At 36.2% G+C, this 121,998-nt stretch overlaps 11 protein-coding genes and 2 pseudogenes across 11 annotated transcripts; 8 read left to right on the top strand and 5 right to left on the bottom strand.

Moving 5' to 3' along the window:
* Positions 1–3,623: 3,623 nt before the first annotated feature.
* Positions 3,624–4,942, bottom strand: LOC110686533 (protein MAINTENANCE OF MERISTEMS-like). Its single transcript, XM_021863166.1, has 2 exons — positions 3,779–4,942; positions 3,624–3,698 (listed from the first exon to the last, which is right to left on the bottom strand). The coding sequence occupies exons 1-2, from the start codon at positions 4,529–4,531 to the stop codon at positions 3,624–3,626; spliced, it is 828 nt and encodes a 275-aa protein (XP_021718858.1). The 5' UTR covers positions 4,532–4,942.
* A 4,507-nt stretch (positions 4,943–9,449) lies between these two features.
* On the top strand, positions 9,450–11,017 carry LOC110723006 (E3 ubiquitin-protein ligase RNF185-like). The gene is made up of 2 exons (XM_021902281.1): positions 9,450–9,839; positions 9,995–11,017. The coding sequence occupies exon 2, from the start codon at positions 10,052–10,054 to the stop codon at positions 10,805–10,807; it is 756 nt and encodes a 251-aa protein (XP_021757973.1). The 5' UTR covers positions 9,450–9,839; positions 9,995–10,051; the 3' UTR covers positions 10,808–11,017.
* A 15,782-nt stretch (positions 11,018–26,799) lies between these two features.
* Positions 26,800–30,445, top strand: LOC110723028 (probable galacturonosyltransferase-like 1). The gene is made up of 2 exons (XM_021902303.1): positions 26,800–27,816; positions 29,844–30,445. The coding sequence occupies exons 1-2, from the start codon at positions 27,165–27,167 to the stop codon at positions 30,197–30,199; spliced, it is 1,008 nt and encodes a 335-aa protein (XP_021757995.1). The 5' UTR covers positions 26,800–27,164; the 3' UTR covers positions 30,200–30,445.
* A 137-nt stretch (positions 30,446–30,582) lies between these two features.
* On the bottom strand, positions 30,583–36,352 carry LOC110723038. The gene is made up of 12 exons (XM_021902313.1): positions 35,813–36,352; positions 35,217–35,259; positions 34,088–34,114; positions 33,426–33,524; positions 33,233–33,336; positions 32,937–33,129; positions 31,786–31,890; positions 31,592–31,687; positions 31,453–31,473; positions 31,284–31,342; positions 31,091–31,181; positions 30,583–30,937 (listed from the first exon to the last, which is right to left on the bottom strand). The coding sequence occupies exons 1-12, from the start codon at positions 36,064–36,066 to the stop codon at positions 30,833–30,835; spliced, it is 1,197 nt and encodes a 398-aa protein (XP_021758005.1). The 5' UTR covers positions 36,067–36,352; the 3' UTR covers positions 30,583–30,832.
* A 12,842-nt stretch (positions 36,353–49,194) lies between these two features.
* On the bottom strand, positions 49,195–50,265 carry LOC110686595. Its single transcript, XM_021863227.1, has one exon. The coding sequence runs from the start codon at positions 50,263–50,265 to the stop codon at positions 49,195–49,197; it is 1,071 nt and encodes a 356-aa protein (XP_021718919.1).
* Positions 50,266–63,893: 13,628 nt separating this feature from the next.
* On the top strand, positions 63,894–64,720 carry LOC110723046 (probable calcium-binding protein CML41). Its single transcript, XM_021902325.1, has one exon. It carries the CDS (start codon positions 64,069–64,071, stop codon positions 64,660–64,662), a length of 594 nt encoding a protein of 197 aa, XP_021758017.1. The 5' UTR covers positions 63,894–64,068; the 3' UTR covers positions 64,663–64,720.
* Positions 64,721–66,978: 2,258 nt separating this feature from the next.
* Positions 66,979–77,332, top strand: LOC110723071 (annotated as a pseudogene).
* Positions 67,364–72,044, top strand: LOC110686687 (cold-regulated 413 plasma membrane protein 4-like). Its single transcript, XM_021863323.1, has 5 exons — positions 67,364–67,479; positions 70,977–71,084; positions 71,188–71,258; positions 71,340–71,414; positions 71,908–72,044. The coding sequence occupies exons 1-5, from the start codon at positions 67,364–67,366 to the stop codon at positions 72,042–72,044; spliced, it is 507 nt and encodes a 168-aa protein (XP_021719015.1).
* Positions 77,333–77,357: 25 nt separating the features above from the next.
* LOC110723064 (lysM domain receptor-like kinase 4) lies at positions 77,358–80,182 on the top strand. The gene has a single exon (XM_021902346.1). It carries the CDS (start codon positions 77,727–77,729, stop codon positions 79,677–79,679), a length of 1,953 nt encoding a protein of 650 aa, XP_021758038.1. The 5' UTR covers positions 77,358–77,726; the 3' UTR covers positions 79,680–80,182.
* Positions 80,183–80,855: 673 nt separating this feature from the next.
* LOC110723055 lies at positions 80,856–83,623 on the top strand (annotated as a pseudogene).
* Positions 83,624–95,160: 11,537 nt separating this feature from the next.
* Positions 95,161–96,240, top strand: LOC110686783 (lysM domain receptor-like kinase 4). The gene has a single exon (XM_021863400.1). The coding sequence runs from the start codon at positions 95,161–95,163 to the stop codon at positions 96,238–96,240; it is 1,080 nt and encodes a 359-aa protein (XP_021719092.1).
* A 499-nt stretch (positions 96,241–96,739) lies between these two features.
* Positions 96,740–99,568, bottom strand: LOC110723080 (pentatricopeptide repeat-containing protein At5g66631-like). Its single transcript, XM_021902367.1, has one exon. The coding sequence runs from the start codon at positions 98,978–98,980 to the stop codon at positions 97,025–97,027; it is 1,956 nt and encodes a 651-aa protein (XP_021758059.1). The 5' UTR covers positions 98,981–99,568; the 3' UTR covers positions 96,740–97,024.
* Positions 99,569–100,729: 1,161 nt separating this feature from the next.
* On the bottom strand, positions 100,730–108,051 carry LOC110723090 (protein DA1-related 1-like). The gene is made up of 11 exons (XM_021902380.1): positions 107,718–108,051; positions 106,938–107,135; positions 106,397–106,508; positions 105,889–106,057; positions 104,872–104,992; positions 104,674–104,757; positions 103,083–103,202; positions 102,720–102,932; positions 102,573–102,635; positions 102,359–102,477; positions 100,730–101,389 (listed from the first exon to the last, which is right to left on the bottom strand). Exons 2-11 carry the CDS (start codon positions 107,052–107,054, stop codon positions 100,987–100,989), a joined length of 1,521 nt encoding a protein of 506 aa, XP_021758072.1. The 5' UTR covers positions 107,055–107,135; positions 107,718–108,051; the 3' UTR covers positions 100,730–100,986.
* Between the last annotated feature and the right edge of the window lie 13,947 nt (positions 108,052–121,998).

Consider the following 121,998-nt stretch of genomic DNA (forward strand, 5'->3'; position numbering starts at 1 on the left):
AAGTAACTCATACAAGTAACCCTAGAATACAAGTAACACCCTACAAGTAACCCTTGCCGCACTGAAAAACCTCTGTAAGTTTTATTATAAATTTATTTAGCAAACAAGTTTGTCTTATAAATATGATTATGCACACACGTTCATATTGTTATGTTATAACTCACAACAAATAATATTAAGAGGCAATTCAAACACCTAACTTTTTATTTTAAAAAAAATGATCAAACTAAGGTATAAGTATACAATATTAATTAGGTTAGGACCCGTGCGATGCACAATTCTATATAAAACCTTGTAAAAAAAAGTAATTTTAAAATTTTAGAGATATAGTACGATTCAACGTCACCTACTACATATTTCAATGTAGGTCATTTATTAGTATGCCGTTTAAAATTATTTTAATTGCTAAAGATAAATTGATAGGCTTTAGCTGTAATATTAAATTGTGCAATATTTAAATTATTTTTCAGGAGCATTCGGCGCGCCACATAAGAAAAGGTGTTATTTTGTCCAATGAAAAATTAGATTAATAATTTATTTTAGAATTAAAAAATTTACTCGCTTTAAATTATTTTTTTTAAAAATAATCATTATCTTCTTTTTTTTAAAAAAAACACCTAAGTAATAAACAATGTTGTAATTAAAAAAAAAAAAATTGTCAAAAACTACCTATTATACTCCAGAATTTGCGAAAAACTACCTATTAAAAAAAATGTTGTAATTAACTACCTATTTTTTAAAAAATGTTGTAATTTACTACCTGTTGCCGAATTTTGTAGTTTGACCATAATTCTCTAGCGTTGACTTAGTCACGTGCTACTCACGTGAGACTTAATGACCATTTCTTCCCCAAATTTCCCCCAAATTGCTTCCCACTAACCCCTAATTTCACGACTTTTTCCCAGGGGACTTGTTAAACATCGCCCGCGTTTTTCTACATAAAGCCCACATTTTTTAAAAATTTTGACATTATTGCCCTTGTTTTAATTTTTACCGAAAATGAAAATTTTCACTCACCAAAAATGAGGAGCAGGACTGGATCGCCGAGTGAAACCGAAGAGCCCTCAACGTCGGCTAGATGCACCGGAGAGACGCCGTTGACGCCGGAAAAGGAGGTACGAAGCCATCTAAAACCACGAATTGGCGGCTGGCGTCCTGCCGGGACGCCGTGACCGTAGTGGTGGCGCCTAGCCAGGACGCTGCCTCCGTAGGTATGGCGCCTGGCTAGGACGCCGCCACCGTGGCCGTGGCGTCTGGCCAAGACGCCGCCACCATGAAAGCGGCGTCCTGGCCAGGCGCCATCGTCACGGTGGCGGCGTCCTGGCTAGACGCCACCGCCACGGTAGCGGCGTCCTGGCTAGGCGCCACTGCATTTTTTTTTTTTTTTTTAATTTAATTTAAAATTTGTTTTTTTTTTTTTTTTGTGTTACAATTTTTTTTCGTTTTTTTTTGGTTTTTTTTTGTTTTGTTTTTAATTGTTTTAAAATGTAATGTAAAATTTTGTGTTTGATTTTTGTGTTTTTGATCGCTATGTTTTTTATGTTTATTTTTTTTTTTTGTTTTTATTTTTTTGGTTTTTTTTTTATTTTAATCTAAAGTTTTGTTTATGTTTTTTATTTTTGTGTTTTGTTTTTTTTTTTTTTTTTGAATACTTTTTGTTTATGTTTTTTATTTCTTTGTTTGTTGTTTATATTTTATTATTGTTTTTGCTTTTGTGCTAATGTTGTGTCAAATGTATTAATTTAATCTAATCTTATGTGATTATATTTATATGTTATTGTTGCAGGATTATGGTGGAGACGGAAATGATTATAGTGGGATTTTTGTACACGATGGTCTGTTCGAAGATGCTCAACAAGCGGTTGATTGGGCGAAACATGTTGCAATTAGATCAGGTTTTTGTTTAGTAGTAGCAACTCATAAATCTCAACGGGATGGTAGAATGGATCGCATTTTGAGATGCGACCGTTATCGCAAAAGGGAGGAACGAGATTTCAGTCAAGCGATTCGGTTTGATACAAAGCGGAAAGGTTGTGGGTGTTAGTTCAGAGTAAAGGTTCGACAACAGCAAAGGGGTGACGGTTGGGAAGTGAAGAGTTACGGTAAATGGGGGTATCACAACCATGAGATGATCGCATATGAAGTGGGTCATCGACAGTTAAGTGGCCTAAGTCCTGGTGCGAAACTAATTGTAAAAGAAATGAGTGATGCTCAAGTGAAGCCTGCTAAAATATTAGCATCTGTGTTGGAGAAATTTCCTGAAGACCAGCCAAACCGAAGACACATCTACAACGTCAGACAGAAATTGAGGTTTGAACGGTCAGAGGGAAGGAACCCTATACAGCAGCTTCTACACCAGGCACAAGCACGTGGTTACCTGTACTGCTTGGGGTTGATTCTGAGCGAGCACACCAGGATGAGGGAGTTGGGTGATGAAGTGGCTATTCGGTGCGGATGTGCTATATCGGTGACTCATGGACTACCTTGTGCATGCACCATTCACCGCGTAATTACGCAAGATAGGGCGTCGTTACATGTTGATCAGGTTCATCCATTCTGGCGGACGCTCGTTATCGGAGAGCATGCTGTTCCACAGACAGTCAACCGTGAACAGGAGGAGTTGGAGCAGTTTCGTTCGATGTTTGACCAAGTGTCCTCCAGCCACCCTTCAATCATTCGTAGTGCTACCCACGTACTTCATGACATGTTCAACTCGTCGTGCTTGGATCATGAGGAACCTGAGGGGGTCGAGCGACCACGGGGCCGACAACCACGGCGGGAAAGGAGTGCGTTTGAGTACATTCGTGGTCGTGGTCGTGGTCGTGGCCGTGGTCGTACATCGTCATCAAGTGGTAGTCAAACTTCTTCGTCGGTGAATATGCCCGGCACCGGTACGGTACTTTAGTTTAATTTACTTTTTAGAGTGTTTGTTTAGTTTTCTGCTGACTTGTTAATTGTGTTTTTTGATGTGTGCAACAGGTAGAATGGACATTGAACATTTTCCATATAAAGACAGGATCCCTAACATCATGATGCCGTTCCTCGACGGGTGGAATGATGTGGTTGCAGATGGTAACTGCGGATTTCGGGTTGTGGCTGATGTGTTTCAGATGGGTGAAGACAACTACGGTTTAGTGCGTCAGTTGATGTACAGTGAAATCGCCTCAAACCGAGCTGTTTATCGCCACGTGTACGGACAGGACTTGGATAGGTCTCTGCAGCGTATCCGGTGGGGAGGAGGACGTTGCGGTCAAAATCATTGGTTCGACGCGCCACTTGATCTCTTCGCCGTTGCAAACATCTACAAGTGTGCAGTGATGCATTTCGGCCTTGGTTTGCATGGTGGAGCTTACTATCCATGTACCACGGTTCTGCCTTGGTGTTCGCGTGAGACCGTCACCAGACCGGTAAGAGAGGTTGCTATTGGATTTCTGGGGCCGTCATACAGACATTTCATCCGACTGGACCTGTCACCCGATTTTCCGGTCCCACCGATCATACCAACGTGGTACACCATTCGTACAGCAAGCGTAGAGGGCTGGGATGCGCTATATCATGACCGGGTGCAGCAGTGGAACAATCTAGTTGCCTTTTCTATGTGACCTTCTATTGTTATTGCTATGTTATCCCCATTTATTTAATTTTCGGATTCTAATTTTCGTATTACTAGGGTTCTGGCCGAAAGGCATCCAGTTCACCTGCACATTTTTTAAAATTAGTAAGATTCATACAATAAACACATCAAACTATAAAAGTAGAAATAATTTAAACACTTTACCTCTAATGGGGACATCCTGTCAAGCAATAACCGTATCGATCGCAGGCGGTCAATGGACTTCTTCTCGACACGCGGACTCCACGCACAGGCACGTGGCTGGCCATCCCCAATAGGAACCGGGTCGCGGTGTGGTCGAAACGCCGGGAAATACTCGTATATCCACGTCTGTAACAACGTCATACATCCAGTGATACCTGCCGCATCAGCCCGGCTCGAGAATCCTAACTGGCGATACATGTACGCTAATGTAGCCGACCCCCAAGAAAACTGGCCTACTCTGTCGGGCTCACACGCGTCAACTATGTCGCGTGGCCTGAGCTTGTTTCCGCTCTTATCCGGAAACAAGGTACACCCGAGAAGAAGAAAAACATATGCAGCCAGCTGTGTGTCCTGCGTCCTACGTGAAGTGGGGTGCAAACATCGCTGCAAAACTGCTGCGATCTTAACACCGCCGTGATCCCACACACCAAGTGCCGCTGTGTACAGCGCAGCCCTATCCACCACCAACAGCTCCGCCAATAAATCTGCCTGATCCGCATCTGTGACAACAGATGCTCGGTTTCCCTCTACGGGAATCCCAAGGATGGCCTCGACGTCATGCAACATGATCGTCATCTCACCGAACGGAAGGTGGAAAGAGTTCGTGTCCGGCTGCCATCGCTCAACGAAAGCCGTGATCAGCGTCGAGTCAATCCTCTCATGCATGGTGGTAGGAAGGTGGCTCACTCTAGTGCCCCTCAATCGGCCGACCATCTCGCTCTCCTCCGGCCAAGCCTCAGCCCAACTACACAAGAAGTTACAAGTCCTCTCCCGGGTTTGGCATTTCAAAATGCCGCTATCCAAAGCCCGCTCTTGGTCCTCCCAAATACGGGTAGCGATGTGTCCTAGAAAGCTAGGAATCACACTCCCGTCTATAGGTCCCCCAGCCACCTCGCCCCTCACCACCCAAGAATCATTAACGGCCCTCGACCGTTTTCTGCTAACCGCAGACACAGTGGACGCAGATGATGTGCCAGATCTACTAACAAATCTACCATCTCTACCCTTACGCACGTCTACCCTACGCGTCTCATACACATCATCAAGCCTCTGACTGAATGGACCGTAATCATCATATGGTCCACTCTGATCGTCCACATCCTCATCTGCATCCTCCTCCTCCTCCTCCTCCTCATCACCATCATCATCTTCATCATCCTCAGAATAGTGCACCCGTTCTCTACGAGCCGAGGCCGAAATACCACGGGATCTAACGTGTCTGGGCCCCGAGCTCTCCATTGAGTTGATCGTACTTCTCATAATGTCCATACTCTTCCCAGCCCCAGAACGAAAATACGATGCCTAACACAAAATAACAAAACATGTAATATGCAATATAAACATGTAATATAAACAATACATAGGAACATAAAATTAAAAATTAAAACCAGAAACAATTTTTTTTTTAAAAAAAAAAATAGAACATAAAATTAAAACAAATAAAAAAACAAAATTTTAAAAAAAATAGGGAACATACAATTTAAAAAAATTAAAAACAAATTTTTTAAAAAAAAAAAATTTCGAAAATAAAATTTAAAATTAAAAAAAAACAAAAAAAATTAAAAAAAAAAAAAAAAGGAGGAGGCGCCTAGGCAAGACGCCCGTACGGTGGTGGCGGCGCCTAGCCCAGACGCCACCACCACGGCCGTGGCGCCTAGCCTATCCGCCGCCGCCGTGGTAGTGGCGTCTGGGCTAGGCGCCGCCTCCACCGTACGGGCGTCCTGCCTAGGCGCCTCCTCCGTGGTGGTGGCGTCTCGCCTTGGCGCCCCACCGTCGCCGGAGGTTTTTTTTTTTAAAAAAAATTACAAAAATTACAAAAATTACCTTCTCGCCGGCAAACCGCCTTCCGCCCACCGCCGGAGCCGCCACTTCCTTGCCGGGCCGCCTCGACATAGCTCGGGAAATAATTTAGAGAGAGAAAGTGGAAGTAGAGAGTAGAGAGAGAAATTGTGTTTTTTAGTTTGAGGGCAAAAGTGTCATTTCACTCTTATTTTGTGGGCTTTATGTAGGAATTTGCGGGCGATGTTTAACAGTTCACTTTCCCAGAACCCCCAATTTCAGTTCAAAGTTGATTGTTTTGAGTCAATCTCTTCCTCTGTAGTGCACGATTGAGCTAATTGTTCTTTAATTTAGTTTTGCGTGATAGATTTCGATTGAAACCCTCTATCAATTGCTGGTTTTGTTCTCAAAGAATTCGTTCCCATGAAATTATGGTTTTTTATAACGAAAATTGTGAATTGCATGTGTGCGAATGTCTTCTTCGTCCAAAGCCAAGTGCAAGTGTGGAATTCCCATTGCTAGGGTGACATCATGGACTCATGAAAACCCAAGGAGGAAGTTTTAACCATTGGATTAGAAGAAGAAAGGAAATTTTGTCAATTGATGAAGAAGATGAACAGTGCAAGTTTCAAAATTTGGGGGAAATTTGGGAAAAAAATGAACATTAAGTCTCACGTGAGTAGCAAGTGCCTAAGTCAACGCCGGAGAAATATGGTCAAACTTCAAAATCCGGCATCAGGTAGTAAATTACAACATTTTTCAAAAAATAGGTAGTCATTTACAACATTTTTTTTAATAGGTAGTTTCTCGCAAATTCTTGAGTATAATAGGTAGTTTTTGACAAAATTTCCTTTATTTTTTTTTTTTATGGATGCAAACCCTTACAATACCACAAAGTCTTGTATACAGCTGGCCGTACCGTGCAGCTAGCCATAATTCTTTTTTTTTTTTTTTTTTCATTTTCTCTCCCATCTTTGTCCTCTCCTCTCCTCCATTTTCTCTCTCTAATTATCAGTGGCGAGCTAGGTCTTCCGCCATCGTCGTGTTCGTCATCTTCGTCCCGATCCTCGAAGGTCCAATCTAGATCGCCGTCTTCGATTCGTCGTTGTATTTTTGAAGCTCCTCGAAGCTCCAAACCTACCATACCTCCGTCGTATTCGTCTAATCTTCGTCTTCATCCGTACAGGCGAAATCAGTCAAATCAACCTCCACTTTCAAAAAGTTAGTTAAAGCCATTAATTAAATATAATTATAATATAAATAATAATGATAAAGATGATGATTTAGTAGGGACAGAGGTTAGACAAAAGGGAAGAAAATCAGGCATGTGCTAAGAAGATGATTTAATTTGGGGTTAATTTAGAATGCCAAATTGATGATGATTATTTGGGGTTAATTTGGAATGCCAAATTGATGATGTTTTAGAAGAAGATGAAGATCCACAAACTTCTGATGATTCATCTATGCGGGTTGTGAGGAAGGTGAGGTGGTTAGGTGCGGTGGAGGAGCAGGTGCGAAGATGGTGGCTGCTACAACTTGGGTTAGTTGGTTAATTACTAGGTTTGGTAGGGGTTACTAGGTCGAAAGGGGTTACTAAGTCGGAGGGGTTACTAGAGGGGTTACTCAGTCCGATCAAGGGTTACTAAGTCGTAGGGGTTTCTTGAGGGGTTACTCGGTTCGGTCAGGGGTTACTAAATCGGAGGGGTTACTTGAGGGGTTACTCGGTGGGTTACTAGGTCCGGACAAGGGTTACTTGGTCCGGTCAGGGGTTACCAGGTGGGTCAGGCTATCAGGGGTTACCTGGCTGGAGGGGTACTAAGTTGGTCAATTAGTGGGGTTACTTTCTCATTTGCTGATTTGGCACCCTGCCGTAGGATGCGGCCAGCCGCACCAGAAACACACTATTACAATACAATATTTGCTAGGGAGAGATTAAAGATATTTGCTGGAATAGTTGGAATCACTTTGGCTGCAATGTCACTGAAAATATTGTCAAAGAAACTGGTGAGATTTGCAATTTGGATATATTTTGTACTTCCAATAAAAATAGTCCTGTAGGATAACCACATTATCCTCAATACAATCAGTCAAAGAATTCATGCAATACCATTATTTGAGAACGAAAGGAGTAATACTGTAAATGAATTTAAAATAAAACATTTCTTATTAATGGAATTTCACAGCTGATGCATTAGTTTCAACTGGTGCTTCTAAGCTTGGTTACAAATATGTGAACATTGGTAGGTCATGCAGTGATATAGTACATATAATCCTCCTTGCTTTTCAATTCTTTTGCTTCGTCATATGATTGATGTGCAGAATTAGCTCGGGATAACAAGGTCTGTCTCTATCTTACTTGATGTATTTCTTACAATACAAGATTAATCAGAGAAAATTCATTTAATGTTTATCTTTTTTTTAATGATGTATCAGAGTAACTTTGTTCTCAAGAAATTGGCATAATCTTTCTGGGATAAAAACTGTTACAGATTATGTACACAACAATACATCAACATTTTCATTATATATTGATACTAACTTGTAGTAAAACAATGCATGGATCACTTAGACATGAGGTGCAAAACACAAATATATTTGCATTTTGGGTATCACAATTACAACTCTTTTCATTCCATATCATTATATAGTCTGAATCATATCAAGAGTTTATATATATATATATATATATATATATATATATATATTTGTATTGGTTGTAATATGAACCTTTATGATGACCAAATTATAATCAAAATCTTATAATAAAGAAATAATTATCTCCTTACCCATTTTGTGAATGACTAAATAGTAAGTGACAGTGTATCGTTATAAGCCGGGTTAATTATTTGACGACTATTACTTATAAACTAAAGTGGTAAAGAGTTAGAGTTTGTCAATTAGTTTTTGTTACATCCCAAGCCATGAATTCACGTAGTGATAGTCAACTGATCACTTTGTATGTTTCAATATATACGCTAAACAACAAGGTACATAGTTTCTTATTATTAGGGTTGCTGAATGCAAAAAACTTAATTCTAATCTATAAAGTTTGGTAATGCACAACAGAAGAAAATTAAAGAGTTAGAAATTGAGAAAATAAGAAAGTAATAAGGCATGATAAATAATAAAAGAGAAATGGACACACTACTTTGGTAATTGGATACATCTTCTCAAACAATGTCCAACACAAATATTTATAGGCGATGCATGGAGGTAGAAGACGTATGTGGAACCTTTTACACTCATGCTATTTAAATTTTCCACATAAATCTAAAACCTTCATAAGTATTCACTAATTCCAACACTCTTAAAGTAGTAGAGTTATTTAGAAACCTCGAGACATATTAAGTCGGGCTTATGAAATTTAGACCACACTAACCCAACATTCCAACACTCTTATATTTAATCTTAATAATTGCTCATACATAAGAACACAAGCCAAAAAATTCCAGGGTAAAGGAGTAAAGCAGTAAATATTACAAGTAGAGTGTATAACAAAACATCATACATCGATACAACAAATTTTTTAATTATTTCAATTTTTTACTTCTTACCTATATTTAACATTTTCTAAATATTTACTCCAATCTATCTATTTATCTATCTATCTATTTAACTTATACTAAAAGCGAATAACAAATGACACTTGTGTCATTAACTTGTGAAAAAATTTCCCGCCTTTTTATTTATTTATTTATTTTTAATGTTTTATTTTGCAAACTCAATAAATAAACTATTTACACATTATAAGATTTTCTTTCCAATTTGACACATATTCCATATATACCCAAATGAAATATTTCTGCATATCTTATATATATTTTATATGTGTAATATTATTGTAAAAAATATTTAACAACCGTGTATTGCACAGGATTTTAATCTAGTGTTGACACTAAAGCGTTGACCCAATGTTCTTAATTATTGGGTTATTAATGAGCTAGTAATTGTAAATTAAACCCAATTAAAAAAAAATAGTCTTGATTTTCTTCGTCTTGAGTCCTGACCCAATGACTTTTCCATCCTAAAAAGAAAGCCCAATTGAAAAAAAAAAGAAAAAGAAAATCGAGCATCGATGACAACCTCGAACCTTCCTAATCTCCGCTGTTCCTTTGTATATTTTCATTTTCCAGTTTCCAATTTCAACTGTGATTATATTTATTATCACTCGTATTTATACATCACCCCTAATTAAATAATTCCCTTTTTTTTCGTGCTTCTCACTATTCAACCAATTCCACTGGTAAGTTTTATCCCTTTTCTTTGATTAAATCTCATCTTTATTCTAAGTTTTATTATTTCTATATATATGTTATTGTTGCTTCTTGATCTTGTTTAATTGATTTGTTTTATTTTAAATTTCGATTGCATTGAAATCTTCGATCCCATTATTTGCAGGTCGATTATAATTTCTGGGATTTGTTTATAATTTGTACAAGAATTAGGGTTTAGAAAATGGAAAGTGGGTTTGAGGAATCAATGAAGGCTGAATCAAGCTCAAGTAATGGAGAATCAAAAGATAATAACAATAACAATAACAATAATAATAATGATGCTGGTGATTTTGAGTGTAATATTTGTTTTGAATTAGCACAAGACCCAATTGTTACACTTTGTGGTCATCTTTATTGTTGGCCTTGTTTGTATAGATGGCTTCGATATCATTCTCAATCCCATGAATGTCCTGTTTGTAAAGCCCTTGTTCAGGAAGATAAACTTGTGCCATTGTATGGTAGAGGAAAATCCAATACTGACCCTAGATCGAGGCCGGTCCCGGGTGTCGATATTCCTAATCGACCATCCGGGCAACGCCCTGAAACCGCCCCGCCTCCCCCGGGACCAGAACAAAGTTATTTCTCTAATTTGGGGTTTGGGTTGTTTGGTGGGTTTATGCCAATGGCAACTGCTAGGTTTGGGAATATGACTATGTCTGCTGGGTTTGGTGGACTTTTCCCTTCATTGTTGAGTTTACAGTTTAATGGGTTTCCTCATAATCCAATGTATGGGACCGCCCATGGGTTTCCTTATGCTTATCCACAGGCGGTACATGGTAATGCAATGCACCAAGGTCATGGGTACGAGCACGGTCATGGGTTCCAGCAGCATCATCATGGTGGTGTTGCAACTCCTGCTAGTCAAAGGCAAGATTATATTCTCAAGAATTTGTGTCTCATTATTGGCTTCTGTTTTTTGGTGGCGATGCTCTGGTAATTGTTTAGCTTCGATTCCTTTTTGATCTTGTACAATTTTTTAGCACATTTTCCATGTTAGCTGAGGAAGTTGTCCATATAATAATAAGAAGCTTATGATCACTTCCAGTGGTTTTCATCATTGTTGGAATGTAACTAATTGATGTATTTTGCTTTGCGTGTCAGACTCTGAGTAATTAAAGAAATTAAAACTCTATAATTGTTGTTATCAGTTTGTGTGCTGTCATTGTTCTTAGTCTTGAATTGTGATTACTGATGTTTGAGATGATAGCTATTCTTTTCTTTTGAAGATCTGTTCCCATATGCAATTGTGCATTGACATTCTTTCATGGGTTCACCTTTTGCTATTTCACTATTGCTTTTGGAATAAATGCTCATTTCATGCTCGATATCTTCAGTGATCTCTTTTTCCTTCAAATGCCCGAGTTTCTTAATTTAGGCATGGTGTGTTCCTTTACCTTGAATAGGAGGAGGTGGTTATGTTGCTTGTGTGTTAATGATTTGGGATTTCTTCAATTATTCTTGGGCCTGGGGACTTTTAATGCATCGATTAGCTAAAAGCTAGGATCTGAATAATATCTTATTCCTTAACACCAATGATTTATTCTTACTTTGTCTTGCTTACAAGTGAATAAACTGAAAGTGTGGTTGATGACTTGAGGGTGCTGCATGGAGTGCATAACTTACTTCCTCGGAGAATGATAGGAAATAAATTGAACCTCTGGTAAATCAGTGAGTTTTCAAACTATGCTGTTGTTATGACAGGGAGTACAAATGTACAATATACGACTTATTTGAGTCTGGGTCTACTCACCTTTTCTTTTGGTTTTGCTCCATTGCCGTTGTTTTATGTTACTCTTTGAAATTGGTGGTCTTAGAACACCTTTTTACACATTGTTCTTTTTGTCTTCTATGCATAATCCAAGTTTGAACAATTGAAGACCATTGTGAATGCAGCCAAGTTTCAACATTTTAACACTGTTTTTTTGATGTGGAATTTGATTCCCCTGTAAGTTTTTATTTATTTGAAGGCTTAAATCTGGGTTATGACTCCTTATGATAAAGTTTGAATCCATTATTTTTCTTTAAACTGAAAAATTCAGTCAAATTTAGCTATTCTCCTTTAGTCTTCACCCTTTTTTGCAGGTTCAACTGTATATTCCTTGATTCCAAATTTTTCCTAATATTGTGAGGCTTAGGCTGTGTTTGGCTGGTAGTAAGTAAAGGTAGTTTTCCTATTCATACCTCTGGTTTGTAAGTTGGAAAATCAGTTTTTTTGAGAATGAACAAGATTTTTCTTTTTCAATGAACAAATGCCTTGTTGTCCTCCCTATCTCCCAACTCCCTTCACCTCCTTCCCACTCCTACCTTTGATTTTTTTCTTTTCTCTCAAACTTTTTTTTAGCAGTGAAATAAACAAATGGATTGTTACATGTAAATCCTGTCTCCATCGAAAATAAACAAATTGTTTTTCTTTGTATAAATATGTAGCCTTATACCAAGATATTATTGTGCACACAATGTTAGTTAACAAGATAGATAAAGTATTATTTCGATGACTAAAACAGAATGCCAATTATTTTGATTTATACTTGTAAACAAAAACCAATTAGTTTTGGTATTATTCTTGAGGTTTTTTTTTTCTTGTTTGCACAATGAGAAGTCAACTGAGTTTGATGAAGCAAGGAATGTGTGGCAATGTTTTAATTTGTTCTGGGACCCTGTCCATGTCTGATTCTTTCCAAATTACTTGTTTTCCTAGTGAACATGTGATTGGAGGCAGTCTATATAGATTATCACAGCCTCTCATAAACATTCAGACGTGCAACTAACATATGACACTGCGATTTACATTTGACCATTCTAGATGGCGACATGTATAGATTCATTCTTCACACCTAAGTTTTGTGATTTGCTTTGACCCTGGTTGCCTGTAATTATGGGATGCTTATTGACAGTGCTGCAGTGGCAGTGCTTGTGAATCTGGGGAATGGGATGTATGCATGTATCAATTTGATCTAATAACCCGACTATTATGTTATTCTGCTGTTAGCATCTTGGCGCTTCACCATTATGTCCTGCTGAGCGGGTCAGTTTATGTTTGATGAATTTTTCTTTATTGGTTAGTTTAGAAACAGTAATTCAGCTTAGACTTGGGAGTTATGTGTTTAGCTTGGTTTGGCATTGCTTTACCTATTGTGTGGCTTGTTTCGAAGCTAGTGATGTAAGTTGTGCTTTAGAAATAGTATTCTTGTGTTATCTTCTCTCTTGATTTTATCTTCTTGTCATTGATATAAAAATAAAAAAAATAAAAATTCAAACTGGAAACAATTAAATCACCTACATGTATCTTTGTTATCAGAGTACCTATTCTCTATTCTTGTATTTTTGCTTTGTTATTAAATGATGAACCTACTTCTGTGGAAACATTGTGAGTCATGATTGATCAAGCAAATTTTATGATGGGAAGAATATGAGACTCATGAAAGTGCCAATTGTAGTTCTTGGTTGGTTATGGAGTTGTTTGGTTTGCTAAAAAGGAAGTTGCATTTCCTTGAAAGTAATCACTGTCCTTCCTCTGACTTACTGGGACTTCTAGTGTTTCTAGGAAAATATTACTTATGTTCTAATATACGGCCATTTAATCTGTTTGCTTATATGATCCTATCATGGCTTCATTCCAAAGAGAGTTTGGTTCTCTTTTCGAGATCATGTTAGCACAATGTACAATAAGGGGAGTTATTGGTGTCTTTAGGAGAAAATCACTCTTTCTTTTGGATTCACTTCATTAAACCAGTTGCCTACCTTTCGAGCATGCATCTATACAAACCTTGTTCATACTTATTTTCAAAAGGATCATAAATTGCTGATCAATGTTATTTTTCTGTGAACATAAATGTGGTGTGTTTTAAAACATACGGAGTATGCTTTTATGTTTCTGGTTGCATAAGCGCAATAAATGTGACAGTAGACACAAGCACACAACAGTTCAGATGTGCATTTCCAGGTGTCAGTGTTTTCTAAACAGGAAGAATCTAAGATATATTTATTGGTGCCATTGAATTTAGTGTGCAAATTGAGTTTCTTCTGTTAGCCTATTTTATTTGCTAAACAGGTTCCTCAGGCGGATTGATAGTCCATTTTAGGCCTTGTTATTTTGGGGTAATTTCTAATGTCATGTTCATTTATGGTCGATATTAGCAGGGATTTGTGTGTGTTTAAGCGGGAGAATCATGCTTGAGTCTAGACCCTAATCTTCTGTGCAGGTTTGAGATATGCTAGCCGTAATAGAAATAGTGTTGAATGTGTTATATACCGTATGTTTGAATGTGTTATATACCGTATGTTCAATGAGGATTTCCACAGCTCGCTGTTGCAATATGCTAAAAGACCAGCAAGAAATCAATGTGTCAATCAGGAATTTAGGATTTCTAGCAGTACTACAGGTTTTGTATGATTGCTTCCTTGAAAGTTCGTGTGGATCCATGAATCATTTGTCGTTAAACACAACGTCAAGACTGCGATTAGACTCTTAAACAGAGATTTAGGATATAATGCAGTTGTATTCCACAGAAGCTGAAGTTCATTGTCACCTTGAGTGTATAAATGCATGTAAACAGAGTAGTTCGGAGAAATAATGATAATACGGCAGTTTATACACAAGTTGGGCGACTTACGCTGCATGAAGTGAGAGTGAGACCCACCACATAGCTGTTCCAGTGTCGGCAGGCAATCAGGCATGCCCACTTCCCACTCATGTGTGCTCTTTTTATCTCAATCTCTCCACTTTAATGTCTTAATCATGGATTATACTTGATACATTACACTGTTGCTGATTTTAATTTGGGTTTATGCTTTTATTTTGAATGCTCACTGTCTTGTTAATTCTGCCATTATCTTGGTTGGAATTGGAATTATTTTGTAATTATTGAATTGGCAATCTATCTAGATTATGTACGTACAAGAGTAGTTGCCTCCAACTACTACTTAAGTAGAAATAGTTGTATACTAATTTGAGGTGTTAGAGTAGTGGCATGGCATTCCCATCTTGGACTCCTATAGGTATTAAATTTTATAGGACTCATTTACGGGATTTTCTTTGTCTTTTCCCTAATCCCCTCAAGCGAGTTCCCTTCGTATCTTGAAAAAAAGGTACTCCATTCGTCTCTAAATTACATTCCTACTTCTCTCTATTATGTGAGGAATAAATATTAGAAATATGAATGTAATTTAGGAACGGAGGGAGTATAAATATTTGTATAACATTAAACTTTCAAAAGTTTTTGTATGCCCCGGGTGTACAATAATATTATTGTACATCCAAATCTTACACGTGCCACAAGGCCCATAAGCAATCAAGCCATTCATGAAAAGTTGAAAACAACAACAACAAGTCGATAATCATAATCCCCAATATTTTTCTCTCATGTTTGTTCAACCAAAAAAAAGAATATTGCAACCAAATTCAACCTCAAACCACAAAAAGATAGTTGTATCTGTATAGAATCTCAATTCCACTAATCTTAATTTTCAGCCTGCAATTGATTGACCTGTTGATGATCAAATTACGAACCCTAAATTACTCAAATTGCAATACTTGCTTTCAAATTTATTGATTAACAATTCCAGTTGATTTTTCCGGTCATATTTCCGAACCTTCAATTCAAATCATGGCATGAAATTAAAATATTTAACTCTCAAATCATAATTGAAGCTACACGATGGAAACAACTACAACTAGTATTTGGTAATGTCAGAATAAGCTAGTATCCTGTTGTTATTGTATTTGTTTTCATTTTATCGCAATTCTCGCTAATATTTATGGTGATGCTTTTGATTATTTTGTGGTGGTGTCTTTCACTTATAGCTTCAATGTCGTTCTAATACTGGTGTATCACAATTTATATTATCAAGGTACTATGCAATTTTATTGATACTGAGTATATTCATAGCTTTCTGTAAAATTGTTGTTGGTGCTTAATGCTTATGTATTATCAAGGTACTATGCAATTTTATTGAATATAAGAGTATATTTATAGCCCTATGTAAATATGTCATTTGTTAATTGGAAGAGAAAATCATTATATACAAAAAAAAAACAATTTTTTATTATGTTGTTTACAAGCCTATTAGTTCAATTGGTAGAGCACTCTATGCTTCTACATACGCATAGAGGATGTAGGTTCGAGTCCTACGTAGGCTATTTGTTGTACCATAGTATTAACTTAAGAAATAGTGATTCTAACTAGAGACGAAAGTGACCCTAACTAAGGGCAAAAGTGATCCTAATTGACAAAAGTGATCCTAATTGAGGACAAAAGTGACACAAATTGGGGATAAAAGTGACTCTAACTAAGGGAAGAAGTGACCCTAAGTGGGACAAAAGTGACCCTGAGCGAGAGAAAAAGTGACCCTGAGCGAGAGAAAAAGTGACCCTAACTGGCACAAAAGTGACCTTAATTGTGGGCAACAGTGACCTAACCAAGGGCAAAAGTAACCCTAATTCAAGACAAAAGTGACCCTAAGCAAGAATAAAAGTGACCCTAAGCGAGTGCAAAAGTGACCCTAACTGGGACAAAAGTACCTTGAGCAAGGCAAAAAGTGACCTTAATTGAGGGCAAAAATGATCCTAAGCAAGAATAAAAGTGACCCTAAGCGAGTGAAAAAGTGACCCTAACTGGGATAAAAGTACCTTGAGCAAGGCAAAAAGTGACCTTAATTGAGGGCAAAAGTGACCCTAACCAAGGGCAAAAGTGACCCTAATTTGAGACAAAAGTGACCCTAAGCAAGTGCAAAAGTGATCCTAACTAGGACAAAAGTGACCTTGAGCAAGGCAAAAAGTGACCCAAACCAAGGGCAAAAGTGACCCTAAGGCAAGACTAAAAGTGACCCTAACCAGCGCAAAAATAACCATAACTGAGACAAAAGTAAAGTGACTCTCACCGAGGGTAAACGTGACCCTAATCGAGACAAAAGTGACCTTACTCAAGTGAAAAAGTACCCCTAACCATGGACACAATTAATAAAGAGTGAAAGTGACCATAACCAAGGAAAAAGTAACCCTAATCAAAAGAACTTAATTAATTAAATGATCCTAAGTAAGTTATATAAAAATGGCCATGGTTACACGGTTACACCAACAATATGAATACACCAATATGTATAGGCTATGTGGGGCTTGAACCCACACCATGTACACTTATAGTACATTGCTCTACCTTTTGAGCTAATAGCCTTGATATTAAACACTTCAATTTCCAATGCTATTATAACTATTGCAACACAATCACACATTTAAAAAAAATAGCTAGTATGCTCATTAAAAGAAAGATAGAGAGAAACTTCATCAACAACTCTGGTGTCATCAAAAGTACATTGTGCCAATCCAAATCATCATCAGTAAATGAATCAAGCTCTTATCATAGTTGCATATTGACTATTACAATATCAGTTTACTTGCTCTAAAAGTTCTTGAGCCTCGAGATCCCTAAAACCATTGAATAAGTGTTATAAAAAAAGAAGGATGAACTTTGAAAGTTACAGTAGCAAAATTTATTAAGGGATGCTAGCAGAATCAAGCATCACAGCATGTTAAATTGAATAAAACTCAATGACTTGATTGTATTGATTACTCTTCACCCCATATATAATACAAGCTTAACCCTATTATAATAGGATTAGGAAACTACCAAAAATATATCATAGAGATATTCTAGGCATAAATTATGATACAAAATATATCCTAAAATATTCCCTAAATATATCCCGCAATACCCCCCCTCAAGTTGGAGCATGTGGGTCAAAAATGCCCAACTTGGAAAGAAGATGATGAAACTGGTTCTTCCCAAGCGCCTTAGTGAAAATATCCGCCAATTGTTCCTTAGTGGAAACATAAGACGGTGCAATTAGGCCTTCCGTAATGGCGTCACAAACAATGTGACAATCTATCTCAATGTGCTTCGTCCGTTCATGAAAAACTGGATTTCTGGCTATATGAAGTGCAGATTGACTATCACAAAACAATTTGATCGCTTTAGGGTGTTGAACCCCCAAACTCAAAAGTAAAGCTTTTAACCATTTCAACTCATGAGTACACGACGCCATTGATCTATACTCAGACTCGGAGGATGAAAAAGAAACTGTAGGTTGTTTCTTGGTTTTCCAAGAAATAGGAGAATGACCAAGAAACACAAGCCAACCTGTTAAAGAACGACGCGTTAGAGGACACGCCGCCCAATCCGAGTCACACCATCTCTGCAAAGTCAGATCACTATCTGCACTCAACAAAATACCTTGTCCCGGGGTGCCCTTCAAATACCGAACGACCCTAAGAGCTGCTTCCCAATGCTCAACACGCGGCTCTTGCATAAATTGGGAGAGAATATGAACAGAATAAGCCAAATCAGGTCTCGTAACTGAAAGATAAATGAGCCTCCCTACTAATATGCGATATGACTCGGGATTTTGCAGAACATCACCATTGGCAAGACCAAGCTTATGATTTTGTTCAATCGGAAATCCACTTGGTTTTGCCCCTAACAATCCTGCTTCAGAAATAATATCCAAGGTGTATTTTCGTTGACATAAAAACAAACCGGACTTACTACGAGCAACCTCTATGCCCAAAAAATATTTCAAAGGACCAAGATCCTTCATCTTAAAACAATCAGAGAGATAAGCCTTGAACACAGATAATGCAGCGGAATCATTCCCAGAAACAATAAGATCATCAACATAAATCAACACATTAATCTGAACAGTACCTCTAGTGTATGTAAACAGAGAGTAATCAGAGTAAGATTGTATAAAACCATACCCTTTCAAAGCCGCAGTCAATTTTTCAAACCAACACCTTGGAGCCTGTTTCAACCCATACAAAGATTTTCGCAGACGACACACCAAAGTTGGATCTGAACTCTCAAAACCCGGAGGTAATTTCATATACACCTCCTCTTCCAAATCACCGTGCAGAAAGGCATTCTGAACATCCATTTGATGAAGCTCCCAATTTTTAGAAGTGGCTATAGCAAGGAAAGCCCGAACTGTTGTCATTTTTGCGACTGGAGCAAAAGTTTCACCATAATCTATACCTTCCTGCTGATGATTACCAAAAACGACCAAACGTGACTTAAGACGTTCAATATCACCATTCGACAAATATTTTGTCTTATAAACCCACTGACTCCCTAGAGCTTTCTTGCCGGGAGGAAGATGCTCTAAGGTCCATGTTCCATTGTCCTCTAATGCCCTGATTTCTTCTTGCATTGAACGACGCCAACCATCCGATTTCATTGCTTCTCTGAAAGATTTGGGATCTTTACCCTGAACAACTGCTGCAAGAAACTTGCGATAATTCACTGAAAACATGTCACAATTTATATAGTGTGCTAAAGGATAAGGCGTACCTGAAGGAGGGATCGGAGACGTAGGGGACGGAGACGGACTATTAGCAAAAACGGAGTATGTCACATGATCATGAAGCTTCACGGATCGGTATTTCTCACAGTGCCCCCTACCCAAGACCTCGGGTTGAGGCTGCTGATCGAGTGGCGCTGCCGGAGTGTCGCTGCCACTCTGCTCGGGGCTGCTGCCAGACACGGCAGTGCTGCTGGTGCTGCTGCCAGAACCAGCGCCCGCTGGAATTTCCTCGGGCTGGCCAGCAGCAACCTGTTCTGTATGCGGGGCTGCTTGCTCTGTGTACGGAACGGGCTGCTCTTCCCCATAAAAAATAATTTCATGTTCACCAACATCACCCCATGTCACATTTTCTAAGAAATCCCCATGAAAATCATGGTCATTATCACACATTGTAGGCACTATATTGACAGCTTCCGTGCTTGCATATGGGAAAACTCCCTCAATAAATTTCACATCACGAGACACCAAAAACACCTTAGACTCAAGATCATATAACTTCCACCCTTTCTTTCCAAAAGGATATCCCACAAAAACACATTTTCTACTCCTACTAGCAAACTTGTCACCATTCGTTTTTTTATTATGAGCAAAACACAAACACCCAAAAGTACGAATAGCATCAAAAGAAGGAGGTTTATTGAATAGGATTTCAAAGGGTGTTTTATTTTGTAGCAAAGGTGTTGGAGTACGATTAATTAAATGAGCGGCGGCAAGAACACACTCCCCCCAAAAATAAATTGGCAAATTTGCTTGAAACCTCAAAGCTCTCCCGACATTGAGAATGTGTTTATGTTTTCGCTCAACCCTCCCATTTTGCTGTGGGGTAACCACACAAGAAGTTTGGAAAATAATGCCCGTAGCAGAAAAATAATCAAGAAGACAATTAAACTCAGTACCATTATCACTCTGCACAATTTTAATTGTTTGAGAAAATTGTCTATCAACCATTGTAATAAATGCCATAAACATTCTAAAAACTTCTGTTTTATCAACCAACAAATAAATCCAGACTGCTCTAGAATAATCATCAACAATAGTAAAAAAATAACAAGCTCCACATGACGAAGCATGTCTATATGGACCCCACAAATCACAATGTATTTTCTCAAAAACTCTAGAAGCCCTACTATCACTTAACGAAAATTTTTCTCTAGGATGCTTAGCACGCATACATACTTCACACCCCTTATCAAGACAACTTTTATTACTACTAACATGAGGAAGCAACTTAACTACTTTCTCGGAAGGATGACCCATGCGACGATGCCACAACTCCAAGCTTGAAATTTCTTTGTCAACACCGACATGATGCACCGAATCCGATTTGCTAAAATAGTATAGTCCGTCTCTCCTAGCTCCTGTTCCAATCAGCTCCTTCGTTTGGTACTGTATAGCACACATATAAGGGTTAAATTGGACAATGCAATTAAGTTCATCTGTTATTTGTGAAACAGAAAGCAGATTACAACTCAAATTAGGAACAAAAAGAACTCCAGTTAAAGTGATCTTGTCCGACAAACGAACAGAACCAACCAAAGAAGCCACAACAGTGTCCCCGTTGGGTATACCAACGGGACATTCAAAACTCTTTGTATCAAACAACCAAGATTCGTCTCCGGTCACATGATGTGTTGCCCCTGTGTCAATAATCCAAGAGGTAACATCAAACTTACCATTCAAGCGATGCTCGGGAACATTAGCATTACCGAACAAACCCATAATAGCCTTCCACTATTCACTTGAAAACACTTGACCATGAGAATAGCTGTCAGTTGAAGCACCCGAAACTGCATTTGCCCGCACCGTACTTTGACCCCGGCCAGCGGTGTACCTCCCCCTTAACCATTATCAATCGATGAGGGCCGACCATGAAGATCATAACACTTACTCTCAATGTGACCCTTCTTCTTACAATAATTGCAAGTATTGTCAGACCAACAATTAGAAGTCTCATGACCAATTTTCTTGCATTTACCACACACTGTACCACCATCACGGCCACAGTCAGAAGCTCCCCTGACTGCCCCTGTTCGTACAGCAAAGCCGAGAGCATCAGGAGGCTTTTGTTCATGCTCTAGCTTTGCCGTACGCACTCTTTCATCTTGTACCACCAATTGATATGCTCTATCTAGACTAGGGAGGGGATCTTGAGACAAAATATTTGTACGCAAAGAGGCATAAAAATCAGAATAAAGACCCATTAAAAAATCATGTAATTTAGCTTGTTCACGCCTAGCTTCATGCAATTGCCTAGCCGTACACTTCGAACAACAAGAACAAGAAATTAAAGGTTCATGGTGATCTAATTCTTGCCATAAAGCATGCAATTTACCATAATAAACAGAAACAGACATCGATCTAGTTTGTTCACACTTAGCAATCGATGATTTTAATTGTTGAATTCTAGGGCCATTGGTTTGAGCAAAACGTTGCTTGAGATGCTGCCATAAAAGTCTAGCCTCACGAAATTTAGAAAGGGACGAACTTACCTCTGGATCGATGGTATTGGTAATCCAAGAAATTAACATTGCGTTGATGGTCGTCCAATCTGATTGAGTGCACGGATGTACAGGGGCTAAGATCGAGCCAACCAAGAAGCCGAATTTTCGTCGAGCCTCCAACGCAGTCTGCATATCCGCAGCCCAATCTTCATAGTTATCAGTTTTGAGTCGTGTAGGGGTAATAAAATCCCCAGGTCGATCTTGCGACCCAAGGTAAAACGGTGAATTTGGTTTAATTTATGTGAAAGGAGGTGGCGGTGGAACATCATCCCCAGCCATTGTTTACGGGATAAAGAAACTCAAAAAATAAACCTTGCTCTTGATACCATGTTAAATTGAATAAAACTCAATGACTTGATTGTATTGATTACTCTTCACCCCATATATAATACAAGCTTAACCCTATTATAATAGGATTAGGAAACTACCAAAAATATATCATAGAGATATTCTAGGCATAAATTATGATACAAAATATATCCTAAAATATTCCCTAAATATATCCCGCAATACAGCAGCCATTACACAACGTGGAGCCTCCTCAACCCATACTCTCATCTCCACTAGCTTGGGCAAGTTTATGAGCAGCAACATTACCACATCTACTTACATGAGAGAAAGAGATAAGATTGTTAAGACTAGTAAGCTTAACAAAATCACTGATAATAACTTCCTGTTTCACATGCTTCAAATAAGAAAAAAGTTAAATGTTATCGGTCTCAAGAATAGTCTTACTAAGGCCAGCATCCATAGCAATTGTTAAGGCAAATCTTGCAGCACAAAGGTTTTCATTGATCTTCTCCCAAAGTGTCCAGCATTTCTCTTCAACCAAATTCCCTACAAAAGACACCAAAATAAATCCCACCAAGATTTATCCTTTGAAAATTTATCCCTCTCAATTTTCAAGTAATAAGGCAGTGATATCTAGTTCAAAAGACTAAACAATTTTTACTGTACTCAACTCTATTGTCTAATGCTTTTGTAAGTAGGATAATTCCCTTCTTTGCAAAAAAAAAAATCCATAAAAGTAAGGCCTAAAATTTTTTAAATACTACCATGCACTTTTTTAAAACTCTTTTATCTATTGTATAATGTCTATTTGGTTCAAAATTATCTGAAATTCGGAAAGCTACTCAATACATTAATTTCAATTTCTTCAATAAAGTATAATTTCATATTGCAGGATAACAAAAATTCTAATTCAATTTCTGTAGGGATTTGTCATGCATCTATATATCTACATACCCATTTTTGCTATAGTTGTTTAATTAATTAATTATTTTTTTTATTTTTTTCCTAATCGTCCAATTTTATGACAAATGTGTGGATTATATGTTTCTTGTATTATACATGAACTTACAATGACATTGCTCCACGAAGTTGACACTACTTGGAGTTGCTCAAACTTGTAAAACAGTATAGTTTAAACATCTTCGTAAAAAAAACAAAACAACTTGAAGACATACACTTCTTTTATGGTATGGTTCTGTCAACTATCTATTACTACCTTCATTCATATGTGCAATATTTACTAAATGTCTTCTTTCCTTCTTAATAAGTTGTCATTTCTCTATATTTATCTCTTAATCACGTACATTTCTATATTTCTCTCTCTCATTTAACACTCACATACAAATTTTACCTAGAAGTCAGTATAAAGGTCTTTATTGTACATAATTTGAGACAGAATTCATCCCTAACTCTAATTACATCATTATCAACCAAAGTAGCTAGCGAGAGCCGATACACATACAACCATTGTATGTTGTCCCTACATACAACACCATTAGAAATTTGACACATCAACAGAATATGGGAGAAAATTAGGAATCAATTATAAATTAAATTTAATGGAACTTGTGCCTATTATTTTAGCCAATAGAAACATTACAAATTAGAGTTGTATGTAGGGACCACGTACAACAATTGTATGCGTAGCCTTTATCGTAGCTATTTGTACAATTATTCACATATGAAGTTACAACTTTGTGCAAACTTAAATAATAATTAGGGTAAGTGTTTTCTCTTGATCAAAATGCTAAAAACTGCTCAATGCTACCGTCGAACATGCCAATTAAATTGCACAATAAACTGAAAAAGTATATTTTCCGGACGTTATTAGTTACAAGAACACGTGTAGGAAGAGCAAGGTACATATAATAAATTAGAGAAACTGCGTAGGTGAAAAGGCGGCAAGTCGGTTGTAAGAACGTTAAAGTTGAATGAAATAGCATAACTTAAGGCAAATATACTACGAGAAAGAGTAGTATCCTGTTTGTTTTGCAGTAATTGCGGTGAGATGAAGAAGATCTGATTTCTTTTGAATTTAACAAATGCGATGTCCCCCAATTAGCCATACATTTTTCTAATTTTTGGGATTGATTTTTGGGGGGTAATTTAAGTTTCACATGTTTGCAATCATGTATTGTTCACGCCTTTTTTTTAAAAAAAATAAATAAAATGGTTTAGATATTTTGTTAATAAAGATCTTAGGGATCACATTAAGTGGGAAGATTGGAAATTAATGTGTAGTTGCTTTTGCTTTGACTCTTTTCCATAATTGTTTGATTAAAAAAAAAGTTTCTTCTAATAGCTAGTTTGAATGTTTGATAATCAATTACTCACGTGATAACAAATAGAGGTAATATATTAAGAATAATGATTTATAAGCCTCTAATATATTTTCTAAATTGTACATTATTATTATGGATTTGTATGGTAACTTCATGCTTCGATTGATGTAATTATTGTTCGAATTCATCGGTAATTTTCACTCTAGATTTAAGAAGAAAAACGCTAAATAATATCATTTCTCATTATTTCATAATACAAATAGGAGTACATTTTGCTAAATTAAAGAAGAAAAGCGCTGAATAATGTCATAGCTATTGCTCATATACTTGTCCTCTTTCTTTCTTTAGTATGTTGATAGATGATATTGCTTGTCCACTTTCTTTCTTATTGTTTTATCTATTATGATATGTACAATCTTAAGAGTTGCTTATAAATGTTAAATGCATTTCTTAAATGGCTAAAAATTTGAAAATATATAATAATAAAATAATCGCGTGTTGATCACTGTTTTATAATTCATAATCTTTCCCTTTTAATCTTCTTATAAGCAACTCTTAATATCATATTTACCTTATCTTATTTTATTTCATTTCATTTCATTACCATATCCAATTCATTATTACCACTTGTAGGTGTGATATGGTACCCAATAATAATGCATTTTGTTGTAAAAACACATTATTGAAGTGGAAATCCATAAAGTATATGAGGGTTGAACTTTTGTGAAAAACTTTTCTAATGAGTTAAAAGGACACATCGAAGAAAAGTAATTGAAAAACAAACGTAAAATTTGACCAATTGACCTCCATCAATTAAGAAATAAGGGTTGAACTTTTGTGCATAATTAATGTTGCTAAATATTCTGAGTTCTGACATAGATTAAATAAACCCAAATTTTGATATAGATTGTTATTTCGAGTCACATTCTCGGGATTATAATGTGTGTTTGGGTAATTGTGTGTTTAGTATAGCTAGAGTGGTGTGACTGGTGAGATGTAACTAAATTCAGCCTTTAATATGATCTATATAATGTTGAGAGTTGAAATGATATTTATGACAAGGGGAGATTCTAAGGGAACACATTCTCACAATAAGTTGCAAGTGATAACCAACCTTAACATATTCCCTTTTTAATTCTCTCCGGTCCTTTGAAAATTGTCTCATAATTCTAGTGATCGTTTGATTGAAATTGGAAATAAAAATTCACTAAATATGCGAGTTATGATAATAAAAATTGATAAAGGAGTTGATAACTTTATCTTTTAATGTGCGAGATAAAATAAAATTAAAAAGAGATTGTAAGTACTATATTAACTCAAAGAATATTGGCTTTTAGGGATAAAATAAATTGAACCCGAAAAATATGTTGATGTTATTATGGGATCAAGGATATAATGCGTTTAAATTAGGGCTGAGCAAAATTACCCGAAAAACCGGAAACCCGTTTCGTTACCGTTCCGAAAATTAGGGTACCCGATCCGATAACCATAACGGTTCGGGTACCCGTTCCGATAATTTGTTATCGGGTATGGTTTTTGGGTATCATTTTAAAATTAACGGTTTCCCGTTCCGTTCTGATAAGCAATTATTTTGTTTTTTTTTCCTACTTAAATCTATCTTTTCAATATTTAAACTCTTACATTACTTCGTAATCACTATATAATATTAATAATTAGTAATGTTATTAATAATTTGGTCAAGATCATGTGGTATTGTTGTTAATTAGTGTTAAAAAATATCATAATAACTATTTTTGTAAGTTTTATTATCACTATTGGATACTTTATTGGGTACCCGATAACCGTTCCGAAAATCCGGGTACCCAAAGTCCGGGTACCCGAACTTATCGGTTCGAGTTATGGATATCACTTTTAGTGATATTGGTTATCGGGTACCCGAATCGTTACTACTAATGGTACGGGTACCCGTCCCATGCTCACCCCTAGTTTAAATCCTTCCTCACTCTTTCCCTCCCAATGAGCCTCAAATGAAACCTTTCAAAATGCAAAAAGTGCTTCCAATCATTTTTGTTATGACTTGAACTTGTTAGTGTTTGACAACAGTTAAAAAAATGTACACTAAGGTTCGGTTTCACCAAACCTTACCCTTTTTGGAATTTTGCAAGGTGAAAATTGAAGGACAAAGTAGTATTATTCATTTATTTGTAAAGTAAGAGGTACTCTATTACATTTTTACTTGCTTTAGTAATAAACATACTATAGTATCATTGATGTCGATGCTCCTTATCAACTAATTTTCCCGTTCCATTAAACTTGTCCCAGTTCAATTACTAAAATTTCTTTTTAAAGGAGAGAAAAAGAGATAAAAAACAAGAAAATGACAAAATAACAGCGTCACATGCTAAAATTTCAACCAAGTTTTAGAAAAGTAAAAATTATCACATGAGACAATCTCAGAGAGACATAAATAGCACTCCGTAGTTAAACTATATCATGTGTGCTTGTGCATTACAATTGGTCCATTGATAAAAACTAGGACTAGTAATGCACCATCAAATTACTCCAAAAGATGATAAGCAAAAGAAATGAACATGTTTACACTTACATAGATCATGAAAAGCTTTGACTAGTAGACAACCCATTGGTCCACATTTCTTGATGAATTGGCCCGCTCTTTCATTTTCATTTTCCTCAACCAAATGACCTCCCTATTCATGTACGCGCATTCAAAGCTAAAGTTTGCAACAAACACCACTCAACACCTAAGCATCTCTTTTCCTTTTCTCCCCCCTTTCCCTTTTTATACTTCTTCTTGTACTCCTTACTTATACTTTTGTCACTAATCATTTCACACTACACTACATTCACAACTTCCTCACTTGCTTACCAAGTCGATCATGTAACTATGACTCGACTCGAAACACTCTTCCTCACCATATTCTTACTATCGTTCTGTTCTACAAACTTTGACCTTAGTTCCGCCCTTGAATTCAAAGAAGCACCTAAATTTTACAACTCCCCAAATTGTGTAAACAATGATCAAACCGTCCACATTGCAATGACCCTAGACGCCACGTACCTCCGTGGCTCTATGGCCGCGATCTTATCAATCGTCCACCACTCCACTTGCCCCGATAACCTCCGATTCCACTTCATATCGGTCTCCTCCACCGCCACGAGTCGTGATCTCAACCGTACAATAGCCACCTCCTTTCCTTACCTCACATATTACATGTACTCATTGGATGACGCTAATGTTGCCGGTCTTATTTCCACGTCTATACGGTCATCCCTCGACTGCCCGTTAAACTACGCGAGAAATTACTTAGCTGCCCTTTTGCCGGAGCGTGTGAAGCGCGTGGTGTATCTTGACAATGATGTTGTTTTGGTTGATGATATTGGTAAACTTGCTGCTACTTCTCTTGGAGAAACCGCTGTTTTGGCTGCTCCCGAATATTGTAACGCTAATTTCAGAACGTATTTTACGCCGTCGTTTTGGGCTAATCCTGCTTTGTCTATGACATTTGAAGGCAGAAAAGCTTGCTACTTTAATACAGGTATGCCATTATTTTTTTGTAACATCTTTACTTTTTGATTTATTTGCTATACAAATACGAATCTGTTCTACTGGACTTAATATTAAAATAAGTTTTTAAAAAATATAAGTGAAGAGAAAAAAAATCGCAAACATAAGTTAAATTTAGCAAAAATAAGTTATAGCTAAGTACAATTAAATTAAGTCGAGGAGAGCAAAATACGGTACACTTAATAAGTTGACTAGTTGCACATGTTAAGGCAACACACACGACTATGAGTGCGAAATTGCGGATCCATCTTTATTTTAACATAGATTAGATTCCGAATTGAAGTAATTAATTGTACATTGATTTTATACCTTCATTTAATAACACAAGTACTAAATCTAATTAAGTATTGAATTAGTAAGGGTGCCAAAGTTTTGAATGATAGACATAAGTTAAATATTTTATGCTAGATTCTATTACGTCAATTGTAGATGGCATATTTAATTTTTTGACACATTAGAACATCATATTTCAATAATGTCACTAAGTGATCTAATAAATGTTACGGAGATTATATTCTCTCTGTTCCTTTTTATAGGCAAGTATTATATGCTTTTTACGCTCGTTTTTATTTTTCAAAATAAGTAAGAGATTGGGTGTACCGTATACCTCGAGGTATATAGAGGTAAAAGAAGAAACTGTTATTGGAAAGAAGATTTTAGGTTGATATGATTGTTTATGACTGAGGGGGTCTTGGAGATGCTTGTACGATAGTGTTTTAGTCTCTAGCTAGTTGGTGATATTATCATATCAGAGAGTTGGGAATCTAAAACTTCTGCTTTATAGGTATAATGCGATGAGAGTTGTATACCACCTTTGATAAGCTGTTGGCAGAAATTCTAATAATAGTAACATCTTCTACTATTTGTTAGAACATTGGACAATTAAGAAATTAAGGGACCGAATGTTTCTTCTAAACCCGTGATAAGCTATCTATGATTTTAAGGAAAATGTACGATAAAATTAAGAGTTTATTATATAAATACGTCCATTAGATACTCGTGGAGAAAATATAAGTTAATATCCTATTTCAACATGGTATCAGAGCCAACATGGCATAAAGGTTACGAGTTCGAATCTCATTCATCCCTCCTTATAAAGTGGAATATTAAATGCAGGGTATGAGGATGGCCCATGGGCTCTCGTATAAAAGGGGGTAAATAAATGCGTGATAGAGCATATAACATATTCACAAGTTTCAACCACCAGCTTAAACTTTTGATTTAATAAATATTTCAGCAATTGACAATCAAAATACTAAATGTACGTAATGGATTTATATCGGTGTAAGTATTGAAGAAATTTTGTTACTGTTGTTGATGGGTGTGCTTGAACATATGTTAGATAGCCATGCATAAAAAGTCAATTGAGACAATAAATGTAGGATTGGAGTTAAGTTCTCTTGTCAATTAATTGAACATCAACTAGTGCTCAGATATTTTCTAGTGGGAAGGGAAGTGTCCGACGTGAAAAGAAAATTATGGGTTCAAAAGTAACGTATACTTGTATAATCTATAATACTTTGATATAGATTGACTAGTGATTGGTGATGCTACATGACATAATGCATGCTATTCATTTTTACATAGGTTTATCTTACTATAATCAACTTTATTTGGGCCTAGCTAGTATTTTGAACTTTTATTTGATCTATGTTAGTTGTAACTTGTAGATAACATGTTTGATTATATGTTCCATATATGATATATGTATAGAACGATTTTAGGTTCTATTAGAGTGTAATATCTGTATAGAGAGTCAAAATTGTGAACTCAAAGTCATCGACAACTTCTCTTTACAACTCTACAAACAACGTAAACCTAGTAACGTCTTGCATCAATGTAAATCTTGTCACCTTCAATAAATCATGTAAACCCCATATTGTTCTAGTAGGTTGGATTATAAATATATACTTGTACAAAGTTGTTAGGTGCAAGACAAATAGAGTTAATTTCATATCAGCTGACGATTATATTTTCCGACCACGAAAATTTCGACAGGTGTGATGGTGATTGATTTAGAGAGGTGGAGAAATGGAGATTACACAACAAAAATTACAGAATGGATGGAATTACAAAAAAGAATGAGGATTTATGAATTGGGCTCATTACCACCTTTTTTATTGGTTTTTGCTGGGAAAATAGCCCCAGTTGATCATCGCTGGAACCAACATGGGCTTGGTGGCGATAACTTTCGTGGGCTTTGTAGGGACCTACATCCAGGCCCAGTTAGTCTGTTACATTGGAGTGGTAAAGGTAAGCCTTGGGCCCGTTTAGATGCTAAACGGCCCTGTCCATTGGACTCACTTTGGGCCCCTTATGATTTGTTGCAGACACCTTTTTTACTTGATTCCTGAAAAAAAAAAAGTACCTTTTTATGTAGTATTTTCTATCATCTATAGGTAGGGATGTTAGGATGCATATAACATACTATATGTATACGTAAGTTTTGTTATTATTACAAGTAACTTCCAATGTATTGAAGTTGTAGAAATACAAAAATGAGCTTGTTTATCATCAACTTGTTGATAACAAGAGAAAACGCGCGTATAAACGTACACATTAGAATGAAAGGTTCAACCTGTATGGTTGCTACGTACTTACATGCCAATTGTTAAGCTTATACTCCGTATTAGATAGTATATTTATGTAGTAAGTACTTTCCTTCATCTTACATATATAGTCACATACGTAGTTTATTATTTCAGGGTCTACGTCTCTATGATGGTGATGTGAAGCCCGATTTTAAAAATAAGACAGGCATCTAAAAATTTTACTTAATAGTTGTGAGCAAAATGTATACAAGCATTAGAAAAACTAGGACAAGTTTGTTCATAATTGTTCGTTAGCATATACAGAACATTAAACACCGTTAGCGTAGTGACATTAGACATTGATACAGGAAGTAAGAATACAGTTGCTCATGATCCTCAGGTCCTATTATAAGCTCAAATTTCATCTTTCTAACGGTTGTATATGTAATGCTACAGCTAGGATACAATTGGCTTTGGCGCTTCCTCGTAGTAGAATTCTTGGTCTGCCTCCCTAGTACTCCTCCTTCGCATGTGTTTGTAGTACACATACTGCATGATTATCTTGAAAAGAAGCAGTGTCAAGGCATAACAAACCGTCTTCTCAATACGTATTCATACATCAGTATGATTCAAGACCTTGGACTAATAATGGTCAGATTTCTTAGAAATGAAAACAGATATAGAAATTTAAAATTAAGGGAAAATAAAGGATACAAATAGATCAAGCACCACGCAAACGACAGCATCCAGCAACCAAGGCATGTTGGCTTTGATTTCTTCGAATTCTGTATGTCTTGCCAATATGCTGCATTTGTTATAGAGATAATGAAGTGTGAAGTTTAGAACGTTTGACCAAATAACAGTGACTGATTGTAAGTTCTAACAAGAGAGGAGTCAGAAAGAATACCTTGCAACATAGGCGACATTAGCAATAAGTGCAAACATAAACATCAGTGGATTCAGGCCCTACAAAAGCATATGACAGCAGAGTTATCCATCATGAAAACAGGATAAGGGGAACTATCCGTTACAATTGATTTAGATAAGTGTTAATAAGGTCCGATGACAAATATTACCTCCACACTTCCTCTTTTGATCTGGTCAATAAAAGACAGCAATAATGCTTGTTAGTATCAAATAGTGTTGCAGGAACAAATCAAAATAAAATCAAGCAGTGTAAAATGATTTAGTATTAGGAAGTATAGTATGGCTTACATTCCAAACGATCTGAGGAATCCGGCCGCCCATGTAAATAGCAGCCATCAACCAACCCAACCATTGACCCACTGCACTATGTTCTGAAGCATGTTCCTGCATATGTAGATTAGTTTAATGTCTCATATTGAACGATATCACAAGTAATGAGTTAAGTTCTGAAATTATATGTTGTTGGAAATGAATAGGCGTACGCTTAACAACATCCTCCTCCCTGTAAAGCCCCTGTAAGCTTCTGATAATGCATTGCCCCCACTTGGCAAGTTAACAGACACGGCCACCATTGCTCCTCGAGCAGCCTACCAAAAGGCAATTGACAAAAGAATAAATGAAAATTGATGCTATGTGACTGAGTATGCTATTGATGGATTATAAGATCTTTTCAGAAAGTTCGATTCTAACAAAAAAATGCTCTGTGATTCATGACAGAGAATGTAAAATAATTGTCCTCTTGAATTAATCCTCATTATCTTAGGCTGCATTATGTTTAATTTTCTCAATAAGTTTTGTTTTTAGTCATTACAATTATCACATATGCACACTAACTTGAGGACAACGTAGCTTTTTATATTTTTAATTAAGTAGACAAAATGTTCGTTATATTCTTATCTCAATTCTCTTCAGTCAACAACACTCGAATCAATCAACATACAAAATCTTAATTACTGTACGTGATAGAGTATAAAACATGATAGATTATAAAACATATTCCTGGGCCTCAACCATCAGTTTAAGCTTTTGGTTGAGTTGGTCCTTTAACATGGTATCGGAGCTAGCGTGACACAAAGGTTAGGGGTTCGAATCTCATCCGCCCCTCTTTCAAAGTGGAATTAATTTGCGCCGGGTATGAGAGGGTCTGTGTTGCATCCACATTTCAAGCCCAAAGGGTCTTTCATGTGGCTTTTGGTTGAGTTGGTCCTTTAACAGTACGAGTCTTACTTGCAGGTAACAAACATCTTCAGCAAATCTAACAAACGGAGTTTTGCACAACTTTTCGAAAACATTCAAGTTACGGGTCCTGTAAGAAGCTAACTAAGACAACCTCCATAGCACCAATGTGTCAATTAGTATGTAATGGGGACCAATAACTTCATGATTGTTTTCATGCAAAACCTTGGACTACATTTTTACATTATTGTCAATATATTATATATGCATAAAGGGTACTTTCGTAAATATAGCATAGAAAATACAAAGTGTGCAAGATAATGAAAATGACTTGTTTTTTAAATTCATAAGCAGCTAAACTGGAGTAGAAATTAGTTCATGAATGTGCACCAGAAAATATGCACAAGTGGCAAAATGAGTAAACCTAAAATATGTTGAAAAAGAAGTGAAAACTTACAGGACGTGGAATTTGTCGCGGTAGGCTAGTGCCTGTGGTACCTCTCTTAGCAGGTATGGGAATAGGATTAGTCTCTTCATCATCTGAAGATGAGTGGTCGTCGAGCCCCACTGCTGAGGGACCGCTCCTAGGGCCCGACCTCAGATAAGATCGGAATGGGGGTGTGTCACTCCCAGCTAGAGACCTTGCTGACCTGCATTTACATTACACGAATAATTTGTTCAGCTCATCTTTTAGTTCAACATGTTTGGATATATGCTAGCTGATTTTCTAGGATTATCTACAACTTTACGTACATGTAGTATCTTCGTGTTGGTGCTCTTACTGGAGAACTCGGGATTGGGATACCTGCCTGATCTGTTGGCTTCGGATTCAGTGGTTTTTTCACTTCTTGATCAACCTATATATTATCAACATTATCTAACCAACATGACAACATAATAAAATGTACAAATAATTAGTCAATTAATGTAACATATATATAATTACCTCGGTATGGACCTTATCATGACGACATTTCCACCACGAATAGAAGTAATCATAGTACACGCTCTGCAACACTAGCACTATTGTGCTAATTGCGTAAAACTGCCAAAATTCGAAAAATATAATGCATGTAAGTTCATGTAGCGACCCAAAATAGCAAGTAATTAAAATCCTTATTGTTTATGTCATAACAAAGGTGACAAATGAGGTACGATAGCTTAAATCTATTGAATTTGACTATAATCCCATCATAAACTTCGGCATCTATATGATTTGCTTATAAACCATATGAATGCATCATTCGATAAGTACATCAATCCAACATAATCAAAATATCTCATGAGTGATATGCGCGGTGCCCTGGACCAAGTGCATCGTTCTGTCTACTAACACAGAGTGAACATTTTGGCACAAAAATGCCTTAAATTAAAAAGAATATTCTCTAAATCCTAAGGGAATAATACTTCCTAGAGAACGGTTTTTATTTTTGAAGCAGTCAAGAAGCATCAAAACATTTATGTAGTGGATATTCTTGACTCAACTATTTTTCTTTTAAATTTTAATCATGCTAACATAACAATTTAAATGACCTTTATTTATTTTGTATCCAAAATAAGTAAGTAGTGAAAACTGAGGAGTAAGGACGAGAATAACAAGATACTAACCAAAGCTGTATAGAACTGGGTTGGCAGCTGCAAAATCACATACAAACAAAATTTAATTTAGTTAACAACCAAACAAATCGAAGCACTTAAGACGTAACGCCAAACATGGACACTTATTTCGATAAATTAAAAATTCAAACAATAATTATAACAAATTTTTTATAAGTATACATGATCATGATTTTTTAAGCACTAAAATACAAAATTATTAAGGGAAAGAAGAAAATAACATAAAAGAGCGAGGTAAATTATTTTTTGACTTTGGTGTAAGTGTAAATGCATCATGTAATCATGTCAGCACTCAACTGCTTACATGACAACATGTACTCTTATAAGCTTCTACTTTCCGGTGTATGCTATTTTGCCTTTAATACGCTACGGAATACATGGATTACTACTCCCTCTGTTCCTAAATAATTTAGGATAATTTGTCAATTACTACCACAAGTTAATATTACTTTATAAATTACTACCGCAAATTAAAAAAGTTGTAAATTACTACCGCAAATTTTTTTAAAATGTTGCAATTACTACCAAACCCCCATCAAACCCAACTATGACGTCAGATATAATGACGTCATAGTTAAGGGCTTTAATCATGGGTTAAAGTGATATAATGACGTCATAGTTGGGTTTAATGGGGGTTTGGTAGTGATCGCAAAATCTTAAAATTTTTTGGGTAGTAATTCACAAATTTTTAAATTTGTGGTAGTAATTTACAAAGTAATATTAACTTGCGGTAGTAATTGACAAATTTTCCAATAATTTATTACAATGTTATAAATACAGTTACTTGTACTATCTACGAAATTAGGGAGTAATTGTTACCCCTTCTGTTTTATTTTATTTTTCCTACTTTGATCAATTAATTTGCCTAACAAAAAAATTCGAAGTAGAAAAAACAATACTCCCTCTGTCCCTAAATTACATTCCTACTTCTAGCATTCATTCTTCACATAATAAAGAGAAGTAGAAATGTAATTTAGGGACGAAGAGAGTACGAAACATAGGGAATAATAGCGTAGTGAAAATTATAGAGTACTTAAGCTCAAAAAGAAATGAAAAGTAAGAATAATGAAGTCAAGTTTAAGCTTGAAATAAGGAATATCTAGGGATGTTGATTACTCACCGTAGCCGGCTCCAGAAGGCACCCCGCTAGATTAAATATATCTCTGAAAACAATCAATAAAATAATAAATTTGTTACATGCACATATGCAACTTGTCACACTCAAAACAAAAGCTATATCATTTTTATTTTTTAATACACCTACGACCTACCATTTATGTATACAAAACAATTAGTACTTGTAAATCTTAATTAAGTAAGATCTTAATAAATTACTGCCACTACTATTGCATAGATAACAAAAATGATTTTGTTTTCCCGTTTCGAAATATCGTAGGTGCATCCTTGTCCCCCCGGATGGAGCGTTCTACTAGCTTGTTGTTTCCTTACATATAGGGCTGGCCACAACTATGTCCACAAGTCGAGCTGAACTAGCAGAGGTACACTGCCGATAGAGTATAAAATATATTCCTGAACCTAAGAATTAGCTTAAACGGAAGGTTGAGGTTCTGGAATAGGTTTTATACTCATTTTGCTGCCTCAAATTGAATTAGACTACTACAATGACAATTACTAGTTCAAATTACAATATCAATACGACAACAAATTCCGAATCAATGGAGCAATAGAGAGAAATGAAGGGAAAGAATTACATACCCAAGAAACCAACCAATGAGGAAGAGAAGAGAAACACCATGGCTAGACTTGGTGCGAAAATTAGTGATGATTTGAGGAACCTCGGCAACAGCCCAAGCTATTAAACTAACGATACCAAAACCAAAGGAAAGATCATCTCTAACATTACAAAGGCAATCTTTGAAGTATTTTTGAACCCATCTCGAACATGGTTTGTTCTCTTTCCAACAGTATATTGCTCTGTTTGAAGACGCTCCCCTGTATTTCGCCTTCATTTTCTCTCTTTTCGTTTTTCCTTCTTTTGTGTGAATGGGTCTGGTTTTATATAGCGCTGGAGTTGTGGCTTACTTATTTAGTCTTTTATTAATATAATACTCTGTTTGTTCTACAAATGTACGTATGGAGTGTAATTTAGTGCCAGACCATAAATTAGTTGATTAAAGTTTTGGGGTTGAAATTAAATCATGTCTATATTATTATCCTTCCTCTATTTCTAAACTTATAAAATAATAAATATAATTTATATGATATAAACATGGTACCTATATAATGGTGGATAACGCTCTTCCTCTCTCCCTCTTTTCTAGGATTTTTAAAAAAATTTCGACCCTTTTCTCTTATTTTGCTTTAGTTTTGCAATTTAGTTTTTAATAAATCTACACAAGTTGTGACGTTGTGTAGATGTTCGTCCATCTCCCTATAGTGGAATAGTTAGTTTTTATTAGTTTAAGTTGTTTTTTTTTGGTACGTTTATAAAAAAATAATAAACTTTTGTCTTATTATCAATTTGTTGGTAGAAATTTGTCCAGGATCGTAACGGTTATTAATTCTTCAAATGCGTTCAAGTGAATCAGATGAAAATCATCCTTATAGCTACAACTAATCGTTAAATTGTCTCTCTGAAAAGGTTATATATTCCAGTAATGTGTGCGAGAGATAGACCACAGTGCAAGATCTATTCAACTACTGTAGTTTTGATGAAGGAAACTCTTATTTGATTCAATTTATATATTTGTTGATCTAGATTTCATTTATTGTGTCGTATGCCTTTTATTAATGATTTTTTTTTTTTAAAAAAAAAAAAAATTACTATGTATAATGGTGGATTGGTAAATTAATGGGATTATCCATAAATGGAATGAAATATTCTTGTAGGCAGGTTGTAAATGAAAATTGGTATTTTTAGGTGGAAGGAATAATAGTTTATTGGATTCAATTTTTAACATCACGAATTCACGATTATCAATGTTCTATTTTGACTAATTTATATATTCGGTTAACTATTATAGGGTAATTACTTATTTATAAACATTGATTACCAATGTTATGAACTAGCATTAGATTAATTTAAAGGTTTTTTTTTTTTTTTTTTCCACCCGGTTCACCTTTTGGGCTAATCTGGATTCAGAGATTAGTTTTGATTCTAATCCCTTCCCAATTGTTATTGCGGGGGATCAGTTATGGGTGGTTAGATCGATTATTTTAAGTGATTGTAAAAAAAGATTGTATTAACATTTCTTCAATTATACTCTGTAAGAAATACCTGAAAAATAATTATATTGTACATTAGAATTGAAATTATTCAGATCCATGACTTCTTAATGTTAAATAAAATATTGTTATACTTTTCTTAATTGTTATTCTTTTCAATATGTACATACCTTCATGTAAAATTCCTTCTAAAATGAGTGTATGAGATTCAAGTATTCAACCCTGGCTAGCCTGCCTCATGTATGCATGCTTAAACTTATAGACCTAGCCAATTGTTCTATCTAGATTCTTACTTCATACTTTGAATTGTTAGGGTTGTGAGGGCGCAATGGAATTAAAGATTTAAAGATGACATAGATATTGAGAAAATTAATTGTGAATAAATATGGCAAGAAAATGACTAAAGAGAGACACAATTTATCGTTAGAAATACAAAAAACTACATTAGTAACAAATCAACGTTTGACTTTTTTTTTTCATCATAATATCACCAAATATGGAGTAATACTATTTGATAATTTTTGTAATAAATGAGAGATTAAACTCCGTAATTATTCATGACAAAAAAATTCAGAAATTGTGTTGTCTGAAAACTGTAATAAGCAAACATGATGCCATGCATACATACACTACCATGAATATAACCACAAATTATAACAAAGTTCAACGCTTTATTAAAATGATAAACTTACATGATATTTTATATTCTGAATCTGAAGCTTGATACCGTCACTATACATGTACAACATCGATCACCTCATTATTCTATCCCATGATAGTTCTGTTGTACTCCATATATAAGTAGCATGCAATGTTGTGTTGGTACCAAATGGTCCAAATGAGGCAACATTCATTTCACTAGTTATACTTATACATAATACAATACTCCCTTCATCCTTTTATTAAATACATGTATTGTTTTTTGACAAATCAAAATTAAGGACCTATTTCCATTTTAAGGTTATAAAATTTGAGAATATTCTCTACTTTTTGATGAGTTGTCATCAATTTGCTGTACTAATAAATTTTTTTACATCAATTTCTAACACTTTCTCTCTCTCTCCCTCTTTTCAATTATTCCCAACCACTAGATTAATCCCGTGCGATGCATGGTTTTAAATAAGAATTGAATTATAGACTTTTAACACGTACGGAAAGAAAATAACTTTCTCATTTTTCCTAACTAATTAATTTATAATTAAATATGAATGTACAATTCCCGAAAGTGCATAATTTTCATATTTAATTAAGAAATTTCAATTAAATTATATTATTAACTATTGTTAACAACTCGTAAATAACTAAATAGCATAATATGACATCATTCTTGCATTTTAGAGGGAAAAAAATTAAATAAAAAAGTGACACGTAAGTAATGATGACATCAGTGATTGTTATTGTAGTATATATATAGATATATAGATTATTTTTTCTTAGGGATTGACGAGTGATTTTAGTTTTTGATGAGCATTGGACAAATCAAAATTAAGGACCTATTTCTATTTTAAGGTTGTACGTACTTTTTGATGAGCATTGGATAAGATTACAAGCTAAAAGTAGAAATATTAAATTAAAATAAATATAAATTACATCGATTGACGCGTGATTTTATCATGCATTTCAAAATTAATACCATTTTAGGTTAAAGTTTAATTTTTTAATATAACGTCCGGGGGCGTTCGTTAACAAGGTCCTTTTCTAAGGGAAAATACAAGTTTATCTGCCAGATAAACGAATTTTTATTAATCTAGTGACATTTCAGTAAATCTATTGAAAAATAGTGGTAATTTATTTAGTAATTTTGGTGAGCTGTCTAATTACTATTTACAACTTGCATTTACTGTTTGATGCGGAAATTACACATGTACTGATTGTACTCCTCAATTAGTACATGAAAAAACGCATGGACCCCTCCACGGGTAACTTGGAAAAACAATAGATTTATCTGGGGAACTTGAAAAAACGATTTTGTTTATCTGGGAAATAATACTCCTTTTCTAAATATATTGTGAATAAATGAATGACGTTTTTACTTTCCAAAAATGATACTCCGATGTGTATTAAAATTAGTAATGTTTAACTACTCTCGACCCTTTCTCTCTCTAACCCTAGCCTTATCCTCAACCGCCCCCACCGCTCCTCCTTTTCTTACCCCCCTGCTCGCCGGCGACTGGCACGCTCTGCCTAGCCGTCGTCGGCGAGCCTAGCCCTGCAATTTCCTTTCTTCTCTAGTTTTTTTAGCTTTCGTTTTTGGTTAGTCGGTGTAGAAGTCAGGGGTTCTCTTGGTCGTGGTTTCGTTTAGGTTGATCGTCAGTGTTTAGCGGCCTACTGTAACAAGTCAAGAACCAAAGGCTAGCCTTAACGCCGTCGTTGAAAGGAACTTCGTTAATAGATTCCCGACGGTAAAGGTGAAGTTATGGTGCTAGCCTTAACGCCGCCGTTGAAAGGAACTTCGTTAATAGATTCCCGATGGTAAAGGTGAAGTTAGGGTTAGGGTTTCCTCGCGTACCCAAGGGTTGGTTCAGTGAGGGGTTCTTTGTGATGTCGTGGACGATTGCTTCGGGTGGTGGGTTGTTTGCTACAGTTAAGGGCTGCCGTAGAGGTTCCCTTTTCGCTCCCCTGTTTCTTCTCGCTACTTTACTGCTTTGTTTATTTTATTGTTTTTTTAATTTTATTTTGCTTTAGTTTACTTTTGTTGTGTTTGCTTATGTTGTGTGATTGGTTGTTTGGTTTGCTTTGTTTAAATAACTCTCTGCTTAGGCATGAGTTAGAGTGTGTTAGAGTACTTCTTGTTTCGGGAGTTATCGAAGTGTTGTTGTGGTTTTTGGAGCCTAGTTTGTGGTTTTTGTGGGTTGTAAGATTAAACGCCCCCTTTTTCGTTGGGTGGGTGGTCCTACTTGGAGCCTTGTTGGGGTGTAAAGGTGTTCCCTTGGTAGTTAATATAGTTTACCGGAGGGGGGGGGGAAGTTAATTGCGCAGCTGGATGATTCTCTCTGCATATGGAGTTTGCAGGAGAAGTGTGGTTTTGGGGGAAGAGCTTGGTTTGTCGATCTTGTTGCTGGGTTGTGGGATGTGGGATGATATAGGCATTCAAGTAATTGCTATCATCCCGTTGTTAGTGTGGGTGATGACAAGGTCAGTCATCGCTGTTAAACAATATCTTGAAGGAGGCTACCCATCTTTAATGTTTGGGTTGAGCAAAGTCCTCCATTTTCTTGCATTCTGTGTTAGTAGAATTGCAAGAGGAAAACCTGCATTTGGATGCACGGTTTCTCATAGAGTCATTAGAGTATATAACTCTATAGGTTTTGTTTCGAGACTCCTAGAATGCAGTTTTGTTTTTCGATCCCTAGGAGTGGAATGGTGTCATAGGTTAGGTCTTCAGCAACAGGGTGCTTTTTTCGGGTTCTTTCGTTTCCCAACAGTTTCCATCATGAGTTCCCGTCGCTTTCAATGCCAGTTCGGGTTCTTTTCAAGGTTTGTGATCCGCGGTTCAATCGGCTTCTCTTGGTCCACAGTTTGGATGTGGTTTGGTCTTCTGGGTTGTCCAGGCTCTGTGGCTCTTGGTGTGCTGCACGATCTTTTCAGTATTTTCTTATCTTCGATCCTCCTTGACTAGTTCTTAATGTGTGTGGTCTTTTTATGTTCATGTACTGTTTAGGTTGTAATTGTTTTTCTTTAATAGTATCTTTTATTAAAAAAAAAAAAAAAAAAAAAAAAAAATATATATATATATATAGTAATGTTTGAATGAGGAGTACTCCGTAGTAAAAAAAAAGCTGAAATTGGAGATCGAAAAGGCAAATGATGAGGTGTAGGATGAGAAGGATGACATTATTATGATGAGAAGAAAGAAAAAAGGCGAAAGATAGAGTCGATTATAAAGACGACGCGTGTGAGTAGCGGCCTCGGTTCGCTGCAATCTGTACCTTTAGCTATCACCCCTGTCTTTCTCGAATTAATGTCTCGCCTTTGTGTTTGTAATTGTCTTCAATTCCCTCTCTTTGCCGCATTTATGCAGTAACAGCCAATGCCATCCTCGATGTTTATTCTTTTTAGCTTTCTTACCACTTGTCTAATTTCACCATATCAACTACATTCTAGATTATTATCCGTTTTTTGTTTTTAAATCAAGCAGAAAATATATCCATTACATTGTCACAACTCACAAGGTCCATTTTACATTTGGATGTACAATTATTTACTTTGTAATATGCTACCGCGTATTATGTTTCATGTATTACATTATATTTCCTCCGTTTTTATTTAGTTGACACATTTAATTTAGGCACATATATTAAAAAGAGGAGAGAGAATGAAAAAGTAAGTGGGATAGCTTGTAAATGCAAGGTAAAAAAATTACCCCAAAAGAAAACGTGTCAACTAAAAAAAAATTTCCTAAAAAGAATACGTGTCAACTTAAAAGAAACGAAAGTAGTATATATTTGGCCATTTGTTCATTTAGAAACAGATTTTAAGAAGGAAAAAAAAAATTTAGGGACTGTTCATATTTACTGAACTGATCTGAACTGAACTGAATAGAGCTGAAGTGAATTTTTTATGAGAAAACTAAACTGAACTAAACTGATTGGAGTTGAATTGAATTTAAGTTGAAGTGAACAGACCCTTAGGTCCTGTTTACATTTACTTAATTTCAATTCAGCTCCAATTAGTTCAGTTCAATTCAGTTCAGCTTTTAATTTCCCTCTCTCATAAAATATTCAGTTCAGCTCAGTTCAGTTCAGTTCCAATCAGTTCAGTTCAGTTCAGCTCACTTCAATAAATGTGAACATGCCCTTACTGTATCGATCTTGTAAAACAAATTACTAATTACTAATAATAGTTATTTACAAGTACTATATGAAGTTTTAAATACTAATTATTTATTATTGACTGTCAATTACTAATTACTTCAAGATCGATACATGTAACTATGTAAGGGTCTGCAATAAATAACTAATTACTAATAAACTTACCAGGCTACCAGCAGTTTGGTTGAATAATGGTGAGAGAGAGAAAGTGACTGCAAAGAATTGGGCTTTAAGTGGGTAGTCCAATTGAAGATACCCAAATTTCATGGAGTTGCTAATCGGGTCGCGTCTACTAGATGACCATAAATTTTTTTTTGGTGCAAACTAGATGACCATAAGTTTGGACTATGTTGTATTGTGACCCAATAACATTCATTCAGATCGCGGGCCTTGTTCACCGAGCCAATTGTTATGAATGTCTTAATATTTGATATTTCATGTGACAGTTTGAGTAAGGGACTGTTCAATTTAGCTTAATTTTTGTTTAGTTCAACTCCTAATTTTCTTCTCTCATAAAATATTTATTTTAGCTCAGCTTAGTTTAGTTCAGCTTCAATCATTTTAGTTTAGTTCAGTTCAGTAAATATGAACAGACCCTAACACATACTTCTTAAAGGGTTGAGGGTATGGACTTACGGTGGGTGCTACTAGAAATAACGGAATTGTAATCGCAAAAAACAACATTACAATGCATTTTTTTATTTTATGAGAGATATAAAGGTATACTCCCTTAGTTTTTAAATACTTCCTCCATTTCTTTTAGGCTCGTATGCCGATGCTAATCTTTGATCAATAATATCTTTAATCATCAATAAGAATAAATGTTAATCTATTAATTGAGACGATTCCAACAAGTACCCACAAGACTATATTTTTTTTTTCTCATGTATAAATCGCATACATTAGTCAAAGTAAGATAAATAAATAGTGTAAAAAATAAAAAAATGAATCAAGTATTAAAACAGAGGGAGTGATTGTTTTGAATTATTAACTTAATTATACACAGCATAATTATTTATCGATGATTACATACTCTCCCTATGAAGCATTGCGATTTCAATTTATGCAAAAAATTTAGATACCTATATATAGAGTATATATGTATTTTCATCATTTTTTGTCAACCAATAATTATCAGGCACAGGGTGAATTTACAAAGATGATCTATACCAGTATTACTTTTTGGGTGTAAAGAGAACTACAAACAGTGTACAAAAGATTTAACCTTGCTAGGTGGATTACCACATGTTCACACTCCAAAGATTTTAGCAAAGTAATAAGATAGTTAACATTCACATATACAGAGAATCTATTAATAAGGAAAGGGATACGCTAACCCATATGATGATAGGTGCAATGTAACTATAAGGCTTGACACAAGAAAAGTACAACATGATGATGTTGCTCCTTTAACAAGTTCAAGAATACAATTTCCTTTCATCTTCCCACCTTTCCACAACGAGGATTTCTAAACCTCTACCTACTTGATACCACTTTGGTCTCTACCAAGTGGGGACCAAGTGTACTTTTGCCGACACTTTTGTCTTTAGTGGTTTGGTTCGGGTTTCAACGTGGATGGTATACCAACAATAGCCAAGGTAGGCTTAGATGGTATTCACTTTTGATACCTACTAACTCTTAGATGGTATTGCTTTTGATACTATCTAACACCTTACTGGTACTGACAAACTTATATATAGTATGATGTCAACTAATGTTTATTTGTTTCTTGATTAATGACTTTTAACGGTACTAGTTATCACTACTCTACTACTTATACATCAAAATAGGTTATTTTAACAGTTTAATAGCCCACCATGCTTCGCAATAATTATTATTTAACTAGAGAGTTTTGACCAATACCTGAACTTAGTCGACAATGGAACCTCCGGCGTTCTGAGCTTCCGGCTTTACCAAGGTAACTAACCCCAACCCTGTCTTCCTTAGATCAGGCTCAGCACAGATCTATTTCGTTTCCTACCTTAGACCGTAACCTCTAACTAAACAATCCTTACTGTGTTTATGATGGAAATATTTAAACAGAAAGATAACTCATTTGATATATAAGGTTCAAGGAGATAACGTTCCCTTCTTGAACGAAACTTTTTATTTAAATTAAAAAGGTTACAACACTCATATCTTACAACACACACACACAAACTGAAAGGTTAAACAGACATAAGCTGAACTAGAGTTTTCTCTACTTTAAGAGAGATGGAGAACCAATCTGTCTCTTAAGGTGAGTATTTTTTCTCTAGAGGTTTCTCTATTATTTTCAGAGTAATTCTCTAGCTAACTCTTCCAACTCTTCCTTCACTTCTTGACCTAAGTCCCTTTATATAGGGAAGCAAATTTACATAGGATCCCTATCAAGCAATTCTACACCATTTCTTTTTCTACAAAGATACTTTAAGACAGAAACAATTAATAAAACGTGGTTACAGTAAAGATGCCTTGAATTATTGCTGATGTGGGCTCATGTATTCATAATATCATCCATCATCATTTCTTGTAGGCCTCCCTCACTATCTTTACTGTCTTCGTAAATAAGATTCTCTCTGCAAAGGTCTGCGACACACTTGGCTGCATACTCTTCATCCCAACTCATGAATGCTTCAAACAGATACTCATAGCCTTCAAATGACAGAAACTTTCCTCTTTCGATATCTTCTAAATATTTGTAGATTGACTCGGTATTGTTTATGCCATCTACTAAATATTCTTTCATCTCATTAGGTGCCACAATTGTTGTGTTTTCAACACGAAATATGACAAGAGGAATTTCTTTCCTTTTTATAAAATCGTTAAGATATTGTGAAATGTAGAAAAATCCCAATGCTCTTGCTTCAGTTGGATTTCTAACCGTCTTTTGACGAATTAGTATGGGATCTTTACAATACCTCACTCCCCCAAATACTATTAAGTAATGCAGGGGGCTAACTTTTCCTTCTTTAACTTCGATATTAGCACATTGTACCTTTACGATTAACTGAAATTCGTCTTTTTTGTCTTCACAATATTTTCGAACCTTGTTGAATGCGTACTGCTGGAACTTTGTAAGTCTTGGAAAGAAAGAGTCATTAGGAGTAGGGAATTCATAGAAATCATGTACCATTCCATAATCCCAAGCCTTGTAATGTATACTAATGAATGGAACATTTTTATTTAGAGGATATGGGAAGATTCGTAATGATGCAACTTTAGAGTTTTTGGGAAACTCTACTCTTTCTCCCCATAGATCTCGAAGATCAAAGAATTTACTGGACCTTGTAGCCACCAATTCGTACCATGTCCTAAAATCATTATCTCTTATTTTATTTAATATTATATCTCGTACATTAGGAATGAGCTGAAATAACATAATTGTTATCTCGAACATCAATATCCTTTGGACTGCCCGATGGCAACCCTTAATTAAACCATCTCGCGAACGTTGTTTTGCTGATATGATCAAGCCTTGCATTAAGGCCCAACTGGAGGGTGAAACCCGCTCCATTGCCTTCTCGGTCTCATCAATGAGAGTTTTCCTCTCTACATCCATCTTTTGAAGTTGGTATGCAGGAGGCTTTTGTGTAGTCTTGAGCTTCTTGGACGACATTAGATAATTCTCTCGTTAAGTTGTCTGCCAAAGAATTCTTTGTTCCCTGTATATGTTCAACAGTAAAAGAAAATTGGTTAAGCCATAATTGCTAACGCAGGAGTCTCCCTTGCGCTTGCATATTAGATAAATTCTTTTTAACAAAACCGAGTATGCCTTTGCAATCTGTTCTTATTAAGAACTGTTTGGGGGCTAAGAAGATTAAAAACTTCTCGATCCCTCTAATAACTGCAAGGATTTCCTTTTGCATTGTAGGATAGTTTAACTCAGCTTTGTTAAAACTTCCACTGCTATATCTGCAAAGTCTTTCTCCTTCTTTTATTTTTAACACAGCACTCCAGTGCTCATTACTAGCATCTGTTTCAAGAATTAAATCATCTTCACTAGTAGGTAATGTTAGTACAGGAAGATCTTTACACATAGCTTTTAAATCTTGAACAATTTTGGAATCACTTTCCTTCCAGTTCCAAATTATTTCTTTCTTGAGTTTTTGTTGTAATGGCTTTCTTAATAAAGCAAGATTTTCTAAAAAATCAGAAGCATAGGTTAAACATCTTAGAAACCTTTCTAATTGCTTTCTATCTTCAATTTTATCAGGAAATTTTTCAATCTTTTCTAAAATATGTTTTTGCAATATTATTTGTCCAGCTTTAATTTCTAATCCAAGAAATTCAATTTTTTGTTTAGCATAAACACATTTATCTTTTCCAAGGATTATACCATGCTCTGCACATTTTTGAGTTACGGCTTTGAGATCAATTTTATGTTGTTCTAAATCTTTTGAAAATATTAGAATATCATCTATATAGACCAAACAACAATGATTAAGTTCTCTAAAAATATTATCCGTTCTTCTCTGAAATATCTGTGGAGCATTTTTTAATCCAAAAGGCATTACTAGCCATTCATAATGCCCTTGAGGGGCACTGAATGCAGTTAATGGAATGCTTTCTTCTTTCATTTTAATTTGCCAGTAGCCACTTTTACAATCCATTTTAGAAAACCATGTGGCTCCTTGTATTCTATTAAATAACACAGTTTTATTAGGAATATAATAGCCATCAAAAACAGTATTATCATTTAGTTGTTTATAATTAATAACCATTCTAGCTTTACCTCTTTTTTCTTCTGCATGATTTCTTACCATGAATGCTGGACTATTATGAGGACTTTTGCTATTCCTAATTAGCTTTTTATTAAGCAATTCTTTTATTTGTTCATCAAACTCCTGAATATCTTGGTAGGTATAAACCATTTGTCTCACCCTAATAATCTTATTGGGATTTGTTAGAGTTATCTTAGCAAATGCATTATCCTTTTCCCAATGTTCTAAAGGATTTGTTGAATATAATTTTTCGCATAGTTTATCTTGTTGCTTATTTATCTGATATATTAATGATGAATCACACTCAGAAATTCTAAGTGCAACCTCTCGTTGTGTAGGAGTAACCCTATCACCACGCTGGCTGCGCGTAAATTCCATTGTCTGATGAGTATATGCCTTTGTTATTTTTTGTATGGGAACAGAATGACCATAAATAGTAAAGACTATTTGATCAATAGTTTGGGTGCATGGGGAGTATAACCTTTGAAAATTATTTCCTATTATCATATCATGACTAGGCTGATCAGTCGCCCATAAAATAGGAATAACACATTGGACTCCTCCAATTTCTATCTTTAAATCTTCAATTATCCCCGTATGCATCATGACACTATTATTAGCAATTCTAACTTGCATAGGATTTTTGGCCTTTTTCCATAAGAATTCTGGAAATAATGATCTTTTTCCAAAACATGTAGAGCAACCACTATCAATATATGCACATAATTTATATTTACTGAAATCCTCAATGCATATATCAATTGGAATATAAATGCTATTAGGGTTAGTACTGGATATTTCATTATGAGCTTCCATTTGCATATTAACTTCATCTTCATATACTGATTCACTCACAGTTTTGGTTTTATATCCAATTACCTTCCTTTTATCAATATGATTATTTGGATCTTCATTTAACTCGAAATTAGAACATGATCCCATATCAATGCTATGCCTTGCCGGTTGTTTTAAGGCTTTTTTGCTTTCATATTTTTCATTTAGTTTCTTTAGTAGAACTAATATTTCTTCTTCATCCTCTTCTGGCTTTTCATCACCTTGTTTTTTCATTTTTATTATTGTTGAATTTTGTCTACTTAGACTTGGTGTTCTAAAACTCAGATTTCTCTGTAATTTAGGCTTTGTATTCATTCCAATATGAAGTAGTCCTGATTCATCAATTAACATCTTACTTGATCTATTACTAACTGCAGGGTTCATAAAGAATTCTTCCCAAGTTTTTTCAATTTCAATTTCATTAGGATTTACCTTTATAGGTGTAATTTTCTTCTTAGGGCCTCCTCCTTGCTCATATTTTTGAGCATCGACTATTTGTTTCTTAAAAGATGAGTCTATAGTGTTTACCAACTTATAAACCACCTTCCATCTTAATTGTATGGGTCGTGTTCCTTTATGCATTTTCACTCCTTTTGTTAATAGCTTGATAGCTAAGAACTTTGACGCAAAGGAATCCTCTAAGCTCACATAATATCTAGGTTCACATATATAGCTTACCGTTCCTTGACTTAAGTTACATGTGATACCACTAATTATTTGATCATAAAATTCTTTATGTCTAATATCACAAATAAAACTCAAGCATTTAACATCCTTGCCAAAATCTTGCAAAGGAGTTATGTATACTTGTACTGCACCAATACAAATATAGCTATAATTTCCCTTTTCTTTATGTTTTTTAATACTTTTCCAGTTTATGATATTAATTTCGGCTGCTTTTTGTTCACAATCTTCGATTACTATACTTCCTTCCATTTCTTCACATACATATTTAGTTCTAGTTTTAAAGAAATAAGTTTTAAATATTTTATCTTTAGTAATTTGGGGAAAATTCCAGCTTTCTTTGTTTACTTGATCTAGGTCATTATCTTCAAATGAATACTCAGCTCTTTTTAGTTGACCTATTTTCATTTTGCTTTTATCTTCCTCATTGTCATCTGATTCTGAATTTTCTAATTCTTTTCCTTCCATCATGTTGTTTATTTCTTCATAATTTTCATCTTCAAACTCATCATTAGCTTCAGGTTCTTCATTATACTCATTTTCCTCTTCTACGTTCTCTACTATTCCTTTATTGTTATTTAAAGCCAATTCTAAAGCCTCGTCTTCTGGTATTTCTATGTAATCCCAACTTCCTAAGGATTCCATTAGTTTATGATTAGCTTTCTTACATTCATTAGCATAATGTCCTAGTTCTCCACAAGACCAACACTTGCATGTTTTCTTTTTCTCAGGACAAAATGTTGCCTTTCTGAAAAACCTACTTGGCTTTCTATATTTGTGTTTATAATACTTCTTCTTATAGGTTTCTCCTCCTGATCGGTCAAATTTATTTTTCTTATAGCTCTTTCTTTTAATATAGTTTTTTCTTTCGCATCCATAGTTATTTGCTGAAATCCCAACAAGTGAGAAATTGTCTCTTCATTTGTTGAGTTCCTGCAACCTCTCTACACTTCTTTTCAATCCACTTTCTAAGGAAATCAATTCTATTACCTAGGGCATCCCTAGCTAAAAATTTCTCTCTCCATTCTTGATATTTTTCACTAATCTCTTCATTAAGAGGACTGGGTAATTTATCGTAGAACATTCCAAGATTTGTTTCATTTTCACCAATTTTATAATAATATGTTTCAAATTCCATAATATAATCATCAACATATTTCATATTACAGATGGATAAATTACTTAACTTTCTTTGATATTCCATTCGTTTCTCATTAGGATCGGCTCTAGGACCAATGAACTCTAACTCAATATATTGACATAACTGCCTAAATATTCTTGTAGGTGATTCACTAGCTCTTAATGCAGTCTTTACTTCTTCATCTATTCCATCGTACCAATCTTCTACACAGCCGTAGAGACTATGTTCTATATAATTTAAGAAATTTTCTGAAGTCCATTCAGTATTTAAATTAAGTACACTACTCATACTCTTCTTCCATTGATCTAAAACATCCTGTCTATCTCTTACACCGTCTAATTTAAGTTTATAACCAGTTTGACTAATGGGTTCAAGAGTCACTTCTTCTTGTTTAGGTGTATGAGTAGGCATAACCTTGACACTAAACCGGGTAGTCTTCCCTGGTATGTATCTTGGTCGTGTGCAACTTCCTTCTCCTTGGTACCTAGGTCTTTGGATAACATTGTTTACATTAATAATTTCTTCCCCAACATCATTATTATCCATTACTCTTTTTCCTAGTTTGTTTTCGATCTTTCGTTGAACAACTTCTATGGGTAGAAAGTCAAGATCATTTAACTTCATTATTCCCATTTGTTGATATAAATCTTCCTCTAAAGTAGCATAATTAATTTCCTTTATTTCATTATCAGAAGCAATCCCCTTTTTAGAAATTAAATTCATGATTTCGTTAAGCTTATTAGGGTCTTCTTCTTTGTCGAATAGGCCCTGTAATTCATTTAGTGTTTTCTCCTGAAGATGAGGGCTCATGTTTAGTTTTTTTATTCTTTTGTTGGTTATTAATTGGTCTTTTAGGGAGTGTTACAGTAAACTTTTTATTTTTATCTAGGTTTTGAAAAGGATATTTATATTTATATGGGACGATTTTATCCTTATTAGGTGATACTTCTTTTCCGAGTTGATGCCTAACTTCGTTTGTTAAAGCAAGTTGAACCTGTTTAACCTGTTCGTTTAGATCGCTTACTTTTTTTATTAATATCGGTTGTGGTTATTGATATTTTATTTTCGATATTAATACAACGAGCATGTATGTTATCAACTTTCGATCTTAATTCACCAATTTGATCTACTATATAATTAAGGACTGGGCCAAAATTATTAGTGTTTTCAGGAATATGATAATAATGCTTAAAATCAGGTTTCTTACACTCTGTAGAGGGCCTAGTATTCTCCAGTTTTACTTAATTATTTATAAATTAATTTAGCTTTTTAACCGTTATGGCTCTGATACCAACCGAACGCAGCTAGATACCAACAAAGTTTTAATTAGGATCCCATCTACAAAGCTACTTATACCAACAATAATATTTGTTTAATATGATACCAACTGCAGTACTATGATGATACCAACACGTTGTAGGATGGTATTTTGAAATTATTCAGGATGGTATTATCTATATATATATCGTTAGTACTCACAGATAAGGTACCCTTTTTTTTTTTTGTCTTTTTTACTTTTCGTTAAATTACGAAAATAACCTTACTAGAGACCTCCTTGGTCTCTACCTACTTGAGACCAAGAATTCCTCTTTCCACAACTACCATCCTAAATTTCTAAGTCATAAGGCTCCTACGTAGTACGGAGTAACTACAAAGATATATGCAAATTCACAATTGCACGTACGACTAACTTGCCAATGACTACTATCTACTAGACTACTAGCTAGCCACCTTTTTTCCTTCATAATATTACGAAAAATACAAGTGTTTCGGGTGAAAACAATGGGACCTTGCCGAAGGTCCGCTGAAACGGAGAAGACTGGATTCGGTCCAAGTTATGTTGGGCCGAAGGTTTCCTGCACAGTAAACACACGTAAACTAGCCTCGGGGGTGTTGCCGAGGAAGGCCCCTCCGATGCTAAAGTTAGTACAATGTGTAGAAAGAGAACACTATGCAAGAGAGTTTGTTGCTTGAGGCTTTGATGGAATATATGAGAATATATGAATCTATGAGAATGTATGTGAATCTATGAATCTATGAGAATGTATGAATATTGATGGCTTTTATACCTCTTCATGCATGGAGAAGTTGGACCTTAGCCCAATTGGCTTGCTTTGTGGGCTGACCTTTGACTTTAGCACAATTGGAGAGTTGAACCTTGACCTTGGGCTTTTAATTGGATCATTTAATGCCTAGGCCCAATTGGACTAAATTGGACCCAAACAACTTGCCCCCCAGACCCGATTTGGAAGGATGACGGGTCGGGTTTGATTTAATTCAGAAAAGGAGGGAAGTAAATGATTTAATTAATCCAAAAATTTGAATTTAAACCGTAATTAATGAGATAACAACGGTTAAGGTGGATGATTGTGGAAGTTGGACGGATAATGGGCAGTTTAATCGTAAGGTCGTGTGTTTAACGGTTACTTAGTGGAGTATTTAAGAGAAATTGAAACGCAGACTCCTCGTATCCCATTCCTGGAGATATAAACAGAGGCGCGTCATCTCTCCTCACTTATTCACCAACACAAACCCAGAATTCTCGAGAGAGAAACCAAGAACCCGCATCAAAACTTCGCAAATTCCCCGAGCATTAAGCTTAGAAACTGAGACTTGCCACTACGAACTCGTAAATCGGCAACTTTCGCTTCAGATTAAGGTAAATTCCTTTGATTTCAGTTTATTTTTCTTCGAATTCGAACTCCTTCCCTTTTTTTTTCGACTTTTTTCTTCGAAATAATCAATGACAAGAGGAGTTAGAGGTAGAGCCCGTGCTCCAAGAAGAGCAAGGCCAATTCCCGATCCTAGGAACAGGACTGGGACCTGGAATGGACAAAGGCCAGAGTCTGACCCTGCTGAAGGGATTAGGGCGACTCCAATTTCCTCGGCTCCTCCTCAGAGAACGGAGGGGCCGAGCGCTTCTGGACGGGACGATGAAGTTCCCGCTGTCCTTTGGGATATCCTCCCCGGGTTTTCAGAGTGGGAGAATGCCGAAGTAGCTTCGGCCATGATAAAGAACCGCCCCTACTCATGGTGGGTGGAGAATGCCGATCAATATCGGTTTGCCGAGCAAATTGAGTTGCATTACGGCATTTTTGAAGCTGATGGGTATTGGTGCCGAATGCCCGCGGCATCCGATAGAATCCATCGTCCACCCCCGGGGTATGTGGGGGTGTACACAAGACAGCTTCAGTACGGGCTGAGGTTCCCTTTGGACGTATTCGTCCGAGACTTGCTGATCCATTACAATATCTCTCTATGTCAGTTAACTCCCACCAGCATCCGAAGGGTGATGACATATTTATGGGTCTGCAAGTTCTTCAAGTATGTGCCGAACCTGCACTGCTTCAAAAAGCTTCATCGGCTAGTGCCAAATATTCAAAGTGGGCACGGAAGCCATGGTTCTGGGTGGTACCGGATTGAGTCCCGGCCCCAGTACCTAACCATGTGGCCGAACGACTCTTCAGACAAGGACTGGAGAGGTCAATGGATTTGGGTTAGGGCACCCACAGATCCGGGCCACCCTTGCGTCTTCAGCGCTCCCCGGTACCTTGCTGAGCCTGATCCCGAGATGGGAAGTCTAGGTCCCCCCGCAGATAACGGGGCGGATCCGAACCTTAATCAACAACATATCTTCGGCAAGCTGCCGAACCGGGGGGGCAGTGGCCGAATGCAGCATATCCCGGAGACTTGGCTCCCCGATACGCATTATGTTTTCCAAGAGAACATGCTAGCAGCTGTTGGCGTCAGCCGAAAGTTTAAGGATGGTAAGCTTCTTCGGCTGGGGCCGAGGCTTTTTAATTATCTCTTTTTCTTCTCTCGCTTCGCTTTTTTATGCTGTGCCAACCTATCTGAACTGACCTTTCCCCTTTTCTTTTTCAGAGCGGGACGAGACCAACGTTGGCATTAACTACGCTCGTCTTGGTGTCAACCGAGAACGAGTTGTAACTGAACGGGCCCCGTCTATCACTGAACCGAGGCATAGGGAAGTTCATCTAGACTCTTCCCACTTACAAATTGAGGCTGTTGCTCTGTATCAGAGGCAGAAGCCTTGGTGGAAGAAGAGAGACCCCTGGTTTCAGCTGCTGGACGAAGAAGCTGAAGCTGCCCGTACAGCCGAAGAGGTTGCACGGGTTCTCGAAGCTTGCGAAGGAGGAGAAGGGTCCTCCAGAGCTGCTGAAGAAGAAGCTGCAGCTAGGGCAGCTGAAGAAGACGAGGCTTTGCTGAAGACCTCGGTGAGCTTTCAGACTTAACTGTCTTTCTTTTTTTTTTTTTTTTTTTTTTTTTTTTTCTTTTTTTTTTTTTTTTTACTCACATTCTTCCTCCCCCCTGTCTGTTACAGTCTGAAGAGAGTAACAGACATAGAGAAGGGAAAGCCCATGTTCGTCCCGAAGACCAAATACAAGAAGAGTCTTCAGACTCAGATATGGACGAGCAACCCCTTCAGAAAAGGCGCCGAAGGATGGCCATCATCGGGCCGCATGACTTTCAGCGGAGGCCGATGACCATCGGCGTTGCAATAAGGGAACCCGAGGAAGGCAATGGATCGCCGAGGGTTCCCCGGCCACCACCCCAATCACCTCCAAAGACCCCTCCGCCACCTCCTGAGATGGAGGTGGATCAGAGAACTCCCGAATCTAAGGGAGGGGTCCAAGAAGCAATTAAGGAGAGTGCTGCTGAGCACAAAATAAAGGATGCCGTGATGCCCAGTGCTGAGGGTTTCACGGCAGACATCGCAAGAGAGGTTGAGGCTTTCGTCCTCACCCCTGAAGAAGAGGAGGTCATAGTAATTGACTCCTCTGAGAAGGATGATGCTGAGCCATCCAAAGCTAAACAAGCTCCATCGTCATCCTTTCCCTCCTTCCAGACTCTGCAATCTGGAGAAATGGGTTTCTCGGCCCCCCGAATTCCAATCCCAGACCACATCTGGGACCTCATATGGGGTCAGAACCGTGAAGGAGCTGCAGCCTACTTCGGCGATTTTGCTGGCATGTCCGAAGTAGATAGGGCAAGGATCTGGTCGCTGAAGGCCACTGCTGGGATGGGCGAATCCAGCAGATCAGTTCCTGACCCAGCCAGGTCTAACCAACTGCTGATGATGCAGGTGATTTTCCTTGCCTTTATTTCCTCTAAAATTCAGCTCTATTTTTATTATTATTTTTATTTAACTTGTCTTCCTGTTTTCAGTTCGTGCACAATCAGACTCTCACTGTAGAGCTGATAGATACCCTACAAGATAGGGTAGACGCTGCTGTGCACGACAAGAAGGTAGCTGAAGAGGAATTAAAGCTTGCTAAGCTGAAGCAAGCAGCAGCTGAAGAGAAGCAGCAGAAGGGTGAGGAGTACGAGAAAAGAGCTGCTGAAGCCCTCAAAACCTTCTGCGACGCTATGGAGAAGGAAGTTTTTCCCCCACTGATGGAAGGGGAAAAATTCCTCCAGGAGCATATGGGAGTGGACGTCTCCAAATTCAAGGCTGCTGTTGAGAGCCGTATCCAGGAAGGAGCTGCTGCACAAGCTGAAGTGCAGCAACGACTAGAAGCTCTTGAAGCCAGCCGAATGGCTGCTGAAGAGCTGCTCCAGGCCAGAGATGTCCAACTCTCTGAGGCTGCTGCTGCTGCTGAAGCTCAGAGAGCTAAACTCCTTGAGGCTGAGGATCAACTGATGGCCAAAAAAGTAGAAGTGGCCCAGGCTCAGACAAAGGCTTCCCAAGTTCAGCAGGAGCTGAATGAGCTGAAAGGTTCCTCCTCCAAGCTCGCTGATGAGCTGAAGAAATCCAAGGAAGACTTGGAGGAGACCCAGAAGAAGTTGGCTGATGCTGAGGCTCTACTCAAAGTCCGTGTCTATACCCAAGAGGAATATGAAATGGGTTTCAGAAACGGGTTCAGAGTATGCCGAAGAGTCTGCCTTCATGCTGAGCCGAAGCTGGACTGGTCCAAATGTGCTGAATGGGTCCAGAATCCCGAAGACCCTCATATGAAGTATGCAACTCCAGTCGAAGCTGAAATTCTTAAGGTTGAGGAAGCCGAAGAGGAAGCTGAGAGAATGGAGTTGGAAGCTGAACAGAGGGAAAGGGAGGCTCGGCAGAGTGCAAAGCCTGCTTCTTCTGCTGCTGGGGCTGAGGCCACCATGGGGCTCAACAACGCTGATCAGTCTGATCCTCAAGCTGAAGCATAGGAACTCGGGCAGTCGTCTTCAGAATCTTGCGGTTCATCATGCGCTTAACTTTAGACTTTCCGCTTTCTGAATTTTTTTGCCTTGTTTTTTGCTTCAGCTTGCCTTGTCGTACAAAACAGTTTATTTTTTTGCTTATGTACGTATTTCGGCAGCTGTTATTTTCCGCTTGTGGGCGGCTGCCGATACAGCTTAATTGAACTTGTGAACTTGTAGCTCAATTTCTGAGCATAAATTATTAATTTGATGCTCTTTTCTTCAGCTGCTTTGTTTTTGAATGCCTTACTTTCTTTCATTCTGCCGAACATAAACTTGCACTGATAGTGCTTCTTGCCCCCCAAGATATTGAAGTATGGCTTCAGCTGAATAAACAATTTCTTCACTTCTTTAAAATGGGTATCCGAAACACAGGGCCAACTGAAGGCAGTGCTTTTGGAATACAAGTCTTACTGAAGATTGACTTCATCTGAAAATTGGATATCCGAAACACAGGGCCAACTGAAGGCAATGCTTCGGATATTAGCTTTCTGGGATACAAAGCTCAGTTAAGGCAATATCCCAGAATTGTCCATGGACTCATGACTTTGGAGAACAAATCTTACTGAAGTTGGACTTCAGCTGAAAGACCTGTGTTCTTTAAAAAGATGCATATCCGAAACACAGGGCCAACTGAAGGCAATGTTTCGGATAATGGCTTTCTGGGATACAAGGCTCAGTTATGGCAATATCCCAGAATTGTCCATGGACTCATGTCTTTGGAGAACAAGTCTTACTGAAGTTTGACTTCAGCTGAAAGACCAGTGTTCTTTAAAAAGACGCATATCCGAAACACAGGGCCAACTGAAGGCAATGTTTCGGATAATGGCTTTCTGGGATACAAGGCTCAGTTAAGGCAATATCCCAGAATTGTCCATGGACTAATGTCTTTGGAGAACAAGTCTTACTAAAGTTTGACTTCAGCTGAAAGACCAGTGTTCTTTAAAAAGACGAGTTTTGTCAGCAATCTGAAACCCAGTTACCCGAAGGCGAAGGTTTCAGACGAGGCTGATTTAAAAATTTTCAACTGTTGCTGTTATCCTTGATTTTCTGTCTATCTTTGAAAAATGGATACCCGAAACACAGGGCCAACTGAAGGCAATGTTTCGGATAATGGCTCTCTGGGATACAAGGCTCAGTTAAGGCAATATCCCAGAATTGTCCATGGACTCATGTCTTTGGAGAACAAGTCTTACTGAAGTTTGACTTCAGCTGAAAGACCGGTGTTCTTTAAAAAGACGAGTTTTGTCAGCAATCTGAAACCCAGTTACCCGAAGGCGAAGGTTTCAGACGAGGCTGAATAAAAAACCCTTAAAGAGTAGATAGAACAAAGAAAATTTTGAAAGGATAAAAAGTTGTAAAAATGTATATATATGGCGGCTCCAAGGCCTTTCATTAGTTCAAAATGTACTTACAAAGATTGTTCTGCCCCGAAGGGTTTACACATGATATTTTTTCAGTACATCAGCGTTCCAGTGATTTTTCAACTTAGTTCCATCCAACTGCCGAAGTCGGTATGTCCCTGGCTGAAGCTCATCATAGATTTCATAAGGTCCTTCCCATGCAGCTGAGAGTTTTCCATGGATTCGGCCTTTCTGAACTGCAGCAACATTCCGAAGGACAAGGTCTCCAATTTTGAGAGGCCTTGCATGGACCCTTCGGTTATAAAATTTGCTGATTCTCTGCTTATAAGCGGCCATTCTGTCTCGGGCTGAGTCTCTTACTTCGTCTAGGAAATCGAGAGATTCCCTCATCAGTCGCTCATTCTCAGCCGAGAAGTGGTGCAATCGAAGGCTCTCAGAGCCAATTTCCACTTGAAGGACGACTTCGGCACCATACACCAGTTCAAAAGGTGAGTGGCCCGTTGCCTCTTTTTCAGTTGTCCGAAAGGACCAAAGGGTTCCAGGGAGCTCCTCCAGCCACTTGGACTTTTGATCTTCCACCCTCTTCTTGAGGGCATTTAAGATCTGTTTATTCGCAGCTTCGGCTTGTCCGTTACTTTGCGGGTGGCATACCGCTGAATATGCCAGTTTGATGCCGAACTGATCTGTATACCGCTTCAGCGGTAAGTTATCAAATTGCCTCCCATGATCGAAGACAAATACTCTCGGGATGCCAAAGCGAGTGATGATATTCTGCCAGATAAATTTTCTGACAGTTTGTTCTGTAATGTTCGAGGCTGCTTCGGCCTCGATCCATTTACTGAAGTAGTCAACTCCAACTATCAGCCATTTTTTCTGGTACACAGCCTCTGGAAATGGTCCCAGTATATCCAGTCACCATTGGGCAAACGGGAGTGGATTAAGGATCGGCTGAAGATCCCTTGCTGGCTGATGGATAACTGGAGCGTATTTTTGACATTTTTCGCATTTCCGAACCAGCTCCTTAGCATCTGCGATCATGGTGGGCCAGTAATATCCAGCCCTCAATGCCTTGTGGGCTAAGGTTCTTCCCCCAATGTGGTTCCCACAGATGCCGAGGTGAATCTCCCGTAAGATATAATCTGCATCTGTTGGTCCCACGCATTTCAGCAATGGGGTTGAGAAGGACTTTTTCAGAAGTTCCCCTCTGAAGACAATGAACCTAGAGCTGGTTCTCTTCATCTTGGAGGCCAAAGCTTTATCTTCGGGAGTTTCTCCCCGAAGTTTGAAAGCTAGGATGGGGTCCATCCAACTAGGCTCTGGGTCAGCGCAGCACACTTCAGGTGCTTCGTCGACACTTCTCTCTCGACGCACTTCTACATATACAGATCTGTTCAGCTCGGTAAGAGATGAACTGGCAAGTTTGGAGAGTGCATCGGCTTGAGTATTCTGACCCCTTGGGATCAGCTGAACCTCAAAAGTTTTCAGCTCTGCAATGATTGATTTGATCTTGGCAAGATAAGCTATCATGGAGGGCTCTTTGGCCTCGTAGCTGCCACTGATCTGATATGCAACTAGCTGAGAGTCTGTTTTTAGGCAGACATGATCGGCTTCCAGGGAGATGCACAATTCTAGGCCGGCGATTGCTGCCTCATACTCGGCTTCATTGTTCGAGGCCTTAAAAGAAAACTTTAGTGCATACTCAAAGGATTTGCCTTCGGGAGAAGTTATCACTACTCCTGCCCCCGAACCGTTTTCGGTGGAAGATCCATCCATAAACACGGTCCAGACTTTCTTTTCATTGTCTAGCTCTTCTTGGTATGAGCATTCGGCCAAGAAATCCGCTAGAGCTTGAGCCTTAATGGCAGCCCTCGGACGGTAGCTGATGCTGAATTCGGTGAGCTCAAAAGCCCACTTGGCTAGCCTACCAGATTTTTCAACCTTGCCGAGAACTTTTTCCAACGGCTGATCAGTTAAGACCACTATCTGATGGAAATCAAAATAGGGCCTCAGCTTCCGAGCAGCTACTACTACCACGAAAGCAACTTTCTCGAGTAGAGGATAGCGAGTCTCAGCATCCGTCAGTGTATGACTGACGAAGTAGATCGGTTGCTGACTTTTACTTTCTTCCTTCAGCAATACTGCGCTGATGGTGGCTGGGCTGACGGCCACATATAGGTACAAAGTTTCTCCTTCAGCTGGGCTCTTCCTCCCAAACGAGCTCTTTTGTTTTCGGGAGTTTCGGGGCTTTGAAGAAAGGTAACCCCTTATCCGAAGCTCTGGAAATGAACCTAGAGAGGGCTGCCATTCTTCCGGTGAGCCGCTGAACATCCCGCTTCGTTTTTGGCTCAGGAAGGTCGAGCGCCGCTTTGACTTTAGAGGGATTGGCATCAATCCCCCTTTTGCTGACTATGAACCCAAGGAATTTCCCTGACTTCACGCCGAAGACACACTTCTTCGGATTCAGCTTCATTTGATGCTTTCTCAAGGTGGCGAAAGTTTCAGCCAGGTCCTTTATATGGTCCTCTGGTTTTTTGCTTTTGACGATCGAATCGTCAACATAGACTTCCATGTTTCGGCCCTTTTGATCGGCGAAAACTTGATCCACCAGCCTTTGATAGGTTGCCCCCGCATTTTTCAATCCGAAGGGCATCATTTTGTAATTGTACACCCCAGCGTTCGTGACGAATGCTGTCTTTGCTCGATCGTCGGGGTGCATAAAGATCTGATGATACTCCAAGAATGCGTCAATGAAACTAAGCAAGGCATGGCCACTTGTCGAATCGACTAGCTGATCGATCCTCGGCAAGGGATAGAAATCCTTTGGACAAGCCTTATTTAGGTCCGTGAAGTCAACGCACATCCTCCAGGTACCATTGGGCTTCTGAACCATCACCACATTTGCCAGCCATTCTGGATATTGGCAAGGTTCGATGAATCCTGCCTCCAATAATTTTTTGACCTCGGCTGCGATGTCTCGGTTCTTATTGGCGGAGTAATTCCGCTTCTTTTGCTTAACTGGTCGACACGTCGGGTCAACATTAAGCTTATGGGAGATGAGGTCTGAACTTATCCCGGGCATATCAGCTGCCGAGAAAGCAAACACATCTCTGTTGTCCCGAAGGAGCTGAATAAGTTCACAACGGGTGTTCGGATCAAGGTCCATCCCGATTGTTACACATTTCTCAACGTCTCCTTCGGTCAACTCAACTGTTTCAGTCTGTTGGTCGTCCATGTCCATTTCTGAGGGACTGGACTCTTCATAATCTGGCCTGCTGCCAATGTCAGCAGGTGTCCCAGTCTTTTTGTTCTTCGGCTGGCTCTCTGAGTCTTGCGGCTCAGCTGAAGAGCTAGCCTTTTCCCTTTCGGGCCCTTTTTCTCTGGGCACAGATCCTTGGGCCGAAGCACTTAGGCCTTTCGGCTTTTTTGTGCTCGGCTCTCTTTCTTTTTCTTTCTCCTCCTCATCCTTGTCGTCATCTGGGCGACTACTGGATGGCTTGAGGTAGTTGCACCTTCGGGCGTCCTTTTGGTTGCCCTATATCCTTTCGGGGAAGCCGGCGTCTGAGACATAAATCATCAGCTGATGATAAGTTGAGACGACCCCTTGGATCTCATGAATTATGGGTCTCCCCAAAATCACGTTGTACACTGAAGGAGCGTCGATGACCAAAAATTCAATCATGACGTTCCTGGCTGCCTCATCGCAACCGATGGTGAAAGGAAGTGTCACCTTCCCATCTGGATAAGTTGAAGCCCCATTGAACCCGGATACCGGGTAGGGTACCGGCGTAAGGTGCTTGGGCTTCAGCTTAATTTGATTGTAGGCCTTTCGGAACAGAATGTTTGCTCCACTGCCACCGTCAACAAGGACCTTACTGACGTCGTGGTTGGCCACCGTGGCGATGATCACCAACGGATCATCGTGAGGGAACGTAATCCCCCGGCAGTCGGCGGCTGTGAACGTCATGTTCGGCACCGGCGACTGGGGAGATTGAATGTCAGCGTTGTTCACCTGGTGAGTCAAAGCTCTAAGGTGTCGCTTGTGCTCCCTCCGAGAGTATATTCCTCCCGAGATAACATTGATCGGAGGGAATTTCCCCTCCGGCTTTTTACTGTTTTTCCGGGGGAAGTCGAGGTCTTGCCGAGAGTCCTTTGCTGACTTCTCGGATTCTTTTTTCTCGCGGTGATCCGCGATGTATTTTTTCAAGTATCCCTTCCGGACCATGTCCTCTATCTGGTCCTTCAGTTGGATACACTCGTCAGTGTTGTGTCCCGAAGACTCGTGGAACTCGCACCACTGATTTTTATTTTTTCGCTGATACCTCTGGGAGTGGTCTCGGCTTTCGGTAACTCTGCTCCTCCTTTGTCACGCTGTAAATTTTGGCGCGTGGAAGAGAGAGCGGAGTGTAGGACTCGTATCTGCCTGTGTATGAGGCAGATCTTTCCTTCTTTGGGTCGCTGGCCAAAGATTGCTCCGAGGCCTTTGACTTTCCCTTTGCCTTATGGCCTTGGCCTTCAGACAAGGGTATTTGTCTTTGTTTCCCTCCCCCAAATTGAGGTTGGGTTTTCGCTTTGTTCCATTCTTCGGCTCGGATGAACTTATCCGAGGCATTCAGAGCTTCCTCCAAGGTCTGCGGGGTATGCATGACCATGAAGTCTAGGAACTTTCCGGGCTGAAGGCCATTCTGCATTGCAAAAACGGCTAGCCCCTGGTCCAGCTGAGAGACGCTGGATGACTCGTTACTGAAACGGGTCAGATAGTCTCGGAGGCTTTCGGTTTCCCCCTGTTGTAGACTCATGAGCTCTGCAGTAGTCTTCTCTCGGCGGTTTGCCGTGGAAAACTTTCTCCTGAACTTGGAGGACAGATCATCCCACCCTGTTATGGAGCCCTGCCTTACTCCCTTGGAGATCCACGCTTGCGCGACCCCCTTGAGAGTGGTTGGGAAATATTTGCACCAAGTCGCCTCGGATCTGGGGCAAATATGCATATGAGTCTCATACGAGGCCACGTGATCCTTCGGATCCGAGGTCCCGTCATATGTGATGTGCAACGGTATTTTAACCGTGGGTACGCGCTCTTCCAGTATCCATTGCTCGAATGGTGAACTGGCGGGTAGCATAACGGCCTTGCCCTTGTTCCTGGCCGAAGGGACCGCGCTCCGCCTTCTTAGAGAGGTAGGAGTGGTTTTCGTCCCTGGCTGGGAAGTCTGGGCCTCGGCTGCAGGGAACGAGAGGCGACTGCGCACGCTCGGTTCCTTGCCGCCGAGTCGGTCAAGGACGCTTCGGCGAACAGTCTCAGGTTCTCGGTGAGTAGATTCTGGCCGAGAAGCTGAGCTGCTGCTCTTATGCGCTTCTGGTCTTGAGGATGAGGATCCTTTTAAAAATTGAGGGTTCTTTTTCCTCTCTTTTTCATTTTTCCAGGAATCCTCTTCCCACTCTTCCAGTTCCCGGAAGGAAGGAAGCTTCCCACCATCATGGTCTAACTTCCTCCGCTGATGCCGGGTATGCGGAGGAGTTCGATCACGAGGTGGTGGCATATTTTGTGCCCTCATCGCCTCCATGAGTACTGCCAGCGCTCTTGCCACCTCTTCCGAGCTGGGCCCCGTCAAAGGGGTCCTCGGCCGAGTATGGGAATGAGGGCGCGCAGCCGATGGTTGGCTTTGGGGCACTGAATGTGTCCTATGATCGGACTCACCCCTGCTAGACCGAGAGTGACTCGACCTATAATGAGAGTCATGAATTACGGGAGAAAGGGAATCCTCCTTGTATGATCCTCCCCCCGAGCTGGCACCCTTGGGAGAGTTCCGGTCCGGCGAGGGTGATGGTGTAGGGGTTTTAGGCTTTTCGCCCGCTCCTTGACGGAGGCTTTTGCTCTTGCGGTTCTTAGCCATTTGCTACTAAGATAATTGCAAGATGATCTTGGTTAGAAATTTGGCTTAAAGATTTTTGAAAGTCTTCCCCACAGACGGCGCCAAATTGTTTCGGGTGAAAACAATGGGACCTTGCCGAAGGTCCGCTGAAACGGAGAAGACTGGATTCGGTCCAAGTTATGTTGGGCCGAAGGTTTCCTGCACAGTAAACACACGTAAACTAGCCTCGGGGGTGTTGCCGAGGAAGGCCCCTCCGATGCTAAAGTTAGTACAATGTGTAGAAAGAGAACACTATGCAAGAGAGTTTGTTGCTTGAGGCTTTGATGGAATATATGAGAATATATGAATCTATGAGAATGTATGTGAATCTATGAATCTATGAGAATGTATGAATATTGATGGCTTTTATACCTCTTCATACATGGAGAAGTTGGGCCTTAGCCCAATTGGCTTGCTTTGTGGGCTGACCTTTGACTTTAGCACAATTGGAGAGTTGAACCTTGACCTTGGGCTTTTAATTGGATCATTTAATGCCTAGGCCCAATTGAACTAAATTGGACCCAAACAACAAGTTTTATTAAAAGTAATCCCACTAAACATCGCCAAGACACCAACAAAATTACCAAGTAAATTACAAAAAGTTGGTAGATGTACAACATTATGTGTCACAAAAAATATACAAAAGTATATAGGATATATCCAACAAAACTTATATTAGTAAGCTTAAAATATGATAATCGTACATTAGTATTAGTACTACTAATATAAGCCAGTATCAACATTTATTTATCCCATTTTAGCATACAATTCATACATAAAAATGAAAGTCGGCAAATTGACATAAACAAGTGGAGCCTTAGTTGCGTCAGATAATTACATGGGGTTGGCCCAAACGAAGCTACCATGCAATTTCCTTAAAACAACTCCTACGCAAATCTTTCCAACTTACGTTCTTTCCCTTGCACTTTCCATTTCAAATTCCTCTCATTTTTTTCTTCTACCCTAATTTATTCCACTACTTTTTTTTTTGTCATATTGATTGTAACTCTTCCACTTTTCCATTCCTATATATAAACTAAATTTAGCCATGATTCAAAATTACACGGAAAGAGGTTTTTGTTAGATATATATGATTGTCAACAACTTTAAAATTTTAAAAATAAGATAAACAAAACATGGCATCTGAGTGTATTCCTAGGTCAAGTAGGTGGTTCTCAAATGTTGGACTACGAATAAGCCTCCACAAAAAGAAGTCCAAGGGTAGCACATCGGCCTCCTCATCGAGTTCCTCAGGCTCCCCTCGATCCCCTTTACCCCCTCCGTCCATCCCTTTTGGCCCTACGGGGAGGAGTAGGGAAGAGGAGCTTAGGGAAGTCTTTAGACATTTCGATATGGATAACGATGGAATGATCACGGCTCTTGAGCTCCGGAGATACTTTAACTCCATAGGGGAGATCATCACAGAGGAAGAGGCCCAAGAGGTTATTGATGAGCTTGACTCAGACAACGATGGTATGCTCGAGTTTAAGGATTTTGTTAAGCTCATGGATAGTAAGGAGGGTGCGGATGAAGACATGAAGAAGGTGTTTGAGATGTTCGAGCACGAAAAGGGATCCGGTAGGATCACTCCTAGAGGGCTTCAAAGAGCTTTGAATCGCCTAGGGGATTCTAAGTCTTTTAAGGAGTGTGCGTCCATGATTAGGGTGTATGATACCGATGGTGATGGAGAGCTTGATTTTAATGACTTTCATCAAATGATGGCTGTATAAATTTTCTTGCTCGTTGTATTAAATAATATGATAATTCTTTTTGGTTTTAGCTGTCATATATATTACTCCGTACTAGTTTAAATTACACTACTGTTTGGAGGACGATAATAATTTCCATTTGGAGGGATTTATTATATATCCATGTTTTCTTGTGTATGTAATCTTTACTCACTGTTGTAACAAATTAAAGGATATAAGGAGCTGAGAGGGGTTAAGGGACTTTGAAAATAAGTCTGAAATGATAATCATTGCAAGGTCTAGAACCCTAAAATTAATATTTTGGTGGTTTAGTAGTTTGATAATACTTGCATCAATTATGAAGCGTGCATGACAATTATACTATACTCCATACAATGTATAAACTGTAAAGTGGGTGAACAAGCGATGATACAAATAAACATTAATGCACTTACTTTAGTAGAAAGTAATCAAAGTATACACGTAGTATAGATAACTTTGTTAATTTTTTCAATTTAGGGAGTTTAGTTGAATGTTTACCAAGGGTATTCGTCATTACGCTAATGTTTTGCAATTATGATGTTGTATATATATTCAGCCTCTCATGTCACAACTCTGATCTAGATTTAATACGACAAGTAATAACACTTGACTTAATTTTTAAAGATTGATTTTGGAAATTATAGTTTTCGATTGATCACGGATTAATAGTCGTAATCTTATGAGTTTCTCGATAAATTTTTGTTGTGTAAATATATAAGTGTAATAAGTAACTAAGAACTAACAATGATCATTAACTAGATAGTTTTTGTTGTCAAAAAAAGAAGAAAAAACGACAAACAAAATAATAAGTTCTAATAAAGTCATTCTCAACGTAATAAATGTTAGGCAAGATTGCAAAGAAATAAAACACCTTAATAATAAAAGGACCCTTAACAGATGGACATCGTTTTATTGGCGTTAAAATGGATATTGCGTTATCTTTGTGATTACGTTATCTTGTGTTTTGTTGTTAATTGATTGTCATTTGCATATGAATCTTTGCTACTTGTCCAAGTATATGTATCAATGTATGTTACGGAGAAGTTGCCACCCATGTGTCCGTATAAAATCCAGTATAACTGTACAAATTATGGGGTGTAAAAGATCTATAAGGGTTCTTGTTTGATTTTACTCCGTACTTTGTACTCCGTATTATTTAAAAGGTGTTAAGGATTTTACAATGGGGATTAAGATTTTGATTATACATAGTTTGAGTCGTCCGTAAACTTTAATTGTATTTTCTTTAAAGTTTAAACTGTACATTTTTTCTTATCTTTCATTATCTTATTATTTGAATTTTTTTCTTTATACATAGTTGTATAAAATTTAAGGGAAAATGAAATGTAACAGGGAGTACCCTCGTTTTATTGGTCTTGATGTATAAATTTTACAACACCTTTTTAAATATTTATTATGCAAATTATAAAAAAGGTATAAAGGGAAAAAATTTACTGTGTTAAATTTGTGTCAAATTTATCAATATATTAGCAACTAGTTTAGTTTGCACGGATTAAGTAGCCATTATTTGTTTAAATAGTTGTCAAATTTATATTTAAAAAAAATCATAATCTCATTAGTTAATTTTGAAGGAAGCACCGTATTTATTTAGTTTTGGAATATAGGAAGAGAGAAAAAAAAGATGATGTCAAATATAGTTTAGGCGGGAAAATTTTTAATAAGGAATTGACATGTATTACTTAATAATGTCAACATGTTTTTTTGTTTTAGTAATAGTTAATAAATATCTACCTAAATTGATTTTTTTACAAGTACTATCTAAGTGTTCTAGTTTGCATTCTCTTCACGAGAAACTTGTTAAACTTTTCTAAACACTTGAGTTGAGAAAGTTAGGACCTTATATAATTAATGTAACCCAAAATATTATTGACAATGAAAAAACGTTATACCAATAAGGTTTTGACCTAGTGGCTAAGACAATGGCAAAAAAAATTAATGTATATAATACAGAGTAGAAATTAATTTTCATTGTCAACTTGTGTGTATTCAAAAATTTTTATGGTAACTTTTGTTGAATTTAGGGTAACTTTTATCCATAAAACGTAAATAATTTTTATTTATATCAGGATAACTTATATACGAATAATATAAAAGGTAACTTACATTTATTATAGAGTAACTTTTAATCATTTTATGGCTGTTAAATTTCAAACAAATGTACCTAGGCAATCCGAACAAGGAGAAGGAGAGTTTGGTCCGTAAACTAGCCTTAGGCTTCCATACTAAAACCAATTGTCAATAAGAATTACTCCTTTACTTTATAAAGTGAAACCACCTTTTTTCTTTTTCCGATGTAAAATACTCACAAGCGGGTTACAATGAGTTAGGAAAGGGCCAACCGGCCAAAGTTTAGAAGGGCGGACATACATTGGCACGAAGCGAGAGGGACCAGACTACAAGTTGACCCAGATCAAATACGACAAGGACTAGCATACTTAATTAAGGTTAACAAAACAATCAAGGAACCTCATTTAATCTTCTAATTAAAGATATGTGGGACCTCAAATTCGAATTGTTTGGTAGAAACCAAAAAAAAAAGAAAAAAAATTGGAATATTACCAAGTTAACAACTCTAGAAAACTCAGAAGGGAGTAAGGCGGTGGTTGAGAGGGCTTAGTCGACGCTTCCATCTCATCGGAAAACGCCGTAATTTCATCACTCCCCCAAAATTGCGTCGGAAAATATGAAGACGGAAATGCTGGAAACGTTTTATACGGTAATTGCCGGCGATTTTGCGTCGGAAAATGGAAATGCAGCAATTCGCTCCGCCTTTTGTTGGGCCGCTTCTTTCTCTGCGCTGTTAGTTTCTCTCTCCTCTTTTTAAGCTCTTCACTGTTTTCGAATTTCGTGTTAAATTTGAACCATTTCTTTTCTTTTCATCATTATGTGTGTTAATTCTGTAGTAATGTTGTCTCTTTCACTTTTTAGTATTGCAAATTTGCAATTGTGATTGTTCTCCTGTTGTTCTTGATAATTGTGTGATTGATGTAAAATTTTCAAGTATAATGATTCTATTTTGGAATTGCACATGAAACACGTTTTCTCAATTTTGATTTATACAGTAATAGATGAATCCTGTTGATTAAAGGTGATTTCATTTTCATAAAAGTTATGAAGACATCTTATCAAAATATGTTTCTAATTTAGATCAAAATAAGTATTGTATAAGACGGCCTTACATTTATTTTTATTGTAAGATAGTCGATTTAGGAGTAACTTTTACAATATACGTAGATATAGCAACCTTAATCTTTTTAATGAGTTTGATTGTACCTCAGTTCTTTTATTATTGCACCATTTAAGTTGGGATGTCATCCCCGGCTCCCCGCCCTCTTGGTTTGGCGGGTGATGGGACGGGGATGGATTTTACATTGTTCCCGCCTCACCCGACTTCGTACCCACCTCATACACACATCTATATATTTTAAAAACAAAATTATATATTTTTAATACTATTTTAAAAAAACATATATAAAATAAAATGCTACGTAATAGATATAATAATTGTAATACACTAATATTTTAACTAAAAGAGTGTAATATTAACATTTTTTTTTTCTTGTAATCTATATTAATTATGTTGGATTGTGTATGGGATTAGTGGGGATTAAGTAGGGATGGATATCTAAATGGAGGATGGGGTGGGGGGATGGTTTTGGAATTGTAACCGCCGGGGTGGGGGTGGGGATGAATTTTTTTTGGTATGGATGGGAAGACCAACATTTGCCCCACCCCATTGATATCTATACGTACAAGTTTGGCACAATAATTTTGGTAGTGGGGAAAATGGAGAGAGAGAAAGGTAAAAATACACAAATGTCCATGTGATATTGTGATGTAACATAAACTAAATAACAAGTGTGAAAAAGTAAGGATATGTTGGGGAAATGATTTTGGCACACCCTTAATTGATTTTGGCACACCCCTATGTGAGAGCACAATTTTTTTATGTTTTTCTCACATAGGGGTGTGCCAAAATCAATTCAGGGTGTGCCAAAATCAATTTCCGTATTTGTAGTGTGAACATAGATATTTTTTTGTCCTAAAATAGAAATGATGCAATATTTATGAAACTTCTTTAAAAGTCAAGTGGTGCAATATTAAAAGAACAAAGGAAGTACTAGTATTTAATGTGTAATTTCAAATAGACTTCAAATAGATATGCTATGAAAGCTAATATGACTAATGTACATTATAATATTTTTTTAAGGGTTAAATTAATGTTAGGATATTGATAACTTTTGTAGTATGTAATGGTAACTTTAAATTAACTTTAATCCATCTTACAATAATTTAATTAAAGTCCGCCCTAATCAAAATTTTGTGTAGATAAAAAAGATTTCGGTAAATGAAATTGATTTGATAAAAAAGAAGTCCATACACATGTTACATACATGCTCATGCACTTGTTTAAAATACTCTGTATACAAAATTGATGATATTTGAAAATTTACATTTGACGCTAATCCAATTACATTTGGATTTATATATAGTTGTAAAAATGAGTAGTCAAAGTTAATTTATGAATAGTGTAAAGACAAACTGTTGCGATTACGTAGAATTGAAGGGCGTATGACTTAGGGTGCATTTTACTATTTACGTAATTTCAACTTAGCTGAACTTAATTGGACTCAATAAATTGAACGTGGGTAGTTTAATTTTTCTTGTAGTTTAACTTTATTCCACAACGTGACATTAGACACGAGAGGACAGAGCCCGACGTTAGCTCTTGTAAGCCTGAGCAAACAATATAATTGGAAATGCGGAATAAGGTGAACATGATCTTATCAGGTTCACATAAACATATACGAAGTATTGAAAACTAAGAGGATTAAGCTTAAGTTTACTTTTTTTTGGTTGTTGGGGAGGGGGAGCTTAGGGCTCATTTTATAACGAGTATACTAAGTTTCCAACACAGTCTTACAAATGACAAACATTGTTCATTTTATGGTTGATATATAAACCAATTAGAACAAAAAATGAATTTAAGGAGCCCGTAAACTAAAAATTAATTTTGGGTTAAAGCACAAATTCAGTCCAAATCAATTATTTGCTCATGAGCCGAGTTGAGCAAGTCTAAGATCAAGGTTGACTCGACTTATTATTGGGGTTAGTGGGACATAAACTTCCATAATTGGACGCGTGGATTTTCTATCACTAATCTTCCTCCACTTGTTTTACTGGAAATGATTTGTGGTCTTGAAATGAATATCACAATGCTATAATGGAGCCTAAAATCAAGGTATAAAGCATGATTGGATAGTGGAAATGTGGAATACCATTTCATCTGTAGTTCTATACCAACGAATATGGAATTTCCATGCTAAGGTGATATTTTTCCTTAGGGAACTTACTGGAGTTGACCGTCGTTGTATTGCCTGATGTATTTGACATCAGAATTGCCCCCCCCCCCCCTCCTTAGTTTCCCTGCCTACAAGGCATAAGCTAATCTAAGTAAACAATAAATTGTTGACCTTTAATTTTTTTTTTTTTTAAAAAAGGTTCTTCTTTGATATCCTCCATGAGAAGGTGTTTTCCAATTCAAAGTCAAATTTATGGGAGCCACTGCTGAATGGGAACTCAAATTTAACATTTATTGAAGGATGACACCTTCACTTATCATCAGCTTGGGTTTGTTTAAAGATGGCGGCTGATGAATTTGGAAATCTGGTTTCAATCCAATGAATATATGCCAAGCTTGGTATTGGAAAGTGATAGAGGCATGCTTAGGCAGTAGGCACAAATGCACCTTGTGTTTGTGGTGCACAGCCCATCATCTTTTGCATCTTTTCTATAAACTGTTTGCACCTCAGACTGCTTAATGTTAATATCACGTTACACAGAGAACTAGACTAGGACCTCTTTAACATATTTCACCAAATTTTGCAAAGAGAGGGGATATATGACCCATTAAAAAATTGACAGTCCTATTCGGGTTTCTGTCATTTTGGAATCTGTAGACTAAGTGTTAATGACCTTAATGTTATGGTTAATGATGCTTCTTATATTAGTATGGATAAAGAAACTGAATTGGAAATGATTTAGGATATATTGGCACTGTCTTGATATTTTGCTTCTTTAGAGCTGGATGACTGTGAGAAAAAAAGACAGATAGCTAAATTATCTATTTGAAAAATGTTTCAGCTGTACAAGTATTAAACTTCTAAGATGTTTATAGTTTGATTCTACCGACTCTATTCTGTCACATTAATATATATTCTGTACATTAATATGATTTGTTTACACATTTATTGATCAAGTATCTTTCTTTCCTTCTTCCTTGGCTATTGCTGTAGGTTTCTATTAGTTTTGAACCTACTGGGGAGAAGATCAAGGCTGCAAGCTTCATTTCTGGCCCTTTTTCTTACGGCTAGTCTTCCAGAAGCTGTATTCCAGATATTAAGGTGGTTTTAAAGATTCTTGGCAAATTTCTGGCCTTCTCAGATTAGAACTCTTTTCTGTGTAAGAAAATTACTGAGGATATGTCTCCATGTTGCCATGTTGCAGAGGACAATTTGGCTGTTGGGTTGCTATTTTTGCTATTGCTGCAAATTACTGCTTTCCTGATGTATTTCCAGGTAAGAATAAACTATTTTTTGGATCAGACGTAACCCAGTTATCAATTATAAAGTATTATAATGTGATATTCTTGCTTGCAGTTTCTGTCTCTCGATTTCTGTTCTTTGTTGTCATGCCAAACTGGCTGGCCTATGAACTACGTGAGAGCATCGCAGGTGCTATATTTTGTCTGGTGATTTGCATTTTACTTCTCGTAATGGAGATACATGCAAATGGAGGATGCAGCAGTTGTATCTGTAATTTGCAATGCTGTGCATATTGGCTCTGTATGGCCCTTCTCTTCTTTTTTACGATACTTTATATAAGTTTAGGATCTTGGTAAGTGACTAGACACTAGAGTCCTCTGCTGGATGAAAAATCCTTGTGCAATTATGTTATGTGCTGATTGATATTCATGTTCTCTTGGACATTTTTTGCTTTGTAAATTTTTTGTATATACATGAATTTTTTGTATACATATTACATAATAAAAGTAGATACAGATTAATTTTTTTGATTAAAAGTATCCTGTCTTGATCATACTTGTATTTGCGCCTGAAATATGTTAACGGAGCAAAATTTAGATTAACAGGATCTCATGTAGCTCTGTTCACTTATAGAGTAATAATTATTGTCATTGGTCAATTATGGTTTATTGAGTTGATGCAGGCTGCCTAGTCTCTAGTTTGTGTGAAATGAATGATGTTGATTTAGCCGACTTGAACACGGGATGTTACTATGTTAGTGTAGAGATCATTCTATGTGTGGCTGTCATATTTTTCCTTTCCTTTTTTGTTCTTTTATGATTGGATTTGCTGTCTAATTCTGTGGTGTAACTGGAAAAAATCTACTTCGTATCTGTTTTGCTAGTTCCGGTAAGAATAAATTTGGATTAGGGTCAATAAGTTTGGTTTAGATACAGTTTAGTTTTTAAGTGAAGAACGTAGCTGATTTTTCCTTATGCATTTTTAGTATACTAAGAACTATAATTGATAGTAGATCTCATTAGTGATAACTAATGGGGTTTCACACTTACATGAGACCACGTCTAGTAGACTTACCAAAAAGCCCACTCTCACTTGTTCACTACCGCGTACCGACTTCGACTGGTTGTGTACTTTTGTGAATAGGCATGCTTATTGTCAATTGTACTGTATCTTTTTTACTTACGGAATAATGTATAAAAATTCCATATACTCCGTAATTGATTTTTCTTTGACTTTGGGGCAAACTTTGGGTGGACAAAAATGTACGGAATAAGAAACCCTGTTCAAATTCAATGTATACTTTTGGAATGAAAAATGAATTATTCAATGTGCATTTAACGTGAGGGGTAGTTCAAGTGGTTAGAGCTTCCCTTCCGTAATTAGGAGTTTTTTGGATCGATTTCCCCAGGCCTTATGTGGCTCTTTAAACCCAAAAAAAAAAAAAAAAAAAAAAAATTAAAAGTTTAAAAAAAGAAAATGGAATATACAGCAACAACAGATAAATGGACCAAGTGATAAAATATGAAGGTAGTCTCCCCTTCGAGAGAAATTATAAAATATTGGTGGGTTCTTGCCAAAAATAGTAGTGTTGCAATTATTATGAAATGGCCGAAAATGAAAAGCGTTTTATTCAATATGAAATGGATGTGTAGTTATTATTTGTCGGATACATTGTTCATTCAAAACTTTTCATGGGTGCACGGTGTATTATTTAAATCTTTAGGGGCACACCGAACAATTTTTTTATTTTTTTTAAAAACAATGGTGTTTTTCTCTTTTCTTTTTTCTTTTTATTTTTTTAACAGACAAGAGCAAAGGCTAAAATACATCTACTTGTTCCTTTCATCCCTTTGTTTTCAATAGACAAGCTATATTTTTTTAACTTGCAAGAAATTGAGTACTGTATTTTGTGTTTATTTGTTAAACTTGTCCCTTTGTGATGCTAAAATCTTCTACTTTACAAATCCGTCTTCTGTAGTTGACTATTGACTTCAATACATCCTCCCATGACCACATATGAGTTTCCCTTTCAAATTTTGCTTCTTATTTATTTTATTTTTTTATTATTTTTTTTTGGTGAAGATAGTCAAAAACTCAAAACAGCAACTTCCCTCAGCTTTCCTACGTAGGTTTCAACAAATTCTCATTGTGGTGAGTGTAAGTTTGCTTTACACTCACAGTAAACCCACTTATAAACAAAAGCTTGCTATATTTAGCAATCCATATAATTTTCATTCCACTTCAACCTCTCACCATCTTAGCATCTCCTAATCAGATCCAAATGGCTTTTCCTTCATTCATTTTTGCCTTCCTTTTCTCAATCTTCTACTTCTCTTGTTTCATCACAGCCCAGCAACCTTATGCTGGGAATGTGTGCCGTCGAAACGAGTCCTCTGCTCTTGGATACACCTGCAATGGTGTGAACCGATCGTGCCAAACTTTTCTCATATACCGGACTCAACTTCCCTACAGCACCATCTCTTCCATCGCCTCTCTTTTTTCTGTCAATGCATCTCAGATATCCGCATTCAATAAAAATATTGCGGCAAACATGGCCTTGGCAACAAACACCAAGGTGATCATTCCTGTGACATGCTCCTGTGTTGGTAGGTTCTACCAAACCAATACCACTCATGTTGTTCGAACTGGTGATAATTACTACTTGCTAGCTAACAATACCTTTGAAGGTCTGACTACTTGCAGGGCTATCAAAGCTCAGAAAGTTAGTCCAAATATAGTTAACATATTTCCCGATGAAAGGCTTACTATACCTCTTAGGTGTGCTTGTCCTACTCGGAGGCAACTTAATTTAGGGATCAAGTATCTTGTGAGCTTTGTGATCCAACCAAGCAATACTGCTATTGGGGCTATTGCTACATACTTTGGAGCTGACGTTGGACAAACTCTCGAGGCCAATGGAAAATCTGAGCAGGATGATGTTATCAACCCTTTCACAACCCTTCTTATTCCGTTATAGACCCCACCAAATGTTTCTAAATTGGAGTATCCTCCTTACGTACCACCCCCAACATCTTCTCCAGTTTCCTTTCCTCCTATAGAAACACCATTACCAATGTTGTCTAGTGGGAATTCGAAAAAGAAATGGGTTTATTTCGGGTTAGGGGCAGTTGCTGGAGGTGTGTTTATTTTAGTAGTAGGGTTAATGACTTTCTTCATGTTGCCAAGGATGTGTATGAGGAAAAAAATTGATCCAAATACGCAAAACCTTGAAGCACAAGGAAAGGATGTAGTGAAGCAGGCGCCAGAGAAAGAATCCCTCGAGTTTCTTGAGAATATATCTAGGATAGCTTCCCTGAAAGTGTATAGCTTCACGGAGTTGCAGGCAGCGACAGAGAATTTCAGCTCTGATCACTGGATTAAAGGATCAGTATATAGGGGAAATATTAGCGGTGATGAAGTGGTTATTAAGAAGATGGATGTAGATGTCAGCAAAGAGATTAGTGTACTGAACAAGATCAACCATTTCAACCTTATCAGGTTGCTGGGGGTTTGTTTTGATGACGGGGTTTGGTACTTTGTGTATGAATATGCAAGCAATGGACCATTGAGGGATTGGATCTTTCAAGACAACCCTGATGGAAAAACCTTAAGTTTGGGGAAGAGAATCCAGGTGGCTTGCGATGTTGCCACTGGGCTTAACTATCTTCATACCTATACAAACCCGCCACACATTCACAAGGATATAAGGAGCAGCAATGTTCTTCTGAATAATGAGTTCAGGGCAAAAATTGCCAAATTTGGTCTCTCAAGACCAATCAAAGGCAATGATGGTCAATTTACGTTAACTAATCATATTGTGGGTACAAAGGGTTATTTGGCTCCTGAGTATTTGGAAAACGGAGTAGTCTCTCCTATGCTTGATGTTTATGCCTTTGGTGTTCTGTTTTTAGAGATGCTCGCTGGGAGGGATGTTGCTAGTCTTTATGAAGGGGTTAAGGTTCATTTGTCAGAAATTTTAAGCCCTGTGCTGAGTGAGGATGGGAATTTGAGCTTGAAAGAATTTATGGATTCTTCCCTTGGGGAGGATTACCCTACTGATATTGCATATACTATGCTTGTGCTAGTTGATAGTTGCTTGAGAAAAGATCCAGGAAAACGCCCTTTTATGGATGAAATTGTGCAGATTTTATCAAAAACCTTGACAACCTCACTGATCTGGGGATCCAGTACATCTGCTAGTGTCTTGAGCTTATGACAATCTGAAGAGTGAAGACTAGTGTTTTTTTTTTTTCTTTTTTTTTTTTTTTTTTTGCAGCGCTTGTTGCTTCAAATCACCCTTTTTACCCTTGTCTTACATTAGCTTTAAGCTTCTTTCCTTTTGTTTAGGTGAATGTTTGGTACTTTTTTAACAGAAGGATGCTTGTGTAGAACGATCCAAATTTTTTTTAAAGCTTTTCTTATGTTGCTATGAAGTGTGTACAAGACTTGAATAAATAAAATACAGCATTAATATTTTTCGTAAAACTGAAGGTGATTGAAGTTGTAAATATTATGTCTTGATGTTAACCTTCTAACCAAAGAAATTCTTGATAGAAATCGTGGGGGAGGCTAGGTATAAAGTAAGGGGAGAGAAATTAATCGGAGACTAGTGACTGAAAGTTGTTGCACAAGTTACAAACTGTTAAAATACATTATTATGCCTGGCTAAAAACGCTGATATATGCATTATGACTAGTTCTATTATTGATAAGGATAGAGAATTGATTTGACTCCCTTTGCTCTTATTTTATATTTGTATTTTGTAAGAATTGAATGTAATATATAGACTGAGGAATTTTTTTACTCAATTTCGCGTAGAATTCTTGAAATCAGCCGATAAAAATAATTGGTTGTCCTTGCTGCTTATGGGCTCATCCCATTAATTATAATTTTGTTTACTTGGATGAGCTAACTTAATTCAAACTATTCCTTGCCCATTATTATACTTTTTGTCTGCATGGACAAGCTTATCACTTTATTTGAATTAGTAGCTGCTAGTTTTTGATTGTTTCTGATAAACTTGAAGCTAGTTAGAATCTATTTAACCGTGAGTTAAGGCGGTTTTGAAGCCTTTTTATCATGACTTAGGTACTAGATTGATATTGTTTCTCTTTATGTACATCACCTCATCGGTGTTTGATGGAGTTATAAGGTGGATAGGCTAGCGCCAGCTTGACTAACCTGATCCGCAGCCTCTGGGTCCTTTCTGTTATGAGAATTTTCATCGATTTTGTTATTCATAGTGCATAGCATAAATAAACTGTGCGTTTGAGTTATGAGCAAGAGACAGATTGAAGAAACGATTTAAGAATGATATGTTAATAAGTGATGATAAATAAAGATAGATATCTGAGTCTGACATCATATTATTCTATGAAGTTTTTCATAAAATGCAATCAGGTTACATGGGTTGAATATTCAGGAGTTTTGATTTTTTTTTTTTTTTCGTTTATTAATTGGCATGATTCACACATCTAATGACTCCCTGCGCTTTTCCTTCAGTTTTTCACATATTGATATTTTGCAAGCTAAGATAAGCTTTGTTTTTTTTGGCATAATTCTGATCTGTCTTAAGTAAAACTGTTTTTTTTTTCCTAAAAAAGTTTACATCTGACAAGAAATTTTCATGTAATTCAGCATAGCGTCTAGATGTTTACTATAAAGTGATCAAATACAATTTGCAGTCTTTAGCTTTAGGGTGATGATATGTTTGACTTATTGTTCTAATCTTGTGATTAATTTTTGTTTTAGAATAAGACACTTCTTTTAAAAATGAATATTTGGGATAAGTTTACTTTGATTTTCAATGGTCTTTTTTTTTTATTTTTAACTCTGTATTGTATAAAATTTTCTTTTAATTCATTGAATAAATGTAGACCATAGGTATACAAAATATGATTTAACTACTTATTTAGTTATTTCATATGAGAATCAAGTGGGAGCTCAATGGTAAAGCTCTTATCTTGTAATATTTCCTCAAATGTAATATTTCGTTTTTCCTAATGAGCACAATTAAGAGTACAACTAATTTGAGCATTCTAGAAAACGAAATAATTTGCATCTTCATTTTATACAGATTAGTTTTAATAAACTACTCTGTAATCAATTTTTTTTTTGATCATATCTATTAAAAATATGATAATGTGATGCATTTTCTTGTATAACAAGAAAATCCTTACAAATCCCCCTTATGTAGTTGAACATTGACTTCAATAAAACTTTCTAATTCCTATGGCCCACTTATGAGTTATAAATTATTCATGAGTCATCCACAACATCGGACATCCCTATTTCCATACCTTAATCCCCCTTTTTTTCTGGGATGAAGATGGTCAACTTAGCAATAACATGTAGCTTTCCTACATAAAACTCTTCCAAAATAATGCCTTTCAAGAATAATTATTATCAACTACTTTAATAAGGTTGCTATCTTATACAAGTACTATATAAACATACCATCTTTTGCACCATCCCACCCCTACCAAGCCACATTCACTCCAAATGGCTTCTCTTTCTTTGGCTTTCGCTTTCGTTCTCTCCTTGATTTGCTTCCCTTACTTGCTTATAGCCCAGCAGTCGTATGGTGATAGTAATTGCCCTGCATATAACAACGCTTCTACGGCTCTTGGGTATGACTGTAATGGTGTGAATAGGACTTGCCAAACTTTTCTCATATATAGGGCTCAGCCGGCCTACAACACCATCTCTTCCATTGCATCCCTTTTATCTGCCAATGCATCTGAGGTATCTGCGATCAACAGCAACATATCTGTAAGCAAGGCCTTGGCAACAGACACCGAGGTGATTGTCCCTTTGACTTGCTCCTGTGCAGGTAGGTTTTACCAAGCCAACACCTCTTATGTTGTTCAAACGAATGAAAATTATTACGTTATAAATACAAATAAGTTTGAAAGTTTGACTACTTGTAATGCTATTCAAATTCAGAAAACCAGCCCAAATGTAATAAATGTATTCCCTGATGATAAACTTAATATCCCTCTAAGGTGTGCTTGTCCTACTAGAAAGCAATTTGATGCAGGGATTAGGCACCTTATTACCTATGTGATCCAATCAGGCAATGCTATAGCGAGTATTGCTCATCGATTTGGAGCTGATGTTGGGCAAACACTCGAGGCCAATGGAAAATCCGAGCAGAATTCTGTTATCCAACCTAACACAACCCTGCTTGTTCCAGTACAATTCCCGCCCAACAGTTCTCATATGGACTATCCTCCTTATGTACCACCCCCGCCACTACCTCCACCATCAATTCCTCCTAGAGCAACACCATCACAACCGCTGTCTAGTGGGAGTTCCAGTAAGAAATGGGCTTATTTTGGGGTTGGAATAGTTGTAGGAGCTGCATTTATTTCAGTTGCAGGGACCATTCTTTTCTGTATGCTTCTAGGGAAACTTACGAAGAAGAAAAATGATCCAATTGTGTCATTGCGAAGCTTTGAAGCACAAGAAAAGGCTGTTACAGAGAAGTCTCTAGAGACTGAGACAGAATCCCTGGTGTTTCTTGAGAGCATATCAAAAATAGCTTCCCTGAAAGTATACAGTTTCAAGGACCTGCAGGCAGCAACAGAGAATTTCAGTGCTGATCATTGGATTAAGGGATCGGTGTATAAGGGAAATGTAAATGGTGATGAGGTAGTAATCAAGAAGATGGATGGAGATGTCAGTAAAGAGATTAATGTACTAAACAAGATCAACCATTTAAATCTCATCAGGCTGTTGGGAGTTTGCTTTCAGGATGGAATTTGGTACTTTGTCTATGAATATGCAGGTAACGGACCTTTGAGTGATTGGATTTACCAAGACAGCCCCGATAAGAAAAACTTGAGTTGGGGACAAAGAATGCAGGTGGCTTTTGATGTTGCCACGGGACTAAACTATCTACATAGATATACAAGCCCACCACATGTTCACAAGGACATAAAGAGCAGGAATGTTCTTCTTACCGACAAGTTTAGGGGGAAAATTGCAAAGTTTGGGCTCGCAAGGCCAGTTATGGGAAATGATGGTCAATTCACCTTAACGAAGCATATTGTAGGGACAAAAGGATATTTGGCACCTGAGTATTTGGAGAATGGAATAGTCTCTCCAATGCTTGATGTTTATGCATTTGGTGTTCTGTTGCTTGAGATGCTAACTGGTAAAGACGTCGCTTTCCTTTATGAAGGAGTTAAGGTTCACTTATCAGAGGTGTTAGGGCCTTTGGTAAAAGAGGAAGATGGGATTTCAAACTTGAAAGATTTTATGGATACTTCTCTTGGGGAGGATTACCCTGCTGATATCGCTTATACTATGCTCGTGCTTGTTGATCATTGCTTGAGAAAAGATCAAGGAAAGCGCCCTTCTATGGATGAAATTGTTCAAATTCTGTCCAAAACTCTGACAACCTCACTTATATGGGGATCCAGTACTTCTGCTGGTAACTCTAGCTCATGATCATGGTAGTTATGTGTAGCAGCTGCAGCCTTTTCGTCAATACCTGCTATCAGCCCTGATACCTGTAATAATGTAGTGTGAACTCTTATGGAATTCCGGATGATTGTTGTAACAAAAACCTCATGTTTAATTTCCATTTCATTGGTGTATGTTTGTTCAGGGAATTGAAGTATAGGACAGTTTTATTTTTCTTTTCTTTTTTGTGTAACGAATTGGTTGCCCTTCTTTGGTAGGAAATCTAATAAATTATATCTCTGTGTCAATATTCTTGCCAAAGTTTCTCCTAATATAAGTTCCATCTTATCATATTAGTTGCATATATGAAGTACTAATTAAATTTCTGATTTTTTTCTGACAGAGAGAAATAGATTACATGCTATTTTTGTTGATGTTATCTATTTGTATTAGGTTCTGTGTGAGAAAGTCACTTGAGGATCAAATTTAGAATCTATGATATATATATACTTTGATCTTGTAGGTGAACTGACCTCATTTCTTACAACTGTTATGTAAATGTTGTTTGCAGACTTCTTGATACCTTACTGTTAGACTAGAAGAATGACATGTTGCTTACAGCGCATCACAGCGGGCCTAACTGTGATGGAAATGCCTGAGCCATCACAGGGGCAGCACGGTGATTCTCGCTCCTCGCTCAATTCATCAGGTTTAGTCTTCTCTTCTCACCTCAACTTGTGATGTAATTGCCCATAAAATGAGGGACTTGAGCTGAAGCAAAATAAACAACCAGTAATTGTTTTATCAGTTTTTTGTCAACATAAAAAATACGTCGTATATCTACAACAATAAACAATTACATATTTAGAATTAGAAAATGAAATATGAATTACACAAAATAGTAGATATGCCTATAATTTGCAGTCCGAGGTAGTTATATAAATAATATAATTGTTCCATCAATAACATGAGAGTCATCCATCTACCAGCTCATAACATGTTTAAATTAATATTTGTTGAGCTCTTATGATCATTTGGTATCATTAAATAAATTTAATTAAACACTAATCACCTTCTCATGAAATTTCCTTGTATCACAGGATTATTTTACTAAACCCTCTTATGTAATTGAATCTTGCCTCTAATAACACTGTCAATGGACCACAAATGAGTTTTGTTTAATTTTCCATCTGTCAACTTACCATTCCCCCACATCCTTATTGTTATGGTAAAAATGGTCAACCCATCAATTTCCTAGTCACTAATAGGCCTTTCAATCATTATTCATTTGAGTATAAACTATGTTGCTGAAATTGGGGTACTTGTGTTTGATATGGTTGCATGTCTTAGTGTCTGAGTGTCTAACTCGTCTATATTGTGAATGAAAAAAATCACAATTTTGAAGTGGCAAAGTTTCCTACTCATATATTAGGGGTATCTGAAGTAAAATGAAGAGTATGAGTAACATAGCTTATAAAATGACCGAAGTGGCTATCAAACACAATACATCATTTAAGAAAGCATACTATGTAATCATACATTCTTTCCCACCTAGTTCAAGCCAAAATCCAATTAAAATGGCTTCTAATTCATTAACTTGCACCTTTGTTCTCTTCTTAATTTTCTTCCCTTACTTGATCACATCCCAACAGCCTTATGCTCCTAATATTTGTCCTGCAAATAGCAACACCACTTCTGTTCTTGGATACAACTGCAATGGTGTAGAACGATCTTGCCAGTCTTTTCTCATCTACCGGACTCAGCCTCCATATAACACCGTCTCTTCAATTGCTTCCCTACTATCCGTGAATGCATCTCAGGTTTCTGCAATCAACAGCAACATCTCCGAAAACATGGCCTTGGCAAATAACACTGAGGTGATTGTTCCTGTAACCTGCTCCTGTTCAGGTAGGTTTTACCAAGCCAACACTACTCATGTTGTTCAAACTGGTGATAATTACTACTTGCTAGCTAACACAACCTATGGAGGTTTAACTACTTGCAAGGCTATAAGAAGTCAGAAAATCAGTCCGAATATAGTAAATATTTTCCCAAATGAAAGGCTTACAATCCCTTTAAGGTGTGCTTGTCCTACAAGAAGGCAACTTAATGCAGGGATTCGGTACCTTATGAGCTTTGTGGTCCAATTTGGAAATCAAGTTCCTGATATTGCTATAAAATTTGGAGCTGATGTTGGTCAAACACTCGAGGCCAATCAAAAATCCGAGCAGGACATTGATGCTATCTATCCTTACACTACACTGCTTGTTCCATTACATAACCCTCCCAATGGTTCTCAAATGGAGTATCCTCGTTATGTATAACCTTCACCATCACCTCCACCGTTCCTTCCTCCTTCAGCCTCATCACCACCGCGGTCTTCTAGGGAGAAATCGAGTAAGAAATGGGAATATTTTGGGGTAGGACTGGTTGCAGGGTTTGTATTTCTCTCAGTTTCACAACTTTTCATTATGTTCCTAAGGAAGAGTATGAAGAAGAAAGATGATCCAATTGTGTCATCACAAAGCTTTGAAGCACAGGAAAAGGCTGTTGTAGTACAGCAGTCAGAAACCGAGACAGAATCCCTGCAGTTTCTAGAGAGCATATCGAAAATATCTTCCCTGAGAGTATACAGTTTCAAGGACTTACAGGCTGCAACAAAGAATTTCAGGGCAGATCATTGGATTAAGGGATCGGTATACAAGGGAACCCTTAATGGTGATCAGGTGGCCATCAAGAAGATGGAAGGAGATGTCAGCAATGAGATTAGTGTACTAATCAAGATCAACCATTTCAACCTCATCAGGTTATTGGGAGTCTGTTTCGAAGATGGAGTTTGGTACTTTGTTAATGAGTTTGCAGGGAATGGACCATTGAACGACTGGATCTACCAAGACAACCCCGAAGGAAAAATCTTCAGTTGGGGGAAGAGATTGCAGGTTGCTTGCGATGTTGCCACCGGGTTGAATTATCTTCATAGCTTCACAAGCCCACCACATGTCCACTAGGATATAAAGAGCAGCAATATTTTTCTGAATAACGAATTCAGGGCGAAAATTGCTGGATTTGGTCTTGCAAGGCCAGTAAGAGGGAGTGATGGTCAGTTCACCTTAACAATACATATTGTGGGGACAAAGGGATATTTGGCTCCTGAGTATTTAGACAATGGAATAGTCTCCCCCATGCTTGATGTTTACGCGTCTGGTGTTCTGTTGCTAGAAATGGTAACTGGTAAGGATGTTGCTTCTCTTTATGAAGGGATTAAGGTTCACTTATCTGAGGTCTTAAACCCTGTGTTGAGCAAGGAAAATGGGATTTTGAATGTGAAGAAATTCATCGATTCTTCACTAGGACAGGATTATCCTGCTGATGTGCTTATACTATGCTCGTACTTGTTGATCGTTGTTTGAGAAAAGATCCAGGAAGTAGGCCTACCATGGATGAGATTGTGCAAATTCTGTCAAACACTCTTACAACCTCGCTTATCTGGGGATCTAGTACTTCCGCTAGTATCTCAAGTTCATGATCATTGCATCCGGAAAACTTTCTACTTTAATCAGTATGCAGTTGCTTAGCTTACCTCTTTATTGCCTTCCGAATGTGTTTATGATGTTTTGTTTGCCCTCTTGATAAACATGGGTCGTTTATCAAGATGATAACCTTGTAATTTCTCCCTATTTAGCCAATCTATTAAATGATTTAAACCTTATGTTATATCAATTCCATGTGCACTCAATCCCAACATTTAAGCTTGGCTATAAAATTCCCATGCCATATCAAATGTTATTATTTTTTTTTCCACAATATACATTCTTTTGGCAATTTACCCGAGATATCTTCCTAAATAGAAATTTTAGTTCTTTTTCAATAATTACAAACAAAAACAAAGTTGATTTGTAGAAAGACTAGAAACCATTATAATTTTAATAACACCAAATCATTTGTGTTACAACTAGAGCTATCAAAAGTTGACCCGACCTGAAATACTGACTCAAACCCGATTATTAACCGACCCATCTAAACCCGAAAAAATGGTGACCCAAACCCGACCTGAAACCAACCCTAGAACCGAGTCGACCCGAGTATGTGAGACTCGAACCGAACATGAACTGAGCTGGAGATGACCCGACCCGAATGTAACCCGTAAATTATTGACTTGAACCGAACCCGACTTGAACCGAAATTGACCCAAACTCGTTTTAACCCGTCAAAACCTGAATTTAACCCGACTTGTTACTAACCTGACCTGAATTCAACCCGTCTCGTTCCTAACCCGACCTGAATTTAACCCAACCTATTACATACCCGACCCGAATTCAACCTGACTTGTTATTGATCTGACCTAAATTCAACCCGACTTGTTATTAATCCGACCCGAATTTTACAGACCTATTACTAACCCGACCCAAAAATTCAGCCCGATCTGTTACTAACCCGACTCGAAATCAACACGACTTGTTATTAACCCGACCTAAATTCAACCAAAATTGTTCCTGACCCGATTTCAAATCACCTTAAATGAAATTTAGACCACCTTATTATTGTTAATCAAAGAATTTTGTCTAGGGGGACCAAGTCGGTCCACGCCAGCAAAAAAAGGAGCATCATCCTCAAATTTAAGAGTTAAATATAGTATATATTTGTTGTATGGTCAATGGAGATAATTATCTTCCTAAATTATAAACTATAATCCCTTAGTATATTGTCATATATATTATAGTTAAAGGAAATAATTAGCTTGATAAAAATGATAATTATCTATTATAGTTAGTTGAACCCGAATATGACCTGACTTGGAAAAGACCCGACCTGATTGTAACCTGCAAATTATTGACTTGAACATAACCCGACTTGACTCCGAGAATGACCCGACTTGGAAATGATCAAATCTGATTATAACCCGCAAATTATTGACTTGAACCGAATCCAAGAATGACTCAACTTGAAAATGACCCGACCTGATTATAATCCGCAAATTATCGATTGAACCGAACCCGACTCAAACCCGAGAATGACCAGATGTGAACCGACTCAAGCATGACCTAACCCAAACCTTACCAGCATAGGTTATGGAATTAATCCGAATTGATCCGACCTGAGTTGACCCGACCCACTCTTACCGACCCAAACCCGACTCATTTACCCGAATTGACAGCTCTATCCGAAACCTCCAAAATTTCTCAAAAAGCGTGGATATTAGCCTTCAATTTTGGATTTTTTTGCCTTTTTTCACCCGAAAATTGCCGAAATGTTTACCATGGTCCCTAATAACCTCTAGGAGTCCAATTGGCCGGATAGAACCATCCAATTTTCCTTTAAACGACCAATTTACCGGTTTACAACTTGAACGGATTTCATTAACTCAAGCTTACCACGAACATTTATGACAACATATAATGATCATATATGGATCCAAATGACATTATATGACTCGAGATGTATCCCCTAAAATCTCAATGCTTTTCAACACCGGGCCGCGAAACGTTCGAAATTTCTCAAAAAACATGGATATTAGCCTTCAATTTTGGAATTTTTTGACTTTTTTTTGCTCAAATTTATAAAAATTGCCGAAATATTTACCATGGTCCTAAATACCTTCCGGGAATCCAATTGGGTGGGTGGATCCATCCAATTTGCCTTTAAATGACTAATTAACCGGTTTACAACTAACATCGAATTCATTAATTCAAGCCTACCACAAAAATTTATGACAACAAATAATGATTGATATTTTCATTTTATATAGTGTTTTACCCTCGTCCCTTGGTCAAAATTGGTAGTGTTTTGGGCTCTTTAGAGCCACTTTTATTACTAATTGGTGTTTTCTAGTGTTTTCGTAGTTTTGGCTGACTTTTGTAGGGATTTACACTTTTGGAGCATTTTCCCGGGATATTATGAAGTGACTACGAGCATTGGAGGAGCAGGACAAGTTTTTATAGCCCAGGGCCGGTTAGAGTCATCGAACCGGTGATTAAGGGCTTAGCACTTGAGATTCCGAGGCATTTGGACCGAGTAGTCAAGACCCGAAGAGGAAATGCGGATTGGGCCGAAGAATCGGAGCCTAAGCTTGACCAAGTGTCCGGACCTGGCCAAAATAAGCTCCTGCCCGGAGGCGCGCCCGACCGGGCAGGGTCAATGAAGAAAAAGAGTTTGCACCCGAGTTTGCGCCCGGTTGCGAGAGATGCTCATAATGGAAAAAAAGGCGGGCCCGATCGAGCGCGAGATTTTTAGGGGTTCTGTTCAGCAGAGATTTTTAGTTTTAATTAGGAGTAATTATTTTTTGTATAAATACGATTTTAATGCTTTTGTTTAATACTTCTTCTCTTAGACTTTCTCTCTCTACTTAGTTTTAGATTATTTTCTCTCTCTACAACTTTATTCTCTATTTTGTTCTTAATTCAACTCCTTAGTTCCTATTACTTTGGTAACGATTCCTTCTACTCTAATCTCATTTATTTACTTTATTTCATTCATCATGTTTTGTTTAATTGCTTTGATTAGTTTAGTTTTAATTATGTCTGAGTAGTTTTCTTTCTAGGGTTTATGGGGATCCATAAATAATATGAAGGGGTAAATTATTGTTGTTGATTATCAATGCTTGATTAATTTCCTATTGATTGATTTAATGCTCTGCAACTAGATTAGCGCTGGTCTTTTATGTATGAGTTTAGCAATATTAATTCGAGATTCGAGAGATGAGAATTGATATTTAGGCTTAGTTTCAATAGGCAGGTTAATTTATAAATGGTTAAGTCGAGATTCGATAGATGAGATTTAATACTGGTAGATTAATTATGTGATTGTAATACGTAACGAAAGCCCTTTATGATCTGATTAATTGATGCATTGATGGTTGATTATTATATCTTACCCTGGAATGTTATTTATTGGTGAACCTATACCCTAGGCCTTTATTCATTGATTTCTCTTTACCCTTAATGTTAGTAGTTTAGTTTCCTATCCATATTATTAATTTGTTACCTAATAATTTAGATTGCTTTAATTAATTAGGAATAGATTGACCAGTTTCCCTGTGGATTCGACACTACTTCCCTATCTGCATTAGTTAGAGGATTTAGGAATTACTTTTGATTGGGTGATACGACTTTAGTCTGTCAATGATCATATATGGTTCCAAACGACATTATATGACCCCGAAATGTATCCCCTAAAATCTAAAGGCTTTTCGACACCGGACCCCGAAACCTCCAAAATTTCTCAAAAACGTGGATATAAACCTTCAATTTTGGAATTTTTTAACTTTTTCTCGACCGAAAATAAAAATTGCCAAAATTTTTACCATGGTCCTTAATACCCTCCGGCAGTCCAATTGGGTGGGTGGATCAACTTATTTGCCTTTAGAAAACCAATTTACTGATTTACAACTTGCACCGATTAAATTAACTCAAGCCTTCTACGAACATTTATGACAATATATAATGATCATATACGGTTCCAAAAGACATTATATGACCCTGAGATGTATCCCATTAAATCTCAAAAAATTTTGACATCGGGCCTCGAAACATCCCAAATTTATCAAAAAACGTGGATTTTAATTTTGGAATATTTTTACTTGTTTTCGCCCAGAAATAAAAATTGTCGAAATGTTTCCCATGGTCCCTAATACTCTCCGGAAGTCCGATTGGAGGGGTGGAACCATTCAATTTGCCTTTAAACGAACAATTTACCGATTTACAACTTGCACTGATTTCATTAACTCAAGCCTACCACGAACATTTATGACAACACATAATGATCATTTATGGTTCCAAACGACATTATGTGACCCCGAGATGTATCCCCTAATATCTCAGTTCTTTTCGACACCGGGCCCCGAAACATTTGAAATTTTTTTAAAAAAGCATGGATATTAGCCTTCAATTTTGGAATGTTTAGAATTTTTTCGCACGGAAATAAAAATTGCTGAAATGATTACCATGGTCCCTTATACCCCCCGGAAGTCCAACTGGGTGGGTGGAACCATCCAATTTGCCTTTAAACGACTAATTTACCGGTTTACAACTTACATCGATTTCATTAACTCAAGCATACCACAAACAATTATGACAACATATATTGATTATTTGTAGTTCCAAACGACATTATATGACCCTCAAATGTATCCCCTAAAATATCAATTCTTTTCGACACCGGGCCCCAAAACCTTCGAAATTTTTAAAAAAACATGGATATTAACCTTGAATTTTGGAATTTTTAGGCTTTTTTGGAAAGAAAATAAAAATTGTCGAAATGTTTACCATGGTCCTTAATACCTCCTGGGAGTCCAATTACATGGGTGGAACCATCCAATTTGCCTTTAAACGACCAATATACTAGTTTACAACTTATACCGATTTCATTAACTCAAACCTATCACGAAAATTTATGACAACATATAATGATCATTTACGGTTTAAAACAGTATTATATGACCCCCAAAATGTATCCCCTAAAATCTCAATGCTTTTCAACACCGGGCACCGAAACCTAAAAAATTTCTCAAAACGTGCGGATATTAGCCTTCAATTTTGAAGTTTTCTAACTTTTTTTTCGCCGGAAAATAAAAATTTCCGAAATGTTTACCATGGTCCTTAATACCCTCCGATAGTCCAATTGGGTGGGTGGAACCACCAATTTGTCTCTAAACGGTCAATTTACCGATTTACAACTTGCACTGATTTTATTAACTCAAGCCTACAACGAACATTTATGACAACAAATAATGATCATAAATGGTTCCAAACGACATTATATGACCCCGGGATATATCCCCTAAAATCTCAAGCCTTTAATTTTGGTATTTTTTGACTTTTTTTCGCCCGTAAATAAAAATGATCGAAATGTTTACAATTGTACCTAATACCCTCCGAGAGTCCAATTGGATGGGTGGAACCATCCAATTTGCCTTTAAGTAGCAAATTTACCGGTTCACAACTTGCACGGGTTTTATTAACTCAAGCCTACCACGAACATTTATGATAACATATAATGATCATATATGGTTCCAAACGGCATTATATGACGCCGAGATGTATCCCCTAAAATCTCAATACTTTTCAACATCGGGCCCCGAAACGTTCTATATTTCTCAAAAAGCGTGGATATTAGCCTTCAATTTTGAAAATTTTTGACTAATTTTATCGCCTGCCAATAAAAATTGTTGAAATGTTTACCATGGTCTCTAATATCATCCGGTAGTCAAATTAGGTGGGTAAAACCATTCAATTTGCCTTTAAATGGTGAATTTACCAGTTTACAACTTGTACCGATTTTATTAACTCAAGCCTAACACAAACTCTTATGACAACATATAATGATCATTTATGGTTTAAAACAGTATTATATGACCCCGAGATGTATCCCCTAAAATTTCAAAACTTTTCGACACCGGGCCCCGAAACCTCAAAAATATCTCAAAAGGCGTAGATATTAAGGGTCTGTTCTAATTGACTGAACTCATCTGAAGTGAACTGAACTGAACTTAACTTAACTGAACTGAACTGAACTGAACTGAACTGTGCTGAACTTAACTGAACTGAACCGAAATGAACTGAGCGGAACTGAACTGAACTGAACTGAGCTGAACTGAACTGAACTGAACCGAACTGAACTGAACTGAACTGAACTGAATTGAACTAAAATGAATATTTTATAAGAGAAGGAATTTAGGAGCTGAACTGAACTGAACTGAACTAAACTAAACTAAACTGAACTAAACCAAACTGAAATGAATATTTTATAAGAGAAGCTAAGGAATTTAGGAGCTGGACTAAACTGAAATGAAATGAATATTTTATAAGAGAAGATAAGGAATTTAGGAGCTGAACTAAACTGAACTGAACCAAACTGAACTGAACTGAACTGAACTGAACTGAATTGAATTGAGCTAAATTGAATTGAATTGAACTGAACTAAATTTCAACGTAAGTGAATAGGCCCTAACCTTCAATTTTGGAATTTTTTGACTTTTTTTTTCGCCAGAAAATAAAAATTGCCAAAATTTTTACCAAGGTTCGTAATACCCTCCGGTAGTCCAATTAGGTAGGTGGAACCATCTACTTTGCATTTAAACGGTTAATTTACTGGTTTACAACTTGCACTTATATATTTAATTCAAGTTTACCACGAACATTTTTGACAACATATAATGGTCATTTATGGTTTAAAACGTCATTATATGACCCCGAGATGTATCTAATAAAATCTCGTTTCATTTCTACACCGGGCCACGAAACCTTCGAAATTTCTCAAAAAGCGTGGAAATTAGTTTTCAATTTTGAAATTTTTGACTTTATTTTTTCCTGGAAATAAAAATTGCCGAAATGTTTACCATGGTCCCTAATACTTTCCGGGAGTCCCATTGGGTGGGTGAAACTATCCAATTTGCCTTCAAACGACCAATTTACTGGTTTACAACTTTCACTGATTTCATTAACTCAAGCCTAACAAAACCATTTATGACAATAAAAAATGATCATATATGGTTCCAAACAGCATTATTTGACTCCGAGATTTATCCCCTAAAATTTCAAGACTTTTTGACACCGGGACTGAAACCTCCAAAATTTCTCAAAAGGCGTGGATATTAGTCTTCAATTTTGAAATTTTTTAACTTTTTTTCGCCCGAAAAAAAAATAGTCAAAATGTTACCATGGTCCCTAATACCCTCCGAGAGTCCAATTGGGTTGGTGGAACCATCCAATTTGCTTTTAAACAACCAATTTAATTACCGGTTTACACTACTAGAAAAATGGTCAATTTCGACAGAATGGTTCCGACGGACATGAAAATCCGTCGGAAAACACTTAATTTCCAATGGATTTTATTTCCGTAGGAAATTTACGACGGATTTGGAATTTCCGTCGGAAATTTACGAAGGAAATTAAAATCCGTCGGAAATCAAGTGTTTTCCGACGGATTTTATTCCGTAGGAAACTTCCGACGGATTTTTCGGTTGGAAATTAAAGCTTTTGACGGAATAATTTATGTTTCCGACGGAATTTTGATTTTTTTTTAAAAAAAAAAAACAAAAAAAAACAAAAAGTATCTGAAACCCTAATTTAAACCCGCCCCTTTACCCTTACCCCTTCATTTTTATCTCCTCCCTCATTCCCTGTTCTCCTTCTCTCTCCTTCTCCGCCCCTTTTTTCTTCCTCCTTTCTCCGCCCCTTCTTCTTCCTTCTTGTTCTTCCTCCTTCCTCCTCTTCTTCGCCCCTTTTTCTTCTCCCTTTCCCCTTTCTTTTTCCTTTGTTCTAATTAATTTTTCGGTTTTTAGCCCCTTTTTCTTCTCTCTAATTAATTTTTGGCACAAAAGTAAGGTTTTTCATGTCAAATTCGAGCCATTTTCGTGGTTTTGTTGGTGAAATTCAAGGTTTGTACTTCTTTTTTTATTTATTTTTGGTTGATTAGGGTGGCGGTAGGATTTTTTTTTTTTTTTTACGGTTGTTGGGTGTTCGGTGTGGTTGTGGTGGCTTGGTGCCATGGTGGTTTGGTTTTTTGGTTAGTTTTGGGTCGGTTAGGAGGGTGGATCGGTTTTAGGGTGAGGTGGGTTGGGATTTTTTCGGGTTTCTGGGTGTTGTGTTGGGATTTTAATTTTATTTTTTTTTAATTTTTGGGTTGTGACAGTTTGTTTTGGTGGTGGTGGCGACAGTGGTGGTTTTAGTTGGGTGGTGGGGGTAGTTTTCATAGCTAGTTTGTGTGGGTTAGGGTTAGGTGGGTAAGGGTTGTGATTGTGTGGGTCATGTAACGGGACAGGTTAGGGGCAGGTGGTGGGGAGTTATTTGGTGGTTGGTGGTGGTTGATAGGTCGTGTCGTACTAGTGGCGCGGCGTTTTTTTTTTAAATTTGTTAAAACCAGTTTCCGACGGAATTTCCGTCGGAAATTTCCGACCGAATTGTAAATTCTGTCGGATTTTCCTGGTGCTGAAAAACCTCTTTCGACGGAAAATTCCATCGGAAATTCTGTCGGAAAAGTGTTTCCGACGGAATTTTCGTCGGAAGAAGACAAATTTCCTACAACAGCTTTTCCGACAACCAGTTACGACGGAATTCTGTCGAAAACAGGTTTTCCGACGGATTTTGGGGTGGTTCCGACAGAAATTTTCCATCGGAAATAACCCTTTTTCTAGTAGTGTTTACAACTTGCACAGATTTTATTAACTCAAGCCTATTACGAACATTTATGACAACATATAATGATCATATATAGTTCCAAACAACATTATATGACCCCGAGATAAATCCCCTAAAATATCAATACTTTTCTACAACTGGCCACGAAACGTTAGAAATTTCTCAAAAAGCGTGGATATTAGCCTTCAATTTTGGAATTTTTTGACATTTTTTTCGCCTGTAAATAAAAATTGTTGAAATGTTTACCATGGTCTCTAATATCATCCGAGAGTCCAATTAGGTGGGTAAAACCATTCAATTTGCCTTTAAATGGTGAATTTACCAGTTTACAACTTGTACCGATTTTATTAACTCAAGCCTACCATAAACTCCTATGAGAACATATAATGATCATTTATGGTTTAAATTAGTATTTTATGACCACGAGATGTATCTCCTAAAATCTCTAAGCTTTTCGACACTGGGCCCCAAAACCTCAAAATTTATCTCAAAAAGCGTAGATATTAACCTTCTATTTTGGAATTTTTTGACTTTTTTTTGCCAAAAAATAAAAATTGCCAAAATTTTTACCATGGTTCCTAATACCCTCCGGTAGTCCAATTAGTTAAGTGGAACCATCCACTTTGCATTTAAACGGTTAATTTACTGGTTTACAACTTGCACTTATTTCATTAATTCAAGCTTACACGAACATTTTTGACAACATATAATGCTCATTTATGGTTTCAAACGTCATTATATGACCCCGAGATGTATCTAATAAAATCTCATTTCATTTCTACACCGGGCCCCGAAACTTTCGAAATTTCTCAAAAAACGTGGATATTAGTTTTCAGTTTTGAAATTTTTGACTTTTTTATTGCCTGGAAATAAAAATTGCCGAAATATTTACCATGGTCCCTAATACCGTCCGGGAGTCCCATTGGGTGGCTGGAACCATCCAATTTGCCTTTAAACGACTAATTTACTGATTTACAACTTGCACTGATTTCATTAACTCAAGCCTAACATGAACATTTATGACGATAAATAATGATCATATATGGTTCCAAACAGCATTATATGACCCCGAGATGTATCCCCTAAAATTTCAAGACTTTTTGACACCGGGCCCGAACCTCCAAAAATTTTCAAAAAACGTGGATATTAGTCTTCAATTTTGGAATTTTTTGACTTTTTTTCGACCGAAAAAAAAATTGTCAAAATGTTTACCATGGTCCTTAATACCCTCCGGGAGTCCAATTGGGTTGGTGAAACCATCCAATTTTCCTTTAAACGACCAATTTAATTATCGGTTTACAACTTGCACGGATTTTATTAACTCAAGCCTATTACGAACATTTATGACAACATATAATGATCATATATGGTTTCAAACGGCATTATATGACCCCGAGATGTATTCCCTAAAATATCAATACTTTTCTACACTGGGCCCCGAAACGTTCGAAATTTCTCAAAAAGCGTGGATACTAGCCTTCAATTTTGAAATTTTTTGACTTTTTTCGCCCTTAAATAAAAATTGCCGAAATGTTTACCATGGTCCCGAATATCTTCCGGGAGTCCAATTGGGTGTGTGGAACCATTCAATTTGCTTTTAAACGACCAATTTTAACGATTTACAACTTGCACGGATTTACCGGTTTACAACGGCCAATTTAATTATCTTGCACCGAACCGGACTTAAACCGAAATCGACCCAAACCCGTGTTTACCCATCAAAACCCGAATTTAACCCGACTTGTTACTAACCTGACCTGAATTCAACCCAACCTGTTCCTAACTCGACCTGAATTTAACCCAACTTGTTACAAACCCAACCCAAAATCAACCCGACTTGTTATTGACCTGACCCAAATTCAACCCGACTTGTTATTGACCCGACCGAATTTTACCAGACCTATTACTAACCCGACCCAAAAATACAACCCGATCTGTTACTAACCCGACTCAAAATCAACACGACTTGTTATTGACCCGACCTAAATTCAACACCAATTGTTCCTGACCCGATTTCAAATCACCTTAAATGTAATTTAGACCACCTACTTTATTATTGTTGATCAAAGCATTTTGTCTAGGGAGACCAAGTCGGTCCAGACCATCAAAGAAAGGAGCATCATCCTCAAATTTAAGAGTTAAATATAGTATATATTTGTTGTATGGTCAGAGGAGATAATTATCTTCCTAAATTATATTTTGGTGCAAAATATTATCATATATATTATAATTAAAGGAAATAATTAGCTTCATAAAAATGATAATTATCTATTTATAGTTAGTTGAACCCGAATATGACCTTGGAAATGACCCAGCCTGATTGTAACTTGCAAATTATTGACTAGAACATAACCAGACTTGAATCCGAGAATGACCTTACTTGGAAATGACCCAACCTGATTATAACCCGCAATTTATTGACTTGAACTGAACCCGACTTGAGCCCGAGAATGATCCGACTTGAAAATGACTCGACCTGATTATAATCCACAAATTATTGACTTGAATCGAACCTAACTCAAACTCGAGAATGACCCGACCTGATTCTAACCCGAAAATTATTGACTTGAACCGAATATGAGAATTACCCTAACCCGTTTTAACCCGAATTAAACCCGACCTATTGTTCACCCGACCCGAATGTAACCCAACCTGTTATTAACCTGACCTAAACCCGACCCAAACCCGATAAGAAGTATGACCCGACGTGACCGGACTCAAGTATGACCCGACGTGACCGGACCCAAAACCCAAACCCGACCCGCATAGGTTATGGAATTAATCTGAATTGACCCAACCCGAGTTGACTCGACCCACTCTTACCCGACCCAAACCCGACCTGTTTACCCGAATTGACAACTCTAGTTACAACTTTACCAGAATAAAATCTAGTCGGTTAGAAACAGCCAAAAAAATTTATCTATCCTTCATGTCTTTGTGATCATCAATAATTAATAATTACATGACAATGACCATCAATTATGTATTACGCCACTATTAAGGGAGATTAATAACAAAAATATTGACTAAAATATATTAATATATATATACAAGTATATAGTTTCCATATAATTTCAGGTTAGTGGAGAGCTTGTCATTCTAGTTTAATAAAGAGGATGTGTCCCTGATATATGACATGAAATGCTTAATGACAACCATGAAACTAGACCTACTTCTCATACAGGTTGGATTGTTGTTAATATGATTAAAAACACTTGAGATGGTCAACCAAAGATAGTTTGCACGATGCACTTCTTAATGAAATATCTATCAAGTGCTTTACCTCCTCCAAGCTTTCTCCTTTGAATCTCCATTGTTCATAGCTTATCACCAAATACCGGGTTCTTATACCGGGCAAATAACCACCATTATCATAACAGCCTCAATATAAGATGTCAGCTTATATCGCCATTGGAGCTGTTGCTGGAATAGTTGTTATCTTAGTCATCATAATATCAATTTGCTGCATGTCCTCAGGAAAAACAAAGACAGAAGCAGATATTCTACCAGCAGAGACATTCGAAGCATATGAAAACCCTATATGGAAGAAGACAGAGGTTGAGCACCGAGAGTCTCTAGAAAGCTTAGCCAATATAGCTCAATCTATGAAAGTGTATAATTTTATGGAGTTGCAGTATGCAACAGATGATTTCAGTCCTGGTTCTCAAATTAAAGGCTCTGTTTACCGGGGTAAAATGAATGGTGATCTGACTGCCATTAAGAAGATGAAAAGGGATGTGTCCAAGGAGATTAATTCCCTGTCCAAGATCAACCATTTCAACCTTATTCGTGTTCTAGGTGTTTGTTTCAATGAAGGGCGCTGGTATCTCATCTATGAGTATGCATCGAATGGGCCTCTGAACGATTGGATATTCAGCAATAATACCAATCAGAAGTTCTTAAGTTGGACACAAAGGATGCAAATTGTGCTAGATGTTGCTAGAGGGCTTAACTATATCCACAGCTATAATAGCCCTCCCTACGTCTACAAAGATTTGAAAAGCAGTAGCGTTCTCCTTGACATTGAATTCAGGGCAAAGATCAGTTATTTCAGCCCAGCAAGATCAGCAGAAGGACAGAAAGAAAAAATTGCATCTGAGCAAATTTACCTTTCACCAGAGTATAGAGAAAAAGGCCAGCTATCGACAAAACTAGATGTGTATGCTTTTGGGGTGCTAATGCTAGAGGTACTCACAGGAAAGAAGGTTGCTAATCTATGCGAAAGACTAGATGGGAATGTATCAGATGTTTTCGTGGGTATTCTTGATGAAACAAAGGGAAAGGATCAGCTAAAGAGCTTGATGGATCCTTCTTTAAAAGGGAATTATCCTTCTGAATCTGCTATCTCTGTAGCAAGACTAATCAAACTTTGCCTGAATAAAGATCCGTCAAGCAGGCCAGATATGGAGGAAATTGTGAAGTCTCTCTCAAAAGTATTGAGTGCATCCATGACCTGGGAATCATCGCTGTAAATTCAAGGCAACAGTTTTGCAGAGCTTTCAGGGGATCGTTCACTGAGAAACGGGTACTTGCATCAACATCCCCCCCCCCTCCCTCTTCCTATTCTTTTAGGCACCTAGTACAGTTTAATTTGTAATATCAACCTTTTTACATTTATAATTTTTCTTTCTAGTAGTTCAAAATTAATTTGGTAACACTTGGGAAGGAATTTTCAGTAATAAGTCTAGAAGGTAGAAAAGTATGTAACTTATAGCTGATAAAGTCATACTACCTCCGTTACATATTATTTGCAACGATTTGACATAAAGTAGAGAGGGAAAATGTCTAATCGTTGCAAATAATATGTAACGGAGATAGTATATTATGTCAGTTCAACTATTAGCTGAATACAGAAAACCTTTATTCTTCAGAATTTCTCATCTCCAATACTTAACCAGCAGGATGAGAAAGTCAAACACAGCAAACAATTTTGCACTTGTCACACATTTTATTTCTCTTTTGAAATAAAGATTTGAAAAATTGTGAGATTTTACATTATCATTTTATAAAATGCCATAGAAAATGAGTCGCTCAAATTATCATCAATTGTAAGAAGTAAAATTCTGAATCAAGCAGGACAACATAGTTCAGAAATTGAGTGAAATACAGTCAACAGGCACAAGATTCAGAAGGATAAAAAATGAGGTATCAGAATTATTACCTTCAAATCCAGTGACAAGCTGCTCATAAATCATGGTGCTTCATTTCAAATCAGGTAATTGACCGAAAAATACATATGATTCTCACTGAACAACACTAGCCAATAGAGCCTTGAAAGCTGCCAATATATAGCTTATGCACATGTATAAGATCTGCAGAACAGACATTGAACATCTGAACAGCGGAAGGAAGTGGAAGGATGTCATCTTGTTTCTCACAAGTCTCTTCAACTATGGAAGCTTCTCTCAGTCTTCCTTCCTTCCAAAGACCTCTGACAAGCAATGACTTTGTCTCAATGTCAGGAACCAAACCAGAGTTCCTCATGTCTTCTAAGAGTCTCAGTGCAAGAGTAGCCCTACCATGCTTACAGTAAGCACGGACAAGTGTCTTATACATGTAAGCATCTGGCTCTACACCGCACTGTTTTACCATCTCAAATAGTTTCTGGACTGTTCTGAAATTACCCCGAACTGCAAAATGATGCATCAATCCAGAAAATGTCTGCGCATCAGGGTAAATTTCCAAAGCGTACATCTGCTTGACAGTATCTATGGTATCGCCATCCCTCCCACACTTGAGCAGTGTGCGTAACAGAGAGGAATATAAAAGCACCATATCAAATTTGGAGAAGTGACCACATAGCAATTTAATATCATGGAATATCCTTAAAGCAGCATCTCCTTCCTTGTGAAGACCATAGAAATCAATAATCTGTCTTATGGTACTGAGTGACAACATAAGTCCTTCATTCATCAGTTTTAACAATATATCATGAACAAGATCAACCCTCCCATTGCTTGCTAATTTTGTGATCATCCCTGAATAAGTGTGAACATCATGAATGAATCCAGGTTGATGAGCAACCCAGCAGAAAAATTGCCATGCTGTTTCAGGTGATTTAAAGTGCCTAACCATCTTGCAAACCAAGCGGCTTGTCCACACAAGTTGAGCATCTTCTAAAGCAGATTTGTCAGCGTCTGTCCAGTCCCTTAAGGCACTAGCCAAAGCCATTGGGTCCAGCCATGGCTTCAACTGAACACTAACAGTGTCAGCTTCACTGCTGCAATCATCAACATCTTCCTCATGTTCACCACTACTGTGATTAGCAGCACATAACTCTATGTTCTTAATTCGACTATCAGGTACCATCTCTTTAATAAATTCATCACACTCTTCCAATACTTCTGCTTCACCCATACGTTGCAATGATGACAACATAGATCTTGGAGGTAGTATACCTTCCATCTTCATTTCTCTAAGAAGGCTTTTCACAGCATCGTACTGTTGGATATTCAAGAATGCCTCTATAAGAAGTGAATACTGCCTCAAGGTACGCTTAACTCTCATTTGTGGGAGTTTATAAAAAACTTCCTTTGCCTTTTCTACATTCCCGGAGTTTACAAGATGCTCAATAACAATAGTAAATGTCCGTGAGTTGGGGATAGCTCCTTCTTGCATTATGCTACGAAATGTCTGGACAGCTTCCAAGTCCTTTCCCATTACTACATAGAGCCCCATGACAATGTTGTAAGATTCAATACATGGTCCTTTACTTTGAGCACGAAGTGCATCCCAAACACAAAGTACCAAGTCAATATCTCCAGCACTAGCATACCATCTCATTTGGTCCACATAACTAACAGGTCGAACCTTTGGGAATTCGCCAGCATTGATTGAATCAATAAGATTTTTCAGCTGACGAGCACGACCTGATTTAGCTAGAATTTTAGCAATTGCATGAAGAGTATGTTGGGTATGAGAAAAATTAGGCACATTTTTAAGGGCTTCAACAAAAGACAGAGCAGATTCAGGGGAAGGGGCAGAACGGAGGGCATTCGAAACTACAACCAAATCCAAATTGGGATTATCTAACAGAGGAAGAAGCAAATCAGATGACCCAGACCGGAGACTTAAACGTATCGAATCAATGAGTTTTGCCTGACAGAAGTACTTATTGACTTGATTAGAGATGGGTTTGTAAGAAAAGCCGCGAGCTTGATGGGTTACACTAGAAAACAGATTCTGAACTTTGAATAAAGTCCTCCTAAACATTGGATAAAACCCAAATCAGGATAAGATGATCTTACAAATACACAATGACAGCAGGTTTCAGAATTCTCACAGAACAAACATCAAACAGTTGGTGTGCACGAATGTAGCGAAACAAAATAATAAAAAAGAAAAAGCTATCATACCAATAGTATGTTGATATAACTTCATGGAAATGAATGTGGACAATTTTCAGATTAACCAGAGTTAATCTTGAATAAAAGTAGTTAAATTAACTTTGGGGTTTAGGGTTCTTCAAAGTTTGAACCTTTAATTGAAAAGTTATACTCTAACAGATCAAACTCATGGAAATATTTCAAAGATGTTTGGTAAAATCATAGAAATGACTACTTGGATTTTAGGTATTCTTGGTGAATGAATTGTAAGTGAAGGAGCGCAAGGAACACTGACCGTTCCCAATGTGGCGCGAAAAAGGTTTTTAACTGACAGTTGCAACACTGATACGGAGTATAACGACCCAAATAATTTAGGTTTAAAAAACGATCTTGCTAACGAGCGTCCCGGGGCGTTAGTTAAAGATAAATTATATTGGTTGAAATGGTATTAAGTTAGGAATTCATGACAAAATCACGCGTCGTTCGGTGTAATTAATGTTAATTTTAGTCTAATATTTGCACTTTAATTCTCTTATCTAACGCCCCGGGGGCGCTCATTAGCTTAATACTTTAAAAAAAAAATATTAGATATATCAAAATCCTAATCATCAACTTTAGGTCGTGTTTGGTTTGATGTAAATGATTTTTCAAAATATTTTTTTTTTCATTTTTCTTTGTTTGGTTTGTGAAGGGGTGGAAAACATTTTTTCCTGAAAAACTATAAAACATTTGAAAAAAGGAAAGTCACTATTACGATACAACATGATTCAGACCGATACAATACACTTGAGCTATTTTATGTCGGGGTGCATCTTAAAAACTAGAGCATTTTCACTAATGGACAAAAAATACAGTATTTTTCCAATCTCTCTTTACCCACTTTCTCAATTATTCTCCAATTACTTATTTTGTTGATCATAATTTTCCTCCGCCAATAGTAAAAAAAAAAAAAATATTTTTTCACTATTCTCTCTCCTAATTTTTTTGGCAACCTATTCTCTCTCCCATTTTTTCCAATAGGAATCAGCCACTATTTATTGCTAATTTTTACTACTTCGTACTAAATATTACACCAATGGACATAATTTAAGTAAATTAGCAACCAAAATTAAGCAACGACAAATATACAAGTCAAATGGTGCAACTTTTTTTTTTTAAAGGTAAAGGTGCGACTATATTATAACAAATTAACAAAGCACGCTACTTCAGCATGACGTAAGCATAATGAGTATTAAAACTTAAAAGCAACTTTGTTTATTTGAACTCTTTTATTTTGTCAATCGTGTCTAATTTGTCCACCTTTTAAACAAACCTTAATTTTAATTCTAATATTGCATCGTAAATCTCTAATAAAAAGAAAAAAAAATAATAAAAAAATATTTGGACGTATTTATAAACACCCTTTACCAAATTGAAAGAGTCATTTTGTTTGCCAAAAGATAATGTAAGAATCATTGAAGTGAGAAAAGCAAAAGCATTTTCCTTAAGCTTGGGCATAGCTAAGTATTATAAATTTATAATCACACAGGGTGACAGGGTAAGTAGTTGTTAAGTCATGTGGGACACTAATCAATAATTAAATATAAAGGTTAAGAACTTAAGAACCCAAAATAAAATTACGAGGAAAAAAAAAAACTAGTTGATATATATATATATATATATTTAAAGGGCAGTAATACATTTCTTTGTATAGTCTTATTGGTTTTTAATTTTATACACCAAAATAATCACAGAAAAGAGGGGGGAGGGGTGAAGAGAAGAGAAAACTGTGGTACTCAAAAATCATATAGAAGAAATATTGATTTGATTCCTATACCCTGTAAAGCCTCTAATGCATTTCCAGTGTTCATTTGTATAGCAAGAAATTACACTAGGTAACAATGGTGTCGTGCCTCAACAAGGGAATGTCCCTGTATATCGTATATGGTCAAGAGTTCTCTTCAGTCCATACTTGCTTACTGCCTGGTTACCTATTCTAAATCCGTCTCCATAAGCAGGCGAACCATCAGACTCGATTTGGTGTTTGAAAAAATCACCAAGTTTCCTCTCAAACTGAGACCTTTTACCTTTCTTGGAAGAATTACTGCTGGAAGATGATCCGGGATCTGATGTAGATGAGGAAGAAGATGATGCGCCACTACTACTGCCAGAACCAGCTATGATTTCAGATTCCAGCCACATATGAGCTAAGACTTGGCATATTCCTTCTTCAACCTCTGGTCTCAGGTTTGGGTAACCATTAAGCCGTAACCATGCATGCATCATTTCGTGAGCGAGTATGGATCCAGTTAACAGCCTTAAATCAAGAAAATCACAAGAAACCAATAATCAGTGACTAGAAAAATGGCAGCATACTTCAACTGGTATTTGACTATTTCCCCAAGTGCCTGTCTGTCCCCAAATAAGATTATAGAGGCTATTTTAACGAACAAGGGTATCCTTCTCGATGTAAACGTATGTTCTAACATCACTAACATGCCACGAAATAGGTTTTTGATAAAGCTATCATTTAAGGCAATTCGGGCACGCTAAAAGTTACTAAATTTGAAGATGATCTATTAGCTTAACAGTCTAGAGAGGTATTTGTCGCGAAGAAGATAGCAGCAGAATAAAAAGTTACACTCTTCATCAAAAAATTCATAACTATTGCTCCTTCAACAATACATATTTATTCATAGAAAAATGTGGTGAAGTCTGCGGAGAGGACTCGAGTATGTCAGATTCTCATGCAACAACCCCAAACCCCTAAAAACTTTCTTAAGAGCCTTCTTTATACTTGGGGGAGAATAGAAAGGTTGTTTCCTTCGAAATTAAGGTTGTTTCCTGAAGTATTGACATATGAAAGTAGAAAGGTGATATGTTCACTAAGCTGCTAGTCAACCAAGTTTATAGAACTTACTAATATTACTCGATGTTCATACCTGCTAATCCAATACGCTAATATCTAATGCTGGCACCAAATGCTATTAAATAAATATACTGAACATATGACCGGTAAGTTCCAACTGCTAAACATTTGTACTAGTTACCAGAAAGGAACAGAGTGATCGTTTGAAGTTGCATTTCCTATGCATAAAAGACTAGAAAGTAGATTGATTGATAAAACATAAGGATCACAACTGCCTGCAACCTAAATTCCCACAAAACACTTGGCCACCTAGACCCTAGAAAAGGGTACACATCTTGCAAACAAACAAGCATCATCCACACTCATTACTTTATAGGCACATTTATATGACAGATTAGACATGAGAAGAATAAACACCTGGGAAGGCCGTAGAGAATCAGAATAGCTGTGACTTCACAACGACGTATCAATCGATAAGGCTCAGTTATCATGTCCATTATCTGGTGCCGACCTCCAATCTTTGGCCTCTTCAATATCTGGTTTTTCCATAGACACATGAGTTTGACATAAAAGACCAAAATACTCATACATCAATTATGCATGGTGAAACATCCATCTTGATGTATCTTACCGTCCGCACAGTCTGTTCTTCTGAAAGGCAGAGTCCTCTGGTCTCCGGCATGTGATGGTGACCCTAGAAGCAACAAAAACAAAAGTGAGAAAATTCATAATAAAATCAAGACAACTTTATATCATTTGCACAAAAAGTTTTTTTTACTTGTTTTTCTCCTTCCATAGCCTCGTTGAGTGCTTGCCTCTCCACAAGGAGCAAGGGTACTTGCTGCTCCACTTTCATGTTCAACCCTTCATAAAATTCTCGAATCTCTATATAAAGGGGTTGGCATTCATTAGTATCCATAATAGACGAGTCTAGGCACTCCAGACATAACTTACGACCATCATCAAGTCCCAGGTATTCTGTGCCCTTTGGCTGCACAAGTGTTGCAAGTTTCAGATTGTGAGGCATACCACATTAAGTGAATTCACAATTTTGTTTAAAATGTGGAGCATACGAAAAAATTTCTAGAAAAGAACTCTTTCTTTATCATACTTAAAATTCAAACAGTTTGTTTCAACTTACCTCCATTCTTTCACAGCTACAACACCTTGGAGTCCTATCATATTCATGAGAAGGGCAATACTTTTGCATCCAGAAAGGATGTGCTCTATACTCGATAAGGCCAGCTGCATTTGTAGGAATCTGTTCAAACAGAAATGCAGAAGAATATGACAACTAATCTAATAAGCCACAAATGAAATTAAACCTAGCTAAAATTGACTTTCAGTATGGGCAATATATATGTGCTTGGACATTCTTGATTCTTCTAATTCCATTCACAATCCATTAAAGTAGCATCATAGTCTATTCTCACAATAAACATACTGAAGCAAAGGTGAGAAACAAGGTGGTAAAAGGATAAAAAGAGGTACTGCCAATCATGCAGGTTTCTGGCCTTAGTTTCAAAATGTAATAACAGGGAAAACAGTAGCACAATTCTTTTTGTGGAGTATAACCAATTCCATCTCTGTCATCACGGTGAAGATTCTGAACACTGTTGGAATTCATATGTTATTCACACAACATCATTACCCAATGCTTCTAATGAAGCTCCCACTATTTAAAATGTAAGGGGCTGATGTAAGCTATGTTCATCACACCACTCTCCCAAAACTGTCGCCTTCATCTTCCTTCATGTAACACTTTCTAATGTTGTCTCTTTCAAATTATGTTACAAACCTTTTAAGGTATGTGGCTTTTCTCACACCCTCTCCATATCACACGGAAAAAACGCAAAAGAGTTGACGAATTATAATTTTAGTATGCCTCAAGGGTTAGATTAATGAAATAAGGTGTACTTCCACACTTGGCTGAAGAATTATGCTAATTAAATCTTGTTTATCATGATTAATTATTTAAGTATGCCTCAAGGGTTAGATTGATGAAAGCAAATGTACTTCACATTTAGCAGAAGAATTATGCTAATTAAATCTTGTTTGTCATGTATACCTCTCTATTATCTGTCATTCTGTCCACATTATAAATTCTGGTGGCAATAGTGCATCTATTTGAGTAGATAATGCAGAGCAGGGGAAGAGAGGAAGAATCATCTTGTGAACAGAGATTTGGAGCATTGTCCTAAGCCAGAGAGAAGAATGGAATTTTAAAGGGTTGCCTCGAAAAATTTGCTTTGGAGGGAAATTAGTGGTGGAGGTTACCTCTTGAATTTAAGAAATTTGTTGTACAATGTCATCAAAAGTAAGTACGAGTTATGTAAAATAGGGCAGTATGAGACCTTGCCTTTGGAGATTTAATTCACATAAGACTTCTCTAGTTACTCCTTAGGGGAGGTTAATAGGGATTGGAATTCGTAAAAAAAAAAAAGAAAAAAAGAAAAAAAGAAAGAGGGAGGGGGGGGGATTGGAAGCGATTTTAATTTGAATATATAAATAGAAGAGCAGCCTATAGTGCGACTTTACTGCATGTAAAGGAGCTCAGTTCCATGTGTGATCTTTTGTCAGTTAATGAACGTAAATGACTCTAGAGTATTGTTGGGAGATTTGTCAGGGGTCTTATCTTGTAAGTCAATAAAATCATTACTTGTTTGAATAATTCTACAGTATACTACAATTATTCAAGATAACAACCAAATTGGCAAAGGAACAATACTTACAAAGTTTTTGCAGACGTCACACCTTGGATGGTGCTGCTCCTTATAGCAAGTTTTATGAAATGGTCGATTCCGCGACATAGAAAACTGGTGTATAGAAAATCAGATGAATATACAACATGGTTAGTGCCAAAAGCCACGGGTTATTCACATACACGTGCATCATTAAAATATAAAAGTGAAAACAATTAAAATTCTAACCTCATAATCAGATATTGGTTCATTGCATGCTTGGCAACGGAAGCATTCTGGATGCCAAAACCCACCCATACAACTTAAATATCGTCCATGACCAATCTCAGCACCACAACCAGAACATGTCCTGCCCGCAAAACACAATTCCACAACCAATTTAGATACACCACGAGTTTACTATGCTTTGGAAGACAAAAGATTTCAAAACATATCAAATTCCAGTACGCACTTTTAATCCATTAAAATGAGCTTCCTTCAGTATGAGACCGCAAAATCTTGGGAGGATTCTTGGGAGAGTATTTTAAGTCAGTAGTGCACACAAAATTTATAACAAACATCCTAGTATAGTAGACGCAGCATAATGCTCTAGAGAAATTTCATTTGCAACAGATCACTCTGACTGAGCATTTTTATGTGTGAAAGGAACAATTAATCCAAAAGGAAACACAGAAAACAGACCAAGAACAACACACATCTGTCTAAGAAAGCATAAATTCATCCTAAACTGGGAGGCCCCGAAAACACTAAACCCACATAATTTAATTTGATGTCAGTATTAGCTCCTTCCACCCATGCTAAATTATTCTAAGCCTCATGTTTCTGACAAAGCCCATCATATCTTAGCTCAATCTAGATACAAGCAGCAGCACAAGGTCTTTATCTTTTCATACAAATTCACAAGCATGGGTTCACATAAAATGCAATATACAACAAAAACATCTGCTGAAATTTCAATTAAGACATTAATTATCAGACAGTATAATACTATAATGTATACATAACCCCGCCACTAGGTTCACTTGTACAAAGGTTTTAAAGGAAACTATACTGACTTCATAAAAATAGAGAAAAAAAAAAAAAAAAAAAAAAAAAAACATGGAGCTGTTCAATTGAACCTCCATGAAAAAAATGAAGCTGTGCATATAAATCACCAAATTCAACCTTCATGCATTAATGAAAAATAAAACAATAACAATTTTGAGAAACGGTTCAGACAAAGCTGATAAGACTCTGATGTAAAACCTGTATCCATAGGAAAAGAAAGGGTAAGGCTGCATCATAGTTCCACGATCATATTGAGGAGGCGGTCGGGGAGGAGTCGGGGGTGGAGTTTGAGCTGGAGATTCCATATTTAAACTTTCTTGAAGAGCCTTGGCCAGTAGTTCATCTTCCTCAAGTAGACTATCATGATCTGATGGATACATACAAGATTCTTTAGCTTTACATGACAATAACTGGCATCAAAATATTGTAAAAGCCTGTTTAGAACTCCTAAAGTATTCTATATTTCTATGTTTAACTGATGTTATCTATCAAGCAGACATAAAGATTTAACATTTTGTATTCAAAACCATGCTTCATGTAGAAGAGACTAATCACTGCAAAGGCCTAGAATCCCAAGGAAGACAAAATCCTAAGCATCCTTGTTTGATTCAAAATGTTTGATATTAAATCTACAGCATGGAAGAATAGGAAGATATATCATGTCTGCTGAACAAAGATACTAGATTGAGCTAAAGATCCAACTTACCAATCACCTTTTTGCCTTTCTGATCTTTTTCCTGTTGTCTCTCCTCTTCCTCTGCAAGAGAAAGTGCAATTGCACGATCAATATCTTCATTCCCGGAATCTGACCACGCGTCCTGCATACAATGCCCCCATTAAAGAACATGTTTCACCAATACAAGATCACAAAGACAATAGATTATGTTACACCAATAGCAAAAATGTAACTAGAAACCTTCCAACTCACTCTAGTTCTCCTCCTCCCTTCATAGTAACGATAATTCAAACGTGGATTTCTCAACATATTGTTCAATCAAGTCTATCCCTAGTACATAAACCCTCACATAAAGAGTTTTTATAGAGTTTAAGCTATTGTACATTTGAGTCTATTTATAGAACACGAAACCACATATAAGTAAGTAAAAACCAGGCACACACACGATTGACATGAGAGAAATGCAATGGTTTCCACTTCGATTCGTTTATTCTAAAGTTAAGGAATAAAGCAAAAATAGGAAATTCTCAAGCCGCGAAATCAAGAGAATGTCGAAGGTTGCAGGAATTACCCCGGAAGTGGTAGGACCGTCCCAAATTGTATCCTCTCCATACCGTCCATGGTATTGTCCTTCTGATATTCTATGACTATTGCTGGAACCTCCAAAAATCTTACTCAACCAACCCATAATTAAAGATTTTCACTCTCTTTATGGGTTGGCAGAATTCAATCAGTACTATACTCAGCTGCTTATTGCCATATTTACAATCTGCACAGTACCATAAATACCCTTTAAATTCACATAATAAATAACATAATCCCAATTTCCTGCAAAATTGGGTAGGAACTAATTTGAAAATTGAATTCAATCATCAAATTTAGAAATTGATCAATAATCTGCACAAATGGGTAGGGACTAAATAACATGATAAAATAAAAAAAACATCAAACTTAGAAATTAATCAATTATGCGATGATATAATGATATACATACCCAAATAATGAACACAATCAAAATCAACAGCAAAAACCAATACTTCTAATTAAAGCAAATAACATAAGCTTGGTAATTCAATAAAAATTAAACAAATTGCTTCAATAGGATTGTAATTCCATAATTCCTTGACAGAAAAATAAAACCCAAAAAACCCAGAATTGACAAAAATTGAATTCAAAGAAATAAACTGCAAAAGTGCCCACTACAATTGGAGAGAGAAAGAGATTCTTTTTTTACCTTATAAGAATCTAGTGAAGGCATTTATAAAGTGCAAAAGCATTCAATTAAATCAACCAATCAATAAGTAAAGTTATGAACTTTTGATCATATTAAGTGTTAGAAAATTTCACTCACCTTAAAAAAAAAATTGAAGATAGATCAAGATTCCCCAGAAAAATACCCAGATCAAAAAATTAAAATTAAAAAAAATTAAAGCTTTTCTTTCTTTTTCAACTCCCAGTTGTAATTCAATACAAAATTACAGAAAATTTTGAAAAAATAAATAAAATTTCTAATTTTTTGAGAGGGGGTTAGAGAAGAGTCGACAAAAAAGTTGGAAGAAAATTCCAGGCAGTTGAGAGGAGGAGAGAGAAAATGTGTGAGCGTTTGAGGGGCCAACAAAATAGACTTTCTTGGCTCTTCTTCACTTGAATTCGACGCAAATTTTTGGCATAATGAGAGTAATCGATTTTATTTTATTTTCCAAAATAAATGGAACATAGGATAAAATAAAAATAATATATGAATGTTCATATACTGTATTATTATAGACAAATTGAATCATAAACTCATAGGGCTTTACGTGGATTGGTAGCCATCAAAGAACTTCTCTTACACTCTTTTTATTTTATTAATTTTGTGTTTGAAAAACAACAAAAATAATGGTGAAGGATGATTAAAATTTGAAGATAAGGGGTAATAGTGGGGCCTAATTAATGTCATCTCAACTAAACATGTAACGATTAACAAATTACCAACATAAACCACTATTTGCACTTATGGTATCAATTAATTTTTGTTAGTACTCCATAATGAGTATGGACATGTTTTTGATCGGTTGTATTCTTGATTGGGCACGTACGCCTGGTTAATTAGTTTGGTAAAGACGGTGAAGGTTGTCGTCTTTTTGCCTAATGTTCATTGTGAAAATATTGTTACTCGCTCGATCGAATTTCTTTGTTTGATTGATAGGGCGGTAGTACTTTATTCAAATTTTTGAAAGAACTTGTGCATGCTCAGTCGAATTAATCTTTAATTTTTGGTCGAAACAAGGATATGAATGTCATCCTTAGCCATATTCCCAAGGAAAGGAATTCAGTGGCCCACTACCTGAGTTAGCTTGCTATGCGTATGCAAAGAGGCCATATTTCTCACTAGTGAGTCACTATAGTGTTCCAACTAGTGTTCTGGCTGCATATGAAGCGGATCGTAATGCTTTGCCAAACTTATCTTAGCTCTTTCTAGAGTTATGATTGTTATATACCTCTGCTTATGATATGTAAAAACATTTCCTTTAACTTCTGTGGTTTTAGTTTGCTAAACTTGGTCCAAGATTTGTATTTTGGGTTTATTCAAATCTTTGGGCGTTAGGATGTAATTACGGCTTTGCCCAAGTAATCCATACTATGTTTTATGTTAAACAAAAAAAAAAAAAAAATTGTTGTCATTTTATTGCCGCGTTAAACGAATTTCTAAACCTTACTTTCAATATATACTTTTAACTTCTTATTTTAAAGTTGACATCCTCTGAATTTATTGTGTAATTATAAATTTTGTTTAAATCACAAGTTTCAACTAATTTATACTTAGTATTAATTCTAACTAATAGGCTTATAGCGCATGAATATAAATAAATATTTATTTATCACATACTATCTCATAGAAAAGTTCTTAAAGTTTGAAATTAATTTGGTATGGGAAAGTAATAAAGAACATTTCATTTTGATATAAAATAAAACTTTTCAAATAATTATATATATTCGCTAAATTGTTGTCATTAAAAAAAATACTCCATATCACAAATTCACAACTAACTACGATTAATGATCCGACAAACTAAGTATCGTTTACTTTTACGTGCTTATGAATTTGATTTATATTAGATTTATAGTCATCCTTTCTAAATTCCTGAATTTGATCTATGTTAGATTTGTAGTCATCCTATTTAAATTCCTGGCTAGAGTCTTTCTTTTAACAAAGATACTTTTTACCTCAAATTTCTAACCAAGTCATCCACCAAGCATGCATTTTCTTCCAACACACCAAATTAAACTTCCTTTCCCAAGAATTACTTTGGCCTAAAACGTTGCATTGGCAGGATATTTAACTCACTAGTCACTAGGCAATTTATAGATGTTTCAACACTTCATGTGTCTATCACACTATACCGACACCCACTGAATTAGGCTTTGTATTGGGGGGTGATGTTCAAGTTAAGTTAGACAACTACAAATTAAACTCTATTAGGTCATGTTGGTTCCAAGTAATGTTCTTTAACATTAATTATTTAGAAAAAATTGTAAATTTGTATTAATTATTCAAAAATATTTTCATAATTTTCTTGACTAGGGATATTACATGTTACTTATTCGGATCTTCCTCTATTTTTTATATATTTTGTTTAAAAAAAGAATATGAGTTAACTAGTCTCAACTCACACAAAGGTTATTTTTCTAATAATAAGCAAACTAGGCAATGTTTTACATAAGTTTGATGATTATTTATTCTTAGGCATAATTTATTTATTATTAATTTTTTTTTTTTTATTATTTTTTTTTGAAGAAATCTTAGGCATAGTAATTTAATACTGTAGTAATTTGATGAGACCTTTTTTTTTTTTTGATAAAATTTAATGAGTCTAAAACTCTGAATGATTTGATGAACCCATGAGATCCAATATGATGCATCTCTAGGGAAAAGACATATGTCTTTCGGTTGAACATGCGTAATGGTAATGAGGTGATGACAAAAAAGTTAGGATTTGTTACTAGAAATTAAACCAAAAAAAACAGCAATTTACCGTTCATAAATTGTTAACAAAAAAGGGACAAACCTACTTTGAACAACTCCTATAAATAGAATTTGGTTCAAAGTTAAGTACTTTAAATTACTTTCTTTAATTAATCCTTTTTTTTAATTACCGGTCGCCGTCGATATTCGCGTACTAATAAGTCAATTGTGAGATGATCACTCGTATGATGAATATAACGGTAATTCTGTTTTATTGTTTTTTATTTCTATTATTTGAGCTAACTTATTATGTTGGGTACTTTGTGCTTTACGCCTTTACCCATGTGAATAATAAATTGGACATAATTGAATTTTCGATATTTTAGGATCTTAGCTGACCTTTAATTTATCAGATATTAGTTGACTTTTATTTTATTTTATATTTTAATTCTTTTTATAATTAATTAAGTTGATTTGAATGTTTGTTTGCATCAATTGCATTTGTTAATTTGTTGTCAATAAAAACGGTGTCACGCGAGACTAGGTGAGATTTATGCCATGCTTAAACTTGTAATAATAATCTTTTTTGTAAAAAAACTAAAAAAAAAAAAAAAAAAAAATAAATAAAGATAACAAGATAAGATGATAGACTGATGCAGTTTTAATTTAGGAACATATAATTAGATACCTATTTGAAAATAAATTCTACTTCAAATCAAATTTGCTTTGCTCTTGTATAAAATAAATATATAAATAGTTACATGAATAATTATTATATACATGCATTATAAAGTGCTAGGTGTTAACCAAAAAAAAAAAAGTGATAGGTGAAGCGAGAGAAAGTAAATCAAATCAACAAACAAGGATGAATGTAAATTTCTCGAAACTCTATGAATGGCCTATTTCAGATGCTGAATTCTTGAAGGAAGTAACTCAAAGAGAAGAGAGAAGTCATGACAACAAAGAATATCATTACTCTAAATTTTCAATACCATTACCACCATCGCCGACACAATCGTTATTGTTGAAATTGCAATATGCTTCCAGGCAAATGTATCTAAGAAGCTACACTTTCACAAAGAGCAAAAGCAAGAACAAGAGGTGGTTAAAGATTGATAGTGTGAAGAACAAATGGAATGAGTGTTTACGAATAATTAATGATAAACCATTGTTCAAAAAGAATGGTAATAACTAATAAGGGATATTTGGGATATTTATGTGGGTTAGATTCGATTTTATCTGTGAATTTTTAAGTTTGAATCTTGATTCAATTATTGTTCAATTTTTTTTGTTTTTTTTTTTATAGATTATGCATCAAGAGTGTATTTTTCAATTGCATTAAAGTTAATAAAATTTCATTTTGAAAACATCATAAAGAGATTAAAGTAGTAATAAATCAATTTAGAGAAATAAAAGTGGCATGTAATGTAACTACATAAGTGATACTTAAGTATTCAACCCTAACGCTGACGATTTAAATCAACTTTTACGGACTTGTAGTATGAATCCAAGTCGCAATTTACTATTCTTTTTCGGAAAAGATGGCCCTAAAACAACGCTGAATTCAATTTGGATGATTGTAGTTTCTAAATTCTAAATCAGGCAGCCCAAAACATATTAATAATGTTTGATGGGCCTAATGGGCCATATACCGTAGATTCGAAAATATCAGCTAGTTTGGATAAATTCGCTAGTATAAAGTTTTCTGTTCTGTTTCAAAAAAAAAAAAAAAAAAAAAGTTTTCTGTTCACCCCTTCTTCCTAGTCCCTACTGGCTAGTGAGGACTAAGGAGCGGCTAGTTGGCTACTATGTTTATTCATCGTATTACTCCCTTCAAATTTAAACTCTAAAGTTCTTCACAGTTTCCACCTAGCTACATTGGCATTATCTATATTTTTAAATTATAAGACAGAGAAATTTTTCAATTTTACTGGTATTACTCCCTTCAAATCTAAAGTTCTTCCCAGCCACACAAAAAAACACGTTAACCGACCAAGTAACCTCAAAATAAGGAATCTTGATCGATCGAGTAACTCTCTGAATAAGTAACTCCGACCACACGGCGAGGTCAACCACAATGTTAATGTTTATTTTTTAAATATCAGTATACATGTTTTAGAGAAAAAAAAACATTAATACATTGATTTACGCGTGTTTTTCTTATGATTTTCTATGCGACAACAGGTTATTTGTTGTGAGAAATAAAATATTCCTTAGTGTATTCAATGCTTATATGCAACCCTGCATTATATTACCCAAAAGAAAATATATAAAATTTAATTTTTTAAATATATAAACCTTAACCCTTTTTTTTTTGGAAACATAACGTGTTTTAATTAAATATTATTCTATCTATTTTTTGTATTCCCATTGTGAATTTATAATATGAATTTCAATTAAACTTAAATAAGCCGAGTGAGGAACAACTCAAGTGGTTAAAATTTTCCTCTAGGTTTTAGGTGATTCAAAGATCGATTCTCATCACTCGCCCTTATGGCTTTCTTAAAATAATTTTTTTTTTTTAAAAAAAAAACACCTTAAACCTTACTTGTATATTTTAACACTTACTTTTCTTTTCTTATCTTTTTTTTTTTTTTAAGTTTTTGGCAGCTCAGTTAATGTTTGTTTGTAACTTTTAGGGAGCATTTGATTCACAAAGTGATACTTCCTCCGTTTTCTTTTACTTGCAACACTTCCCTAAAAAGGAAATGTCACAATACTTGCAACACATTATAAAAGAAAAGTTACTGTAGAGAAAAACTATACTATATCCCTTATTTAAAGCACATGGCCCACTAAATTACACTCCTAACAACCACTCATCCTATTTTAAAGTTTATTATATCATATGTAAACCCCACCTTTCTTAATTACCGCACTAAAGGGTGTGTTGCATCTAAAAGAAAACAGAGGAAGCATATGTTTAGAATAAAAAAATGAATTAGGGTGACATGGCGGTATGGGGTTGAAACTTTTTTTTTTTTAATGGGGTTGAAACTTGATTCTTAATACCTTGTGTGTGATTGTTATTTGGGAATGAATTTCTCCTTTTATTTGATACCTAGAGGTGTGTTATGAGTCATACACTCATACCCATCTTTCATTAAGTTGGGTTATGGCCTTATGGGGTTTAGAAATTAAAATATACATTAAGCGTGGATTTTACTCATTTTAACCCCATACCTCATACCTAAAATATACAAATCAAACGTCCCCCTTATTTTTACAGTAACTATATTAATATGATTAATTAAGTATTGTAAATTAAACATCAGCTAATTTAAAAACTTTTGTATACATATGAGTAACTTTTGTTGAATTTAGGGTAACTTTTAGGGAAAATTGCTCCCATTAATCTGAACTTTGCCTGGTCAGCCAAAAATAATCCGTACTTTGGATTATTATCTATCACTCCCAACTTTAGGGGGTATTAATTTCTATTGCACTCAAATGACTTGCAACCGGTTAATCAGGTAAATATTTATGAATTAGTTTTTTTTGCACGTGTCAATATGTAATTGGTTGAAAAAAAATAGAGAAAATAAAAAAAAAAATGTTTTAAGGGCCTGTTCCGATTGACTGATCTTAGCTGAACTGAACTGAACTGAATTGAGCTGAACTGAAGTTATTAATTAGTGATTTTTAACTACGGATTAGTGATCTTTGATTATTTATTACTATACATATGTGTATATACAAATATACATATTATTATTAATAATAATATTATTATTATTAATTATTGATTATTATTATTATTTATAGATTATTATTAGTATTATTATTATTATTGTTATTATTATTATTATTTATTGATGATTATTATTATTTATTGATTATTATTATTAGTATTATTATTTCAATTATTATTGTTATTATTTATTACTTATTGATTATTATTGTTGTTGTTGTTGTTGTTGTTATTATTATTATTATTATTATTATTATTATTGTTGTTGTTGTTGTTGTTGTTGTTGTTGTTATTGTTGTTATTGTTGTTGTTGTTGTTGTTGTTGTCGTCGTCGTTGTTGTCGTCGTTGTAATAAGGGCTTATGAAATTTGGCTTTATGTCATTAGCAATATCATTAGACGTAAATTAAGAGCTGAGCTGAACTGAGCTGAGCTGAACTGAACTGAACTGAATTTCAACGGAAGAGAACAGGCCCTAAAAAAATCCTAAAACTAACCCAGCAGTTGCCGCACCTCCACCACCACACCACCACCATCGACGCACGCCATGCTCAACACACTACCACCACCGACGCACTCCCTTCCTAGCCATTACTACCGGAATACTCATCAAAGGCCTAAACGGTCGTTTCCCCACCAAAATTGGGCACCAAAAGTGGCCACAACGCAACCCCCTCCCCAAAATCGACCACGTAAATTGGCCACAAATGGCCAAAATTGGCTGATGATGGGGCTGAATACCCTAAACCAGCCGATTTCGGCCGTTTGTGGCCGATTTCGTGGCTGATTGTCGAAGGTTTAAGGATTGGGCGCTACTGGGAAAGGGGTTTTCAGGGGTGGGGAGGGGTTTTCGGAGGTGGTTGGGCTGCTGGAGAGGGGTTTTCGAGGATGGGGGAAGGGAAGGGGTGGCTGGGCGGCGGTTTCCAACAGCGGGGGAGGAGTTTTCGGGGATGGGGCCGATTTTCCGGCGGGGTGGGGGTGGGGGTGTGGTGTTTTCCGTGCTGGGCATGGGTGGTTTGTGGGTTTTTGTTTTGTTTTTTTTAAGCCAATTATAGGTTGACACGTATCTAGGTAATCTGCTACATCAGGTTGGATGACCTGTTGGGTGCAATAAAAATTAATACCCCCTAAAGTTGGGAGTGATAAATAATAATCGAAAGTACGGATTATTTTTGGCGGACGAGGCAAAGTTCAGATTAATGGGAACAATTTTTCCTAACTTTTATCCATAAAGCTTAAGTTACTTTTATTTGTATAAGGATAACTTATATATTGGGTAACTTTCATTCATTATATGTTAATTTTTGATCATTTTAAGGTAACTTGAAGTGCATGAATTTGATTTTTCAAATGTAAGTCCAGATAATAATATGACATGTCTAACTCCAATAATAGATCTTTTTTTAAAAAAAAAAACCAAAAATAAGTCAATTATATTTCACCAACTTTTATATGTGACTGCCAATTATCATAGAAGTTACTTTGTTAATGTTATAGTCTTATAGACATTACTTAGTCAATGTTACAAGGTTTCGTCAGTGTTACGTTATAGAGATACACAATTAGTGTTATTACGTTGTTCTTTTACAGGCTACATGATGTGGCTAACCGCATACAAAATGAGTTGTATTTCATAATCTACTAACATAATTTTAGGTAATTTGTTTGGATTGAACTTTTTTCCCAAAAAAAAAAGACTTAATCTTATTCCCTCCAAAGCCAAACAGCCTGCCTAATGAGGTCACGTGGCCTACTCGAAATATGACTTTGATCCTTTTGGACCACAATTCCCACGTGGCTCTGGCCACCTCCTGCCGGACGCCACGTGGACCCCCTTACCACATGTATAAATACAACGTAGGACCACCATTAATTCAAAAAAGATTTAAAGAAATTTAAATTAAATTCATCTACCTCCTATATCATCAAACTTTCAATCAATAATCTCCTAACATCACATTCACTTACATCATTTTTTTATAGTTCAGAAAAAAATAAAAATAACGAGTGCCAAAATTAATTTATATTGTTACATACTTTATTTTTTACAATAATTAATTTTGCCGTCATTTTCATTAAATTTGGGACCATCTCCTAAAGTTGTCCACAATTGCCAAGCACCCCTCCACCAGTCCACCCCTCTTTGCTTTAAATACCCAACACCCTCTCTTTTCTTTTCCTTAGTTTTGTTTTTCTTTAATTACTTTTTCTTCTTCAAACGAGGAGAATGCACATTTCAAGCTAAAGCTAAAGGACGATAATTTTATGTTTGTGAATGTATAATTTAATTATAAGTATTTTAATTTAATATATAAAGTAAATCTTATAAAAAGTTGATACTGTATAAAACTAAACCATCAAAGAATTAAAAGTGAGATTATTTATTACCTCGCACATATAAGGAGAAATTGGAAAAAGGAAATGAAATTAAAATGTTTAATTTTGTTAGTCGCCTAGTTAATTAGGCCCTGTTCTTTTGAGCTTTTAGATAGAGCAGATTTCAACAGAACAGAGCAGGGTAGAGTTTCCAATACATTACAAAGTAGAGAAAAACAGATTAAGCAGAGCAAAGCAGGGTTTCGAACACACTACAGAAACTGCAGAGTAGAGCAAGACATATTTTTGTAAAGCAGAGCAGGGAGAGCAAAGCAACGCAGAACAACTCAAAAGAACAGACACTGCAGAGCAGAGCAAGACATATTTTTGCAGAGCAGAGCATGGAGAGCAAAGCAATGCAGAATAACTCAAAAGAACAGACATTGCAGAGCAGAGCATAGCAGTGCAGAGCAAGACATATTTCTGCAGAGTAGAGCATGGAGAGCAAAGCAATGCAGAACAACTCAAAAAAACATGGCCTTAGTCATGGGAAAAAACTTCAACTAGGTGTGCCACAATACATCTATGAATTATTGAATTATGATCAAGCAAGGGGTTGAACTTTAGTCCAAATGGGTTGGGCTTTTTAGGCCTTTATTGGTTGGGGTTTAGCATAAAAACACAATTTTAAGACACTCAAACTTACACTCTTTAAGATCGGATTATCGATGATCAACTCTAGCTAATTAAGGAGACTAGAAAAGCAAGTTTGTGCATATCATGGGAATTAAAATATTTCTTATGCTATGCATACATTAGGGTTTTTTTTTTTTTTGGTCAACAAAACAAATTAAGTACACAAAATTAGTACTCCTAATTTTTATTTATTTATTTTGCTAACTAAACAAACAATTGATATTAGATTAGATCAACAGCGATAAAATAGCGGTTGGATGGTGAGGACACCCCGTTCCTTAGGCTATGATATCATAATAATAAAAGGCTAAGTATAATACTCTTTCTGTTTCTTTTTATCGGTCAAAACTTTTGATTATTTTCTTTCAAAAAAAAATTCAATTCAAACAAAATCGATAAATTAAAATAAGAACAGAAGGAGTAATGGGTGATCATATATCCGATTAAAATAATTGTAGCATTGAATATGATCGTGATAAAAAAAAAAAAAAAAAAGTAACAGGAAGAGTGAGGAATTGAAGTATGTCATAAACGAAGAAAATAATGAAAGTGAAATAATTATGTGTAGAAAGATGCATGGGAGGCAGCCATACCATGAGAATGTTGGTCCTCGCATGTATTTATCTGTTCATAATGAGTCCCACTTTTGAGAAGGACACCGCTGTTTTTTTCCTAGAATAAATTATTCAATTTTTTTGCCTTGACTTAGATTATATTATTAGGGATTGTTATTTTGCAAAGTTAATAGGTTTAGCCCACTTAGATATGCTTTTGTTTGATTAACATATATATGGTGATGGAATTGGTATTGTATGAAATTGAGAAGTTCATAATTTGAAGTAGATTGAGTACGTTTTTTAAAAGAATTGAGGATGATAAAATGAAGGATGTTTGTTGTTTACTTAACCTTAAATATAGAGGTTCAATTGAACTAAACCCAACATATATTGCAGCTTTATTGAGTACTTAAAAAACAAATAAATAATAAGACATGTTTGTGAAAGAATGGTTCATAATATCAAGATTCTAAATTAATATAAAACAAAGGCAATATATACAAGTATAATATCGAGTATAATCTTATAATCTAATGACTTTTGTAGTGAGAAATTTGGGGAGGGCTTAATGTTCAATCAACCAGAAATCGACCAATATAGTAACGACACGATTATCTAATATAATGAAGACAAAATTTAATCTAATTACTTTAGTTATTACTTAATTATTCAATGTAATAGTGATAGGGGTAGGATTTGCTATATTTGTATGAGACAAAACTTGAGAGGGCTACAGTATAATTTGCTAAGACTAGGTTTTTTTCCATCATATTATTAATATGACCTTCAACCTATTAATAGAATACAGTGTATAATATACCCCATCGTGGGCAACGAGATTCACCATAAAGAAGTTAGAAGGAAGTTGAGAAGTTCTTTTCAACAATTTATTTGTACTAATTTCCTGTACATCCAATGATTACATCTTCATTTACATACTGTGTAATTGTGGATTCTGTTCATGGATTCTATATATACCACCAATCAATTTCCTGTAGTAGATATTAGTTGGCCAGATGGACGGAACTAGTCTAATTTGATATGATATGATTTGATGTTAATTTAATTTTGATATGTTGATTTGATTTTATATTAGGCGTGTTCGGCGCTAGTTTTTGAGTAGTTTTTAGTGGTTTGACCAAGTCAAATCACTACTTGACAAAAAATATGAGTATTTGGCAAAGTAGTGGTTAGGGTAGCTTTTAGTGGTGGAGGTAGCTTTTATTAAAAGTTAGAAAGATTAGCTTTTGAAATTAGAGGTAGCTTTTGAGGTAGTTGTTGAAAATTTAATCTGTAGTTTTAAAAATAAAATGTTGATTTTTATATGTAACAGCTAGTCAACCGCTACTTTACCGAACCCTCATATCTAAATTATTTATCTTCACAGCTAACAGCTTGTTGACAGCTAACAGCTACATGCACAGCTCACAACTATCTCCACAGCTACAGCTACCTCCACAGCTATATTTTGCCAAACATACCAATTAACTTAAACTCCATCTCTTTTACGTGTTTAGTCCAACGCATGGGCAAAGTTTCATTTATCTTCTTTATCATTATATATATATATATATATATATATATATATATATATATATATATATATATATATATATATATATATATATATATATATATATAGGGGAGGGATCCAGTGAGAATAGGTCCATATGTGATAATTCATACTTATATGAGAACTGATTTAAAATTTAGAATATGTGAGTAAAAATTTAGAACATGTGAATTAAAATTTAAAACATGCGAGTTAAAATTTAGAACATGTGACTCAAATTAAAATTTTAAACATATGAGTAATAATTTAGAACATTTGTGTGAGTAATATGTTTAGAACATTTGTGTGAGTAATATGTTTAGAACATCTGATTTAAGAAATAGAACAAGTGATTAAAAATTTATAAAATTTGCTTTATGAAATTTTAAACATATGAGTAAAATTTAAACATATTATTTAAGATTATGAACATGTGAATAAAAATCTAGAACAAACTGATATAGAATATAGAAAGTGTGAGTAAAGAATTTAGAACATACGAGTAAAAAAATAGAACATACAATTTAAAATCTGGAACATATAATTAAAAATCTTAAAACACACATTGTAAAATTTAGAACATACAATTTAAAATTTTGGAACAAGTTATTTAAAATTTATGACATCGAACTTAACTAATTTATGGTTTAGAACATGTGAGTACTAAATTAAAACATTTGATTTAATTTAGAACACTTAAGGAAAAGTTTAGAACATCAGATTTAAAATTTAGAACATACGAGTAAAAATTTAGAACATAAAGAGTGTTTCCACATAAGAAAATTTCTCACGAGAGCCTTCCCATAGACAATAGTTCAATTAATAATAGGAGTACTTTTTAAAATTAAAAACAAAATCAATAGGACTTGCTAGTTGGTAATCACAATTCCAAATTATGTTTTGAACAAAAATGTTTAAATGCAGATAATATGTTAATCGGTCCAAACCAGTCCGATTCAGATGGCAAAAAAATGGTTAGACAAAAAGAGGGCACGTAAACATGATACGGCTTAGTTCACATGATTTATTAGGAGTTGACTAAATTTGTGTTAATGTAACAAGAAGGTTTCTTCTTTGATTTGTTTATTACTTACTTTACAAGATAAATAAACATAAGCTCTACATGTCACTCATGAGTGACATGACATGAATGATACCTTTTGGAAATAGACAACCTTTTGTGTAATGTCCCTAAATTTAAAACTATAATTGTTTAATTATTGTTTAATTGATTTAGTAATCATGATGATTAATTTTCTTCTTAAGATACGTCCTCAATCAAACTTTGAGAGGATCGTTTCAACTTTTTGAGCCAATCTCTCGTGAAAACTGATCAATACTACATGAATATTATCATGTCTTAGAATTCAAGTCATTCAAATTATGGCCTTTTTGAGGTATTATTGAAAATAACCTTTAATTTGGCTCTTTTCATTTGTTGGAAGATGTTCGGTTGTGGTTTAACGTCATTAGGTAAAAGGTATTTTTATAATTTTTTATTAGGCATTTAGTTAATTAATTAATTGATTAATTATTCCACTTACGCTAAACAATACAATTAAGATATCATTATTGGTGGGCAATACCCTTTTAGAAATTGTTATTCTAGCTTCATAATGTGGTTTTCCTATAGGGGATAAAGATTAGTATAAACTAAATTAAGGTTCTTAATCTAATCGGTTCGTAAAGTGACGTGTTTTGGTTCCTAATTGGGAATTAAAAAGTGTTGTTTTGCAAATGAATATCATCAAAGATTCCCTGATAATTATATAAATATGATTAACTATTAATTAAATTTACACTTGAGCATACTCTACAAGCAAAACATTAATAGATCATGGAATTGTATAATTTGTATAGTTGAAGATAACCGAAAGTAATAACTATGGACTTCCCTTTTCAAGAAAAGTTTCAATCCTATTATTTCTCCAATAAATCATGTACAGAATTTTCCCTTTTTTCACCCTTTTAAAATTGGTGCAGTGTAACATAACACTTTGTAATTTCTAGTAGTAACAATGATTCTTCTTATTGTAGCAATACAGTTATACAGATGAATTTGATGTGCCTTTATTTGAAGAATCATTTGACTTTAGGTTTCAAAGGACCACTCTTCCTTATGTGACATGTGAATATTTATATATTTGTTACAAATATGAACCCTTAATTTATATACGCCTACAATGTGAGTCTTGAGGCACAATATTTCTATTTGAACAATGGTAGATAGAGGAATTATTGAAAGGTTCCTAAATTAGGATGGAGTCACTCCTTCATAAACATAAAGTCACAAAAATGTAAGAGGAGCAATATAGGAAAATTAAATTCCATTGTAGTACGTGTGTGAGATCCTTAGCTGTTTGAGTCGAGTAACCTAGCAAAAGTACGGATAAATGACTCAAATATCCTTGTAAGAGCTCAAGCTTTGTTTTATTTAGCACGTTACACTTTAAAAAAACTCGTAATATTATTTAATTTAATACTATGTGAAATGCATGTGTTTAAAAATCAATATCATTATGTATAAAAATCTGACATAAAGTTTATGCAAATTGAGTCCAAAAATAAATATAAATCGAAGAGATTCAAGACATATTTTAACGAAAGGATACACGAGTGAAATGAAAATGCCTAGCACACTCCAAGATCCGTACGTTGCTAGCTTGCCCTCAGTGATAACATGTATTAGGATAGGTAATGATAAGAAGTAGTGAATTTCTTGTAATTGTTAAACCCTAAAGGCCAACAGTTACATGTGGCTTTCAAACGTCAACCTCCCTCCATACAAACCTAACATTATCATAGACCCCCAACCAAATAGCACGTGCCATCAATGTTGGTTAACTTTTGTTAGCTTTCCTTATTGATGTTCTCC

This window comes from Chenopodium quinoa, unplaced genomic scaffold, assembly GCF_001683475.1.
Source record: "Chenopodium quinoa cultivar QQ74 unplaced genomic scaffold, ASM168347v1, whole genome shotgun sequence".
Lineage (NCBI taxonomy): Eukaryota > Viridiplantae > Streptophyta > Magnoliopsida > Caryophyllales > Amaranthaceae > Chenopodium > Chenopodium quinoa.

Bases quoted from the DNA above. Each gene is read 5' to 3' on its own strand.
- LOC110686595 (XM_021863227.1), bottom strand. From the start codon at position 50,265: ATGAGCCCTCATCTTCAGGAGAAAACACTAAATGAATTACAGGGCCTA.
- LOC110686783 (XM_021863400.1), top strand. From the start codon at position 95,161: ATGTCAGCTTATATCGCCATTGGAGCTGTTGCTGGAATAGTTGTTATC.
- LOC110723064 (XM_021902346.1), top strand. From the start codon at position 77,727: ATGGCTTCTCTTTCTTTGGCTTTCGCTTTCGTTCTCTCCTTGATTTGC.
- LOC110723090 (XM_021902380.1), bottom strand. From the start codon at position 107,054: ATGGGTTGGTTGAGTAAGATTTTTGGAGGTTCCAGCAATAGTCATAGA. The intron at 106,058-106,396 runs GTAAGTTGGATC...TGTATCCATCAG, and splicing joins GAAAGGCAAAAAGGTGATTG to ATCATGATAGTCTACTTGAG. The intron at 104,993-105,888 runs GTTTTACATCAG...TTTTGCGGGCAG, and splicing joins TTCTTTTCCTATGGATACAG to GACATGTTCTGGTTGTGGTG.
- LOC110723028 (XM_021902303.1), top strand. From the start codon at position 27,165: ATGACTCGACTCGAAACACTCTTCCTCACCATATTCTTACTATCGTTC. The intron at 27,817-29,843 runs GTATGCCATTAT...AAATTTCGACAG, and splicing joins AGCTTGCTACTTTAATACAG to GTGTGATGGTGATTGATTTA.
- LOC110723038 (XM_021902313.1), bottom strand. From the start codon at position 36,066: ATGAAGGCGAAATACAGGGGAGCGTCTTCAAACAGAGCAATATACTGT. The intron at 31,688-31,785 runs GTACGCCTATTC...CTACATATGCAG, and splicing joins GGAGGAGGATGTTGTTAAGC to GAACATGCTTCAGAACATAG. The intron at 31,474-31,591 runs GTAAGCCATACT...TTTATTGACCAG, and splicing joins TTCCTCAGATCGTTTGGAAT to ATCAAAAGAGGAAGTGTGGA.
- LOC110723006 (XM_021902281.1), top strand. From the start codon at position 10,052: ATGGAAAGTGGGTTTGAGGAATCAATGAAGGCTGAATCAAGCTCAAGT.
- LOC110723080 (XM_021902367.1), bottom strand. From the start codon at position 98,980: ATGTTTAGGAGGACTTTATTCAAAGTTCAGAATCTGTTTTCTAGTGTA.
- LOC110686533 (XM_021863166.1), bottom strand. From the start codon at position 4,531: ATGGTCGGCCGATTGAGGGGCACTAGAGTGAGCCACCTTCCTACCACC. The intron at 3,699-3,778 runs GTAAAGTGTTTA...AAAAATGTGCAG, and splicing joins ACAGGATGTCCCCATTAGAG to GTGAACTGGATGCCTTTCGG.
- LOC110723046 (XM_021902325.1), top strand. From the start codon at position 64,069: ATGGCATCTGAGTGTATTCCTAGGTCAAGTAGGTGGTTCTCAAATGTT.
- LOC110686687 (XM_021863323.1), top strand. From the start codon at position 67,364: ATGAAGACGGAAATGCTGGAAACGTTTTATACGGTAATTGCCGGCGAT. The intron at 71,085-71,187 runs GTGGTTTTAAAG...GCCATGTTGCAG, and splicing joins GCTGTATTCCAGATATTAAG to AGGACAATTTGGCTGTTGGG. The intron at 71,415-71,907 runs GTGCTATATTTT...GAGTTGATGCAG, and splicing joins ACTACGTGAGAGCATCGCAG to GCTGCCTAGTCTCTAGTTTG.